The 119,709-nt window shown below is 41.7% G+C and overlaps 1 protein-coding gene across 2 annotated transcripts; it reads left to right on the forward strand.

The window, feature by feature from the left end:
• Positions 1–35,465: 35,465 nt before the first annotated feature.
• On the forward strand, positions 35,466–117,560 carry SGMS2 (sphingomyelin synthase 2). 2 transcript variants are annotated; one of them, XM_035030245.1, is made up of 6 exons: positions 35,466–35,969; positions 97,645–98,343; positions 102,149–102,266; positions 107,284–107,437; positions 112,151–112,317; positions 113,809–117,560. In XM_035030245.1, the coding sequence occupies exons 2-6, from the start codon at positions 97,889–97,891 to the stop codon at positions 114,010–114,012; spliced, it is 1,098 nt and encodes a 365-aa protein (XP_034886136.1). In that variant the 5' UTR covers positions 35,466–35,969; positions 97,645–97,888; the 3' UTR covers positions 114,013–117,560. The 2 variants fall into 2 exon arrangements, with proteins under 2 accessions (XP_034886136.1, XP_034886135.1); XM_035030244.1 differs by lacking the exon at positions 35,466–35,969 and adding an exon at positions 36,194–36,381.
• Positions 117,561–119,709: the final 2,149 nt, after the last annotated feature.

A 119,709-nucleotide genomic window follows, 5' to 3' on the forward strand; every position in this document is an offset into this window, starting at 1 on the left:
ATTGCAGGTGTTGGGGACATAGAAGTGGTGCCCACCCTCGTTGAGTTTCATTCCACTGGATGTCTGACTACCTTGCAGGAGCTGTCTTAGCCTAAAGCACGTTCTGTGAGTTTGCCTTCTGGAACCCCTCCATTGCTACCTCAGAGAGTATCACTGAGAGATCGTAAGATGAGCTTTTTTGTAATGCTGCTACAGCAGGAACAACTAAATGGAGGACCGACCAGCTAGGTTGGGTCATTATTTGTTTTCTTTAAATGTTCCAAGAGTGCCATAAAATTAATCTACCCTTAATGTTTCTTTCTACGGCAACTCTTTTTTTATTTTTAAAGATTTTATTTATTTATTTGAGACAGAATGAGAGACAGAGAGCATGAGAGGGAGGAGGGTCAGAGGGAGAAGCAGACTCCCCGCCGAGCAGGGGGAGCCCGATGCGGGACTCGATCCCGAGACTCCAGGATCATGACCTGAGCCAAAGGCAGTCGCCCAACCAACTGAGCCACCCAGGCGCCCTCTACTGTAACTCTTAAAATGGGCTTTTCTCTTCCCCAAAGTGACAAGGGATTCACATTCTCTGTTTGCCCTCCAGATTCTCGTGCAGTGTGACAGTGTCAGTTGGATATCCAAATCACATTTTATTTATTAATTTTTAAAAAAATTTTTTGGGGGGCAGCAAAACGAAGTTCACTGAGTGATAGTAGAAAGCTCCCGAAGAGGGAGGGGACCCGAGAGGGTTGCCACCAAATCACATTGTAAAACACCAGAGCCACCACGGGGGTCCTTCCAGAATTTCCATGGTTTTCAGAAATTGGGGAGGCATGTGGAAAAGAGTGAAAGTCCTTTATAGCCACTGTCCCCAAGCAGAGAGATCCAGGGACAAGGGTTACAATGTGTGTTATACCATGAACGGCAAACATTTCAGAATGTGAGCAAAACATTATCTTTTGGAAAGTAATTGAGCAATATCTACTGTAAATCTTTGAATGGGATTATAGCCAGCCATTGTGTGCATTTTCTAGAAATTATCTACCCTTTTTCATTAATGCAACTAATTAGGGAATGATGGGGAAAGAGCAAAATCAATGTCTAGACTATATATTTACTTTAAATAAACAGAATTGTATTATTTTCATATAGTAATATATATGAAACTACCACAAGATTCATGCCAAAAGTTTTAATAAAAGATGTAGAGTATCTTGTCTTAGATTAACACATTAACTATATGTAAATTGGACCCCCAGGATTTGAAAACAATTTGTAAATCTTACACCCACTATAAATTTCTGTATCGAGCCATTTTGATAGGTCTTGAAGAGAAACTTCAGCGTAACCAAATTCACTGTTACCATAAATCCAGAATTAGTGAAATTTTAGAATCTTAAGATTGGAAGAGATCTTCAAGTCTAACTGGTCCAACAATGCAACACTCTATAACATCCCTACCAGTTAGTAAGCATTCATTTGTTGAGCACATACTATGTGATAGTCCCATTGTCGGTGGTTTTTAGCCTATTCTGAAGGAATCTACAAAAGGAGGAACTCCCCACCTTACAAAGCAAGCCATCCTTCTTTGAGAAGCTCTAACCATTAACCATGAGCTGGCAGCAATGTGTCCCTCTGAGACTGTTCTTATTACATTTGCCACTGACTTCCCTTTTGCAAAAATCAATGTCCTGTCATAAATTTCACGGAGCACTTAACACTAATGACCACACCTTTTTTTTGAAATTCTGTTCTAGTTTCATTTCTTCCCCCCAAATTAGATCAGATCCCCTCGTTATAACGTATTACATTGCACCCTATACTTTTCCTCCAGAACACCTACGAGGCTTTGTAAATAAATGCATAAGAGCATGGACCTTGGTGCCAGACTGCCTGGATTCAAGTCCTGCTCTAACACACACTAGCTGTGTGACCTTGGGCAGGCTTTTTTATACTTCAGTTTCCTCACCTATAAAACAAGGATAGTAATGGTACCTACTTCGTGGGTTGTTGAGTATTAAATAAGTTAATATTTGTAAAGTGGTTAGAACAATGGAACTGGCAAGTACTAACGTGCTATATGTTTGTAAGTTAAATGGATGATTCGATTAAATTCTGTGGGTCTCTACTAGACTGTAAATTCCATGAGGATAAGAAATCACGTCTACTCTGCTTACCATTTTATGTTCACTGCCTAGTTCTGTGTCTTTTGCATGCGAGTGTTTGTTGAACCAGTGAAGGAAGAATCCAGCAATGTAACCGAGACAGATTTTATTGTTTCATATGGAAAGATGCACCCACCCAAGGCTCATCCCACATCTGGCCCATAATGGTCACTCGTGAACACCCATTCCAGACCATTTCCCTAGAACGTTCCCTCCTTGAAAGACACCACTGACTGCCCTTGGTCTCTTCCTCTGACTTTCACATTTCTGATTACATGAGCCGAGCTTTGAGAAATGCTTCTGGCTCCTTCAGTCTTGGCAACCTGCACGGACGCCACTTCCTCGCGTTCTGAATGGGCTCCCTCTCTGGCCTTCAATTTTACTTCTGCCCTTGATTTTGGTATTTCCCTGAATTCCAAGGTCCACAGCTGGTGTGTGTTTCAGCTGACTCGGGAACCCAGGTCTTCTGACTCATAAGATGCAATGCCATCTAGACTCTAGCAATCTGCAGTTCTTGGACAGAAGGTTAGGAAATTTGGCAATCTACTACTCAGAGTACTATTTATTCTCCTCTTTATTTCTCTGAGCTAGGATCTTTCCATTTTGGCCAGATCTAAAGGTGTGGCCCCTATTCAAGGTTTGACTTGCATGCATTTGATAAAGTCAGCTTTGCATTTGCAACTGTACTCTGTTTTATTCTCATTGCTGTTGTTGAGTTCTCTGTCATCTTTTAAAAGGAGTACCTTATAGCATTTGAACCCTGCAAAACACTGGGACCATGCTGGAAATTCTTTGGCGAAAGGGAAGATTATGGGGTAATAAAATCAGCACTGCTTGAAAATGGTGGCAAAGATCCTCATCGTCTCTAGGTTAAGAGTTGATAACAGGATGTGGGAGCAAAGGAATAACAGCAAACAGATTTTGTCTAAAAGTCTTGGAGTCGTTTCCTCATGTAAACATTTAGTCATTGGGCTGTGAAGATGTGCCCACTGTAAAAGTATCTAGGCACAGAAGCAAAATTTGAAAGCTTACTACGTAACAAAGTCATGAGTATCAAAATAAGTTTATCTTTCTATGTTTATTTCCTTCAGACAGAGTGATTAGTAGAAGTTGGTTGAGGAGGTATACCTCTCGGCCCTTAAAAGTCAAGAGAATTAATATAACCGAACCATAGGAAAACTAAGGTCAAAGATCACAAAAAGGGCTCTTGATAAGGGCTCTTCAAATAAATCATTTCTCACTATCTCAATTTACCCTCTGGATAGTTCAGAAGAAAACAAAGCTAGTGGTGCTTACTATGTACACTTAAGTAGATTCTATTTAGCCAGAAACAAGTCCTTCTCTAAGACCATAAAAGTGGTAGTAGGGTCACCTCCAAATGATATGAGGTTTTTTTTTAATTATTGAAATGTTCATACCCTTCCAAATACACCCACACGTGCACACACACATATACATCACATTTCAAAGTTAGTATCTGAGATTTTTTTCTTTTCTTTTTTTCCAAAGATTTTATTTATCTATTTGAGAGAGAGAGAGAAAGCACATGAGAGGGGGGAGGGTCAGAGGGAGAAGCAGACTCCCTGCCAAGCAGGGAGCCCGATGCGGGACTCGATCCAGGGACTCCAGGATCATGACCTGAGCCGAAGGCAGACGCTTAACCAACTGAGCCACCCAGGCGCCCCAAGTATCTGAGATTTTTATGAATGTTGATTTTGTTGTTGTTGAAGATCTATCTGGTGATACTATTTGCTATTTACCTGGTGTTAGGGTGAAAGTTTAAAATCTTTTTTATCAAAGAGACTCAACACCTCGGTGGACTAAAAATAATGAAGTCTATTTTTCTCTCATTTAACAGTCCCACAGGGTGAATAAGGGGGCATCTGTGCTTTACATAGTCATTCAGGGATCCAAGTTCTCTCCATATTTCTAACTCACTTCATTTGCCTTTCAGATCATCACACTTATCTGATAGACTTCTTACTTTTTTTTGCCTCTTTTCCTCAGTTTTGGAAGGGCTAGTTCTCCCTCATCAACTCTACCTCTAAAGGTTAGGGTACAAGGTTCAGTCCTCGGACCATCTTTTTTCTCTATATCACTCACTGCCGGGGTGATCTTACCCAGTCTTGCCATGTTAAATAACATCTATATTGATGATTCCCAAATAAATACTCTTAGTCTATTTGACCATATTTTTACTGGTCACTTAACACCTCAGTTGGAATCTAATGTCCAAAACCAAATTCCAGATATTTCCCTCCAAGTTCTCCTATAGCCTTCTCAACTTAAATTAATCACAATACCATTTTTCAAGTTCCTCAAGCCAAAATCTTGATGTCATCCTTGACTCTTCCTTTTTTTCTATCTCATACCCCATATCCAGTCCCTCAGTGAATCCTTTGGGCTCTGCCTTCAACATACATCCAGAATGCAGCAGCTTCTCTTCCCATTACCTTGTCTATACCTGTATCTGGTTTCTTTTCATTTCCTATAATGGCCTAATACCTAGTCAACATTTCAAATCTCCCTTCCCTGACTTATTTTTCTTTTCTTTTCTTTTTAAGATTTCATTTATTTATTTGACGGAGGGAGCACAAGCAGGAGGAGTGGCAGAGGATGAGGGAGAAGCAGACTCCCCACTGAGCAGGGAGCTTGAAGCGGAACTCGATCCCAGGACCCTGGGATCATGACCTGAGCTGAAGGCAGACACTTAACCGACTGAGCCACCCAGGCGCCCCCTTGCCTTATTTTTCTCCTTTGCCTTTGTTTCTAACAAACTGTCCATAATACTTATTTAACTTTCTTTATTGTCCATCTGAACTCAAGGCGTGGGAGGGGGGAGGGATTCTGGTCTCTTATTCACTGATATATCCTCAGCATTTAGAATGCTGCCTGCAAGGAGTAGCTGCAAGAATGCACGATTCTTGTCTCTCCTCCATGGTCTAAGGAGGCATGCGCATGTAGTGTTTCAGGGTCTGAACCTAGAAATGGCACACATCACTACCATTTATGTTTTCTTAGGGAGGCTTAGCTAATGGTCATATCTAGCTCTATGGGGGTTTGGAAATGGCACTTCTCGCTTGTAAGCTATGCGCCCACCTAGAACACTATAGTTTAGAAAAGGGTGGAACAGCATTTGGTGAGCAGCTGATAGTCTCCACCTTACCTGTTATTTACACAACTCATTTGTATCCAGAATGACAACCAAACCCACTTTGGAGTCCCAGAGGTAAATTACAGGCTGAAGGTAGACCAGGCTGTTCAATAGTGTGCAAACCCAAGAGTATTTTATAAACCATTGATCACTAGTTTGCTCCTTAAAGCATGGCTGAGGCACATTCCATTTGAAAGTCTCTGCCAAGTCCCAGATATTCTCACTAATTGCTTCAGACAGAAACTGCCCAGAACACACAGACCATATTTTTAGACTTTTATTATTTCAGTGCTCAGAGCAACCTGCAAATTTTTGCAGAAATAATATTGAGAATCAAGGGAAAAAAGAAACCCCTTAAATAGTATAATGAAAGAAATTTGTTACTGAGTTTCCTGTTCTTATCTCCTCAATTTCTAGAACTCCTGAAACAAAACAACGGATTAAGTTTCCTCCTCCTAATAGATTATAGCAATCTATGAAATGACCTTCAGAGTACTAAATGATGTAGAAGCAGGGGTGTGGAAAAGCTACAATCCAAAGTCCAAGCATAGATCTTTGCAGGAAACATAATCTCAGGTGTTGAAATTAATCAGTAGCCTCGCAGTGACGTTACTGTGCTTTATCTAAAGTTAAGAAACTCTTAAGTCCTTTTCAGTCTTACAAAATTACTTAACTGAAGCTAATTCCTACAGTTAGCAAGTAGAATTTATGTTGTTATGAGTCAGAATATAAACATAATATAAACACACACACAAAAAATTTGTTAATGAGGCCTACTCTTTCAGCAAACGAAATGTATTACGTATCTGAAGATAACCAGGGTTCACATCAAAAAGGTTTATTATTGCCTCACTGCAAGAATTCATGATATTTTAAGCAGTGAGTTTGTTCCTCTGCCAAAGAATCCAAAGAAACCATTTCAGATGAATACCCTTTCCTCCGGTTTTCACTGTGTCCCATGAAGGGTGTTCAAATAAAGGCAGCTGGTGGGAGCAAGGCAGGAAGACGGGGCCTCTCAATTGTACATGTAAAACTAATAGCTCAATTGCTATAGCTAAAAAATCAGCTTCCAGATTTTTTCTTCAAGTCCTTCCCTTTTAAATAACTAAAAGAATTTTGGATTTCATCGGATGTACAATTTATTAACATACGTAAAACATTAACGTGTAGGATATACAAAGTAGATTTATAGTTATTATTGTAGAAGTTTCTTTTTTTGATTATGGCTATCTCAGAAACTCTCAGTTTATTGAAGTTATATATGTTGATGCTCTCAGCATTTACTTATTTTTATTTTTAAGGACTTCACAACTTCTTGTTTGGAGGTTATAAAGAATCTTCATATAGGGGCACCTGCGTGGCTCAGTCATTAAGCGTCTGCCTTCGGCTCAGGTCACGGTCCCGGGGACCTGGGATCGAGCCCTACATGGGGCTCCCTGCTCAGCGGGAAGCCTGCTTCTCCCTCAACCACTCCCCTTGCCTGTGTTCCCTCTCTCACTATGTCTCTCTCTGTCAAAAAAATAAATAAGATTAAAAAAAAAAAAGAATCTTCATATAAAGTGAGACAATAAAACAAAGAAATTAAATAGCATTTTCCATTTTAATAATACTTAAATATACCTTAACTATAACACCAAACAAAGCACCAACACAAATTGTAAAAACAGAAGGGATCTCTATGCAATGCTAAATAAAACAGTGATTAGTGATGAACACTTTCCTTCTTTACCAGCACTTCTCAAATACTAATTAATAAATCATTGGACCGGGCGCCTGGGTGGCTGTCAGTTAAGTGGCTGCCTTCGGCTCAGGTCATGATCCCAGGGTTCTGGGATCGAGTCCCGCATCAGGCTCCTTGCTCAGCAGAGAGTCTGCTTCTCCCTCTGCCTGCCTGCTACTCCCCCTGCTTGTGCTCTATCTCTCTCACTCTCTCTGTGTCAAATAAATAAAGTCTTTAAAATCAATCAATCAATCAATCAATCAATCATTGGACCAACTCTTTTAGGAATCATTCCTTAAAATATTAGCATGTTACCTAAATGGGTCCTTAAGTTTCTTGAAAACTAAGTAACTGTAAAGAAAAATTAATTTTCTAACAACTAAATTATGGTATAAACTTTGGGAATCACTTGGGCTCTAAATGGTAATCTGAATTTTACCCTTTCACCTTTGAGCCATGTTCACAGCTGAGAAGTGCTCATTTCTCTTGCACTCTAGTATGGAATCTCTGGAGTTTCAAAACGGAACTCAATGGGGGCGCCTGGGTGGCTCAGTTAAGTAGCCAGCTCTTAATTTCCGCTCAGGTCATGATCTCAGGGTCCTGGGATGGAGCCCGTGTCAGGCTCTGCACTCAGCGGGGAGTCTGCTTGAGGATCCTCTCTCTCCCTCTCCCTCTGTCCCCCCCCCCCAACTTCTGTGCATGTTCTCTCTCTCAAATAAATAAATCTTTTAAAAAAATAAAATGGGGCTAATGGACAATCAAGAATTAGTAATGATGAAGCATTTATGTAATACTGAGTCTGTATTGTGCATATCACATTTTATGGGTAGACTGCCTAGTCAAGCTGGCTATATCCACTTTTCATGGTCCAAGACTTGGGAATAAGACTGGCCCGCTGTGCTTTCTAGAAGGCCAACTGCACAATCCTGTGGCATATAGGACTTGATATATTTGTTCAAATCTCATTCTGCTCAGTTCCGTGGATCCAGCCCCCATCTGCCAAAGGCTTTAGAATCACTTTTCTTTGTGACCATACTTCTAGTTGTCAAGTAGGTTATTATCACTTTCCCATTTCTCTTAAGATTATGCAAATGAAACAGGAACATGAAATTATTTTTCTATGGAGTAAGGCACATAATAAGCTAAGCATTGGTTCAGGTTTACTGCCTTAGGACTAGAGGCTGTCGGTCATCTATCGAGCAGTGTATGGAGTTCATACATAAAAAAAGCCCACTTTTTTGTCGTTATTCTCAATCTTCTGAAACAATTAGTCCATTGCCTCTGCAACCCATTGAGATTCATTCTGTAGCAGTCATGGTTGTCATCTCTAATATTTACTTAAAACCAAGAGTTTATTATTCTTCTGACCTAATACATCTGTAAACAATAGGTCATAGATTTTATGTGATAGTTTATAAATAATGCTTTTAGACAACAGCTTCCTTTTTTAATATTTGATGGTTGAACTCATAAAAACATAACTTGAAATGATAATCCTTTCCTCTACTAATCCATAGGTTTTCCCTGATTCGTTGGGGTTGTAGGTTTTGACACATAATTTTACATATGCTTCCCACACACCAAATTTAAAAGAAAAAGCAATCACTTCCCAGGTGAAATGCAAAACATGTTGAATCACATACTTACAAAAAACATCTTATAAAGTACATGCTCCTTGGGATTATTGTTGGGATCTTAATCAAAAACAAAAATCCCAGCTCAGATTTTGCAAATGTGGGCAGCACCACAAGCATTCTTCGGAGTGTTAAAGATTTGCAGCTTGGTATTTTTTGGTTACTCTTTCCTAAGAACCATACAGCAAAAAATTTTTTCAGGCTTAAGAGAAGGGTCAATGAGTGAGTTACTTCAACTCCCTTTTAATTCTTGAGCTGACAGATGGGAGGGAGCATCTTGCAAGGAGAGGTTCTGTTAGGGCAGGATGTTGGTGGAACAACTGCCTTAAGACTCACCTTTCAGCAGGGACCCTCTCTGTTTACCGGCTCCTCCTTCCTGAAAGTCTACCCATGTGCTTGTGGCATTTGAGCTTTGTGGGAGAGCCAGTCAACATGAAGAATTTTCCTGCATGATTGCATACCCTTCTCACAACCTTGATAAAGCACTATCACCATCATTGATAATCTACGTAATATGCTATGAAATGTGACGTTGTTTCTCTGGTATCGTACCCAAGGTCACACTCCAATCCCTATAACACACACACACACACACACACACACTGCTAAGAAACACTATCATTTGGGTCAGTAGCTGGAGTATCCCCCAATCCATTTGCCCACTGCAGGTCACTGACAACCACACTCCATCCTTAGGATAAAATCACAAATGCTCAACATGGCCTACAAAACCATGAATGGCATGTTCTCTGCCTATCTCCAGCTTCAAGTCATACCCATCTCTGTCTCAGGCACCACATGACAACCACCCTGGCTTGCTTTCATTCTTCAAAAGGGCCAGACATTCCCCACAAGACCTTTGCTGTTCTTTCAGCCCAGGGTACTTCCCATCTTCCCAACACTCATCTCCCATCCCTCACACACACGTAGGCACATGTCATGTCCTCTGTCTCTCTCTCTCTCTTTCTCTCTCTCTGTCTCTGCTAACTTCAACTCCAGCCCTTCAACTCTCAGATTAATGTACTCAAAATATGGTGGTCTTCCCCAACCCCCAAATTTAATTTAGGCTCTTCTATAACAATGCCTTAAAGTATCCCATACTTCTCTTTTAAAACACATATCATGGGACACCTGGGTGGCTCAGTCGATTAAGCATCTGCCTTCAGCTCAGGTCATGATCCCAGGGTCCTGGGATCGAGTCCCACATTGGGCTTCTTGCTCAGCGGGGAGCCTGCTTCTCCCTCTGCCTCTGCCGCTCCCCCTGCTTGTGCTCTCTCTCTCTCTCAAATAAATAAATAAAATCTTTTTTAAAAATTTAAAAATAAATAAATCACATATCACTATTTGAAAATATGTATTTATTTTTATGACTTGGTTTTAAAGGGTTTTTTTTATTTGTTTTCTTTCTCACTAGGCTAATAGCAAACACCATCAAGGTAATCTGGGTCTCTCACCTCTGGAATCCTGGCAACTAGCATGTAGCAAACAATAAATAAATATTCGTTGAAAGAATGCACTTTGCTTCCACATTACATGCCAGGAGGAAAGGTCTCAGAACACTGGCCAACCATTTTCCCGATTCTAGGTCCCTGCCCTATGATGAGGCTATTGGAAAGGGCCAGGATATGCCTTTTAATTGTCATAGAGCCAGCTCAGGCCCAGAGATTGTTATCCAGCCCTGGTCATTCAATCATCCTTCAGAAGAACGACTAGCTCATTCCCTGACTGGTGCTAGCCGGAGGACGCTGGGTCCAGGTGGCCACAAATTCCCTGTGCATGATAGTCAGAGGCTATCTGCATGCTTCCCTCGGGTACAATCCACACAGATTGTACACTTTCCCACTTTCTCCTGGACACCTTCCACCACTCGCACAGTTAGAAGACATTCAATCACTTCCAGCAGCTGTTTGTATGTCTTCAAATGCTAGGGAAAGCTAAGGAATGTTATCTTTGCATGCCTCAACTCCAACGGTCACATGCTATCGAGCCTGAACTCCAAGGAGACCACTTCCTAGAAGTGCCAAGTCTAATCCCTCATCCACGGAGTTCTGTGACTAGGGGAGCTTAAGGTCCATGCTACTACTTGTTTGCAGGACAGCTATTGCCTCAAGACCATGGGGAAGCCGTGGCTGAAGCATGTTCAAGCCAGCAGTGTCACTGGCCCTGATATTGGACATGTGCAGCCCCATCTCATGCTCTTCTGTCCACATCAGGATATGAAGAGACTGCTGCTCAGTTATAAAGGACACAGTCTCATGACGGGAACTTGGTGGCCCTCTCTAGGCAGTCATCTATGAAGATGAGCATAATCCTACAGCCATTGGTAGTAATAACTCCCAGTGCTGGGCAGGCACTGGGTCATACGCATGCTCTCCACAGCTGGTATCTGACCCCTGGCTGTAGCCACACCAGAGACAGCCCTTGGCATCCAGTAAGGCCATGAGCATGACTAGTAGCCGTTACGAATAAATTATCATTAGAAATTCTTGCTCTAAGCCAGCTGACTTTACATTTCTTGGGCCATTTGTTTTAAGTGTAGTTCCCTTGCAGTCCCTAATAGGTCTTGGCTATACATAATTTATGGCTTCTATTTTAAAAGTGCTATCAGAAATCAATAAGAATATAAACACACCACTGTTATAAATGTCCTCACAGCAACTGCCATCCCAGGCCATGCTATTCTTCTCACAGAGGTAACTAGGACAGTTGATGCCCTTTTTATATTAGGTGTTTCGCTCAGTTTGAGCCACCACTGAATGAAGTATCAGCTAGTGTGAAGGAAGAGCACTCTACCCTGAGACTTTTAACTCAGGATGAGTCCTTTCAAGCATAGTTCGAACCCGGCAACACTGTAGCAGTTGAGGTTTCAATATATTAATGAATGTATACCGTACAGCTCGCGTTGGGATACTTTTCCAGCCAGCAAACCTAATTAAATCACTGCCACGCAATCACTTTTTGACATTTATTGAAGTCTTTGACTGTATTATATGTACTTTGCAGTTTAACACCAAAGTGTGATAATTGCTTTCTTACTGGATGACCAATACCTTCGTTGAGATATTCAATAAACATTTATTAAATGCCTACTATGTGCCAGTCACCATGCCAGGTATTGGTGTTACCCAATGAATAAGTCGTATTCCTGCCTTCAAGGTGTTTCTTGTCTACTCTGTTTCCATATTTAAATTCTTCCCTGAACTCTGGAAGATGGGCAATAGGTCTCATTCAACTCTATATTCTAAGTATGCCGCCGAATGCCTGGCACACAGTAGGTAGACAATAATGTTTGTTATTCAAGTTATTCAGTGAATAAACTAATAAATAAATGAATGGCTAAATTAAGAAACAGAAGCTACTGAACAAATATTTGAAGCCCTAGGCCTGCCAGAAACCACCAGACCAGGGCGCCTGGGTGGCTCAGTTGGTTAAGCGAGTGCCTCCGGCTCAGGTGATGATCCTGGAGTCCCTGGATCGAGTCCCGCATCGGGCTCCCTGCTCGGCGGGGAGCCTGCTTCTGCTTCTGACCCTCTCTCCTCTCGTGTTCTCTCTTTCTCAGATGAATAAATAAAATCTTAAAAAAAAAAAAAAAAGAAACCACCAAAACAAGAAGGAATATCCATTTTTTCTCTCTTGAGTTTAGAAAACAGAAGAGACATACTCTTTGCCACCATTCCTACCATTTGGCCCCCACCCAGCCTCCAGTACCTATTTTACCATGAATACGTTGTTTCCCCTTGTTCTATAGGAACAAATTGTCTAGAATAATAGAAGGACCAAGGTGTTGGGTTTATAAACAGCTAATTAGCCAGGGCTTCCTTCCCCTTCCATTTCCCAAAGTAAGTCACAGGGTCAGTTGCCATTAGATTTTCATATGAGATTCTTCTAATATGTGAGTTTCCTTCTGTGAATTGACTAGACCCAGCCTGTGCTTCCGGGGCTCCAGGAATCAGGTGCTTGATAGGAAGTAGAATGTAACACAAAGGTCAGTCAACACCTTGCATTCTAAAATCCACTACATAAAGGAACTTCAGGTTTGAATGGGACACCAGATTAGCCTGTTTCTCTACTGACAATGACTGAGAGTCACCTTATTCCACTGAGTCTAGAAAGAGCCCATGCAAGTGATCACTCAGCTGGTTGCCTGAAGATACTAAGTCACCAGCATTGAGCACCTGTCCCTGGACACTTCTATGAAGAGACCCAAGGAGAAACTGGGCTTTCTCAATTTAAACTGTGGGGAAAGTTCTAGGTAATGATAAAAAATTGTCAACATAATGTCTCTTCTCTGAATATAAATCATTAGCCTAGACGTTTTTGTTTCTGGGGGTGAAGCAATTACAATTCATATATCATTTTACTTTCAAGACTGTAATATCTGTGTGGATCAGAAAAATCCTCAAAGGAGTCTTTGGCAAAAAATTACTCATTCATTTAACTAAAAACTTATCTGCAAGGTGACAGCGAATTAGATGAGTATAGACCAGTTCCTGTTCTAGAGGGTCTCACAACAAGGGAGAGAATAATTCCAAATGAATCAAATACTGTAGAAGAACTTACACAAACCTCTCTCAGGGCAAAAGGATAAGAGCAAATGTCCTCTGTTTCAAGCAGAGGAGGATATATAGCTCAGTTCTTAAAAGTGCAAGCTCGGAAGACAGATTGCTCCAACCCACAGCCCACCATCAGGCCCCACAGGGCATGAGAATTGAGTGAGCCAATACGAGTCAAGCACTTTGTAAACATTTACCACTTGCCAGTTCCTCTCTCTGGACTAAAATGCCTGGTTTTGGGGCGCCTGGGTGGCTCAGTCGGTTAAGCGGCTGCCTCTGGCTCAGGTTATGATCCTGGGGTCCTGGGATAGAGCCCCACATCCAGCTCCCTGCTCAGTGGAGAGCCTGCTTCTCCCTCTCCCTCTGCCTGCCACCCTGCCTACTTGTGCTCTCTATCTATCTGTCGAATAAATAAATAAAATCTTAAAAAAAATAAAAAATAGGGGCACCTGGGTGGCTCAGTCGTTAAGCGTCTGCCTTTGGCTCAGGTCATGATCTTAGGGTCCTGGGATCAAGCCCCACATCGGGCTCCGTGCTCCATGGGAGGCCTACTTCTCCCTCTCCCACTCCCCCTGCTTATGTTCCCTCTCTCGCTGTGTCTCTCTGTCAAATACATGAATAAAATCTTTAAAAATAAATAAATAAATAAACAATAAAATAAATAAATAAATAAAATGCCTGGCTTGTTCTATACATTGCTATTTGAAACACTATCTGCCCCATGTATAACTCCACTTTTTTTCATTATCGAATAGCCATCCCTTCTCCCAAAACTTTATTAAAAATCTAAATACATATTGTTGTTGTGCATTAGCTGCTAAAGGTTGTTTCTAAGACTAATGAGGATATTGCCAAAAAAAAAAAAAAAAAAAAATCAGGCCCGAAAGAACGTAGGTCCCAAGGGCAGAGCCAATTGGGGTGTCCCCAAGTGCAACACCAAGGAGTACTCAGGTCTTCCAGTGTCTAGGTAACGAGTGTTTTCTTCAGTACACACAGGTATACCCTTGAGCCCCAGGAGAGATGGAACTAACAAATTGTAAGGCAGGACCACAAGCAGTTCCAAAAGACCTATTTAATTCCAAAGTTATCCTTGAGCTACTTTGGGGGTTGGAGGGACATTTTCCTCCCTACTTCTTCATTTTCCCTATTGGGATAAGGGTAAATTTCTAAATTCCAGCCCTAGGAAGAGAGAAAGGACTTACACCACTTCCGGATTCTCTTCTGGATTCCCAAACAAGGAGAAATTATATCTCTGATTGGTGATGTGGAGAAGAAGTCTCAGAACTTACCTTCAGTCCCTTTTCCTCTATTTTAGACACCTGGTCTCAGGATGTTATGGGTTGAATCGTGTCCCCATAAAAAAGATACGTCAAAGTCCTAACCCCACCCCACCCCAACCCCGCCACCTCAGAATGTGACCTTATTTGGAAATAGGGTCTAGGGGCGCCCGGGTGGCTCAGTCATTATAAGCGTTTGCCTTCAGCTCAGGTCGTGATCCCAGGGTCCTGGGATCGAGCCCCACGTCGGGCTCCCTGCTCCACAGGAAGCCTGCTTCTCCCTCTCCCACTCCCCCTGCTTGTGTTCCCTCTCTTGCTGTGCCTCTGTCAAATAAATAAGATCTTTAAAAAAAAAAAAAAAGGAAATAAGGTCTAGGTTACAGAGATAATCTAGTTAAAATGAGGGCCTTAGTGTGGTTTCTAACCCAGCATGACCGTGTCTCTATAAAAGGGGAAATTTAGATACAGAGACAGACACAGAGGGAAATCCACAGCAAGAGAAACGGAGAATGCCATGTGAGGATGAAGGCAGAGGTGGGAATTACGTTGCCATGAGCCAGGGAACATCGGGGCTGCCAGTAACTGGAGGATGCATGGAAGGATTCTTCCCCCCTATAGGTTTCAGAGGGACTGTGGTCCTGCCAATACCTTGATTTTAGACTTCTAGCCTCCAGAACTGTAAGATGTAAATTTCTGTTGCTCTGTTGCTCATTTGTGATACTTTGTTAAGTAGCCCAGCAAACTAATACACCAAGACAAGCACTTTCCCTGCTCACTCTGCCCCTACAAAGAAAGACTGCCTCTCCATCCTGGCCTCTGACTGAGATGCTTAAATCAAAATGGGTGAAGTGGGGTGGGTAAGGCAGGGAGGCGGTGGATCATATTAGCAAACCCATCAACATGCCTCCTTCTCTAAACGGCTTTTATTGGTAGCAAATCAGTATCTTATCTCTCAATTGTTGGATTTGAAGTACAGAGGCCTGGTTTTCTAACCTAAATTCCACATCTAGGCGGAGGCACATAGTTTGCATGTATTAACTCACTTAACCTTCACAGCAGCCCTATAAGGGTATGTCCTATTATTATGCCCATTTTATTTATTTTATTTTATTTTTTTTTAATTTATTTGACACAGAGAGCACAAGCAGGGGAGCACAGAGGGAGAGGGAGAAGCAGGCTCTCTGCTGAGCACGGAGCCCAATGCAGGGCTCCATCCCAGGACCCTGGGATCATGACCTGAGCCGAAGGCAGACGCCTGAGCCACCCAGGCACCCCTATTATGCCCATTTTATAGATGAGAAAGTTTAGGCAACAAGAAGTCAAGTAGTTTACCAAGGACAATGAATGCTGAGGATTGGGTTGTAGACAGCCTGGGGCCAGACTATATCCTCTCTGCCTCTGCAAAGGCCACATTCTGAGAGTAAGCCACTAAATAATCCATTAAAAAGGGATCTCGTGGTCGATTATATGAAGAGAACTCTGGATGAAGCAAAGTAAACATTTCTTTAGTCTCTCCTGATCTTCTCAGAGCTTTTACAATGCCACTGTGCTTTATGACTCTTTTTCAGGATATGGAGTTCAGCATTTGGCCACAGAGCACTGAATTTTCAAGAAGCATCTCTTGGGATTAATGTTCTGAGGAACACCAGTTTGGGAAACATGGAGAGACTACTTTGGTGGGGGAGATACTCTTTGGTTTGGATACAGATATAGGATTTTTTGTAATTTCTATATATCAGTGAAAACACTAAGAAATTCCTTCACTTAAATTTTACAAAGAGTTATATATGAGTTTTCATAGGTAAGGCTGGGCCACTCAGGGGCTGAAGCTGACACATACCCAAGCCATTGCAGTAAGGGAGAGTGGAGCTGCTGTAACAAAGAAACCAAGCAAGGTCAGCAGAAGACAAGGCTACATCTCTGAGGGGGAGAGAGAGATCATGGACGAGTTGGAGTTTGAGCAGGACTTGAAGGATAGGCAATTGTTTTGGATTAACTACGTTAGGCCTAAATCAGTTCTACTCCAGGAGGGGGTCAGAAACCCTGGAGACTCTGGAGGTCAGTTATGATCCTAAAGTTTGTACAGGGGCAGTATTCCCACAGCTAAGCAAAGATCACAGACTGGCAGCCCCTCAGAGGGGCTCTTGTTTGACAAGCACAGTGCGGCTGGTATGTGTAGGTATATATGTAGGGACGCACTCCTCCCTCTTATCCATCGTGTCGCTGTTCACAGTTTCAGTTCCCCACGTTCAACAGTGGTCTGAAAGGAGATGATCTTCCTTCTGACATCATCAGAAGGTCAATAGTAGCCTAATGCTGTGTCACCACAAACTACATCCTTCACCTCCACTGATCTCATCACACAGGCGTTTGATCATCCCATGTCATCGTAAGAAGGGTAAGTAAAGATATTTTGAGAGAGAGACCACATTCACATAACTTTTATAGCAGTGTGTTGTTGTAATTGTTCTATTTTATCATTAGTTATTGTTGTGAATCTCTTACTGTGCCTAATCTATAAGTTAAACTTTATCATAAGTATGTATGTGTAGGAGAAAACATAGTATATATTGGGCTCGGTGCTATCCATGATTGCAGGCATCCGCTTGGGGTCTTAGAAGGTATCCCCCATGGATAAGGGGGATTATCATTGAAAAGTAGGTTCAATTTAATACATGGACTCTTGGGTCCCAGCATCAATCCATTTTACTTACCTGCCTGGTCCTTGAAGTTGTCTGAGTCTCCTTCTTCTAGGCTGGTGTGGCCACGTGTCACAGCTAAAAGATGCAGGGCCTCTACTCCTCTACCAACGTGTCAGTATGACAAAATCATGGAAAACCTGAGAGCTGAGTCTCTGTTGGGCAATACCTATGAAATATCCCTCTGGAAATGGTTGGCTGATTCTTCCCAAGTTGGTTATCACAACCTCCCTCCAGAATGAATTCCCACCCCCGGGCAGCAGCACCTACCTGTGCTTAGCCCTGCCTATAGGGCATCTGAGTTCAGTAATTTTTATAATGGATTATATTACATTAAACTCGGCAGATCTGTCATTCTTTTAAATATGCTGGGAACAGGAGAAGCATAGGATGCCAAATAATTGAAAATGTAATCTTTAAAAATCATTAGGTAATGATCTGTAGGCCAGGGAAGTCATTTCCCTTTGGGGTTTTTTAGGTTTGTTTTGAAATCTTTTATAGTTTTGGTTGTTCTTCTAAAGTAGTATGGTAGTTCCATTAATGTTCAGAAAGTAAACAGTGTATGTTTACAACATGCTGTTATGGTTATAGGCACTGGAGTGCAATAAAATGGATGCTTACATAGGTACCCTTGTAGAGCTGTGACCACAAGAACTATTCTCTGCCTCTTCATAAGTATGGCCACACAGGGTCCGGACAAAGATACCAACAGAAAGCTTTTGTGAGCCTCTCCTCACCTTTTTTCTCAAGAGGGACAGAGTTGGGAAATCACTCTTTTTACTTCCCCTGTGGAATTCAGCCCTCACCACTTGAAGCTATGCGACACACGGAACTGGTTTTTCTTTCCTCTTGCACGAGGCATCTTCCTAGTGAGGACACTGATTCTGAGAGATCACAGGATTCCGCAGAGCAGTGCCACCGAAATGCCCTGACTGCTTCCTACCTTGCCCGCTGGGCATTCCTCCCTCCGAGGGGGCACCCAGCCCCAGGTGGTAAGACCTGGGCTGAGCAGCTGAGCGGGGCTGCTCACAGGCTAGTGAGATCCCCCTCTCCCTTTGTGGATATCTTGTGTGAGCCTCCCTCTCCCAGGGTGGGAAAATGTACATGCGAACTTCGCTGAAAGAGGCCATAAGCTTGTTTTTTTGTTTTTTTGTTTTTAAGATTTTATATTTATTTGACAGAGAGAGTGACAGCGAGAGAGGGAACACAAGCAGGGGGAGTGGGAGAGGGAGAAGCAGGCTTCCCGTGGAGCAGGGAGCCCAATGCAGGGCTCCATCCCAGGACCCCGGGATGATGACCTGAGCCGAAGAGAGACACTCAAGGACTGAGCCACCCAGGCGCCCCGAGGCCATATGTTTGAACGTTTAAAAGTGAATGGACAACCATGAGCTGGGAAGGGTGGGGCAGGAAACTTTGCTTTTCCTTATAAACCCTGCACTATTTGATTTGTGAACTATTATTACTTTCATTTCTTTTTTTAATTTAATTTTATTTTATTATGTTATGTTAGTCACCGTACAGCATGACTTTAATTTCTAAAAAATGTTTAAGTCCACCCTTGAATACTGGAGCTGCAGCAAACATACCTTTGTTCCCCTTTGGGGGCAAAGCTTCCCTAAAGAGCTTTCCACACTTCCCAACCCCCTTCTCACTTTTCATTCAATGTATTTTAAAAAGTTATAATGTATAACTGATTTTTATCCAGTACATAATACAGTTTTTTAAATATCCAGCTAGTACTAAAAGGCTTTAGTGAAAACTAACACTCCAGTGCCCAGTCCACAATCCTGCCCCCCACCCCACTCGCAGTGGAAACCAAGTTCAACTTTTATGTTGTTTCTACTAGTAATTATTTATGTATTTTAAAATTATACGATTATACCACTGTTTATTGATCTATTTTTTTTTTAAGATTTTATTTATTTATTTGAGAGAGAGAGAATGAGAGAGAACACATGAGAGGGGGGAGGGTCAGAGGGAGAAGCAGACCCCCTGCCGAGCAGGGAGCCCGATGCGGGACTCGATCCCAGGACTCCAGGATCATGACCTGAGCCAAAGGCAGTCGCTTAACCAACTGAGCCACCCAGGCGCCCTTTATTGATCTATTTTAAGCATTTCTTATATACTTCCTGTTACAGGAGTTGAAGCAAGTCATGAGAGATGTACACACACACATATCCCTTTCCTTCTTCATCCTCTCAGTATAACTTTCTTATAATTTTTGGCTGTCAGCAGTCATTTACATTACTATAACCAGGAAATATTCACTGTTCAACCCAAGTTGCACATAATGAATATTTCCTTTTCATACATTTTCTTTTTTTCCTGGAGTCAAAACTGCCATTTCTTAGCTTCCCGTATATCTACCATTTATTTTGTTCTAAATGCTTTCCAAAAGATCTGCTGAACCTCTTTGAATAATTCTTCCCAAACATTTGAACACATCCATTTCATTTTTCACCTAGACACCCCCCTCCCAAAGCCCTCTGTCTTCTGTTCTGGTTGGGAGAGGTTGGCTGTCCCCTAGAACGGCTTGGGGCATGACAATCTCTTCACTCTTCTGTTGGATCCCCTTGAATTTATCATGGTCATCCCACCATGATAAACAGATCCCAAAATGTATTAAAAGACTATATTTGGAGATAGGGCTTTTAGGAGGTAATTAAGGTTAAATGAGGTGGTAAGGGTGGGGTCCTAATTGGATAAGCTTGGTACCTCATAAGAAGAGGAAGAGAAAGAAATCCTTCTCTCCACCATGTGAGGACACAACTAGCAGGAAGAGGGCTCTCACCAGATTTCCCAGCTTCCAAAACTGTGGGAAATAAATAAATGTTTAAGCCACTCAGTCTATGGCATTTGGTTATAGTGGTCTGAGAAGACTAAGGCAGTACCTTTTCACTGGGTGAATCTGAAAAGATCAGTATTTGTCAGTCTTTTCCTAGGGTTAATTTAGGTTTTCCAGAGAAGAATCCTCCAATCTGCTTTCCAGTCTATTGACAGAATTCTGGGAGTGTAGCAGGGGAAGGGAGTCCAAGGACTATAATTCAGCATGAAAATTTTCATTCTGTCCTCATGCTTACAGCTCCATGCCTTGTCCTGTCCTTTCACTGAAGTGGGTGTCCTAAAGGCAAGAGTCTCTCTCTAATCTGGTTTCTCCAGAGAATACAACTCCTTGAGCAGGTGGGGGCATGTGGGAATGTAGTCCTCTGGCTGGGTCATGTAAGGAAGGGGATCAGGGAGCTCAATCATTGTATAAAAACTTTCAACCAACATCTCTGTTTTCATTCAGGCACTCAGGTCCACCTTCTGAAGTACCTGCTGGATCCAAGTGCAGAACATCTAAAGAGCTCTACAGGACAAACTGACTTGTTTCTCATCAAAATTCCTCAACCCTCCCACTGCTCCCAGGTACCTAGGTGTATATCCACATGCCCTTTTAAGTCAAGTCAGCTTCTACTTCGTTTGCTTTCCATCTTCCAAAAATGTGTTGACATTGCCTTATTTGCTGTTGCCTCCTTTCCCATTAATTTTGACCTCGTGGGTTATTATCTCTTGTTGTTCCTCTTATTTGGTGGAGATGTATCAAGATATAGTCCCCCTTATATCCTCAAGCCCTCTGGCAAACTCCACCTTAGTTTCCATCTCCCCAGAAACTGTCCTCTTTTTTTTTCAAAGATTTTATTTATTTATTTGACAGAGAGAAACATAGTGAGAGAGGGAACACAAGCAGGGGGAGTGGGGGAGGGAGAAGCAGCCTCCCGCTGAGCAGGGAGCCCGATGCAGGGCTCAATCCCAGGACCATGACCCGAGCCGAAGGCAGACGCTCAACGACTGAGCCACCCAGGCACCCCTCCCCAGAAATTGTCCTTACCAAGGTCAGCAAATATCTCTATGATTGCCAGTGTGGTGGAGGCTCTTCTCAACGTATCTTACCGAGCTACCCAGTAGGAGATGACGCTGTTGATCCCTGTCTCCTTCACGCGGCACTCCTCTTCAGACATCTGCTGTTTTTCTCCCACATTACTGCTTCTAATCACCTGCCTCCTTTATTGGTTTCTCCATCCTCCATCTCTACTTGAGGACAAAATGTTGGAGTTTCCCAGGTGTTAATATCAGAACTTCTCTTTCCTAGTCATGACTTTCCCTTGGGTAATTTCATCAAATTCTCATTGGTTTAACTATTTTCCACTCCCAGATTAATATTTCCAGACTTCACCTCTCCTCTGATCTACAGACTCATCTATCCAACTGCCTATTTTATATCTCTCACACACGCACAAATCTTACCCCTCATCTCTGCAGGCCAACATCCCTAGTCAACAACCATTGTCTCTTGTCTCTAAAAAAAAAAAAAAAAAAGATAGCAACCAAGTCAAATAAAGTTCTGGCATCATATTCATGACAATTACTAGGGGTCTCCTGCATGGCCACCAACAGCAGCAGGGACATATCTTTTGATGATTGGGGGAGGGGCCCTCACTCTTGCCTTCATATGCTCCAAGTCATTATCCTCCAAAAAGAAAAATTTTTCCCATTAATTCAAATTTCTTCTATTTTATAAAGAGGAAAAAAAAATGCTGAGATGATCATTTAAAACAATTCACTGTGGCAGAAACCACCAAAACAATGCAGAAATCAGAAGAAATAGCAATAAAATTTTCCATTTGGGGAAGGGAGAAAAGCACAAGTAGGAAAGCATTCCTTTGCTTTTTTTCTCTCTGCCACCCAAGTTCTATTTGTACTTGACAAGGCCAAACTAAACTTTTTGCCTTGTTAGGAACTGCAAGGATTTTCCATTCTTTTTTTTTTTTTTCCCCTCCCTAGACCACAGCAGTCCTCTTCCAGTATAGTTGGTTGACTTCAACTTCTCACCATAATTCCATTGGATTTCTCTCCCCATTTTCTCTAGAGAATGTCATTTGAGTACATATTTCAGTGCAAAAAAAAAAAGGAAATTTTAGCTGATTTTTTTTTTAATCACCGATTAGTACTCAGTGAAATCAGGAGGGTGCCAGTTAAAAAATAATTCTTTCTTTTAGAATTATTTTCGTTTTGTAGGAACTGTGCGTTCAGTTGTTGGTGCTGTGAAATACTTCATGGGAGCAGTCCTAAGACTAATGAATTGCCTTATTAAATGGTGGCCTCAATTTGCTTTGCTTTATTGACTCTTTCATTCATTTCCTTAATATTTCTGCTCATGCAAAGGAAAAACAGGGCAGTGGTTAAGAGTGTAGTGGTTCTGAAGCCAGCTGCTTAGGTTTAAATCCCAGCCTGGCTACTTGGCTATGTGACCATGGGCGCATCACTTAACCTTTATCCCTCAGGTTCCTCATGCTATTGATATACAAGATTGTAATATGCCCAGTACATCCTAAATGCAATGTAAGTGCTAGTTACTAAAGGCTAGATATACATTTGTTGCTAGGGATCAGATGACAGGCAAGACCAACATCTTGCTCTATGGAGCTTTCTAGCTGTAGGACTTAAGCAAATGACTTCACATAAGCCTCAGTTTAATTATTTGTAATCAAGTGTCTCCCTCACAGGATTGTTGTGGGAATCACAAGAGATATGCTAAGGAAAATGCTTAATAGGATGTGGTGAATATGAAACACTCAATGTGCGCTTATATCGGCCAGCAAGAAAGGCAGGTAATTAAACAGCCGAAGGGATGTAATAATTCATGGTAGAGAAGCTTAGGGTGCTTGTATAGATATCTAAATTGAGTCCTGATAAATAAGAATGAGCCAGAAAAAGAAGTGGAAGACACTTTCCAGAGAGGCGAAGCCAGTGGTTTAAGCAAACCAGAAGTTTCAGATAGTGAAGAATGAGAGCCAGGAGTGACAAGCTTTAAAATTGGAGTGGTAGTCAGAAATCAAGTCCTAGTAGACCTTTTCAGCATTCTCAGAGTTGTACTTTATCCAGAGAAATGGGTGAAATGAGCAGCCATGTAATGGGCTCAGGTAGGGGAGTGATAAAACCAGAACAGCTTTTTAGAAAGAGCCTGATGGCCGCAAGAACATGGCATGGAATGGAGGGGCGACCATTGGAGGCAGGAAATCATTTGGAAACTGCTGCCTGTCGTAGGTTCTAAGTGAGAGATGGAAGGTGGTGGCCTGGGGCAGGGGAGGACAATGGGATGGAGAGACTTGGTATGCTTCCTTCCTTAGTCCTGCCGCTTTGGTGAGCACTTCATGGTCTCAGTTTGAAGTCCTCTTTTTTTTTTTTCCCCCTGTATAGAGTCTCCTGTGACCATTTCTTTGGCTCACCTCCTCTCACCTACCGCAGTGAGGGGTATTTTTTGTTCTGCAACTTCCCAAAACATCCCAACAGGGCAGCAGGCTCCTGAGAGTTCACCAGCATTTGCTGGTTTGAGTGCTGATTGCCTCCCACAAAGAGAACAATTCTTAATCAAATACTGCTTGAGGCTCATACCATTTGTTTTGCCTGCTGCCATCTGGAGCTGCCCCCAGATAGGTCATGTGAGCGGAGTGCTACAGAGATGATTAGGACTGCAGTTTTCCATCTAGAAAGTTAATGTTCACCTCACTGGGAGGGGAAGTGCAAGTACTTCTTCGTGAAATAAAATAATGAGTTACCAACTTCTTCACCACCTGACCATACTTTATCCAACTACTTAAAAATAGTTCCTTGGAAACGACTTGGGTGTTGGGCAATGGGGAGGGTGTATCTAGCTTTTTCCTGGGAACCCAACCCACCCTAGTCGTTTAATTCACCATGAGAGTTCAGTGTGACTCGGCATAATCCGATACAAAAGTTGTGGGTTGTGATAAGATAAGTAAGCAATAAATATCTTATTCAAATAAGAAGAAGACATGACATTTTAGAGGTTATTGGCCTCCGTGTTTCTCTCCTAAACCATATGGGAGAGAGTTGTATGGGGCTTGTTTCCGGTGCCATCTTTGTTCAATAGAAGCCCGGGTCAGAATAGCCTCAAGCAAAATGGTAGGTAAAGGAAGGGGATTTAGACAGCATTTCCCGCTTTTTATGACTCTGCATTGCCAGCCTTCAATGCCTTTGCCTGATCCTTTCTTGAAAGCAGGAAAATGAATGAACTAATTCCCAATAGGTCTTTAGTATGTTCGTCTCAGTATCAGATGGACGCGGTCCCGGGGAAGCAAAGGTGATCTCAGACTGAGAGGGCCTGAGGAATTTGCTGAAAAACATGAATTTTGGGGTCATGAGGCTAACAGGAGGAAGTCCAAGTCAGAAGCTGTCCACTTGAGATCAATGTCCAACCTGAGAGCAATGAACGTCAAGTCTTTCTTCCCTCCTCTCTGGCAATCCCCTATGCAGCTTTGACATTTACCTTCACAAGCCTTCCAACACCCTAACTTCAGGTCTTTAACTGCAGTTATGATAGCAAGTGTCACTCTACACAAAAAGTCCCCTTGGCCAGCATTGGGTTAAATCGTGTCTCTTGCAACTGTGTCCATTCCAAAATGATAAATTTATAATCTCTCTCTCTTTCTGAAAGCACTGGCCTCAAACCTGCATTCAAGTTCATGGAGACTTTAGCATTTATCCCTTTTCCTAGTCTCAGTCCTGAAGTCCATTCCTTCATTCACTGAACTAAATGTATTAGGTTTTTGCTTTGTTAGATATTGTTTTAGACCAATTGTTCTCATCCTTGCCTGTACACTGAATCATTCAGAGACCTTTAAAAAATACTGTGCCTGGGACCCACCCAGAGATTCCAATTTAAGTGGTTCCTGGTGCAGTTAGGCATCAGGGATTTTTTTTTTTTTTAAAGATTTTATTTATTTGACAGAAAGAGACACAGTGAGAGAGGGAACACAAGTAGGGGGAGTGGGAGTGGGAGAGGGAGAAGCAGGCTTCCCGCTGAGCAGGGAGCCCGATGCGGGACTCGATTCCAGAACCCCGGGATCATGACCTGGGCCGGAGGCAGACGCTTAACGACTGAGCCACCCAGGCGCCCCTAGGCATCAGAGATTTCTAACACTCTTCCGGAGATTCTAATCCACAGATAAGGTTAGAGACCACTGCTCCAGGCACCAGAGACCAAGAAAATAAGGCAGAGCAGCTATTCTAAGAAGTTCAAATTCTATCCCTCCTCTTAACTGCCCGCCGCCTTAATACTCTCACCAGTTTACCCTTCTATTAAGCTTGCTCGTCCAGGTCCTGGTCCTAGATAAAACCACCTAACTACCTTGCCTCAAGCACCCAGGTGTCCTGGCACAGCTGTGTTAAAGATATAATTCTGCTGGGCGCCTGGGTGGCTCAGTTGGTTAAGCGACTGCCTTCGGCTCAGGTCATGATCCTGGAGTCCCGGGATCGAGTCCCGCATCGGGCTCCCTGCTCGGCAGGGGGTCTGCTTCTCCCTCTGACCCTCTTCCCTCTCGTGCTCTCTGTCTCTCATTCTCTCTCTCAAATAAATAAATAAAATCTTTTTTTTAAAAAAAAGATATAATTCTGCTGATTAGCTTCATTATATATTTATGAGCTCCATCCTCAGCTTGGCTCTCAACATTGGCAAATTTTTACTCATCTTTTGCCAGCTTCCTTTCTCATTTCTGAAAGCAGCTACCTCAAATCTTTCTCCCTCTCTGGAAATGCTATATCAAGATCCTGCCTCTCTCACTCTCAGCCGTTAACTCAACCTCTTATTTAACAAAGAAAATAGTACAGTAGTACTCTCCAGGTGAGAAGCTCTGCTTTGCTCTGGCAAAGGGCACCAGTGACCTCACTGACAAATGCAATATTTGCTTCGTGGTCCTCATCCGTTCTATAGCAGAGATTATTGATCATGACGATTCTTTATTTAAAATGACCACAGTCTGGTCGAGATAATGTGGAATTGGAGGCCAGGACGTAGATGGAGATGAGAAGAGCAGGCTACTTTCCTTTCACCGGCTCCTTGATGAAAGCCCAGTTGTTTCAGAGAACTCTATCAACAGGCAATGCCTGGGAATCCACGGTCAGATTACGTGGCCAAGAAAAGGTCATTTGCTACGGGCAAAAGGCCCTGGAGTCTTAACTGACTGAACAGCTGGCAAATCGTGACACTCAAGAATCATTTTGTGTATCACTGTGCCCTTAGAATATTTCCATGAATTCTCATTAATTAAGATTCTGAGTATGGATTATCTGCAGACTTCTGAGGAAAAGCCATTTAGGGAATCTTCGAATTACAAACCTTAGGATGATTTTTGTTGTATGTGTGGTTTAACTGGGATTGTCCGGGGCTTACCTGCATAACTGCTCACCTTATCTTCATGGTGGCTTCTTTTTTTCCTAGTCGGCCCTTATTATAAAGATAAGGTTAAACCTGACCAAAGAGCTTTTTCCCACCATAGTAACAGGGGATATAATGTTAACAACTTGGGCTACATTTAAACTATATAGTAGTTGGTGTAGGGGAGGGGTTTGGGAGAGTGACTGGTTAAGCTAAACTCTGAGGTCATTGATTTCTTTTTTAATATTTTATTTATTTGTCAGAGAGAGAGAGAGAGCATACAAGCAGGGGGAGCAGCAGGCAGAGGGAGAAGAGGCTCCCCCCTGCCAAGTAGGGAGCCCAATGTGGGACTCGATCCCAGGACCCTGGGATCATGACCGGAGCCGAAGGCAGATGCTTAACCATCTGAGCCACCCAGGCACCCCTGAAGATTTATTTAGAGAGACAGCAGACACTCATGGGGTGGGGAGGGGGCAGAGGGAGAGAGAGAATCTCCAGCAGACCAGCAGACTGAGCAAGGGGCCCAACGAGGAGCTGATCTCATGACCCTGAGATCATGACCTGAGCTGAAATCAAGTGTCTGACCCTTAACCTACTGAGTCATCTGGGTGTCCTGTATTGAGAACACTTTGAAACCAGGGATATATGCTACACCTTTGGTCTCCCTTATAAAACTCAGCATGTAGTAGGTACTTGATAAATGTTTATGGGATAGAGGAACTCAAAATAGATGAAAAGTACAATTAATCAAATGTATTTATTGAGTAGCAGCAGGTTGCTAAATGGAGAAACCTAGAATACATATAATAAATAATTTTTTCCTTCAGATTTAATAAATATAATGAATGAAACCTGACCAAGGAATAGATGGTTAAAAGAAGGACAAGATTAATTTGTGAGAACTAGCTAAGGAAGGGCAAGGGCAGAAGAGAATGAAGAATGCCAGGTTAGGGGTGGGGGTGGGTGATACAATGTTAAGAAGTTAAATAGAAACTTAAAAAGACACCCCCCAAAATAGGAAATGTTTTTAAAAATTATTACAGACAATCACTTTCTTCTGAATCTTAAAGCATTCATATTACATATTGAATGCAGACTAAGGAGCCATCAGAATTTAAGAGGATGTTGTAAAGATATAACAAATGAGTTAATGATATATGAAAGTATTCTGGCTTCCTTTCAGTGACAACATTAGTATAAAAGCAGGTGTTACTTCATGTCAAAATTATAAATTGTACATATGATATAATCTTTAGTGGCCACTGCCTGAAAACATACCAAAGATTAGAAGAATTGAAAAAGCTGAGAAGTCAAAGATTTTCATCTATTATTATTCACCTTCCATGTCTCTTTATTCCTGACTGTATTTAGTTACTAGGAAGTTGTATATGCTATATACATGATTGGCATAGGATTTATTACATAATTAAGGTCGTTGGCCGGATACTTTCTCATAGAAAGCACAACACTATGCAGTTATTACCTCCCTTCATTGTAGAAAGGGCTTGGATAAACAGGTGGACTTTGTACTTTCACGTTAGACGGTTTGGTTTGAACTAACAGCTGGAACATCAGACCAGCATAAAGTTAGCGTGTCCTCCAGCAACATCATCCTCCTTCACGTTTTAAATTAGAAAAAAAAAAATCCCTTTTAATTTGCAATTCAAGTTCCATTCCTTTTAAGAAGGGCAAGTTGGGGTAAGGTGATATAATCATATGTAGTGCCCTAATGAACTGTGTGGAGGAGGATATATGTGCACATTCTAATTGGAATAGAACTAGGAGCAACAATTGGAGAAGCAGCCAATAGAGAGAGTACTTATGGCCTGGGAGCTGAGCAGGCTGTCCAGATATGTCCTACAAGGGGTCACTCTCTTGGTGTGGGCACCAGCCTGTGAAGTCTGGTCTTTCGTTCAGTTGGCTTAAAATTCAACTTTGTTAGAATTCAAGGTGACTGGTTTACTAGAGACTGACTCACAAGAATTAGAGTCACAGAACACTCTAAACATTAGAATTTATCTATTAAGCTTGCTAGTAAATTCTCTTCCTGCCAACTAGTCTGGATCAGTGACTCACACAGAGAAGGAGGCTGGCAGAATGATGGAGGATGACCCCCCCTCTTGAAAAGGAGCCTCAGTGTCCCTGGGGAAGCTGGTTAAAGTTGAAGTCACCTCCATCCTCCCTTCTCCTCTCCTTCTTCCCTGACTCCAGACTGCCTTGTGATTCTGATAGCCCCTTCCAAGATAGCATGATCCCAGATTGAGAATCATGGCTAGTATTTCTTTAGGAAGAGTGCAGTTTGCTAAACAATATAGGAAAAAAAGGTAGAGAATCATTGCCTTGGGCTGGAATTGTCCAATTTTTTCTTCAACATCAGAATCATCTCAGGCAGGGCGCCTGGGTGGTTCAGTCGGTTAAGCGTCTGCCTTCCACTCAGGTCATGATCCCAGAGCCCTGGGACCGAGTCCCGCATCATTGGGCTCCCTGCTCGGCGGGGAGCCTTCTCCCTCTGCCTCTGCCTCTCCTCCCCCACCCCCACTTGTGCTCTTTCCCTCTCTCTCTCTCTCTCTCCCCTCCACTCTCTCTCTCTCAAATAAATAAATAAAATCTTTAAAAAAAAAAAAAAGAATCATTTTAGGCACTGACTTAAAATGGTGTCTGGAATCCCTCCCCTGAAGATGCGTGAAGTCATGGTTGGGCTTCACATGATGATGATTCTTAGGAAACTGGCAAGTTTGGGCAATGCTGCTCCAGGCTAATCTATCTGGGAATTAAATCATGGTCATTAATTTTTTTCCTACTGCTGCTGCATTTTCGAAGGCACTTATTCCCACTACCCTCCAAGAGACTCTCAGAACGATCTCTGCCATTTCTCATGTGGTCCCAACACTTACCCCTTTATGGTAGAAGTGTCATACAGTAAAAACAAAGCAATCTCCACATTAGCCAGTCAAGCATATGCACAGACCCCAAGGTTAGACCAGCCCTTACTTCTGGTTCAAGTACTATATTTCAACCAGATTCTCCAGAGTAGTACTGGGAAAGGATGCGGTACTGTTTTCTTCAGCCCAATCAGTGTATTCCCTTTCCACTCCTGCTCCACCACAGCAGTGCCCTATGCTAACTGACTCCAAGGCATCCTATCTTGATCAGTAAAGCGTGGCCCCCCAACCTCCACCCCCATTGGATCTCTCTCTCTTCCCCAAGAAGAGTTGCTCAGAACTTTTAAACCCATTTTCTCCTGTCTATTCCCAAAACATTGTCATGATTTGTCATTTATTGTCAAGTATATCTAAGTGCAGGTGGTTAGGGGCCAGTTAGTGGATTTTGGATCCTAAGGGAGGTAAAGGAAGGGAGCAGGGATCCTCATAGTAGTTTGTCCTCTGAATGGGACAGCCAACATGAAATGAGAACATTTGCATGGAGATTAATCTCTTGATATATCTCCTGAACTCTATTATGCTAAATAGGTATGTCTCCTCTTCAGCTTTTAGTTATATTACATAAGACTACCTTTTACTGCCCTGGCTTTGGGAAAAGGTGAAGCTGTCAGCTCCAGAAAGGGTGGGGGGTGAGTTTAGGGAGAAAACCTCTCCCACCCCACTTACCTGCCTATTCCATCTGTGTAAATATTTCCATATGCTTATTTCTAAAATACTCTGTGATTTATTTCCCCTGATCTCCCCGACTCTACCTATGGCTCCCTAAACCCTTCTCCAATAACCTTTGAAATTCCTACTTTATGATCACAAATTCTCTTATCAGCTCAATTGTGTCTAAATATTCCTTGTATTTTTTGGCCTTAACTGCAATCTGGGGACATGCTTTCCCTGCAGCCTGTCAAAGATATCCAATGATCTCCTCACACTCTATGTACCTTGGAGTTGAAAAGTAGGATCTGTGTCTCTTTGATTTCTAGAGATACTTCTGGACTGAGATTATGCCAGGCTTTCATAAAATGCCCTGCTCCTCTGAGGCATTCACATCTTCTATACTATCTTCTTCCTTTCCTCATTCCAACTCATTAATTGTTTGGCACCTGATTTACAGTCATCTTTTCTACCCCTTGTCTGGCCCTCATTCTGTGTAACTTCAGCATGCATGAGAATTGCTCTTCTAGCTCCCTGAACTCTTTCTCTTTTCCTTTCCTTCACCCCATCCACCCACTCAACAGCCACATTTCAGGCCCTGCCATTGCCCAAACTGCTCAGATAAGTAGTTCATAAGTCTCACCACCCAATCCCCTGTGCTTCCAAACTCTTCTATCTCTTACCCCTGCTTCACATCTCTGCAATGTCTCCAGGATCTCTAGGCTACTGATCCTTTTACTTTTCCCTTATCCATCAGCCCCCTCCTCTTTTTGCTCCTCTCCCTGACCATCTTTTATTCCCTAACCCATTGCTTCATTGCCAATATCCTAGACTCCCTTCCTCCCTGTCTATCCCATCCACCAGCCCCATTCTCTGTGCCCATGCCCAGGTGTCTGAGCGCTGTTAGAGAAGGACACTCTTTACCTCTATGGGCCTGACTTCAGTCTTCAGTACCATCTGCCAAATTTATGTTTTTCTAGTCAGTTAATGTTCTTACTCTCCAGTGTGGCTACTTCAAACTGTTTTCATTCTTTCTAAAACCACCCACCGCTCCCACTTCCTTATTCTCAGTTGACGATGTCACCTTGTGGTGGGCAGAATGGGCCCCCAAAGATGTCCACACCCTAATTCTTGGAGCCTGTGAATATGTTACATCACATGGCAGAAGGGACTTTGTAGGTGTAATTAAGATTATGGGCTTTACTATAGAAAGAGTATCTTGAATTATCCATGTGGGCCTAATTTAGTTACACGAGTCCTTTAAAAACAGGGAACTTTCTCCAGCTGAGGTGAAGAGATGTGGCAGAAGGAGAAGTCAGAAAGATTCCAAGTGTGAGAAGGGGTCAGGACTCTGTTGCTGGCTCTGGGACAAATGCCTCTGGCTGCCAAAGGGTGGCTCCCAGCCGACAGCCAGCAGGGCACCAGAGACCTTGCTCCTGAACTAGAGGGAACTAGAGTCTGCTAACAGCCTGAATGAGTTTGGAAGCTTGCCAGAGCCTACTGATAAGAGCCCAGCTTGTCAACGCCTTGATTGCAGTCCTCCGTTAAACCGGGAGCTGAGAAACCAGCAGAGTCTGGAGGACTACTGACCTGCAGAATCGTGAGCTAATCCTTTGTGTTGTTTCAAGCTAGTAAGTCTGTGATTTGTTACAGCAGCAACTGAAAACTAATACACACCTCCGCACTCACAGAAAAATGGAAGCATGGAAGGCAAGGATTTCAACTTCCTAGAAGCAGTCTACAAACATGATTCCCATGCTTCTTTTTTTTCCCTTTTCCCTCCTGTAGGAGAGGAGCTGTTCTTTCTCGTCTCCCGAAAGCCAGGTCAGCTTCAGCTCTCCCTCACACCCACTCAATCAGATTCCACTGCAGCTCGGCATAACCCACCCCCTATCCCCACCCTGCTTAAAGCCAACAGAGACCTCCATATCACCAACACTATGGACTTTTTCAGTCTTTATTTTACGTGCTCTCTCAGGAGCGTTTAATGTAGATGGCCATTCCATCTTTCTCAAATAGCCTTTTCCTCAGTTTCCTCAATACTACATCTCCTTGTTTTCTTCCTAGTTATTTGTTTTTAGACCCTCTGCAGTGTTCTCCTTTACCCGCCCTCTAATGTTGGGCCTCTCTTGGACCACTTCTCTTCTTACTCCGGACGCTATTTCCAGGCCATCTCATTTTTTCCCGTGGCTTCCTTATTATCCACATGCTGACTATTCTAAAATTTATATATCCAGTTCCTGCCTCTTTTCTGAGTTCCAGACTAACATCGTCAGCTGCCCACTTGACCTCTCCATGTATACAAACCACATCTCAAACTCCTTTTTTAAAATTCATTCTCTGCCTTCACAAACCTGTTCCTATCTTGGCATCCCTTGTCTTGGTAAAGGGCACCACCATCCACCCAAGTGCTGAAGCAAACAAAAATCTCAGGAAAATGATAATCTCTCTTATCTTTGGTTACCTACTATGAAGAGGAGGGCATTTTGAGTGCCTCAGATCATTGCTGAAAGGATTAAATGAGATAATACAGCTAAAGCAATCTGCATTGTCCCTGGCGTATAAAAAGTAATAAATGGTAGGTGTTTGGCCCTTGGATGGGCCTGGCACAAAGTGAATATCTAATTTCCAAATCCAGAAGGTGAACAGCCTTATTCTCTATTAGTTTTGGGTGTTATTGTCTTTCCAATGAGACCATAAACCCTCTATGTCATGGACTTATATTACTGTCTTCTTAAGTTTTAATGTTGCTTGCGTTGCTGTTTTTAATTTCAAAAAATAATACAGGTTCTTTGAATAATAGTCCAAAAATACAAGTTTCTCCTTCACACTCTGCCCTTCTATATCTCACTGTCAAGAGGGAATACGGTTTGGTTCTGGATTTTTTCATGGGAGTGGTGTTTGTTTCACAAAAATGGTGTGAGCGTGTGTGTTGTATTTTCCCTCTGCTTCCTTCACTGCTTATATTTGTCACTAACAAGGACAGTTTTCTTTTCTTTCTTCTCTTTTTTTTAAGATTTGTTTATTTCAGAGAGCGAGAGAGCAAGAGAGCATGCACACGAACGGGAGGGGCAGAGGGAGAGGGAGAGAGAAGCTTAAGCTGACTCCGTGCTGAGCCCAAAGCCCGACTCCAGGCTCGATCTCACAACCCTGAGATCAGACCTGAGCCAAAACCAAGAGTGGAATGCTTAGCCAATTGTGCCACCCAGGTACCCCAACAAGGACAGTTTTCTAAAGTCGGAGACAATGGGACTGTTTTATTATTTTATTGCCTACATAGTATCCCATAACATGGAGTCACTTCACTATTGGTTTGTTCTTAAAGGCTTGTTCATTTGCTCATTTGTTTATTTCACTCATTGACTATTACATGCCAGGCACTATGCTGGATCCTGGAAAAATTACAAATAATGCTGCAGTAAGCATTCCTATGCGAAAATTTTTAAAGAAAACTTTCCCATTGCTGAGACCGATGTTTAGAAGATGCACATGGTGATGCTTAGATAAACAGCATGGGCACAAAGTAGGAACTCAATTAACATTGTGGGTTGAGTCAATGATTTAGGTTATATCCAGAGTAGGAATTATTATGAGGAGATAAGAACTACAAATGTTTCCCTAACTTAATCAGTATGTTTTATCATAACAAAGAAATATCTATAAAACGGTATTTACAGTATGCACTGGTTTAGAAAAAATTGACAACACACTGGCCAGCCCTTTCCTTCCCTTAGAGCATTCAGCACTATAATTTTTGGAAGCTGACTAAATCAAGAACTTAGGAAACTTTGATACATTATAAGAACAAAAAGTTAAAAAAAAACCACATCTCTGTGAGGACAAGTCACCATTTTTAAAAACTTAGAAATTAAGATGAATAATTTGCTTTCTCATATGTTAACAAGGAATAAAATGTAAAAACTTCATGCAACTCAATCACAATTCTATTACATTTACTGAAGGATATTTAAGTGTATAATAAAATGACCTAATTATTTATTTCACAGTATTTAAATCGAGCCACAGTAATAATCACAAATCCAGAACTATCCATTCAACTGCCTTCCATACAGACAGTGACCCTCCCTGATGGAGCTGCAGGATTCATATCATGGAGTAAGACAGCAGGATGGCAGGCTTTGTTCTGAGCTTTTTGACCTCATCCTTGTGCATAGGCCTGAAAGCCCACAACATCATTTTTTGAGACCCATAGAAAACCTTATTAATACTTATCTCCATAATGTCCAAGTATTTGGACATTATGAAGTAGGGAATCCGTGGGATATTCACCCAAACTTGCCTATGGCTATGCATTTGAATCTAGTCCCTCTGTGTTACCAGTGGACAGGACATTCAAGCTTCTGATTAGGTCTGTGATTCTTTACAGAAAATGTTGGTTTGAATTTCCATTTACTTTGACTACATCCCAGCAAACCAATCTATTTGTTATTGTCTTTTGGGCAAAATGCCTGGGCTTTGTAAAATTGAATATGAACTCCTACTGAAAAGGAAAAATAAACCCGAGGAAAATAAACTTCAATTGTTGGTGTTCTCTTCTGGGTCCTTACCTTTCTGTAGCCTTTTTTTTTTTTTTTAAAGATGTATTTATTTATTAGAGAGAGAGCAGGGGATTGGCAGAGGGAGAGGGAGAGAGAGAATCTCAAGCCGACTTCCTGAGGAGCACAGAGCTGGGGGGGGGGGTACTCCATTCCACAACCCCCAGACCATGACCTGAGCTGAAACCAAGAGCTGGAAGCTCAACCGAGTGAGCCACCCAGGTGCCCCTTACCTTTCTGTAGCTTTAAATGAGTGCATGTTTCACAACAGTGATGCTCAACCTTTGATTAATTTCAGGAGCATTTGCATTTGGGGGAAACTTCTGTAGTGGCCTCTTACCGTTGTGTTTGGGGGCTGCCCTGCATATATTTTTGTTACAGTAGTTTTTAATTACCATAGATAAATTATTGTTTACCTACATGATTTCTGCAGTAGGCACCTAGAGATATCTCTGGATTATTTTTGTTTATTATATGGAATCACCCATAAGCCAGTGCAAATTCTAAACATCATTACCCTGCCCAGAAGTAGAAATGAACATAAAATTTATCATTTAAATTCAATAAAGTTTTGGCCACATTCTAATTCACCCAAGTTAGAATCTGAGACTGCCATTGTTTACTTTGAAAACTGCCCAGCAGGTGTATGAATAGCAACTCCAAGAAACATAGCGCCTTGACCATTTTTTAGGAAGGCAACACCCTTCTAAAAACATAACTGCTGAGCTCATCAAAGAAACCACAGCCGCGGCGCCTTGTGCTCCAAAGGCTACGGAAGGGCGCAACGTTCACTTGAGCAAAGAACGAGTCTTTCACTGTTTATTTTGGTTACGGTCGCTTGTCCTTAAAGGGAAGCAAATCAATTAGCAGGACGAATGACACGGTGGTTCGTCACCGAAGGGAAAGTAGTATTAGCCTCATTAGCTTGGAGCAGCCTTGCAGCGCACACCTAGAGTTCGCCACCGAGCGGACCTATGACTTCCCCTGCCAGGCAACCTTGTGAGGTTTGGAAACCCACCTCTACGACCTAGGCCTGGGCGACACCCTTGGAATAACCGCTGGTGTCCCCCAGCCCACTCACGCCGACACCAAGAAGCAGTTCCTGAATAAGGCAAGGTACGGGGGGCGGGGGGATCCCTTCCCGGCCCCATCCTTAAAAGTTGCCGGGAGTGGCGCCCGAAGAAGTTTCCCAGATCGATCTCGGTCACCGCTCAAGGAGGTCCGCTCTGGGCCCTCAGGCTTTCCGCCGGAGCCAATCGGCCCCGCCTGCCAAGCCCCTCCTTCCCTGCACCTTTAATGGCTGAGAGAGCGGAGGGTCGGCTGGGGTTTTCTCCTTAAGAAGTCGCACCGGTTTTTCGAGCTCCGCTCTGCGCCTGGGCAGCCGCAGCAGCGGGAGCGGGCGCTGCCGCCACCGGGCCGCGGGTGAGTCACTGTTTGGAAATGGAGTGGGCGGGCGAGGGTGTGAGAGAATGAATGATGTCAGGGGCGCGCAGGGCGGCGGGCGGGGAGAGCGGGCCGCCGGGCCGCGGTAAACACGGAGCGCCGCGCCGCGCCGCGCCGCGGACGGAGCGGGCGGGGAGACCCCGCCCTCGGCGCGCACGGAGCCGCCCTCGGCCGCCGAGCCGGCCGGTGCTGCAGCGCCGCCGGGAGCGGCCTCGCGGGGCGGCGGCCGCGGGAGGGACCCGGAGAGGGCGCCCACGGCGAGACCCCGAGCAAACTTTCTAGCGGCTTCGGCCCGCGGGTGGCTGCGGCGGTGGGCTCCGTCCCCTAGCCGCTCCCCGCCCGGGCGCTGGTGCCTTCCGCTGGGAGCGTCGGGAGCCCGGGCCGAGAGCGGGTAAGGAGCGCGCGGAGGGGCCGGGGAGGAGATGGGGCTGAGAAGCCGCGCGTCGGGTGCCGCGCGGGGAGGGGGAAGGTGGCTGGCGACCGCGGACGTGGCTCTAATTCGGCCCCCGCGCGCCCCGCCCCAGGGCATCCTTGGCTGGTGTTGCCTGGTAGGGGGGTGGATGTGTGGCTGAGGCTTCTTGCTCTGAGCGTTCGTCTCATTCATTTGCAACCATTTCGGGGAACTCGGTCCTGGCGTTGAAAGGACACAGATTCAACCATACCTTGTCCAGAGCCACTCCGGAGGGCAGGACTGAAGTTCAGGAGGTGGAGGAGGGACTGTCTTTTTCTTCTCTGAGAGCCACTTACTGACGATGTGTGAACGGCAATAGTGCAGCCCTGGGCTGCCCACCCTGAAGCCTTGAAACGTTTGGCATTCCCCAGCCACTCTGCTTAAGGAAGGGGAGGGTTGGCTTCTCCGGGCAAACGCGTGGGAATGGACCCGTTCCCCTCTCCGAGATACGGATAATCGTCAGTAACCCGCAGCCACCTCTTGAAACAACTCAGATGTTCGGTCATCTTTTATATCTATTTTCAGTCTTTGCCATTCTTCTGTTTCATCTCGTCTGCTCCGATAGGACCTCAAAACGTTTCGACGTGTATGGTAAATTTTGAAGAGATTCCACTGTTCAGGGACTCTAGGTTGGGCGTGGATTTTGAATTTAAACTTAACTTTGCAAATCCTTGGTGTCACTCGTACTCTCAGCTACTAACGGTGGGTTCTCAGTCACATTAAACCCTCTGACTCGGTAAAATGGGACTGTAACTACAGATGATAGTAACGAGGGTTTTAGAGCGAGAAAGACCTAGCATAATGTCTGGCACAAAGCAGACCCCAACCGATTGTAACTGTTTATGTATAAGTCATGGTGTATTCCAGAGCTGGCATGGGTGAGAACCAATTAGTTTCCACAAAATTTCCCGTTATAAATTTGGTGGGCTGGGGTTTCGGGTGGGAAATCCTTTGGCAAGTTCCTTGGGTCTTCAGGAAGTTAAGCATTTCGCTGTGGATACCCGAAAGGGTTTTGATTGCCCCCCCCCCATTTCAGTGGAACTGCCCTTCACTGTTTTAAACAGATTCAGAGCAACCCCCCAAAGTGAAAAACTTGGGATTTGGAGGAAGACTGGACGGGTGGAAAACTGTAACCTTAACTTTTTTTTTTTTTCTTCAAAATAGGCAGTGCAGAATTTCCTTTTTATAGTCCGTTCCTTGGTTTGTTGCTAGTCTTAACTCACTGTAGTCTTCGGTTGAAGTGTTGTTTTATGAGTTAATATTTAATTTGGTTTCTTTAGTTTTCATTTTTAAGTAAAGCGGGTTGACTTAGGAACCTGGAGGGAAATACTGGAAACCATTGGGTTGCCACCTCCTGGCCTCAGTTTCTCTTCTCCTGGGATTTTATAAAAGCCCAAGGAAGTATTTGGAAGGATAGGAAGTATTTGCTCGGGCATTATTGGAAACATTTGTTCTTAACCATATCTACAACAGCTTTAAGGGTCAAAAGGTCACTGGGAATTTTTGACACCACCTGATGTGGAAAGGTCTTGGGCTTTGGAATCCAGAAGACCTGAGGCTATCTGGATGGTTAACTTACTTGCCATATATGAGCAAGTGACTTAAACTCTTGGGTTTGGGAGGGACTTTAAACAAAATATAGGGCAAAATAGAAATAATCTTACATCTATTAAAATAGACAATGGAATACAAATGGGAACTTTTTTAAAGAAGTGATACTTTGAAGTGAGTTTGGGGAGGGCAGTGACAATTACTGAGAATTCTAGACAGTTTTGGACTAGAGTAGCCTACCCACCTTTACCTAGTCTCTTATGGAGGAATTGACTCCTCTAACCTGAACTATAAGACATTTATTCACTTCATTCCATTGTTAAACATTTAGTGAGCAGCTACTATATTCTAGCCACTATGCTAGGTACTGGTGATGCTAACATGAAGGAGATTTTGTAAATGTCCTTGAAGCTTACAGTCCAGTAGAGAGCGCCCCTTGCCTTTGATGATGGGGGGTGGGGAGAAGGAGCCAAAAAGGAGGAGAGGATGGGGAATTGGGAGGAAACCAGAAGTGAGTAGGCTCCCATAGGCTGCCTCCCACTGGTAATGCAAGATCCAGTGGCTTTACAATGAGTCCTGAATTGGGGCTCATAAATTCTTAGGGGGATGAACAATGCAAATATGCCTTGCTTTGCCCAATAAAAATATTAGAGACAAGTTAGGCCGTTAAGTTAAAATAATTTCAAATGAACCCCAGAGCAAACTTGTTTAAATGAAATCTGAAGGGTAAATTCAGCTAAACCAAGATTTATTGACTGTGAGCAAAGCACTATGGTAGATTTTTAAGAAGATAATCACTGTGTGAGAATATTCCAATTTGTTAAGTTTTCCCTGTATAATAAGTAGTATATTACTTAACGGAAGTTTAAAAGTACAGATTAAACAAACCAGCGACCACCCAGAAAAATCACTTAATGTTATATCCTCAAATTCTTTTTCACCCCTGTGTGGTCATATAACACAAAGAGCTAACGTGTGTTGAGAACACTGATTTAGAGAAATTAAATAACTTGCCTGAGGTTGCACCTGCTAGGAAGTCATTCTCTACAAAACTGAGTTTATTCCCTACACACAGTTTTCTAATTGCTTTTTTCATCCAAATATGGACATCTTTATCACTAAAATACTCTTATACAGCAGCTTTTATAGTTTTCTATTCTCTGGCTGCATCCCAACTGAACCAGTCCCCTATTTTGGGAAAGTTAGTTTCCAGTTTTACTATTTTAAGCAACTCTGTGCTAAGTATCCTTCTAGCTATATCTAAGTGTCTATCCATGATGATTTTGGTCATTTTGCATTTTAAAAAGGGAATAATAATGTTTCATGTAGCTGCTTTTTTTTTTTTTTTTTTTTACCATATTCAGAATTAGAAAACTTTCTCTTTAAAATTTAGGAGTTTGAATTTCTGTGTTCCTTTAGTGGTTCTCATAAGATTTCAGCAGTAGGATCAACATTCTCTGTGGAGCTGCACAATAGGTCAGTAGCTCATTACGCAAGGGATTTATCTGATGAAAACAGAACACACAGGCTTTCTTAAAGAGATATTTGGGCTTGTATTTTGTTATTAGCCATAAAGCTAAACTTTTGTGGGCAAATAGAGCAGAATGGAGCAGTGCTAATTTTGCCAGGTAGCTCTCCACAAGAAATTCTACTTCCACAATTTGCCTCCTTAGCACCCAGAAAGATGGACAAGTTAAAAATTTCAGACATTGCCTTTAGCAGATTTATCACTACACTAGGTTTAGACCAAGCTCCATCACTTTTAAATAGGTCACCTTTTTAAAAACCTTCTGCATTTGTTGTTTGATCTCTTGAAAAGCGTATCATTGGTAAGACATTTTGGGGTTGATTTAATGAAAGTGCAATAAATTTCCATTTGCTAATTTTCATTATAGGTATAAAGCATTTCTTCATTTAAGCATTCTCAGGTTTTATGATAATATCATACCCTCTTTGCTACCCTGAGTCAGAATTTAAATTTTGCTTTAGGTTTATTTTTCCATTTCCAGTGCTAGTTACTTTATCCTCACGGTTTTGATAAAGGATGTTGGATTATGAGTAGTGGTCAATTCAGCTTCTTCATACAGAAACTCAGATCAGTTCTATTTATTAATTTCTAACAACAAGTTGCAATTCAAAACAGAATGTAAAGAAACAGGTAATAGAATAAAAAGCATAAAAAGGGGGGTGCCTGGGTGGCTCAGTCGATTAAGCGTCTGCTTTAGGCTCAGGTCCTGATCCCAGGGTCCTGGGATCCAGCCCCTCATCAGGCTCCCTGCTTAGCTGATGCTCTGCTTCTCCCTCTCCTTCTGCCCCTCCCCCCGCTCGTGTTTTCTCTCTCTCTCTCAAATAAATAAAATCTTTAAAAAAAAAAAAGGATAAAAAGGGCAAGGTGTTATTTGCTGATTGGTTTTCTCTGCTACCAAACCTAATTTGATGATTTGCTTACAGTTTAAGATTCAGCTTTACAATTTTGTGTGTTAGTTTGATCATGTCACTTAAAATTTTCAAACCAAACTTGGCACATTCCTAGATTTTTTTTTTTTAAAGAAGCATTAAGTGGATTGATTGTTGTGTATGTACATCTTTCCTTTCAATATATCCCTTCGTACTGTTAAAAAAAAGAATAAAACCACATATTAAAATTGTTAAAGAGGAGGGGATGAAAGGAAATGAAGGTAACAAATTCAAAACCGAACTGTCAGAAAAGACAGCCAGCTGCTAAAAGTCAAATCAGGTGAAAGACTCTGGAAGGGCCCCTTCAGGTAAATGTCACTTCTTTGCCTGGTAGTGCCTGTGCTGAGGTTCTTTTATCGTGATACATTTCACCTGTGGGAAGAAAGATGCCCAGTTGTCAGCGCTAGTCTCAGGCAGAATTGAGAAGGAGCTGAGATACCCACCTTCGGGCATCCTTGACTCTTTTAAGTTTGCCTGGCAGTACTCGCTTCACCTAGAAAGTCTCCATGAGTATCTGAATAAAGGCAAATTGCTCCCCAACTGAAACAATGGAACTGGGGGCATCATATTTATGGAGGATTGGGGGGATGCGTGTCTACCCCTGGACCTTAATTACCTCTTTTTATTAGGATGATTATAAATGCAAAATATGTGATAAGAATTAAACTCTTGAAACGCTTTTCCGTGAATGGGAAGGAACTGAAGGGAGGAGGGGCTCTGGAGGTGGAGAGACCGCTGCAGAAACAGGATGGGAATGTGCCAGAGGCAACTCTGTGTCCCCTGGGAGGCCTGCTGGGAATTGGCTCCTCCTCTTGGAACTGGGGTCCCGGGGCATCCTGGAGGGGCTGGCCTGGCAGGGGTGCAAACGTATGTCACAGGCCTCCTTGGCCCGTTCCGCTCATGAGACTCATCCTGGGAAGGCACCTCTTAACACCCACTCCACTGGACACTCCAGTGGAAGGGGTTAAAAATTACTTTGGGCAATCCGATCTAGCATCTAGAGAAAACGTGAAGGAATGAGTTTTCATTTAGGGGTAGGGAAGTGGGTCAAAGCAAGAATACGTGGTTTGGGATCTTGGACCACTTAGCTAATTGAGATGCCCTGGAGGCAGACTTTTAGATGGCAGTCCGTCTCCAAAGAGGAGCAGAGATCTCTCAGGAAAATACTTGCATGGAGGTAGCTGAACGTGAAGCCAAGCCTTTGAAACAGAGCTGGCCCTCCAGGCTTGTCACACCCAGGAGCTGGAGCAAAGCCGGTAAAATAGTAATGGTTAAATAATGGGAGAGACTGGAGATAGCATTTTTAAATCTACATTAGAACCTCTCTTCATCTTCAGGCTGACCTGCAAAATAGAAACTGTGCGCTCTCCACTGTGGAGGTAGGGAAACAATTTTTAGAAAGGTTAGCGTACTCAAGGCTGCAGAGCTGGTAGGAAGTAGAGCAAGGGCTTGAAGTGAGGGCCAGCTGATTCTAATGCCCTGCACTGCCCAGTATCCCTCAAGGCTTTCTGTAAGCTTTCCACTCGCTTTGGAGATATGGCAGTTTGCGGGGGAGGGGGTAATATATTTTGATACGGGATTGTGTGTTTACCATGGGATGCTTTTCTGGTCTGTGCTGATTTAAGGTCATGGAGGAATGCCAGGGAGGTGAACACACACAGGCTTAGGCCCACCTGGACAAATGCACATCTCAGAAAACAGGAGCAGCTGTGTGAAATACGAGGTCTCAGGGCCTCCTAAAGAAAGACGCACTCACTGGGGAGGACAGTGGGGTGTCGTGAGACCCAACACCACTGCTCACCACTAGGTGACCTTGGGCAGCTTCCTCAGATGAACCTCCATTTCCTGGCTGTAAAAAGGGAATAAAATATTTACTTCAGAAGGTGACCATATGATGTATAAAACTTTGTGAGTAAAGCATTGGGGGTAATGCTTGGTTCATATAAATACTCAGTGGCTTAGCGTTCATTGTTTTTTTGCCTGCAAGCTGCATCTCAGACTTTTAAAGACAAAGTGTTCAATCCTATTACCTCAAAAATCAAGTTATCTCTTCTTATTTCCTTTGTAATAGAAGAGCCGTTTGTCACATCCTGCGTGTATTGGTAGGGTCTGGGTCCTGTCGTTCACCCTTCCGCTCATCCTTCTCGTGGGGGTGAGAATAAAATCATGGCAGTTGTTTGTACAGTGCCATCGAATTCAAGAACTTTCATAAGAAGTAGATCTCATCAGCTGCGAATGCTGCAAAGCTTTCAAAGCAGCAATCACAATATGCCAGGCCTCTCAGCAGATGCTGGGAGGCTTCATGTCGCCTCATAGCCGCCACTGTGCCCTACAGAGCTCAGCCTTCTGAGGAGTATTGTACCATGAGCCCCACTGTCCCAGAAAATGCCCGGGGCCATTAAGAATCACAGACCCTACTGTCCTCCCCGATGCTGTGCGTCTTTCTTTAGGAGGCCCTGAGACCGTTTATTTCACACAGCTGCTCCTGTTTTCTGAGATTCGCATTTGTTCTGCAAGTTGTTTAACGTCCACTTATGACCCCGCCCCCAGTAGCTACCAACCTTAATAGTAACAGAGGGCATTGTTTTTGTTAAATTAAATATATATGGGGGTGTGTGTGTGTATGATATATCCTCTATGATGAATTGGTTAGTGCTGAGAAGTACACTCCCTTGGAATACAGTTTGATTGGCAAGTTATAAGCAGTAGGCAGGAACATTTCAAATTGTATTTACCAGATACTGAAAGCACTCACTATTTGTCAGGATTTTTTTCTGAGCACTTAGAACTTATTTACATCTCCCCAAATACTCTGAGGCGCATATTATTATCCCCATTTTAAGGATCCCCATTTGAGACAAAGGTTAAGTCACTTGCCTAAGGTCACACAGCTGGTAGGCAGAGTTAGGTTTTGAAAGCAGTTTGGCTGCAGAGTTGAACCACCACACTGGTGATAGAACCTAGCGTGTATCTCACAATTTGCGTCCCCTTTGTGTCCTTGCACATGTAGTTTTACTGAAGGAAACCTCACACCTGTCCAAACATGAGATCCCTGTGATTTACCATGTGGAGGGTTAAACTAGGCCCTATATTTCAGTATCAGTATTGAAATATGGCAGTATTTAATTTTCAATACGGTATTGTCAAACATTTTTTTTTTTAAGATTTGTATTTATTTGAGAGCATGAGCCGCGGGAGGGGCAGAGAAGCAACTGCCCGCTGAGCGGGGAGCCAGCCATGGGGCTCGATCCCAGGACTCTGGGATCACTACCTGAGCCGAAGGCAGACGCTTAACCGACTGAACTATGCAGGTGCCCCTCAAACATTTTTCTCTAAAAGTTTCTGAGTGTTCAGTCAGGCTTGGTGTTGAGTCTGGGAAAGAAGTACATTCTTCCATTCCCCTGAAGGGTGCATTCGACTCAGCAAGATCTGCAATCTTATGCCTGCTACTCTAATGATATTTATTTTTTTAAGTTTTAGGGCTTTCACCTATTATAGTTGAAAGTCCTATTGGGGGAGAGTAGCTTGTGCATGTGAGGTTTCATTGACTGTTTTCTAATTAGTATTGAAGATGGTGGTAGGCAGAGTAATGGCCCCCCCCAAAGGTTTCACCTCCTGATCCCCAGAATCTGTGTATCCCTTATGTTATATGGTAAGAGGGAATTAAGGTTGCAAATCAGCTGATGTTACCATATGCAGATTAGCCTGGATTATCTGGTTGGACCCAGTGGAAAAGAGAAGGCCAAGAGTCAGAACCAGAGAGTCAGAACTAATAGAGCTTTGAGTTTAAAAAAGTCAAAGGACCATTGCTGGCTTTGAAGATGGAAGGGGGCCACGAGCCAAGGAATGTATGCAGTTTCTAGAAGCTGGAAAAGGCAGGGAACTAGATTCTTCCTTAGGGCCTCCGGAAAGGAATGCGGCCCCGCTGACACTTGGATTCTAGCCCAGTGCAACCCGTTTTGTACGTTGACCTACAGAACTGTAGAAAATAAATGTGTGTTGTTTAAGCCACTGAATTTGCAGTAACTTGTTACAGCAGCAAAGGGAAACTAATAGAGTTACCAGAATAATCTGCGTTTGGTTCTGTTCCTTAGGCCAGCCCCGGGAAAGCTGCTTAATCTCATGATTTATGGTTATGGGCACATCAGGTGTAGCAAGTGTTTGCATTTTGGGGGCTATCCTATTTTACGTGCAAAAATAATGACTTTGGGGGTAGAGGGAATTAACTTGATAATTCTATACATTTTTACACTTAGCAAATGTTTAAAATGCCAGTACCAAGGTTTTAGCAAAAAAAAGTGTGGGTTTTGGAGAGTTGCTGGACAGCAATGTGACTGCACCCCACGGAGTGGTGGTCACCACCCTGCATTTGTTTGAGCGTAAGATGATAGTCCAAGTGTGGTAGAGCTGATCATTTGAGGTTTGACTCCAGATTCCCTTTAATTTTTTAAAATTTGCTCTTTGCTTATCTAGCAATGTTAATATGCATTCTCTGAGAGCAAGGATACGTCTATGCAAGGGCTTCCCAAACTATAACGAATTAAATAAAAGATGGTATCGTTCATTGGATCATCTATAGTAAGTATCCAAAGGGTTATAGGCCCCCTGAGTAGGTGGTATCTTGGAATTGAAGCATCAATTATTGATATTAAAAATAACAATTTTAATGGATGGGTTTTTTTTTTTTTTGAAGGAATCTTCCCATAACTAATCTTACATTGTGATTTGGAGACAACTTCTATTAATTAAGGAATTAATTACTTTGTTACAATGTAGAAATAGTAGTGTAGGGAATAAAATCTTAGGAATTTTCCCATATAAAAAATGAAATAAGGGCTAATGGAAGATTTTTAAAAACAATTTTAAAGAAATGTGGGTGGAAAATTAGCTGAATGGCATAAATATATATATATATGTACATATATATATATATATATAGCAGTTTCTGGGGGGAGAGACTGCCTTGTAAAGAAATATTTTAGGGGCGCCTGGGTGGCTCAGTCATTAAGCATCTGCCTTCGGCTCAGGTCATGATCCCAGGGTCCTGGGATCGAGTCCCACATCGGGCTCCCTGCTCAGCGGGAAGCCTGCTTCTCCCTCTCCCACTCCCCCTGCTTGTATTCCCTCTCTCACTGTTCCTCTCTCTGTCAAATAAATAAATAAAATCTTTAAAAATATATATTTTAAATATTGGAAACTCTTAAAACCAAGAGCTAGGACATTTTCTTATTTGCATTTCCTTTAAATATACCCTTTTTAGATTTGGAGTCACTGTGTTATTAGTTTAGGGGGGAAATTATAGACGTATAAAAAAAGTAGGATTGATTTCCTCTTATAAATGTGAAAACTCAAAACGATGTGGGGGAAAGAAAGTTTTGGTCTGTGTTCTAAAATGCTTTGGGCGGAGATTTTTCTAGGCTCTCACTTCTCTAGTCTAGGAACTTCCTGAGCCTCGGCTACGGGGGTGCAGTGCCCCTATACGACTCTTGACTCATTTGCTTGCATTTTATCCCCATCAAGTAATTCTTGGTGAATGGTTCGCTTTTCCCTGCCAATATCTCCATAGCAGAATGAGGATGTCTAGGTTATATAGGAGGCCTGGTAACCTTCACTCGTACCAGAAGGTATCTATCCCATCTCCTAGCCATCATTGATAAGTTAATAGACTGATGTTTTCTGTTGCCTCTTTCATTAGTATGAATCAGCTCCTGAGCTTCTCTCTCCTGGGTGAACTGATGAAAGAGTTTCTGGGCAAAGACGAGACCTGGGACCAATGTGCTGCCCTGTCCTCCCCCCAGGAGGTAACCATCCACTAAGAACCCAGGGTTGTCCAGTAGAAATATATATGAGCCACACATGTTAGTAACATACGTAATTTGAGTTTTCCACCAGCCACATTTTTTTAAATAAAAAGTTAAAAAAGTGAAATTAATTTTAAGAACATATTTTAACTCAATATATCAAAATGTTATTTCCTATTATCCATTATGATCAATCTAAAAATTCTTGACCTGTTTATACATTTTTTCCTAAATCTTTGAAATCCGGCATGTACTCTGCTTTCACAGCACATCTCTACGTGGATTGACCACGTCCCACGTGCTTAGTCACCACGTGTGGCTAGCAGCTACGCTACTGCGCAGTGCATCTCTGACCAGCTTTATCCTCAAGCAGTAATACCCTCTGTGAATCTGGAGAGAATTCTTGAATAGTTGCCATCCAGTGATTCTGGTAGGTTGTATAAAAACTGAATGATGTCATGGAGTCGCCTTGGTGAGCTCCAGAGAAAGCTGGTTCTGGTGCCTTTTGCTAGAACGAGTGAACAACAGGCTGAACAGTACAGTGGAACATGTCTCTAAGGTTGTCGGTAACGTAAATGTGTGAATTTCAATGTCAGGAGGTGTGCCTGGGCCTAGAAAAGAATTATTTAGATAATTAGGCTCATGCTTACAGAAAAGATGACTGTTCACATGCATTTGTGAGCTGTGATACCATGGGACGTGTGCGGCGTCTGGCCTGGCCCCAGCCCCCGGGCTTCAGGGCATTTAACTCCTCTCGTTTCTCACCTCACTGTCCAACCTGTTTATCTGCCACTGTCTTCATCCTGTCCTTGCCCTGTTTATATGTATAATGCTGCTCACTAGTTACACTCTTGCTCAGTTGCTTATTGTAACAATTTGAGAAGCAAGACTCCTGTAAAACCTAGATGACAGAAACCATCGCTTGATATCAAATATCCGTCTGCCAGGAACTTTAAGATTAGAGTATAAGAAGGCCTAGGCACGGAGTGAGAGGGAGAGAAGGAAGGGAAGGGTGCAGGTCTGTGTGGGAAAATAACTAAAAGCAGAGGGTCTCAGAGCAAAAAATTCCCCAGCTCCTGGGCAAGCCACTGTTGTCACGAAATTCCAAGATAGGTTTCTTTGGGTTTCATAAATGTATTGACTGATGCAAACACTCCACAACACAGTTGAGACATAGTCCCAAGCCCTTCTCAGTTCCTTCTGAAATTGATTAACACGCTAAACACAGTGTTTTGAGCACTTGCTATGGGCTAGACTTTATTCTTGATTCTAGGGAGTCAGTGAACAGGAGTCGAGGTTTCTACCCTCATGGAGATTTTTGGAGTTGATGTGTTGAGAGAAGAAAAGATGCTGCAAAGAAAGGTTGAGCCATGTAAACAAGTAAGACCAATACCTAAACAAGCTCAAGTTCAGGTTGGACCTGTTCTTTAGAGGCAGCATGGTCACCTGGTGATCAGAGTGACTGGGAAAGCCTGCTCCAGCCCAGGCAGGAGAGGCTCCTTGGAAGCCGCGGGACTCGCACTGAGGTGTAAAGCATGAAGGGAAGGGTGTGTGCTCGGTCACACAAGGAGCGGGTGGAGGAAGTGGTGAGACCGGCGGGATCCAGCAGGGTGGGGCTTTGCAGACTTGGTCGGGAGGATGAGCCTTCTTGCAAATGCCACGAGAAGGTGTCTCAAAGTGGTCTAAAAAGGAGCAGGCATGATTTACATTGGTGACAGACTCTGGGGGCTGGGCAGAGAAGGAAGCAAAAGGGGCCGAGAGTAGACGCAGGATCTGTTGTGAGGCCACTGCCCGAGGAGGGATGCGGCCGGCAGCAAGGGGGCAGGGTTGGAGAGGGAGAGCCCTGGACAGATTGCAGAGTGATGGAGGTAGGCCTGACAAGATTTATGGGGAGGCTTGGAGGAGTGACGCAAGCGAGTAGAAGTCAAGCAGGACTCCGGGATGAGAGAGTTGCAGGGAATGGAGTTCTGTTCTGGCCACCGGTTAGTTTGAGTTGCCTGTTAGCCCTTCCTAAAGGAGACAGATGTCAGCCAGTCGTGACCAAGGGACCCGCACTCGGGGGTGAAGTCGGGGTCTGAGCTGTTTAGGGAATCTGCCGTCACCTAGGGGGATTTCACAGGCAGAGAAGAGAGCCAGAGATCAGGCTCCAAGCAATGGCAGGAATTGAGAGATCGAGTAGGAGACCATGGAGGAACCAGTGAGGCAGGAGGAGGACCAGAAGAGATGCCGACAGAATCCGGTGTCTAGAGCAGGATGGGGTAATCAGTGCTGTTGTAAGTTCTTGAGAAGTTGAGTAAGAGAACACAGTATTTGCTGGGTTTACCAGTATGGAGGATTCCTTTAGGTGGTGATCTTGTTTTTTAGAGAAGTGATTTAAGGCACAAATGATTTGACCTCCAGCGTCCCCTGCAGTGGACTTTCCTCACTCTCTCCCTTCTCCACATCATCCCTGTGGCCTAGGTGTTCTCTCTTTGTTCCAGAAGTACTGAGGCCTTTCTCTGTCCCTGGACTACCATATCGGAACATGATTTTAGGTTCTTTCGGACTGAGCTCCTTAACAGCAAGATTTATAGGGTGGTGGTTGTTTTGTTTTGTTTTGTTTGTACATCCTAGCATGATGCAGACACTCAATACACATTTTCTGAATCAATGCGTTGAGTATTTTTGAATACTGTGTTTTTGCTTGTGTTATTTACCCCTGTGTTGTGGCAGGCAGAGGCCAAGGAAGAGCACAGAAGTTTTCAGATTCTCAGTCTGCTGCCCTCTGCCTTCTACAGCCGTGGTCTTGCTGGGCTGAGGTTAGCTTTTGCTCAGGTTTGGCCCCTTCCTCCCTCCCCACCATCCCCTCTTCCCCCCGCACCACTTACCAGAGGCTGCTTTGGAAGCCTTGCTTAGCTCTGGGCTTCCCTCAGTCCTCTCTTCTTAGCCCTTTCATGCATAACTTGTACCTTCTTGGGAGCCACATGCGAGCACCTGTGGATATCACTTCCCTATTTCAGAAACTGCTTCTTGTCCCCACCTTCAAATTCTTTGGGTGAAGTCGTCTGCAATTACTCCATACAATTTACCTACCACTTTTACCCCATTGCATACTTAATGCATCTTAAAGGCCTTGAAGCAACTGATTATAGCAACAAGAGGGTTCTTTTTAGCAAGTTTTTTCTTTTCTTCCGTGTGTGTGTGTGTGTGTGTGTGTGTGTGTGTGTGTGTGTGGTGTTATTTTCCCACCAGGGTTGTGTGGGGAGAATTTTTTTCTTCTACACTATTTCTATCACTTTGTTTTCTACTTCATCATCCTTCTGTTGCAACACCGCAATTATCCTAGTTGCTGTGGAGATATTAAGTGCATTGCTAATAATGGAGGATTATTCCTTTAGGTGGAAGAATAGAAGCAAGCGGAGAATATAAATCTTTTTGTGCAAATGTTTCCTAGTAACGATAACTAAGTGGTACTAGAGACTGTGGTGCAGAAATGTCTATATGGGGTTGGCTCATGTTTTTAGAAAGGATTGGCTTTCTTAATTAAAGAAAATATTAATTTAAGCTTCTGGTCCTCTTAGAGATTAATTCCCTAGTTGAATACTTTACTATTCATTCTTTAGTTTATATTCTTTGTCTAGTAGGACGTTGTCCCATATAGACTAAATTTTTTGTGGACTTCATCTTTTAAAATTTATTTCTTAACTTTTTTTTTTTTTTTTTTAAGATTTTTTATTTATTTATTTGACAGAGAGAGAGACAGCGAGAGAGGGAACACAAGCAGGGTGAGTGGGAGAGGGAGAAGCAGGCTCCCCGCAGAGCAGGGAGCCCGATGCGGGACTCGATCCCAGGACCCCGGGATCATGACCTGAGCCGAAGGCAGTCGCTTAACCGACTGAGCCACCCAGGCGCCCTTAACTTTTTTTTAAAATAAAAAACCTTTAAAAAAACTTTACTGAAGGATATACATTTTAATATTGTTCATCTGATTTTTATCTCATGAGATCTTGCAGTTTTCCGTGGACTTTTTTTTTTTTAAGATTTATTTATTTTAGGGGCGCCTGGGTGTTTCAGTTGGTTAAGCGTCTGCCTACGGCTCAGGTCATGATCTCAGGGTCCTGGGATCAAATCCCGCATTGGGCTCCCTGCTCAGCAGGGAGCCTGCTTCTCCCTCTGCCCCTTCCCCCTGCTCATGCTCTTGCTTACTCTCTCTCTCTCAAATGAATAAATACAAAATCTTTAAAAAAAAAAAGATTTATTTTAGAGAGAGAGCATGTGCAAGCATGGGGAGGGGCATAAGGAGAGGGAGAGAGAAACATTTAGCAGACTCCTTGCTGAGCTGAGCTCTGAGCCTGATGCGGGCTTGATTTGACGACCCTGAGATCATGATCTGAGCAGAAACCAAGAGTTGGATGCTTAACCAACTGTGCCATCCAGGGGCCCCTCCATGGACTTTATTATGATTAAAGTGATCATGTGTCCTGGTTTGCCCTGGACAGCCCCAGTGTATAACTGTTGTCCTGGTGTGATTACTAGTAAGGCTATCTTGCACTCTCAGAACTGGCCTGGTTAGGATGTTGAATTATATGGTCACCCTAATTAAAGACCACATTTATTTTTTAAATTTTTTAATTTTAAAAGATTTATTTGAGAGAGAGAGCAGGGGGGTGGGGCAGAGGAAGAGGGAGAGAATCCTCAAGCAGACTCCTCACTGAGCTCGGAGCCTGACTCAGGGCTCGATCCCAGGACCCTGAGATCATGACCTGAGCTGAAACCGAGAGCCCGACGCTTAACTGACTGAGCCACCCAGGTGCCCCTAAAGACCACATTTAATAGAAAACTAAGGGAATGAAGTATTTTATATATTTTTGTTTTAATCCAGATAACATATGTACATATTTTTAGATATAGATGGATATACATATGTGGATTATATACACCTGTGTATATATATACATACACACACACACAAATATGTATATATATTGTTTTCTTTTATTTCCTCCAACTAATGGTTTGGAACTTGCCAAATGTCTTTTTTTTTTTCTTTTTAAAGATTTTATTTATTTATTTGAGACAGAGAGAATGAGAGACAGAGAGCAGGAGAGGGGGGAGGGTCCGAGGGAGAAGCAGACTCCCCGCCGAGCAGGGAGCCCGATGCGGGACTTGATCCCGGGACGCCAGGATCATGACCTGAGCCGGAGGCAGTCGCTTAACCAACTGAGCCACCCAGGCGCCCTTGCCAAATGTCTTGATGCTAAAAAAATTTTTTTTAAAATGTCTTGATGCTATAGAAAGACACATATATACTTATACACATATGTATAAACATACACACACACACACACACACATGAATTTCTCATCTTCATGATTCCCTTATGTTATATTTTCACTAAAACTCATTTTACTGTAATAATGCCTGACTTGGCTCCTCCTAAATGGACAGGAGCTATATTCAGGGATTAATGTCCAAATAGCTGTTCTGATTTGAAATGATTTTTCATATCTCATTTGATTTCCCTCTGTCCAATACAAATGCTCACCTGCTCACCTGTTGTTCACATTAGATTTTTTCCCCTGCATGTGGTAGAATTGGGTGTATATCCTAGACTATTCGTTGTATTGTCTATTAGCGGCTCAGTTATTGGTACACCCAAAGATAGGACATCAGCCACTAGAATAAGAAAAGAAAGGTCTTTTAAAATCTTGGATATCTTGAAGAGTAAAAAGTACCATTTTGATATTCAGACTTGCATTTAAAAATATGCACATTCCTTCCCTAACCTATCCCCCCTTAGTGTCAAGTTTATTATTGTAAAATCTCTGAAAGTCATGTTAAAATTTTTATAATTGATCCAAGATCCTTGGGAAAATTTCTGGGAGTTTATGTTCTGGGGCCAAGGGGATCTTGAAGTGGCTTGAAAAGAAGGCGTTAGTGAATTGCTCTCAGGGTTAATCTCTCGAGAAGGGTGCTGGCACATGCTTCAGTATGTCGGGGGAGCACAAGTTGGTTGAAGGAGGGAGGGCTTGGCAAGCAGAGAGTGCCATTTTGTGCCAGGCTGGGTGTGCTGTTGTAAACAGACAGACAAGGTCCCTTCCCTCTTGGAGCCTACCACCTAGTGTGGGAGCCATCCAATTAAAACAAGGAAACAAGTATATAATCACCAGTTGTGAGAGTGGATCAGTAGTGCTGAGAGAGAACAAGAGGGGAGACCTTCTCTAGGTCAGGAAAGCACCCCTTGAGGAAAGAAGATTCAAGTTGAGAGCGAAGGCTGAGAAGATGCTAGCCATTTGTAGTTGTTAGTGCGAGCATACAACCTATGATGGGGTTGCTGTATCAAGGTGGGACTCAGGTCAGATAATTTGTTCGGGATCATTTCGTCAGTTCGTAGCAAATAAGGTGCCCTCTGGGTTCCTCTGTCAGTGTTTCTCAACCTTTTTTTTTTTTCATTATTGCCTTTTTTAGATAGTTTTTTCCTAACTATTCCCTTCCCCCTGTGAAATTTTAAGGCCCTTTGGAGGATCACAAACCATTTCTTCCATCCTTAGAGCACCAATTTTCACCAATGAGAATGCACACTCTATGAGTTATTGTCTGTGGGGTGCATTTTAGGGCAGTCAGGAATAGGCTTTTATTGAGTTAACATAGCATCCTTGGATCTCCATCTGGATTTGAATTTCTTGAGGCAAAGACCGTCTCCAGTAGGGACAACAGTAATAATGGGTGCCACTTACTCTGACTTTTTTTTTTTTAATCTTTCATGAGTTTAGGAAGAGTAAAATAAAAGCATCTGAAGCAGAGTATGAAAAACCCTAAAGGGTCTAGTTCATCTAATTTTCTATTTAGATGAAGAAACAACAATTACTAGGAAGGCTGGGATTAATCAATCTCTTTAATCCACTTCGGCGCCATTTCCAGGACACTCTTGGTAAGGAGCAGATTCAGGAAGATGGTGATCGTCAGGAGCAGTCCAGGTTTTATTGTACAGCCTGAAGATTTGCATGTGCGCAAAGTTGCAGTCCCACCTAGGGAGATTAAGTTGGCAGATTCTTCAAATACTTTTCTAAAACATGATAAAGATCATGAGAAGGGTGCTGTGTAGAGGGGTGAAAAGGAAAATCTGATTAGTGATCACTTCTGTGTTTCCAAGGCAGCACATCTGTCGAAAAGGCAGCTCTACAAGAACTTAGGAGAAAAGCGAACTAAAGATATAGGATACCAGTAAGCTTTTTAAGAGAAGGAAATTAAGGGGGTGATGTAACTATTCTTTACCACTCAGATTCTTTTGTCATTAAGGTTGGGATTATACACGTCTATAGGACATGGGTTTATCGAGATACTTCATGTAATATATAAGGTTGGGAGAAATGCAGGGAATATATCTGAAATTAGGTGATGGAACCTCTAGTCTGGCTCCTTCTCTGTATCACATATGTGAGAGAGAGAAATTTAGATCAAGCTTGTTCTAGTTAATCTGGCCAACAGTCGTGGAAACTGGAGAAAGGTGTACCCGTTTTAATGACCGGTCTTGTAATTTCCTCCTGTGCCTCAGTGAATTTTGGAGATAGGCTCAGTGGATGACACAGACTTCTAAATTTTGCAGTGATTACTTCCTTTTACTGTATCTTCATCCACCTCCAGTCACATACAGATTTTAATTTTTTTTCAGTGGTGTAATCCAAGTCTACTCCTCCCCCCAACCCTTTCTAATCTTGCTTTTTAGTTGTTTTGTTTACCTTCTCGACAAGCCCATCACCTTTAGTAGGTGAGCAAGAAGTAGGAAAATTATGAAACTACAGCCAGATAGATGTAATTTTTAAAATCTTTCCAAAGGGTAAAGCGGAAAAGATGAAAAGTAGAGGTAATGTATGGTTTCAGTCCCTAAACCTCGTTTCTGTTCTTTTTACCCCATTTGTACAAGCAGTGGAGTCCTGGCCTTACTCAGCCATCATTAAGAAAATGAAGCTCAATTTGCTTGTTTGTTTTAAATGATGAACTTGCACCGTGCTTCTAAAATGCCATTTGTGAAACAATCAGGGTTGGATACATACTTTTTTATCCAAGTAACTAATTACCTATTTTTGAATTCTAAGAATCCTTTGATTCCTTCCGACATGAAACAAACAAAAGAACTGGGCGCCTGGGTGGCAACAAACAAAAGAACTGGGCGCCTGGGTGGCTCAGTTGGTTAAGCGACTGCCTTCAGCTCAGGTCATGATCCTGGAGTCCTGGAATCGAGTCCCGCATCGGGCTTCCTGCTCAGCAGGGAGTCTGCTTCTCCCTCTGACCCTCCTCCCTCTCCTGCTGTCTGTCTCTCATTCCCTCTCTCAAATAAATAAATAAAATCTTTAAAAAACAAACAAAGAACTGTTGACAAAATGCCTTTTTTAATCATTTGTCTTCAAAAACATTTTTATTCATTCAAATGAGATTTGATTATCTTCTACAAAGAATTTGGATTGAGTCTTTAAACCCAGCCAGAATTTAGCAAATATAGCTGTCTGATGAGCCACCTTTATTATTAAATATTTGTTTATAAACCATACATGTTACTAATAGTTTCTAAATATTATGTCTGGAAACGGAAGTAGTGGAAGTGATGTGTCAGCTGTGAATTGCCGTGGACACGGTTGTCAATGAGAAGCGGAAGGAGCTGAGGGTGTGTCAGCTACAGGACATTGGAAACGTAAGTATGAGGCCCAGACTCCTTAGAGTCAGCCTCCATCCCGAGGCTGCTTTCACAGGAAGAGGTTCCAAGGTCCCACACCCTTTGGGTTAGGACTAAAGAGTAAAATCATCGTGCAGTAGGGTTCTACTTTACAAAAGGCATTCAGGGTAACCAGGTTCCATGTGCAGTTGTGAACTGACAATGTAATTCATAGAAGCCTTAAGAAGGCTTGATTGAAATTGACATGTTTAATTTAAGATCACAGTATACAACTTACATGGAATTTTGCAAAAGGCAGAAAAATATCTTTTGGACCTGGCCACTATTTCAGTAGTCACATTTCCGTCTTATTGGCAGATATGCTTCATGTCAGCCACATCTTAACTGATGGAAGGCTCTTGGTGGAAGGTTGCTGGAGGCAAACGCAGCTTGGGAATTCTTCCGTTAGGGGGCTCCATTAACATGAGTGTTTGGCTACGAGAATGTTCTTGAGGGATGTCTTAGATGTCCTGTTGGAAGCAAAACAAGTCTTCTCTTAGATGTGGTTTCATCTGGGAACAGTTTTGCAAGTGACACATTATGGATTTGTGCTAAGCGCCTCCCTCTGTGCATAGGCTGCACTGAATGAGGCCTTTAATTTCAGCAGGGATGAGATATGCCCTGCCATTTGGTGTACAGAGCATAGTCTTCGTGTTGGTTGGGATGGATATGATGTGGAATATGAAAACCTGTGGGGGCAGTGATGGAGTTACAGATCTAAACATGTTCTACCACAAAATGGAGCGCTGCCCTGACCACAGAGGTTGCTTCGTCAACATTAAGTAGTGTTTAGAACGCTCTCTACATTTAGAAGGCTTAAGGGCTTTTGAATTATAAGGCACATTTAGATCAGCGGTGTGTTTGAGCAAATTGTCTTTGTCCTTGAAGGACATAACCAGGACTGTTTTTGCCATTAATGTTGGAATATTGTTTTGCAGCTTAAATCATAATACTTGGATTTTTTTTATTTTTGAAAAAATTATCCATGTCTTAAATGTGAATGAGTTTATAAGTAAATTTGAGAAGTACTTTTTTTTAATTAATAGGCTTTATTTTTTGGAGCAGTTTTAGGTTTACAGAAAAAGTGAGCAGAAATTGCCGAGTTCCCATATGCTGGGCCCCCTCCCCGCCAGTTTTCCCTATCATTAACATCTTGCTTCAGTGTCATACATTTGTTTTCATTGATGAGCTGATATTGACACGTTATTATTAACTAAAATCCATAGTTTACATTAGAGTTCACTCTTTGTGCTATGTATTCTATGGATTTTGAAAAATGTGTAATGACATGTATCCACCATTACAGTGTCATACAAAATAGTTACACTGCCCTAAAAATCCCCAGTACTTGACCTTTTCATTCCCCTGCCCTAACTCCTGGCACTCACTGAGTTTTGTTTTTTTTTTAAGACTTATTTATTTTAGAGAAAGGGTGTACAAGCTGGGGTGGGGGGAGGAGGGGCAGAGTGAGAGGGGGTGAAGGAATCCCAAGCAGACTCCACGCTGAACACAGAGCCCGACATGGGACTCAGTTTCACAACCCTGAGATCATGACCTGAGCAGAAATCAAGAGTCAGATGCTTACCCAACTGAGCCACCCAGGCGACCATTTGTAGATGTTCTTTATCAGGTTGAGGAAATCTCCCTCTATTCTTAACTGAGAGTTTTTATCAGGAATGAATGCTGGATTTTGTCAAATACTCTTTCTGTGTCTATTGATATGATCATGAGATTCTTCTTCTTTAGCCTCTTGATGTGATAGATTATTGATTTTTTAATGCTTAATTAGCTTTGCATGCCTGGTATAAATCATAGTTATGGTGTGTAATTGTTTTTTTACATTGTTGGATTAAATTTGCTAGTATTTTGTTGAGGACTCTTTTTTTTAAAGATTTTATTTATTTACTCATGAGAGACAGAGAGAGAGAGAGAGAAGCAGAGGGAGAAGCAGGCTCCCAAGGAGCAGGGAGCCCGATGCGGGACTCGATCCCAGGACGCTGGGATCATGACCTGAGCCGAAGGCAGACGCTTAACTGTCTGAGCCACCCAGGCGCCCTGTTGAGGACTCTTTTCATCTTTGTTCGTGATGAGAGATATTGGTGGTCTGTAGTTTTAATGTCTTTGTCTGGTTTTGGTGTTACAGTAATGCTGGCCTCATAGAGTGAGTTACAAAGGACTCCCTTTGCTTCTGTCTTCCAAAAGAGATTGTAGAGGATCGGTATAGTTTCTTCCTTAAATGTGTGGTAGAATTTACCCATGATGCCATCCGGGCCAGGTGCTTTTGTATTTTGGAATATTATTGATTCAGTTTCTTTAACAGATACAGGCTTATTCAGATGATCTGTTTCTTGTGTGAGTTTTCTCAGATTGTATCTTTCAAGTAACTGGTCCAGTTCACTTAGGGTATCAAATTTGAGGGCATAGAATTGTTCATAGTATTACATTATTTTCCCTTTAAAATCTGTAGTGATGTCCTCTCTTTAATTTCTGATATTAGTAATTTGTGTTGTCCCTTTTTTTGCTTAGCCTGCCTAGAGACTAACTAAGTTTAGTAATCTTTTCAAAGAACCAGCTTTTGGTTCCATTGATTTTTCTCTAGTAATTTCTTCTCAAGTGCATTGATTTATGCTGTCATTTTTATTATTTTCTTTTACTTTGGATTTAATTTGTTCTTCTTTTGCTAGTTTCTTAAGGTATAAGCTTAGCTTATTGATTTATATCTTCTTTTCTAAAATATGTATTTGCTACTCTAGATTTCCCTCTAAGTACTGCTTTTGTTGCATCCCGCAAATTTTAACAAGTTGTGATTTTATTTTGATTTAGTTCAAAATATTTGAAAATTTCTCTTCTTCATTGATCCATGTGTTAATTAGAAGTGTGTTGTTTAATCTCCTAACTATTTTGGGATTTTCCAGCTCTTTGTTATTGATTTCTAGTTGAATTCTACTGTGGTCTGAGAAAGGAGACACCGTTTGATTTCTTTTAGATTTATTAAGGTGTGTCTTATGGCCTGATATGGTCTATCTCGGTGAATGTTCATGTGAGCTTGAGAAGAATGTGTATTCTGCTGTTTTTGATGAAGTCCTCTACATATGTCAATTGATCTAGTTGATTGATTGTTTTGTTTTGAGGGAGACAGAGCACGCACATGTGTGCGCACATGTGCAGGCAGGAAGAAGGGGGCAGAGGGAGAGAGAGAATCTTAAGGAGGATACGGGGCTCCATCTCATGACCCTGAGATCATGATCTGAGCCAAAATCAGGAGTCGGATGCCTAACCAACTGAGTCTCCCAGGTGCCCCCCAGTTGACTGATTTTTATTGTTGGGTTCAACTATGTCCTTACTGATTTTCTGCCTGCTGGACCTGTTAAAGTGACTTTTTAAAGATCACAATTAGCAATATCAGAATCGAGATTAAAGCCAGATCTCCTAATTGTAATGAAATATTTTTTACCCATGATGTTTCCCCTAGGAAGCCCCTTTGCTTCTTATTTTCATCATATTTCCTACTGCTGACAATTAGAGAGTGGCTCCCCACTAATACACTATTACAGTTTAATCAAAGTACTGTGAAAAGTAAATGGGTATATCCTGACTGGAGAGAGTACACATGTGTGCATTTCTTGTATACATTTTGTTTGTTTAGAGATGTGATGGAAAACTTTATTATATGCTATCCGTAAACCTTTCTGCAAGGATAAGTTAAGAATTATTCTTTACTTTTCCCTGTAGCAAGCTTTAGACACTGTAGGGAGATGGGGGCAGGTGAATCTGGAGTTCTTTTTCCATGTGCTGAACCTCATCCTTTTTTGAAGGTGGCATATGCTAAGGTCAAGGTGGCATCCAAGGTGTCCAAGCCCATAGATAGTACTCTGAAAGCAAGAGAGAGAGAAGCATGGTCACTAATGACAACATTCATGTTTACTCCTTCAACTTATACTTTTTGTACCTGAGGTGTAACCTCTGACCGTGCATGACTTAGAAGCTCAAGGTAAAAGCATGTGGCTGACTTACTTATTTGGTCAGCATCACCATCCTATTTGGTGGCAGCTCATTAGAGCCTGGGTGGTGCCTCAGCTTCCACCACTGGGACTTCTGGTTTACATCTAGATGCTCAGCTCTGGCCCCTACTCCCAAAATGTGTTCATCATCCCAGATCTCTGGGTGATTGCTTCATCTTCCTTTATCTTGCTCAAGATTCAGTTACAAAAAGTTCTATTAGCCAGCCCCTCATTTCACTTCCTTCTTTCTTCTTCCTCTTTTCCAGTTATTCCTGGTACTTTAGTTGTTCTATTTGGACACAAAATAACTCTTTGGAGTCCTGAGAGTTTACTTTCTTGACTCTCCTTTTGTTCTCTGAACATCATCCTTCATCTGATACTTAAAAGAAGATCTCGGGGCTCCTGGGTTACTCAGTTGGTTAAGTGTCCTTAAGTGTCTGACTCTTGGTTTCAGCTCAGGTCAGGATCCTGGGATGGAGCCCTGCCTCAGGTTCTGAGCTCAGCACAGAGTCAGCTTGCGATTCTCCCTCTCTCCCTGGTCTCCCTGCTCTCTCTCCCTCAAAATAAATAAACGAAGACCTTAAAAGATGTTGGCTGTGTGAAATAAGGCTTATGTAAATATGCTGGTCTGTAATTTGCCCTGGCATTGTTTGGAAGGAATGTTGGAAGCCTGTTGGATGAGACTGAGAGATGGGCAATGATGCACAAGGTAAACCAGGTAAACTCTTTATAAACGAGTTGAAGGAAGTATAAGTTATTCATTTTTAAACCAAGTTTCTCACAAGAGAAGCAAACTGCTGATAACTAGTGAGGAAGCTAGAGTGAACCACCTCTTAGAAATCTTAAGAGCAAGGACAACAGGGGCACCTGGGTGGCTCAGTCATTAAGCTTCTGCCTTTGGCTCAGGTCATGATCCCAGGGTCCTGGGATCGAGCCCCACCTCGGGCTCCCTGCTCTGCGGGAAGCCTGCTTCTCCATCTTCCACTCCCCCTGCTTGTGTTCCCTCTCTCGCTGTCTCTCTCTCTGTCAGATAAATAAAATCTTAAAAAAAAAAAAAAAAAAAGAGCAAGGACAACAGAAGAATAGGAGAGAAAAATAAAAACTGGAGGAAATGGTCCCAGATCCAAGAGACTGGAATGGCTGAGAATCTGAAGGAGATTCCTGAGCAAGAGATGGAGGGTTTGCACAGTTTAACGCTGGATAAACGACTCAGGTGTAGCTAGTGGGCTCATTCTGTTAAGCTACTCAGGTATGTACAGGACACTGTTGGAGCCTGGTGGTTTTGATTATAATACTTACGTGTCTCCTGAGGAGCTACTCTGCCTCCATCAAATGTACTCTCTCCCTGACCAGCGGTGAACTCTCTCTGGCAGCCTCTTACTAATAACAACCCCCTCCCAAATTTGTTTCCATCTTAGTTCATATTTATTCATGTCTCGTTTCATTTTTACTTCTAGCTTCATTTTTATTTTAAAAGACAAGATTTTGAGCCAGAGTAATCATAGTACATTTTGCTTTATGTACTATGTACATATGTACATTTTGCTTTAATTTTATGAACTGTAATTATGCCGTATTTAACCCGAAACGCTGACCTCTTTGCTACTGGGTGGTACATTACCACAAATGGCATCTTGCTAAAAAGAAAACTTTTAAGTTTCCAGGACAGAGTGTTTTTATTTGCTTACCACACACAGTGACCAAAATGAAAAATAGGGTTTATTATTTTTATCCTTAGTACATAATGATATTAAACAGACTTTGTACTTATGGTAAATGTTTTTTTAGAGATTGTTAATATGGTAACTGACATTTGGAAATTTGTGTTGGGATTTTAGCCTCATCTTTTCTCTAACTTTTTAATTATGACAACAACTCGTGTTTATTTTAGAAACATTTAAACCTGGATAAGAAGGAAAGTTTAAGTCACATATAAATCTGTCACCTGTTACTATTTTGCATTATCTTTCCAGCATTGTGTTTACACATGCAACTTTACAGGATAAATAGGGTCATACACATATTGCTCGTTTGTACTCTTGAATGTATCATGAACCTCTTGTCACTCCCCACTAAACACGGTAAGGAAGTATTTCGTATTCCATTGTGTCCATCCACCACAGTGTATTTAAGCAATCCTCTGTTGTTGGACACTTCGTTATTTCCAGCTTCTTACTATTGTCAACAATGTTAGAGGCTCAGAGCTGAATCTTTGTTCACATTCTTAGGTTGTTTGTAAAATATAAGAAATGTTTTACAGTAGTCCTAGAGAGGAGTTTGATGATTTGGTTTGTTTTTTAGCCAACTTAATATGTGAAAACATGACATCTCACTTTGATTTGGGTTTCTTTGCTTACCAGTAAGGTTAAACACTTTTGCACTTTCAGTATTAAAGTACAAAACGGTTATTTTCTTTTGTTGCAGAAGATTGGAAAGCATTTCGGAAAGTTAAATAATTAAGTTTCACTGTTGTATCTTGTCATTTCTTATGACTTTTAAGTTGTTGAGGAGTTTGGCTAGAACAGTTATACCTTTGTGTCATGAAGGAAAGGACTAGATTGCCAGATTTGTGGACTAGATTTGTGGAAGACCTCACAGAAAAACTATAGAAAGCAGAGGTTGCAAGACACAGGGCTTTTTAATCCATTGTTCAACTTTTCCCTCTAGCTTTAAAAAAAAAAAAAAAAATTACTCCTATTTCTGGGATATTTTGAATGCAGTCTGTATTAGGCAGAGGGAAGTACAGAGTGACCTTTCAAGATATTTTAAATTTAAGAGTCTATAATTAGAAAACACTATTTGAGTTCTCATAACATAATTTTACTCTTAAAGTACCCATTTAAACTGGTGGGTCATTCCTATTCCTCCTTTTCTCCTTCCCTCTCTCATTCATATCTGCCATATGTACATACAAAGACTCTGCTTCTGAAAATACTCAAGGCATCAAATTTGTCAGTTTTATAATATTACAATGCTTTCCCTCTCCCCCGCCCTCTATAGGATTACTTCAGTGACTTCCTTATCTGACTTGCAAAGAGCTTACATGGGACTCTTTAGGAACACAGCTGACTGTCTTATAAAGAGGGAGTTAGGCCGTGAACAAATACCCATTGACTTGTGTGCCGGGGAGACAGCAGAAAACCTGACAGATATGGTCCCTTCCCTCATGGAGTGTACAGAAAAGAGACAATAGTAAATCTTTGCTAACAATTGACTACATAATTATACTTACCAAACTGTTATGATGGAGAAAGCGGATAATGTGGCTTTGGTGAAGGGGACCCTAATGTAGCCTGGAGGAATGAAGAAAGCCTTCTCTAAGGAAATGATGCCTGTCCAAGCATACCTAGGGATTAGTTAATACATGTTGTCCCTGGCTCTCCCTTGCCGGTGAACTGCACGTGAGTTCATCTATTTCTGCTTTCTTTGGTGGCTTAACAATACCTCACAAGTATTAACGTGAAAATATACTGCTATAGTTGATTAACAATTTGAAGATGAACACTGAAGAAAAATTCTTAAATAATTAGCCTTAAGAACAACATACTTTGCCTACTGGAATGAAAAAGGTTGACAAATCACGGGGATGCCATCTTCTTCGTAGGACTTGTGGAACAACCATGAAAGTTCAGTGGTACCGCGTCTTCTATGTAGAGGACGGGAGTATCTGGAGCAACAAAGGTCCTTTTCTAGCTAAGATTTGCTCTCTAATAAAATAAAAATTCACCTATTTTCTAACTTATATTCTACATTCCAACTTACAATAAAATGCGTCTTAACTGCAGTGGCTTTTGTCATTTGGAAACTCTCCATGTTTTACTGCTAGGTAGAGCCTGAGATGAGTATGACAAAAGCAATATTCTTTTAAATTGTTTAATCCCCCAAGACGATTTTATGGCTGTTCTTTGCCAGACAACAACTCTCAAGTCCATTAGACTTAGAAAACAGATGCTTCTGGGGAAAGTTGCTTTCAATGCATCAGGTTACTTAGGTTTTTTTATGTGGCTGCATTTTGTCCCTCTCCTGATGTTGGAGAATTTGTTTTACAAATCTGGAGCCGTCTTCTCCTTAGCTCTTATCAGAAGCATGGCTGAAGGAAATGCAAGCGCAGGAGGAATTTCTGGTGCAGTTGAATCCCTGAAATGAGCCAGACCGTCAAAGCTGCTTATTTGTATCACGTTGCCTTGGCTTCCTACCAGAGAAACTCGAGAGAGTTATGCTTCGGAATGTATTGAAGGACACCCTGAAAAACCATCGGATGATGTCATACGATGGTCTGCCTGGTCTGGGCTGTTGCTTACAGCCCGCCTCCTGTGTACAGACCCCTTGAGAGCATATTTCTTGAGCTGTGTCCTTGGGGAACAAAACCAAGTTCCCCACTCCTCTTTCTCCCAAATCTGGGTACAGAGATACATATGCTTTCTCTCTCTGAGCTTAGGAAATGTTGTTTCTTCTTTTGCTTTACCCTGTACGAAGGCAATGAGCCAACTATGCAGCCAGCTCAGTGCTGGTTTTTGTCACATTGTAAGACTTAGTACATTCTATTACCCTTTGTCTTTCTCTATTTTAGTTACTCCACAACAGTGCACAATATGCCAGGTGCTATTTCCGAACGCATTATAAATATTAATCTCGTCAGTCCTCTTGAGGACCCCGCGGAGTTTGTACTGTTGTTATTCCCATTTATAGATGAGGAACCTGAGGCACAAAGAGATTAAGTACCATTCCTGGAGTCACACAGGTGCTGAATGTGGAGTTAGGTTTTCAGAGCCCTTGTTCATTAACCAGCCCCACTTCCCAGCTGTGCTACCTTAGCAGTGATTCCGTACCCGGAGCAGGTGGGACAATCTTCAGTCACAGGTGGGACCCCTCCCTCTTACACTGTAGCTTGTGACCGAGAACCCCTGGTCTGTATTCACCTGGCTCTGGTTCTACATTACTCTTCTTAGAGTAGCATTTTATTCCATATGTTATATCATTTACTCGATTCCTTTATGAAGTTATGCATGGTACCTATATTTCAAATTAAAATAAATCATGACCTTCTGTGATATATTTTTTTAATGGGTCCTTTCTTACCATGACATGACATTAGGATGTGTACTGAAGAGTTTTTGGCGTAGTAAGCATGAATTTGCATTCTAACCACCCACCCCCTCTTACCCATTCTTTTTGACAAGGGGACACATTCTAAGTTTGACTAGATGAAAGGCACCATGTTAGCCATGTAATTGAAAAAAATTCTGTAAGCTGAATATATTATTACTATCATTAACACCAAGTTATAAACAGTTAAAGTCTTTTTAAAAAACTCCATGAGAAGATTGCAGCAGCTGTATTTCAGAGAGAATCTTCCAGCATTGTCTTAGGAAGTGACAGAGCGGACACCTCATAGCAGCCTGGGCTTCCGGGACGCTGAACTCTGCTGTGTGGGGGGGCAGTCCATCCACCTGACCTGAAGAGCCCTCAGCACCCGGGCCTTTGCCCCCGGCCCTCACTATCCTCTGATCACAATCTTCACCAATGCCTGCCTTTCCATTCTTCAAACCTGCCTGACTCCTTCCTGCCTCAGCGATTTTGAACCAGCTGCTCCTTTGGCCTAGAGTGCTCTTCTTCCCTGGCTGCCCCCTGCTCCACCTCCCCCACCATTATTGTCCTAAGTAGCCTCCCCTCAGCATCCCTGACCACTTGCCCTACATGAGCCGCACCAGCCTTGCTCTGATGCTGATTGACCTCTCTCGGTGGCATTTATTGCAGTCTTCTTGTTTATCTACTTGGTGGTTTCCACATTAGAATGTGAGCATCGTGAGGGACGGGAATCCGCCCACCTTCACTGCTCCACCTCCGAACAGGGTCTGGCGTGTATTAAGTCAGTGGCAGCCAAATGAACGGCCGGGTTACTTTTCTCCTCCTCAAATGCCGCTACCTGGTAGAGTTTGTGTTTTCCTCGTGACGCTTCCAGGAGGACAGGATTAGCTCTTCATTTCACCTCCATCTCCAGAAAACCAACAAAACATGTAAGAACAAAGCATCTTTCTTATTGAACCTCTCACTTTCTCCATCTTTTAGAGCTGTCATGCTTGGCCCCATACCACTCTTCGCAGAAAGGGTCTGCTACAAGGCAGGGGGTGTTGACTGGTAGGAGAACCAAGGTGGGATTCGGTGTGCTCCCATCTGCACCCACAAGGTTCGGTGCTTCCTGCTGCTAGGTCATGAGTGTGATTTGCATCAGCTAAAGGTTGGTCACCTACCAGTTGTCCCGCAACTTCTCTGCTATCTTCCCTTTCCAGTTAAGACATTCCATTAATTCCTTAACTGAGAATTTCCTCAGGAGAGTCTTAGATTTCATGCTGATCCAGGTGAGTGGATGTTTCCTCACTCATTGGATTGTTATCTTAAATGACAATAAGAGAACTAGAGGTAACACCAAAGCCTCCTAACCCCTCTGTGGTACTGCCAAAAAACAGCCCTCAGGAACTGACTCACCCATGCCTTAAGAAAAGTTTGTGGCATTAAAATCTTCAAAGAAAGATCTGTCAGCTGTGCACCTATTTGGCCACATTACTAAAATTATTACTAGCAAAGTTATTTGTTTTTTGTAGTTATTTAAAAACCAAGGTTTAAAAGGTATGGTAGTTATACCCATTCTGTGCCCACTGAGGACGAAGTTTTCTCTTTTAGGATGGACATTGTGCAATTCTTTTCACTATCTAGACTAATTTGAATTTAATTTGAAGGATAATTTTATTCTTAAATAAAAAGAGCAGTTACCTTTTTAAAAAATATTTATTCACTTATTTTAGAGAGAGAGAGAGCACGCGAATCAGGGGAGGAACAGAGGGAGAGAGGAACTTAAGCAGACTCCACGCTGAGTGTGGAGCCCCATGTGGGGCTCAGTCTCACGATCTTGAGATCAGGACCTGAGCCAAAGCTGAGAGTCTGAGACTTAACCGACCTCACCAGCCAGGCACCCCAGCAGTTACATTTTTAATGCAAAATATTTTCTCTTCTATACAGCTTATGGGCACCTTATGACTGGAGGCTCATTTGACTCTTCTAAAAGCCATTCTTTTTTGATCATTACTAATTAGTGTGGTGTTTCCCTAAAAAGATTTAAGCCCTAAGATGGACTCCAGGGTCTTGTAATCCCAAGTTAATTAAAAATAAATGTTTGTGAATATTTAAGAGGCATTGTTCAGCACAGCATTCTATAGGCTTATTTGTTTGTCTTCTGTAAAATTCAAAATAATTCTAGGAATGTTGCTCGGATTAGAACGCCTATATAGAGCCAATACTAGGAATGACAGCAATTTCTGAATATTTGACCCCAATGATATCTCCCTCTTTGTCTGGTGGTGTCTGTACCATTGAAGCTGGATGAAGAAAAGAACTCATTTATTCAACAAATACTTACTGAGCAATTTCTGTGTGCCAGGCACTCTGTTCAGTGTTGCGAATAAGGCAGTGAACAAAACAAAATCCCTGCTTTCAGAAATGGAGCTTTTAAGAATCTCCCAAATTTCCCCAGCAGGCAAATGGGCAAAGGGAGGCACAGAGAACTTTATTCACTGTCAGGTGTCCTGGGGAAACCCCCTTCCAGCTGACAGGCAGACTCGTGGAAAAGGAAGAGAGTGGAAACCCGATCTGGAAAGTAAGATAAAGTGATCTTATGCTCTCGTTTAACCACGCAGAAATACAGAAGCCTAGTAAAATGATCCACACATCAAAAAGGTGCCGGCTTAATATAACCTGGCCTTAGAAAAGAAAGAAGCATCACCTGTCCAGTATGTCCTTTTAATATATTTTTTTAGGTTCACAGATAATGCCCAAATTCTGCCTCCACTACCCTCTCCCAGCCTCTGTTATCTGTGTCTGATGCATCCTTCCAGTTTCTCTATACACAATTTATATTCACATTTGCTCTTTTCATAAGGTAAAAGATAGTAAACTGTACTTCTGTGCCATGTATGTTTTTCTCTGAATATATGTAGGACGGTTTAACAAATCAGTACTAAGAGAGCTTCCTCATTCCTTTTTCTTTTTTTCCTCAACAGTTACAGAGTAGTCCATTGTATGGATGTACCACAATTTAAATAGTGACCTATTGATGGACATTTGGGTTGTGGCCAGTCCTTTGCTCTTAAACAATGCCACAATAAATAACTTTGTACATAGGTTATTCTGCATGTACACAATTATATGTGTATACATTTGCAGAGCAGAATTGCAGGTCATAAGGTATATGTATAATTTTGATAAGATACCTTGTCAAATTGCTTCCCAGAAGGAGTTTTTCTTATTCCATTCCTGCTAGAAACTTGTGAGGGTAGCTGTTACCTGGGCCTGAATTTTATCACCAATCTGGTAGGCTAAATGGTTTCTGAGAGTAGTTTCAGTTTAGGAACACTGTTTGTTCAGAATTTTCAGTGGTATTTTTTTTTTTTTTAAGATTTTATTTATTTATTTGAGAGAGAGAGAGAATGAGGGAGAGCACATGAGAGGGAGGAGGGTCAGAGGGAGAAGCAGACTCCCTGCCGAGCAGGGAGCCCGATGCGGGACTCGATCCCGGGACTCCAGGATCATGACCTGAGCCGAAGGCAGTCGCTTAACCAACTGAGCCACCCAGGCGCCCCTTTTCAGTGGTATTTTATAAAAGAAGATGCTCAGAAAAGTAAAGAGGACTAGAAGGCAGCTTTTTTTTTTTTTTTTACTCTACAAAAAAACATCTTAAATCTTCTATTATGTAATTCAAGACCGTGGTTGTCCGCATTAAAAATGCTACATTTTAAATACAGAAAATATATAGGATAAGAGTGCTTCTTAGGCTCATGATGTACCTGGGTGACCTGCTAAAAGTAAGACTTTTCTCTTTAATTTGGTCTTATATTGCTAATTGAAATAGGACAGTATGCAAATATGAGTTAACACAGTGGGCCTGAGACTGCTCTTTTTGAAAGGCCTGCTTGCAGCCTTGGCCGGTGGCTGGCATCTGGGAACTTAGGTTTGGGGACAGTTCCCTCGTTAGTGTGGCTCACTGTGCCTCCGCTGTGCAAACAAGACAGTTTCTGGTGAATACCTGCTTGCATTCCAGGAGTATGGAATTTGGGTACATGCCCAATGGCAGGTTTCTGTGTGACCAGCCCCAAAGAAACCCCAGACGCTGAGTCACTAATGAGCTTCCTGGGAAGACCGTATTTCACAGGTGCTGTCACAACTCAGTGCTGGGAAATTAAGCACAACCTGTGTGATTCCCCTGGGACAGGACCCTTGGAAGCTTGCTCCTGATCGCCTCTGGACTTTATCCCACGGGAGGCCTTTTCCCTTTGCTGATTTGTATCGTCTTGCTGTAACAAATCATAGCCATGAGTAGGACTATAGGCAGGGTCCTGGGAGTTCTCCTCGTGAATCATTGAACTGGGAGTGGTCTGGGAACCCCGACTCAATCAGCTCTGCAAAGATTTTAATATCCTGTCTGTCTGCAGTATTAGTGGTGAGTGACACAAATATTTTTAGTTAATTTTTTTTTTTTTTAAGATTTTATTTATTTATTTGACAGAGAGAGACACAGCGAGAGAGGGAACACAAGCAGGGGGAGTGGGAGAGGGAGAAGCAGGCTTCCTGCTGAGCAGGGAGCCCGATGCAGGGCTCGACGCTTAATGACTGAGCCACCCAGGTGCCCCCTTTTAGTTAATTTTAATTAATCTTTGGCATTATATCTTGACTTGTAGTCTGCGTTCTCTTGTAAAATGTATAATTCCTCAGATTTCTGGACAGGGACTTAGCATTTACATCTAACAAATAGAGCAGCAAGGAGGCTGCTGGATAGAGGAGGGTTTTACGTTTCATGGTGAATCCACGACTGGTTCTTTGGTCCTCTCCATGTCTGTATTTAGGCTTAAATGCTTTTTGTTTGAATTTTCTATAATCTGATTATTAGATACATGGATTTTTTCAAATTCCTTTAGACTCATGGCCATAGAAGTTTAGTTAGGCAGTCTGATTTCTAACTACACTCTGATTCTGAAGCTTACCTGCAAATAGTCCTAGAAACTTCACTTAGGACAGCAGATCTTTGTCCAAATAGGACATAAGGCCCCAAGATTGAAATAAAGCTTATTTTTAAATAACTGTATTATCTTAACATCCCATTTTCAATGTTAAAATATTCAAGTGGACAACTGGTAAGTGTTAAAGACAAAGATTTATTTGTGTAAGCTACTTTTCCTAAATAAATTAGATGGCTTCTAAAGAAAAAGTGTTTATATGGCTTGAAAACATTAAATGTAGTCCAGAGCAGTGGTTCTTAATGCTTGCGGTGGGCTGACTGGCATACTTGGGATGATAATGACTAAGACTGAATAGCATCATGGTAGCTGCCGTCTTACTGGCTCATATAGAGGGCTTCATTTGCGCAGCAGCCTTACGAGGTAACTACTGTTACGTCCACTTTGAGATGTAGAGGGTTTCGGGACTTGCCCGAAGTTAAAAGTGTTGGGTAGAACGTGATAGAGCTAGAGTTTGAATTTGAGTCATCTGTCTTCTTTGCAGGCTGAGCGCGCAGCCCCTCTGCTTTCCTGGGTCACATGGTAACATCTCACTAGTGCTACTGGAAATAGGTTGCATGAAGAACCTCGTACCTTTACCCTTGGGTATAGAGGTGACCTGATCATTTTCTGCTGAGTGTAAGAAATGCTCATTTTCTTGGTCTCTAAGTGTCAGGAATCCTCAGTGGGATCCTTACAAAATACAAAACTGAGCCTGTCACTTCCTGATCCCATTATCCTGGGGGCAAAATCCAAGTATCATAAAAAGGCCTTATCAGGTTCTTCAAGAGCCTACCTCGCCATTTCAGCCAAGGTGACTTTCCTTCTGCTCCTATACATACAGACCACATTCTTCTTTGTTGCTTAAGGCCTCTGCCTGCACATACTATTTCTCTGCCTTAAGTAACCCCACCCCACCTTGCCGGACTCCTTCACTTTTCAGATCTGACTTGAGAGGCCCTTTCTCCTAGGAAGCCTTACCTGACCTTCCCGAACTAAGGGGTATGCCTTTGCAGTGTGTTCCTAGAATCTTGATTTTAATTCTCCAGACCTTTATCTGCCGGTATTATAGTTGTTTCCCCAACTAGACTGCAGGCTCTGTGAGGACAGGGACAAAGGTCTGTCTTGTTCTCCTGACAATAACGAATGTTCTTTTGTGACTGAAACTTGCACGAAGCAGATGGTCAGCAACAAATTCATGAACTTAAATCCTAAGCTTTCTGCTGCCAGTTTTATTCCCAATAATAACTCTATTTTGGGAATCTGAGGAACAGAGCTTACTATCCCAGTTATATGCACAAGCCGAAACATGTTATAGTGCTCAGCAGGTTCATTTATCAGCTATGAACCCTGAATTGGGAGAACCTACTTCGGGCAGGGTTAAGGACTTAAAAAATGCTTTGGAGAGCAATTCACCCCCATATTGCTTGCCAGTAGTAATTGTAACCAGTTAGCCAGTGCCAGATAATGAGAGCACCTTTTTCTTAAGAAGTCTGCTGTGGAGTTTGTCTGGCAGACTTCAAGAAGTTTTTAGACTTGGAAAGATTTTTTTCCCCCTAAAATATGCCCTTCAAAAAAAAAAATGTTGGAGAAAATTAAGTTTTAACATATGTTTAAGATGAAAATCTTTGCTAAGTATACTTACATACTCCTTTTATAGCTGTCAAGAACAAAGTAAAATTTATATCATGTATTAGGCTTTTAATAGTACTTATAGATAACAGGCATACTGGAACCCATCTGTAAGGATGAATTTTATTTGATGTAGGGAAGAAACAAGACAACTTCCTAGATTACATTTGTATCCTTCAGTCCATAAGCATTAAATAAATTTAGGATTCAGGATTTTCTCACCAAGATTAGAGGTACCATTTAGGCACATTCTTGGGCCTTACTTTCTGTGTCTTGAGCAGGCATGACTGAAAAGGATAAAAAAAAAACCCAAAAAACAAAAAACCCCACTCTCTGGTATGTGTGTATTTCTGTGCCTGTTTCAAAATCACTTTTTCTCCTTTGAATATTTAAAGAATAGACATCACTAGGAAAAATGGTGGGTCTCTAAAATATTAGGGGAATAATAGTAACTGTTGGAGATTTACATGAAGTACAAGTTCAGAGTGTTTTATTCTAGAATGCTTTGGCTTCTGGAGTGATGTAGGCACACATGCTAACTTAAATTTGAAGACAGAAATCAGTGAGGTGACCTCAGGCCCACTCTGACAGCTCTCTCTAGTCATGTTGGTATTTGAGAATGAATCCCTACTATTCTGAATCCACTTATATTTGGTCATCAATTCTTTCAGGTAAAAAGCCGGGTATGTGTGTAGGTGTAAAAGGTTTTCTGGCCAAGGGTATGGCCCCCCAAATGAGTCAACCCTGTTTGCCTGAAGAAAATTCTTAAGTATGAGGTCCAAATAAGTGACTCAGTGCTGTTTAGGAATACGTTATATTCACGGAAATCATGAGCTAATTCTCAGAGGGATGGAAAGTAACTTCCATGACAGCCTATAATTTCAATTCACTTTTATATGTAAGAATTTTGTAATTACTTTTGTCTTAAAGTTTTTCTTCAGAACTCAGTAGGGAAAATAATGTAGCCTGTATTTCAGCCATAGGGGATTTGTTGATGCTCTGCACAGCATACTGTATTTTGAATTCCCTGACTTGGAAAGAATTGAAGGAGCCTCTACTAACAGTGACATGTGAAAGAACAGTGTCGAGGTTAAACATGAAATCAACAGTCTAGCTGGGAGGAGGTCGTGCTTACTAAATATCTGCCCTGTGTCTGAGTGTACCTGTGTCTGAGTCACCTTCCTCCTGCCAAACACAAACCGGTTGCTAGGCAACAGGAGTGATTCAGACGCTCTGAACACCTCACCACAGTGACATGTCCATCCACAATATTTCCAGGAAATGTCCCTCTCATAAGTCACTGGGGAGGGGGATAAACATTCACGGAAGCACTGAAGGCATCAGATGACCCAGGGCAAGTAACTGTGTGTTAGAAGGTGGGGCTGGCTAATATTTGAAAGGAAGTCACCTCATAGGGCAAACAGACTGCCACCTGCATGGTAACTGGGAAGGGAGGGTGGAGGAGGGAAAGATGAACTCTCTCCCCAGAAGGATTCATGAGGAAGGAAATCCATTTCTCTTTGGGAAAAAATAGCGCATTCCTGATTGTAAAAATAGACCAAGATCTCAGAGAATCACAACATAGCATAGTGGCTAAGAGCATGAACCCTGGAGCCGATTGCCTGGGTTCATAGCCTCTGCCCACTTGCTAGATTTCTAGGTTTCACTTCCTCATGCCTCAGACGGAGGTGATCATGGTACCTTCCCCACAAAGTGGTTGTGCATATTAACATGTTAATTAATTTGGGGAGTACCAATGTCTATTATCACAAGCTCTGGGGAATAGTACCATGCCTCCTGCCTTCCAGACATCTCCCTAAGTGGTAGGGGCAGAAATGGGAAGGAATGAAGGAAAACCGAAAGAGGAGAACTTTTAAGGATTCGTTGATTCTTTTATCATCTTGAGAACTGCAGTTAATAGAAATTATAATTATAGCATCCTTAAGAAACTTCTCCTAGAGTTTTCAGCATTATGTACTTTTGAAAGTTATTTATATATTGAGAAATGACATTAGGATTATGTAGAGGGAGGGGGATATAATCACAGAGGTTGCTTATGGGCTTCTGAGGCATCCATAATGTTCTGAAGCAACATACGAGTTTTTGCTTTACTTTCTTATGCCTTATGCTACATCCCCCTTCTTAAATAAGATACATTTTAATAAAGAATGCAGTCACACTAAGTAAAGCATCCTAAATCGGGTGAAATTCTGCAAATCCTAATTATGCAGCTACGTTATTGACTCCTTTCGACAAGGAAAGGTACCTGAGGTTCTTTGGAGAAGGATGAGGTAGATCTGGTGTCTTTGAGTGTGTGAGCTGACACATTCATTCACGGCCACCCCAGTGCTCTAGAAGCCAGGTGCTTGACTGGCGGCCAGCAACATTGACCTGAGTCCTATGCAGACTGCCCTTGCACCTCCCACCCCAGCAAAGGAGATAGCCCACATAGGCTGCAAACTGCACACCCTCCGAGCTGGACTGAAGAAATGGGAGGAGCTTAGGTAAGGGGGGGAAGCCATAGCACTAATTCCAATTTGATCTTTTAAGACTTCTAACTTCCCGGGACGCCTGGGTGGCTCAGTCGTTAAGCGTCTGCCTTCCGCTCAGGTCATGATCCCAGGGTCCTGGGATCGAGCCCCGCATTGGGCTCCCTGCTCCGCGGGAAGCCTGCTTCTCCCTCTCCCTCCCTCTGCTTATGCTCTCTCTCTCTCTGACAAATAAATAATTAAAAAAAAAAAAAAAAAGACTTCTAACTTCCCTTGAATTTATTTCTTGAAGGAAAACCAGAATGTTACCGGACTGTGTTGAGAGTACGTCGCTGCCCTTTTGGGCTAGTGGGACAGCCGTGCCTGGATGGTGTTCGATGTTCTGTAGTGATTCAGCAGTGCTGTGAGATTAGGAACCTTTCTTCTCCCTGAACTTGGAGAGAGTCTCTCTCTGGTTCTATCAGGTGGGAGTGTTTCCCAAGGAAGGATCTGCTATAAAATCAACAGGAAGAAAGGAATTAGGGGAGTGGCTCTCAAGATTATCTCAAAAGCTAACAACATTCGTTCATGCAAAATTATTTAGAAAAGTAAATAAATGGGGCACCTGGGTGGCTCAGTCGTTGGGCGTCTGCCTTCGGCTCAGGTCATGATCCCAGGGTCCTGGGGTCGAGCCCCGCATCGCATTGGGCTCCCTGCTCCGCGGGAAGCCTGCTTCTCCCTCTCCCGCTCCCCCTGCTTGTGTTCCCTCTCTCGCTGTGTCTCTCTCTGTCAAATAAATAAATAAAATCTTAAAAAAAAAAAAAAGTAAAGTAAATAAATAAAATAAAATAATTGGGAAGCCTGGGTTAGTGGCAAAATCTAAGCAACGGACACCATTTTATTCAGCTGCCATAAGGTTGTATTACCAAAATAATAGCCTAGTGACTCAGGTTAACTTTCGGATCTCTATAAAATGTAAGGGGAAAGCTTATTTAACTCTAAAATTTTCTGACTTTTCTTGAAGCCCATAGTAGTGCTCACTGAATTTCGCACTGAAGGTAGAATCCCTGTTTTATATGCAGTCTCATACCTTGAATAATTTTGAGAGTAGAATGTTGGTTTGAGGAAGTGCTTTTAAGCTTGGCTTTATAAAGAACCTAGAGTCTTTCTATTAATTTAGATTTTCAGTCTTTCATCAGAAATCTTTGTTACTTGATGGAAAACTATGTAAATCATTCCTAAAAGGATACTGAACATAATAGAAGTTATTTTCAAAAACAGAAGAAGCCATAAATAATACTTCAGATGGTTCAAATAAACTTTGATGGAGTTCACTTAGCTCTGTTTATTCTAAAAATTTGACGGAGGAGTTGGTTATTTTAATTAACAAAGCTTTAATACTTGATCCTCTGCTTTTCCAAAGTTACTTGGCTGTGTGTGTGTGTGTGTGTGTGTATGAAGGTTGGGGGGGTGGTATGATGTCCAAGGTTAAAACTGGAATAGTCTGCTACCCAGAAGAAAAAAAAAATCGGATCTAGGATTGCTGATCCATTACCAGAGAAATCTGATCTTTTTTGATACTGTAAATTGTCTGCCTTTAAACATTAATGCTAACAGAATAGCAGTTACGCTCTTGAAATCAAGTTATACGATTTCAAGTTACTTGGGATATTTTTACTTCTTACTTTTAAGTGTTTTAGAAAAGTCCTTTTTTTAAACACTAAATATAGTTTATACTGACATATTACATTATTTCTTAATTTTGGATCTGCATCCATTTAATGGTCAATTAGTATAATAAAGCATAATATTTGATTCTTTGTATCTTTTGGTATTGGCCTCTGAGCTCACCCAGTAGTTTTTTGTTGTTTACCTTGCATCTAAATTAACCATCACTGTTCTAGGTGATGTGACCTTTCACTTCAACCTTATAAAATTATTTTCTTTAGTTTTAATGTCTTATTTATTCTTTAATTAGACTGAGATCAGCAGCTCTTTGTTAGCCTCTTATTTAATTGGCTTCAGTCCTGGTATGGAAAGGGTTCTGCATTAGCCACCCACCCCCCATAGTCTCCTTACTCCATTTAGACAGCTGAATAGTGAATAGAACCTAATGGATGTTTCTTCCATGAATTTAGTTCCCTTTTCATGTGGCATATTTTGACAAATGTGATTTCTGACCGTAAGAAACAAAGATACAAGGTAACCCATATTTTTTATTGTAGTATGCCAGTGGCTAATCGTTTGACATAGTCCCTTGTTTGAGAATGTGAGAGAGAGAGAGGTAAGGCCAAAGGATCTGAGGACCAAAGAGATTGCTTCACTTCTTATCAAGTGGTGGTTTTAAATTTCTAAGATACTATCATGTAGGTTCAAGGACATGTAGGGGCTGTGGTTGCTGAGTAAACTTTTGTCATTCATGATCTTAATAAACCCCTATCGACCTGTTACCCATAAATTATCTACATCAAGCTAAATTAAAATACCAGACACTTTTATATCTTTGACAGAATCAGTTTCTCACCCATAGGACCAAACTCATGGGGGTTCTGACCTCTAAGAGGAAATACCTAGAGCATGGGTGGTTAATTCATTCTTCAGTAATAAGTTACCTTACCCTCTTTCTCAATGTGAGAAATGGGATTTTTGTTTGCCTTTTTTAGCTGTCTTGGTTGAGATCACTAATGCATCTTTACTTTCTTTTTATAGGATGATTTTTTTTTTTTTAAGATTTTATTTATTTGATACAGAGAGACACAGCTAGAGAAGGAACACAAGCAGGGGCAGAGGGAGAAGGAGAAGCAGGCTTCCTGCTGAGCAGGGAGCCCGATGCGGGGCTCGATTCCAGGACCCTGGGATCATGACCTGAGCTGAAGGCAGACGCTTAACGACTGAGCCACCCAGGTGCCCCAGGATGATATATTTTTTAAATATGGCAAAGGGTCTTAGAAATAAAATAGTGGGGTTGTAGTAAATGAAACTGAAGCCCAAGGTTTGTAAATTATGTACCCAGGATTAGTCATGGCTTATTTGTGGCCAAATACAGAGATAAAGATTCTGGCCCAGGGGCGCCTGGGTGGCTCAGTCGTTGGGCGTCTGCCTTCGGCTCAGGTCATGATCCCAGGGTCCTGGGATCGAGCCCCACATCGGGCTCCCTGCTCAGCGGGAAGCCTGCTTCTCCCTCTCCCACTCCCCCTGCATGTGTTCCTGCTGTCCCTATCTCTCTGTGAAATAAATAAATAAAATCTTTAAAAAAAAAAAAGAAAAAAAGAATTCTGGTCTGTTCTGATCCAGGGCCTTGGCATGTCACCATTACATTACTGTCTAAACTTTTAGCCACGGAACCCAGATTTTAGATGAGGTTTTGGGTAACCCATCCAAAACAGAAAGAAAAGCAGAGCTCCATTAGTTTAAGATGGGGGCCTGGAGACACGTCTGCATAGTCTCCCTGAGACTCTGTCCTGGAATGTACTTCTTTCTTCTCAGTATGGTTCACAGCACAGATAGAACGCATGGCCCCTCTCTCATTCCCAAGCACGTCCTTAGCACAACAAACCTGGTCTGGTTCTACTTTCCTGGAGCATTTCCGTCCCCTGTATCAGAAAGAGGATATAAATGGAAAAGTCAGGGGAGGCGAGTTGACCCAGCCAGGGAGTCACAGCCATAAAGGAAGTATCAGATTTTCCCTGTCGACTCTGGAACATTCTCACTCTGTGTCAGGAGGAAGCAGCACAGGAGATCTGCTTATGAGAATCTCCTGAGCTCCTGAGGTTGGCTCCTCAGATGCAGGAGTGAGGGATGGATGCCATCACATTTCCTTTAATTTGCTGCAAGAATTCATCCTGAAGCTGCGTGCTCATTTGTAGATGTTTTTTTCCTCAAAAAGTGGCAAAATGACATACTGAATTAGAACTACCAAAGTACCCAATGCTGGCTCTTCTACTTAGTAGCTGGGAACTTTGGGCAATTCACTTCACTTCTCTGTGCTCATTTGTAAAATATGGGTAATAAAAATATCTGTCTCATAGTTGTGAAGATTAAAAAAGTAAAGCATTTAGAATAGCTTTTGGGTGGTAGTAAATACTTGTATGAGAGTTAGTTACAGCTCTTATTCTTAAGTCTAGGTCATATAAATTTAAATCATTAATGGGATACAAATTCAAAAAATTTTAAACACTTAAATATTCCAACGTAGTGTTAGCTAAAATATTAATTAATTAATTGTATTGGCACAGAGAATCGAGCAAACGGTGGTAAATCCCAGCTAGCTTTGCATGATCGTAATGTTGTTAACATAGTTTAAAGTGTGTATTTGTAAAACTTTTCCCAAAAAAAGCTTTCTTATTTTGTTTGTTTTTTTTTATTATTTTTTTAAAGCTTCTTAAAATAATACAAAGCCATAAACATAAGGTGAATTAGATTTGCTAAGACCCTAGAGAAATGTTCACTTTTACCTAGTCATTATGTATGATCTTATTTTCATAGGGAAGAAAAGCTGCACAAAGTGGTCAACCAACATTTCCTAGAAAACTCTTTAACAGTCGATAATCAAATACAGTTTTGTGCTTGCACTTTGGTGAAAATCTCCGCAGAGAAAGTCTGTTTACTTAGACAGTTATCTGCTGAAAAACAGTAATGTCCTTGATAAGTACATTTTTGTTTTTAGGAGTTGGTGCCACTTTCAGAATAAAGTGGAGCAGTTTTCAGCTCCTGTAATAGTTCAGAGCCTTTTCTTTAGAGTTAGGGTCTTCTTTTTCCACTAGCATTTTTGTCCCTATCTTTATTACACCCAGGTATTTGCTAAATATGTAATTCACATTTGAAAGGCTTTATGATTACTAAATATAATGTTTAATTAAAATGCTGTGGATTTTCTTACCATTGACAAACTTTGAACTAAAATCTGATTTGCAGCTATAGAACACCATTTATAAGAGGTTTGCATAATAATTGTGCATGAATACATAAGTCAGAAGCCCTATGTGAAGAATGCTAGGCATACCGTGAAAATGTTGGACACAAAGGACCCCCAGAGAGAAGGTTAATTTCTAACAAGCCAGAAGTTATAAATTGGCAATTTTTTTATTTTTTTATTTTTTATTTTTTGGCGTTTGTTTTTAAATAGGGACTTGGCGGGGGTTGGGGGTTGCCTGGGTGGCTCAGTCGGTTAAGCGTCTGCCTTCCACTCAGGTCATGATCTGCTCAGGTAATGATCTCTGTGTCCTGGGATTGAGCCCTGTGTCGGGCTCCCTGCTCAGCAGGGAGTCTGCTTCTTCCTCTCCTTCTGCCGCTCGCCCTGCCTCTGCTCTCTCTGTCTCTTTGTGGCAAAAAAATAAATTTTAAAAAACCGTAAAAAAAAAAAAAACTGGGGACTTGGGGAGAGGGGAGACTGGGCTTGGTAACCTCACTGGGCCAGGAGTGCTGTGTTTGACAGTTCATTTCTGGGTCCAGGAATTGTAGCAGGAAAGGTTTCTTGGACGAAATGACATTGGCATGTGAGAGGCAGGTATGTAAGCAAGGGGATAGAAGTGAGAGGAGGATTAGACAGCTAAAAAAAAAAAAAAAAACTATATGTAAAGGCCTGATGAGAGGGAATATCACATGTGAAGGGAACAGAAGTTAAGTAAATGTCACTGGAAGCACAAGATTTAGGGACAGGAAAAAAACTCATCTCAAAAACTGAGCCTGTAAAGGAAGGCAGAGGCCAGATTATAAAGGTCCTTGCAAGCACTGGCAAATGTCAGAAGGAGGCAACATCCAAAACAGAACTGGGGAAAGGTCACCTGACTGGGTATTTATCATTATGGTAATTTTGTTTAGCGGAAACAATGGCAGTAAGGTGTTTTGTTGGTTTGTTTTAAAGAGAAGCTTTATCTTAAAGAGGCAGACTGAAATATGTACGGATGAGATGAAGAGATATCTGGGATTGCTTCAAAAAAATCCTGGGCGGGGGATGATGAAAAAGATTTCCTGTGACAGTTGTTGTGGCCGATAAGGTTCGCTACACTGTTCTCTCCACTTTCAGTAGAACATGTTTGAAAGGTTCTGTTGTCAGTTTGTTTTTAAAGTCAAAATAAGCGATGGATTTGGGCCATGGAGAGCCATTTAAGGGCTTGAAAGAAGCCAGGAAAGTAGGAAATGGACCGGGAACCAAACCAGAGAGGGACGGAGGAAGGGAGGGCTGCCCCAAATAGCCAGTATGGTCAGTCCTCCCCCTACAGATACAGTGGCCCTTCACTTTCTCCTTGGGCGGGATTGTTCATGACTTTCTATCTTCTTAGCGAGCTGCTCTCGCGCTCTTTTCGCTTCGTGCTCTCATAGCACAAAACGCTAGTGGTGCTTGATACTCCTAGAACTATATCGGCTTTCTTTTTATTTAAAAAATGATTTTTTATGTATCTTTTTTGGTGGATGGATTTAATCCATTTAAAATTTGTTGTGGCTATGGATATCCTGCCCTCTGTAAGGAAGGATGTTTGGGACCTGAACTAAGCTGGAGAGAGCAGAGTTAAGTAGATCGATGGAGGATTAAAATGCATAGGACCTGGAGTGATTGTCAGTGAGCAGAGGAGGGAGTTGGAAGCTGAGATGATAGCTGAGATTTTATTTATCCGGCAAACCCCCCAGATGAATTCACTCTTCCTTCAAATGTTCCTCATCAACCTGTAATCCTTTTTGACATTCTTAAAATGTGCCTCTGAAGTATAGATACATATTAACCAGAATGTAATTTTTGGTCTTGTTCAGTATAAGCTTTGGAAGTGGGCTCCTAGTCGCCTAATATTGCTTCAGATTATGCTACAGGAGATGTTAGAAGCAAAAACAAAAAAAAAACAAAAAACAGCCCAAAGTGGGGGGGGGGACCACTTTTCTAGCCTGTTACTTTGTTTCAATTTTTTTTAAAAAAAGGTTTTTGATAGCATAAGTATATTTTTTAAAAAAAGAATTTCAGGTAATTATAGTCAAATACTTTTATTTATGTAGGGTCATCACTGAAAATTAGATTCAGTGGAAATAAGATTAAGTATGGAATTACATCTTTCAGCTTCCCGATGCTAGATGCTAATTGAACGTTGAGTTTTTAGTGTTTCCTGGCTACCTCGTGGCATCATGTTCAGGTTTAGAGACAGTGCTTTTGATCATCCTGTGTTTTTCTAAATCTGCTTCACTCTCTAGAAAATAATTCTGACCATAGTTTACTTCCAATGATAGACCAGTGCTAAACTGAATAGGATAACTACTTCACTGATTTTCTATTCACTACTGATTTGTAGAGCTTGGCATTTTTATTTTTTTTTTATTTTTATTTATTTTTATTTTTATTTTTTTTAAAAGATTTTATTTATTTATTTGAGAGAGAGAGAATGAGAGAGAGCACATGAGAGGGGGGAGGGTCAGAGGGAGAAGCAGACTCCCTGCCGAGCAGGGAGCCCGATGCGGGACTCGATGCGGGACTCGATCCAGGGACTCCAGGATCATGACCTGAGCCAAAGGCAGTCGCTTAACCAACTGAGCCACCCAGGCGCCCCGGCATTTTTATTTTAGAAATATTTAAATTCCAGTTAGTTAACATACAGTGTAATATTAGTTTCAGGTGTACAATATAATGATTCAACACTTCCATACAACACCCAGTAGAGCTTGGCATTTTTAAAGGCTATTAAAAAATTTTTTTTTTTTACTTTTTGAAAACTTTCTCAGTTTTTATCTATTTATCTAGACTTTTAAAATTCCTGTTACATTATATTTTAATATTCGTCTATATCTATCTCTCCAGTCTTTCCCTCCTCCCCCATTTTATGTTCATTATTTGAAATTTCTTTTCATTTTTACTTGTCTGCTGTATGGTTTTACAAAACTTCAAATGTTATTTCAGGCTCTAATCTAATTTATAAAAGTTGTTTTTATTGCTCTTTGGTCTTTTTTAAGTCACTTCTGGTTGGAAAGATTGGGGGGAGTTACTTAACCAAAAAATCCCGTGAGAATAGGAGCCAGCCTTCTCTTCTACCTTCCTTTGCATTTCGAGCCAAATTCTGCACAGAACGGAAAGCCAGAAATAATTCTGTCTTCTGTGTTAGCCATCCATGTGTTTGCCTTACCTTCCAGGCTTTCAACAGTGAGTGTAACAGTTACTACATATTTAACCCTTGAGGATTGCTTATCTTGAGTTTGGTCACTCTGTGTCATTAACCTTGGGGTACAGTTTTTGAAATTTTCTACATCCGTAGTTTCTATCCTACCTATTAGGATTCAATGATAAAATTTCTGCACCGCAAGTCTAATTGAATTCTAAATCTTCATTAGGTATTTGCTACCTTCAACCTTTCTGTTCCCACATAATGCCTTTGTTTTTATTCTTCCTGTGATTATAAAATTGCATCTTTAACCTTTCCTTCAAAGTCTCATGTGGGTTAAACATTTCTTAGAAGACAGCACTGGGGTGAGCAGTTAAAAGTCCATTATGCTGATGAATATAATTAGAATATTAAACACGTATTATTTTGGTCTGTTAAAAATGGAAAAGAATTCAAAGGCAAAAATCCATAATTGAGTAATTATTGGAGCATTTCCAGTGGAATCCCTTTTTAAAAGTTTTAAAAATTTATATTTGTATAGGTTTATAGAAGCTATTTACATGAATTGGGTCTCAGCAGGTTGGAACATAGATACACTTCTTTTTAAAAGATTTTATTTATTTATTTGACAGAGAAAGACACAGCGAGAGAGGGAACACAAGCAGGGGGAGTGGGACAGGGAGAAGCAGGCTTCCTGCGGAGCAGGGAGCCCGATGCGGGGCTCAATCCCAGGACCCTGGGATCATGACCTGAGCTGAAGGCAGACGCCCAACGACTGAGCCACCCAGGCGCCCCGGAACATAGATATTCTTGATATACCTTTGACGGGATGATATACTGTTTTGTTTTGTTTTTAAAGATTTTATTTATTTATTTGACACAGAGAGAGAGATAGCAAGAGAGAGACAGAGAGAGAGAGTGTACAAGCAGGGGGAGCAGAGAGGGAGAGGGAGAAGTAGGCTTCCTGCATGAGCAGGGAGCCCAACGCAGGGCTCGATTCCAGGACTCTGGAATCATGACCTGAGCTGAAGGCAGCGGTTTAACCAACTGAGCCACCCAGGCACCTCTTGTTTTTTGTTTTTTTTTTTCTGATGAAGAGTATTCATGTAAAATGTTTAAATGGACTGTTACCTCATTAGCCCAAAGATCCAGTTTGAATATCCCTCCTGTTACTCTCTTTCCCCATCCTGTTTTATTTTTTTCACAATAATTTAAATCTGTTGTTGTTGTTGTACATAGTTAGCAGAATGGAAGCTCTGAGAGGGAAGTGACTTTTTTAAAACTGCGGTACCCCTACAGTATTTCCTAGAATAGATGCTGACTACCCTTGAGTGAGTAATTATCTTTGTCTTTTTAGGCAGTAAAATCAAAACATGCTGCTTATTTATTTTGTCAGTGCAAAAAGGTAAAGTGTTCCATGTAATATCACCTTTCCAGTAACCAGGTTATTTATGTACATGTAATTTATTTATGTATGCAGCACAGTTTTTCCCCCACAATAAAGAATCATGCTGTATATGTACACCATTTTGCAACTTACTTTCTTCACCTAACATGGTATGATGGTATGATAGTATTTTATTGTACAAATAAAACATATTTACAATGTAACTAGTCCCATCTTTTTTTTTTTCAAAGATTTTATTTATTTATTTGACAGAGAGAGAGAGAGACACAGCAAGAGAGGGAACACAAGCAGGGGGAGTGGGAGAGGGAGAAGCAGGCTTCCCACCAAGCAGGGAGCCCGATGAGGGGCTTGATCCCCAGGATCCTGGGACCATGACCTGAGCCGAAGGCAGACGCCCAATGACTGAGCCACCCAGGCACCCCAAACTAGTCCCATCTTGATGGACAGTGTGGTTTCAGTCTTACAGGTCCAGAATCACTTATCTATTAAATTTCCAAAAACTAAAGGTCCTCCCCTCTTGTCTGTTCCTCCTCCCCTCCTCCCCCTCTCCTATTTCCTCTACCTCCCCTCCTTCCCTCAGTAACCCTTGGGGTCTGAACACTTCTTGAACTCGCCAAAAGCTCTTCATAGTCTTTATTTACCCAATTTGGTGTGAATATTTTCATATGTCTCATTCGTATGTATCAGTGTTTGAGTATCTGGTGTTTCCCAGGTCCAGCAAGGGGGTAGTGGTAAGCTGTGAGACCTAATATATACTTAACTACATACGGTTTTTCTGAAAGTCAAAGCTCTGAATTTTAAAATGCATCTGTTGCCCAAAAATTCTGATGAGTAGATTTGGAAAACCGTTCTTCTCATTTATCTTTAGACAAATTCCTAGAAGTGATTCCAAAGTGTGTAATATATGGCTTTTGGAATTAGGGGAGAAAGCACTAATATAATTAAAAAAAAAAGATATGAAATTAGAATTTTGTAGTACTTGGGATTGTTAGTAATATTTATGGATTTTTACAAACTGGTTTAAGTGACTATTCCCAATCATTCTTTTAATTTTTATTTTTAAAAATTTTTTTAAAGATTTATCTATTTATTTTAGTGGGGTTGGGGAGGGTCCGAGGGAGAGGGAGAGAGAAACCCAAGCAGACTCTGCACTGAGCATGGAGCCTGTCACGGGTCTCAGTCTCACGACCCTGAGATCAGATCTGAGCCAAAATCAACTTCACCGACTGCGCCACCCAGGCGCCCCCAATCATTCTTTCAATTTTTAAAAATAACTTTTTTATATGGAATAGAGACTGCTTTGAAAACCACAATTTATTTAACTGATCATCAGGCAATTTCAGGTTATTTCTGAAGTTTTATTGCCACATAGAACAGAGGACAAAAGCTATGAATTGATAATGAGTACAATAAAGCAAAAATCCACCAAATATCAGGAAAAAAGGTTTTTAAAATGCTTAAGTACACAAGCTTATAAAGCATCCGCAGTGCACGAAAACTACCAATATTTGAAAAGAGGGCTTGGGGATTTGCATTTTTGACTGAATTGTCTCCTATCAAATCTGGTTTGACTTGATTCTCCGCTATTTGGCCCCTGGTTTTATTCACGGGAAACAATACAGAATTAGTGACTGGTTTTGCTTTGTGAAATATTGAGTGACATCCATTATATGGAAATGTATAAGGCAGTCCTCACCCCTTTATTGCAAATAAACCCTGCAGAAGATACCACACTGTGGTACAGTTAAGTCTCTTTTTGAAAGCTGATGCCAAGACTAATTTAATTGTATATGTATGTCACGTTGGGGCTGTAACACTTCAAACAGCTGTTAGTTTAGGGGCTCGCCCCAGCAGCAGCAACAATGCCGATGCTTCTAAAAATGCAACATTGTGGACTTGTATTTTTTATTGCACTTAATTGAGGCTGAGGGAAGCCAGGAAATAGAGATTTCCGTTGATAAGTACCTCCCTGAAAGCAACAGCTATGCATGGTTTGAGATACTTTTAGCTATAGAATAATACATTTATAATGAAAACATTTTTAAATGTGGACTGTACACAAATGTAGGAAAGAAAAAAAATCTCATACTCCTACCACTTGCAACCATTAATATTTTAGCGTTTGTGCTGACTCTTCTATACATGCATTTTTTGCATACTTGAAATTGTACAACACAAAATACCTTTTTAAAAACTAGCACATTCTCCCTTTTAACTCTGTCAGTACTATTGTAGTTAAAAATAGCCATCAGCATTTCCTTGATTATAATAAGAATGATTAATGTGGAAAATTAGAAAATATAACGTGGAGTAAGGACAAAATTAAAATCATCTTAAATTCATCAAGCAGTATTAATATTTGGTCTATTTTCTTCAGATTTTTTTCTATATCTATGTAATATACATCTTTACATTGCTGAAATCATACTGCATTTCCTCATCATTAAAATCATAAGCATAATCTTCAGAGAACTCTTTGAAAATAGTTTTTCAAATATGTGGGTGAATACTTTTATCACAGAAAATTTGGAGAAAATAAGAAAGTACAGAAGAAAATAAAAATAATTGGTAAATCTCACCACCAGCATTTACAGCTGACATTCTTTTGGTGTATTTATTATCTTGGTTTTTAAAAATTCATACATTTACATTTTTATGAAAATAATATGGTGCTTTTTTAAAAATTTATTTAGGAAGAGAGAGAAAGAGTGCAAGGGGAGGGGCAGAGGGAGAGAATCTCAAGCAGACTCCCTGTTGAGTACAGAGATTGACCTGGGGCTCCATCTCATGACCCCAAGATCATGACCTGAGCCAAAACAAGAGTCGGAGGCTTAACTGAGCCACCCAGGTGCCCCAGGTGCTGTTTTTTAAACAATAAATTGAATCTATTTCGTGGATGCTTCAAAATGTTTACTACAGATATTTAGATGTATTTAATGTATTATATATGTTTTAATGTACTTCACAGATGCTTCTAAATGTCTCCTGTAGACATTTAGATTGTTGTTTCACTGAATATATTTTTGGATACTGTTTTTTCTGAATTCTTTAAGACATGTTCTAAAATAAATTCTCCGTAGTAGAGTTACTATGTCAAAAGGTATAAGCATTTCTAGAGTTCTGTCATGTTTAAAAAGAGACAGAATTTCAAAAGAATTATACCAATTTCTGATCCTACCAGCAATTCATTGCAGGTTCTTTGTTTTTGTTTTGTTTTTAGAGAGAGAGCATGTGAGAGGCAGGGTGGGGGGATCGGGGTGGAGAGAATCCAAGTAGGCTCCTTGCTCAGTGTGGGACCCTACACAGGGCTCAATCCCACGACCCTGAGATCATGACCCGAGGCCAAAATCAAGAGTTGGACGCCTGACTGAGCCACCCAGGCGCCCCCCCCCCATTGCAGTTTTTATGCTCCTTTTCAATTATAGCTTAAATTATAATTTACTGGACTTTGTTTCAAGGTCACTTTCTAGTGTTCTTATCCAGCCATGACAATAGGGTAGAAGTTGGTGTGTTAATCTGTCAATGAGACATTCTGTAGGAAGTTTTTGTTATTAGTAATTGGGAGATACTTGGTCACAGGAACTCTTTTGCCTAGGATATGTCAGAGGAGGTGTGGGGGAAATCAGCTCCAAATAGGAAGTAAGGAAATGAGTTCTGGCTATGAGACAGGCCCTAGCAATTTTATCCCTTCCTTGTGTTTCCTTTCCGGCCCATTTTCCACTTGCCCTGTGGATAGCCCAGCCAAAGTGATTCTCTGTTCCCAAACTGTCTCTTTCCATGCTCTCCCTGTTGCATTTAAGGGTGGACTTTCCTGGTGGGGTTCCTGAAATCACCTGGCTTTAACGTAAAGAATGTGAGAATGAAAAGCTGACTTCATGCACAAAGAAAGTGGAGAGCCAAGGCCCCATGTGGAAGCCTGGATTAAAGAATTATAATTATATTTTCTATATTCTTTATATAGAATTTGTGTATATTTATGTGATAATTATATATTTGTTTACATATAATAGTTTGAGCTAAATGAATATCTGACCTTTTTCACATGCTAAGTTTTCGTTGTGATTATGTTTCTATTGTTATGGTAGAAATGTTCCAGCCTAGGTAGTCCCCAGACTTCCAGCACTGGGTTGCTGGGTCACCACGCCTACCCCCAGTGCCTACAGTTTGGTTCCCCATCCAAATACTCAGGGCTGTCCTGCTTTTGATAACAAGGATCAGTGCTCCCCTCCAATGCCTCTTTGCACTCCCCAAGCTATAAACTGCCCTTACACAGATCAAAATTTACTTTGGGTCCCTAAGAGCCATTTAAGTGCAGCCCTGATGTCTATGCTTTTCCATATTTTTTCTCTTTTAAGGCTTCATTGTAAAAACTCTTACTCTTTTTCTTTTTTTTTTTTTTTTTAAAGATTTTATTTATTTGTCAGAGAGAAAGAACAAGCAGGGGAAGCAGTAGGCAGAGGGAGAATCAGGCTCCCCGCTGAGCAGGGAGTCCTATGCGGGGTTCGATCCCAAGACCCTGGGATCATGACCTGAGCCGAACGAAGGCAGATGCTTAACAGACTGAGCCACCCAGGCATCCCTCTTACTCTTTTTCTGATATCACTTTTTTCCACCCCCCCAAACTCTTCCCTCTTTTTCTAATTATCTCCTGGAGGGACAGCTTAGGTATGTTGGAACTAAATGTCTCATGTTATGGTATACGTAAAAGAAATACAAAATAAGAGCTGTGTATCCTGTTCTAGATTTTTGCTGAAGGGAAACAGGCAATTGGCTAAGGATCACTACGTAATCAGTGGTGTATATACATCCACTCCACGATCCTTACTATACCAGCAACCCCTAGGCTTTGTGGTGGAGTGCTCAAGCTCCATACAGGGGGTCTTTAGCAGAGTAGACAGAAGTCTTGAGTGAGCTGTGTCCTGTTTTGAGAGAGAAGTGTGTCCATCTGTGTAAGGGCAGTTTATAGCTTGGGGAGTGCAAAGAGGCACTGGAGGGGAGCACTAAACCTTGTCATCACAACGTTTTGATGCAGCTGAAGATTCCTTGATCATTTGCTCTTGCTGAACACGTTGGATTTAGTTCTAAAGAACCTCCTTTTCCCTAGCAGACCATGTCCGGTGGCAGTCATTTTGAGTATTCAGATACTTAGCCACTAGTATTTACTAAGACAATATTTAAATCTAATGGTGTATAAACCAGATTTCTTTATTTCCTCCCAATGAAAAAATTTTTAATATGCCAGCTTTCTGGTAATAATTATGGAAACGTACACTTTGTGACAGTTTCTTTTTCATTCATTAGGATAAATGAAAATTCAATAGGTAGATATTTTATAGATATATTTCAGGCACCAATATAACACTGAAATTGTTGCATTCCTTGAAATTGTTAAAATGGCATTGTTAGACTCGGGTTTTTAATCTTTTAAGTTACTTTTTTTGCTGCCTTTCCCCCAAAGTGTGCTAATCCTTGTGTTGGATTGGCTTTGGAAATCTGGGTCCCTCTTCAAGGACCCAAAATTGGGAAACATGAATCATCATTATTAGGTTTTTTGCAGGAACAAAATCCTAGATTAGGAGCATTGGTCAAGTAAGTGCTTTTGAGAAACAAATAATGTATTTAAATACAACATGGCAGCTTAAATTCTGACAGAAACTAGAGCCAAATATAGTGACCTTAATGGCTTTGGAGAAAGTATTGCTTTTTATAGCCTTAGACCAGAAAGCAGGGGCTTGTTCGGCCAGTCATGCAAAAGAACATTGTTGTGGTTGGCATAAGAAAATGAGAAATGGGGGCGCCTGGGTGGCTCAGTCGTTAAGCGTCTGCCTTCAGCTCAGGTCGTGATCCCAGGGTCCTGGGATTGAGCCCCGCATCGGGCTCCCTGCTCCGCGGGGAACCTGTTTCTCCCTCTCCCACTCCCCCTGCTTGTGTTCCCTCTCTTGCTGTGTGTCTCTCTCTGTCAAATAAATAAATAAAAATCTTAAAAAAAAAAAAAAGAAAATGAGAAATATAGGCTTTATACAGACCTTTCTGGGTCTTCCCTGGTCTCTTTCCTTTCCTATTTTTTCCTTGCCTTATAGTGAAAACCTTGCTCTGCCTTGAGGAACCCAGGTGGGCTGAAGCACAGGACTTTAAAACACAAAGACATGCCTTGCCTTCATGCTCCCCACGCACCTTTGCCCTCTACCGAGGCCTATATACCTCCACACCTAAATCGCAAGAAGCAGATGGGGCAAACCTGCTGGAGGTGCAGATTCTAGAAGCTTCCTTCTCTTTAATTTTTCAGCGGTTAATTCTTGCTACAAGGAAGTGCCTGTACCCCTAAATCTCTCAGATTGTACATAGTAAGCTGTTTCTTGAACTCGTTTGTTGGCACAGCACTAACCAGAAATACAATAACCATTGTACTTTAAATACATATCAAAACTAGACTTTAGACCTCTTCAAGGAAATTGTATTGGAGTGTGTCTGGGTGTCATTTCTACAACAGCACTGGGCATTGAGTAAGCCTCCCGTTCTTCGGCATCTGCCCTCTGCTGTAACCACAGTATGTCCTAACTGCAAGTTCCTGGTTAAATGCTTCTCCTAAAGCTTCACCTTTGCCTCCACTCCATAGCAAGATCAGTTAACTCCCTTCTGGCGTTCTTGCTTGCAGGTGATTTCACTCAAGTCTCAAAGCAGTAATATTCTAGTAAACAGTGAGCTAGTAAACAGCAAGCGACGTTTCAAGATGTTGTTTTTAAATACCCATTTAAATAGGCTATGAAATTGTATAAAATATCCCCACAGTTTGGTCACCATGTGGTAGAGGGAGAAATCAATAGGTGTATTTCTTTTTCTTTTCTTTTTTTTTTAAGATTTTACTTATTTATTTGAGAGAGAGCGAAAGCAAGAGAGCTCACAGAGGGAGAGGGAGAAGCAGACTTGCCACTGAGCAGAGAGCCTGACTCGGGACTCGATCCCAGGACCCTGATATCATGACCTGAGCTGAAGGCAGATGCTTAACTATATGAGCCACACAGAAACCTCGATAGGTGTATTTCTAAATTATCTGAAGGACATGGACTAAAGGAGCTTTATTAGAGAATTATAAAATTATTTTTAAGGAACTGTTCTTTTTTTCCTTCTCATTTTTTATCATGGTTTTCCAGTAATCAGATATGCTTCCAAATCTAAAAACATTTTTGTTTTTGTGATGAGGAAATATACTGTTGACTGTGATCTATTTACTTAATTAGAAGTAGGTCTTCTAATACCACTAGAATATGTTGTGTGTTTTGGAGAGTATGTGAAACTGTTCAGCCAAGCTTCTGCTTTTCTTTTAGACCTGCCACCGGTTCTTAGGAGAAAATATAAGATCCAATATCAGACTTAAATATATTTTTAAAATATTAAATGGAGTTTTTGCGGCTTCCAGAAAAGTCTTCATTTCAATAGGTCATCTGTGCTCCTAGTCCAGAGTAATAAGTACTAAAACCCAAGGGCATCAGTTTCTAAGTCTATTAATCTTTGGGGTATATAAGGAAGAATAGGAATGTAGAAGCAGATCATTATCACTGTTGTTTCATTAGGCTGTAGATTTAACCTTTCTGATAAAGCCCCCAGGGTGTTGATACTAACCAAGTTCTGGCTGTTTTTGTTTGACCATTAAACAGGGAACAGGTACTGCCAGTTGGAGGGGGGCAGGGGCAGCGGGAATGATGCTAGTGACCAAACATCTATTCTAATTATGGCATAATTACAGTTCAGATTATCAAGAGCATACATGGCTGTTTAAACAAGAGGGGCCTTCTTTTGCTCACGCGCTAAAGTAGATAAGCATTTTTGACACAAAGGCAAGACTTCAACCCAGGTTATTCTCCGAGACCTTGGGTATATCATACTTCACTGGCAGTGAGTTCAGAAAAGACGAGTGGGAAGTAGAAAATTCTAGCCTAGTGTACAGAATACCGAAAACGACAGATAAAGGAAGAAGACAAGACCAAGGGAGTCCCTCTGTCCCCACCCTCGAGAAACTCTAAGCTTTCCTAGATGTATCTAGAATGGAGGTGAGGAAAGGGGCTTAGGGCAAGCACAAGCCAGCCTTTGGGCAAAGTGCTTGATGTGTCCCCTACTCTACCCCTTAACTCTAGAATGTCTGATTTAGAGTATATCTAAAGGAAGTTAAAGAGGTATTTTAAATATTCCCTGGTCTGTGACCTCGTTTTATAGTCCTTTTCTATCTGCAGGTTCCCAGTCAATCTGTCTGTGTACCTATGTATCTAGTGTGTCTGTCTAACCTGTCTACACCCTCATTCACTTATTCATTTATTTGCCTCACCACATGTTCCACATTGTACCATGGGTGGTCACCTTGTCTTTCCCTGTGACTCCAGCTGAGTCCCCTCCTCCTTTTGGAGAACCTCAGTCCCCAATCCCAGGGTGGCGGTTTTGTCTTTCCAAAAGACACTGGAATCAGATCTGATCATCAGAATTCTGCAGCCGTTGCAATAAAAAGAATAGCAGCATGGGGGCACGTAGGTGGCTCAGTTAAGCGTCCCACTCTTGGCTTCAGCTCAGGTCATGATCTCAAGGACATGAGATTGAGCCCCACATCAGGCTCTGAACTCAGTGCCAAGTATGTTGAGATTCTCTCTGCCCCTCTCCCAGTGCTTGCTTGCACTCTCTCCCTCTCTCTCAAATAAATAAATAAATAAATCTTAAAAAAAAAAAAAAAAAAAGAATAGCAGTTAGAAAATAGAAGCCAGGGGCGCCTGGGTGGCTCAGTTGGTTAAGCGACTGCCTTCGGCTCAGGTCATGATCCTGGAGTCCTGGGATCGAGTCCCGCATCGGGCTCCCTGCTTGGCAGGGAGTCTGCTTCTCCCTCTGACCCTCTTCCCTCTCATGCTCTCTGTCTCTCATTCTCTCTCTCTCAAATAAATAAATAAAATCTTTAAAAAAAAAAAAAAAAAGAAAATAGAAGCCAGATTTTTAAAACATGCTATGGAACATTTTGCAAGTCAGATCTTAGGTACTTTATTGTATCAAACTTAAGTCAGAAACAATACAGGCTGAGTACTACCCCCCTCTCATGCTGCATTATGGCCTGGAGATTATCCCTTCTTGTGAAATACTCCCAGTCCCACGATTTATTGTTTTCCAATTTACACAGCTAATATTTGCTCTGTGTAAATAAGTATTCCTCTCAACAAGTATTAAATTGTCTACCTCACCACTTAAAGTGACCTTTTGTGTGTGTGTGTGAGAAAGAAACGGACCATCTGGTGTTTCTTTGAATACAACTCAGTAAATTTTGATTATGTTAGAGAAAATCCATCTTTTTTGGTCACTTCATATTATTTAGTTACAAGGGGTTTTTTTGAGCATAGTTTACACAAATTTTCTTAAGCGGTTTGATTTTCATTGGTTGGTTCTTGATGTTGTCTGTAGAGAAATGTGTATTGCAGAATCACTGCTAAAGAAGTGCTCAGCTGATGAGTACTGTACTTGACAGGGATACATGAGCATGGAATATAATAACAGAGTGTGGACTAGCCCTTGGTTTTCTGGTTCCTTAGAAACAACTTACCTCGAGGCTGTATTTTTTTTTTTAAGAAGCTTAATGGGGTTATTACTCACATAGTATAAAATTCATTTAAAGGCACAATTAAATGATTTTTAGTAAATTTACAGAATTGTGAACCGTCATCCCTGTCTAATTTAGGACCTTTCCATCCGCCCAAAAGAAACTTCCAGCCCATTGGCAGTCACTCTGCATTCCCAGGCAACCACTGCTGTAGGCTGGAGCTTTCTCTTACAACAATTGGATACGGGACTAATGTCCAACCTTCCCTAATAAGGGATAGTAAATCAGTACCAGAAATCAAAACATCTGTCCTCTACCCAAGCATCTCTCTCCCAAGATTCAGAAGTTCGGTTTTATCTTTTAAATTAAAAAAATTCTTTTTCCAATCCATTCCCAGAGTGTTGTCACCCTACAAAGCCTGCCCATTTCCCTAGTTTGAAGTCTGTCATCATACCTATACAGATGTGAGATCTAGTGGCGGAATAAAAACTTATTAGAAAGGTCTGACAAGCACTCATGTTACTTTTGTTGGGAAAGTCTTTCACAAAAATACATGATAATTTGTTAGTAAGCTATAGACTTTTTTCAGTTTTCAAGAACTCATTAGTAAAAATATTTAGCAAATTGTGTGAGTGCTTGAAATAGAACCCCATGACTGATAATGATGCCCTTGTTATCTGCAAGCATATTATTACTTACTCATTTTAGGTGAGGAGTTTTATAAGAAAGCTGAGCTCTAAGATTGTTAATTAAGAAGATTATTAATTAGATAAGTATTTTTTTCTGAGAACTATGCATGGCTGTTTTATTCTACAACTTTTTAATGGCTTTGTGGTGTCATCTGAGTTTTTTTTAAGTTTGAGAAAGCTTTTATGTCTGTTAAGAAACTTATCAGGTGTTTGTTTCCATTGCTTTTCAATTCAATAAACTTGTTTCAAGACCTAGTTTTTCCTAAGCCTTTAAGCTCCATGTATAAATTTCTTTTATTCATAATTCCAACTTGTAAATGTTAAACACATTTTCTTTCGTTGATGTCTAACTTCTTTCTTCAAAAGATACCTCTTTATAAACATTAAAATCCATATTTAAACTTAGATAAATTTCCTTAATTTTTAAACTATATTTACATATTTAATATGTCTTCTGAACCACTCCAGTGCACGACGAGGCTGGCATTCAGCAAGCAGAGCATTTCTGAGCCCTCCAACAGGAGCTCGTGTCTACCCTCAGTCTCCGTCCAGGATGCTGTCAGTGAGCTTGCCCAGGAGATGCGTGCGTCATAAGTTTCACACTTGTACCTTTTCTGATAGCCTTGACTATCTGTCATGTGGCCCCTTTCCCATTTTTTAAAAACCATAACCTCTGACGTGAATTACTGAGATTCCTCATCTATTCAGATCTAAGTTTGTATTTAATTGGATAACGCATCCTTCTTATGTAGGATTTATATACTTGTCTCATACTTTTATAGTTACTATATCAAAACACAGTATTTTATAATGTTACGATAACCATGATTCATTTAACTAACTCCCTGTTGTTGGATATTAGATCATTTTCACTTTTCTCTTATAAATGACTGTTGAAAATATACTTGTAGAAATATTTTGTGTACATTCGTATTTCCTTTGGATGAACTCAGAATAACTGGGTGCTATTACCCCATTATTACTTAATGTAACATAGCCTAATACCTACCAGTGTGAACCTTGGAATCATTTTGTCAAATTACAGGTAAAATCCTATTGAGATTATTAAGGGGAAATGACTAATGTGTGTATGAACATGGTAATATCAAACCCTTTACGAAATAGAGGTGATGGAAATAAAACAGCAGCTAATAGTGTGTTTTCTTGTATTTTGACAAAAAAGATTCTAAAGTTCATTTAGGGATAGAAAGAAAGAGGAGTAACAGTGGAAGACTTTTTCCACTAGATATTGGCACACATATGACGTGCGACTGGTATTGAAGAATGTGGCTCTATTTAGGTACTTCTGTTCCCTTTATTGAATACTTTCTCCCCCCAAAACCAAGTGGATATTGATCTGTATCAAATTCCTTTTTAACCTCACTCAAGATGATCATCTTTTCTATTTACATATGTTTGTGTTTTATTACAGCCCTTTGCTAATTGGAAACCTTCCTTGCATTTCTGGAATACATCATCCTTTGCCCCCCCCCCAAAAAAACCTAACAATATCAGTGTATTAACAGTTTCAGAGTTTTTACACTTGCCTTCAAAGGAAGATTAGACTATAGAGGTCTTTAACTTTTAAAATATTCTCGGGGCGCCTGGGTGGCTCAGTCGGTTAAGTGACTGCCTTCGGCTCGGGTCATGATCCTGGAGTCCCGGGATCGAGTCCCCCATCGGGCTCCCTGCTCAGTGGGGAGTCTGCTTCTCCCTCTGATCCTCTTCCCTCTCGTGCTCTCTCTCTCTCATTCTCTCTCTCAAATAAATAAATAAAATCTAAAAAAAAAAAAATCTTCTCTAGGTTAGCTTCTGATATTTTGCAATGTAAGAGGACTTGGAAAGCTTTTCATCTGCCTTGTGCTCTGGCATTAGTACCCTAAACAAATGAACTAATGGGATTGCCATCCAACGAGAGAAACTATTGTGGCTGTTGTCACTTTCCCAGATACTTACTGGTAGGAAAGGATCACCACAGGAATGAATATGTTGTAATCGTCATCTTGATGACAAGCGTTGTATCCCAAGATTGGTGGACACAGGATAGTGTGCTTTGTATATTCAGTCTTCTTAATGAAATCCCAAGGAAAATATCAATCTTGCTACTAATGACGATAAATGGGCACTCATAAAGTGCTCTTACTCCCAGGAGCACAAAGCTCTTCATGATTAATTATTTCAGTCATCCTCACAGTTGTCCCATGAGGTGGGTAGCTGAGTGCTTCCTCTTAGGGAAAAAGAAACAAACAAACAACAACCAAACAGGGAACTAATTGGATTTTCTTCTGTTCTACATTCCATGTTCTAGAACTGGATAGCTACCTTACAAAAACTGTCAGTATGTCCCCCAGTGGACCTGGGCTTCAAAAATCTCAAGCTTCTTTCACATACAGACACCAGGCTAGGAGCAGATGTGGAATAGTAAAGTTGGAGGGAATTTTGATGCGTTTGGTAAGATGCTATGTGTGGATTAGCCTAGACTTGGGGAAGAGAGGCAATGGCCGAGTTAGTGTTTTGGCATCTCTGTTAGAAGTGGTAATCCATGGTGTCAAAGGTTTGTTTTTGCAAATATCTTACTGACGCACCTCTTCTCTATACTTACTCTTGCCACAACATTGTGCGAGGGTCCTACAAAGAGTATCTGTCAATCCTGGTTTCCCGAGAGGGGCACTGGTCCTTTCTCATCCTGCTGTAGTGTATTCGTGTCTGTGGCTTTTCACAGGGACCAGAGAAAGGTGCAATGTCTGCTTCTCAGGGATACCTCTTAGCCCGTCTCCATCCTCCAGTGACCCTCCATTTCTCTCCAGGCCAACTTTCCTCGTGCTTTCTCTTCCCCAGAAAAGGACAGTACCTCTCTGTAGACACATCTTGTCAGGGGAACAGGGATACAACTAAAAGTACACTTGTTTTGTTTTGTTTCACTAAAAGATTTATTTGAGAGAGAGAGGGAAAAAATGAGCAGGAGGGGCAGAGGGAGGGAGAGAGAATCGTAAGCAGATTCCACACTGAGTGCAGAACCTGACTCGGGGCTCGATCTCAGCATCCTGAGAGCACAACCTGAAGCGAAATCAAGAGTCAAATGCTTAACCGACTGCACCTCCCCCCCCCCCAGGTGCCCCTAAAACTACATTTTTATCTAGTGATCATTCCCCAGTAGATTTTTGTCACTTGAGTTCTGTCTCTTCAGTTAGACTGCAAGCTCTTTGGATGAATGCTCAGGTCAGCCGTGTTTTTTAAGTTCCCTTTAATTGCCTCCCCATTGCTCCCTCAGCGCTGGGGTGTTCAGGTGCACAAGAAACACTTGTGGTCGCTCTATTTGCCATACATACTCTCAACAAATATTGCCTGTACTTACTGACTATGCCATTTTAACTTTTCCCCCTTTTCTTTCGTTAAATAAAGGCTTCCTTTCCCCCTTTTTCTTTCATTAAATAAAAGCTTGCTTTGAATTCCCCCCCCCCCATTTTTTCTTGAAGTTCCCCTGAAAGGGAGGCCTTTAAAATGTGAAGAATTATGCTTTAAGTTGTGCAGTGTACTCAGGGCGGGGACTAATTATGAGGTTTGAAAACTCCTTCAGGTGGCTGGGTTCTGCAGCACGACTAAAATACTGCTTTCCTAAATTGAGAACAGCTGGGGCCGTGTTGCTAACCAGTATAAAAGAGTTGGTGCTTGGTGCTCTGTGTTGCGAAGAAGTCTTGGCTCTCCGGAGCTTTGTGGAGCTTAAGCCAAAGGCACCCTTTTCCTCATCCGTGTCGTGGTGGTGAGTGCCGGGAGCTGGTCCTCTGGGTGTCAGTTTCTACTGCCTGGTAGATCTTGCAGTGCTTGTCTCAAAATGTTGTTCCGTACTGGGGCGCCTGGGTGGCTCAGATGGTTAAGCGTCTGCCTTCGGCTCAGGTCATGATCCCAGGGTCCTGGGATCGAGCCCCACATCGGGCTCCTGGCTCAGCGGGGAGCCTGCTTCTCCCTCTCCCTCTGCCTCTCTCCCTGCTCATGCTCTCTCTCTCTCTATCTCTGTGTCTCAAATGAATAAATAAAATTTAAAAAAAAAGGAAAAGAAAAGAAAATGTTGTTCCGTACTAATTTACCATGCCCATTGTAGGATTTTACCTTTCGAGTAACAAGTAGAATGCGTTCCCTCAACGCGACGTAGCTAAGGCTTTGTGTGTCTTTTCACCATATTATTTTGAAGACTGTCAGCTTTCTTGGTGTAGGGTGTGCATCTCTACATATCGAAGGATAAACTGAGGCAGTGCCGATTTTAAGTATCTTGAATGTGTGGTTCTTGAATCTGTCCTGGAAAGTGGTCACTTAAAAAGACTCCAGTTTTTTAAGGAGGAAATAAAAAATGGACTCATCGACAAATGGAGAGAGTAACAGTTACTCAGTGCATATGAGCAACTCATCCCAGTTGTGTGTTCTTGCAGGTTCATAGAAAAGCTGCAGCCCTAGGAAAGAGTGATGTGAGCTCTGGAGAGGTTCTAAGTTATTATGACTTCATGGTTAGCAACAAGTAATAGTGTCTGATGAAGGGTTTGCAAAGTTGGGTCCTGACTTTTATTTAAAGAAATTTTAAAGGAATTGATTATTAAAATGGTCCTATTTATACTAACATCGGCTCAAAAAGAGACAAGAATCCCAAGATAAAACAACTCCATATTTTGCAAATAAACTCCATCCCAACAGCATTAACCATGTTCTGACGATATATTTCTAAAGCAAACGGCTTTGGTATTTGCTTCCTTATTTTGATAATGTTTTTGTTTTGGATGGTTGACAATTGGACAAGCACAGCGTCTGAACATAGTTTTTGTTTCCTTTTTGCAGGTGGGATAGTAACACCTCTGGGAGAAAGAAAATTGGCTCCCTCTCTTGAAAGTGGCGAGTGTACCGCAGGCGCCTACATGGGGGGAACAGTAATCAGATGGCTACCGTCTACGTGTTGTGCTAGAAAACAAAATCAGTCATAGGCATCCATGTTGATCTTGGAAATAGAAGGATTTAAAAAAGTTAAGTTTGCACAAAAAACACGAACTTTGCCATCTCCCTTTTGATCTGAAGACTGGGGACAATGGATATTATAGAGACAGCAAAACTTGAAGAACATATGGAAAATCAAACCAATGATCCCGCAAATACTTACACGAGACCTGCCGAGCCTGTCGAAGAAGATAACAAAAATGGCAACAGTAAACCTAAGAGCTTATCCAATGGGTTGCGAAAGGGCACCAAAAAGTACCCGGACTATATCCAGATTGCTATGCCCACTGAATCCAGGAACAAATTTCCCCTGGAGTGGTGGAAAACAGGCATTGCCTTCGTGTACGCCCTTTTCAACCTCGTCCTAACCACCGTCATGATCACAGTTGTACATGAAAGGGTGCCTCCCAAGGAGCTCAGCCCCCCACTACCAGACAAGTTTTTTGATTACATTGATCGGGTAAAATGGGCATTTTCTGTATCAGAAATAAATGGGATTATATTGGTTGGATTATGGATCACCCAGTGGCTGTTTCTGAGATACAAGTAAGTAGGTCTCCTCATGGTGGGGGTGTGGGGGGGGCGGTGGGCTTGCCCTAAGTTTGTGTTTAAGGGGGTTGATGTGTAATTGAAACGGTCTTCCTCGGTTTTGTCTGATGAATTTAGTCCGATCCAGGCATTTGATGACAGGAAGCAACAGAAGGATCGACCGTGTTGAATAAACATTTATTGAGCAACTGTGTATGAGAGGTAACCGTGAGGACTCTACAGATGTACTGTGGTTGGTGATTCAGAGTTGATGAATTTAAGGTGCAGTTCCCCATTTCAAGCAGCTTGATGCTATGGTATCTGCATGATAAATCAAGAGGCTTAGAATGGAATAATATTCACCTCATCATGCTTTTGTTGTTTTAGGCTTTTAACAGGTGGGGAATGGCGTCGCCGGGGAACTTTCTTCTGTTGCTCATAGCGTGATGACTGTATTGGTCTAGAGTCCATAGCATTCTTTGAGGTTTGCTTCTATTCAGGAGTTTGCAAATTTTACATTTCTTTTTCTGTTGCCTGTTGGCAATGGAGTCACAGGAGTTTAAGAAACGGCATTCAGGCGTGGGTCCATGCAGTTTGGGTTTTGGGTTTCTCAGGTAACCGTGCTGTCCGGTTTCCCCGTGGCACCACAAGGGAGCCCTTAGTTCATTCAGTCTCCCTGTTCTGGAATGGGGGCAGTCAGGAAGTAGTAAAGCCACGTACTTTTGCCTTAAAGACACTTAAAAATAGGACATAGCTCTGAAGTGGTTATTTTTGCTTCCCTGTGAAATCTGACTGCTAGTCCATAAAAACAGGGCCCCGGCAACTCCCTTTTCATCTCATGTCTCCTTCAGATGTTTTGTTCTCTACTAAGATTCTAGCAATTAAATCACTAAAATAGAAGTTGGATCAAAACCTTGCCCATAAACGGAGGCTTTTGAAAATGTAATGTGTACTAACTTAGTCGATACTGTTCAAAAATTCACAAATGGGATTTCTGCATTAATGCCACAAGATCATGTTTAGAGGAGAGAATTTACGCTATACTGTTCTTTCATTTGCTTGTTGCTTTGAGAGGAGAATCCAAACTCTCTTTGCTCAAGAGTTCCCCCAAATTCCAAGTTTGCAGTTTTGAAAGCTTGTTCCACAAACTGAAGTCATTCCTAAACATTTTCCTTGGTATGTGTAAGTAAAGGGCAGCTAGCAACGGTCTTTTACTAGAACTGTTTGCTGCCCAAGCTGTTAAATTATGGTATGCTTTATGCCGAAAGCAAACAATAGGTTTGTTGAACTTTAGCATTGCTCTTTTGGGTGTCTGCAAGTGACACTGAAAATAAAAGAGCCTGCTTAGGCCAAAGGTGTTTGCTTTCTCCCTTAATTTAGACCAACGTTTTATTCATATATACGTGAAAAGAGACATTTTCCAGGGTCTGGTAAATAGCTGGCATCTACCGTGCTGCTTAAGCACAGTCTCAATTTATTTGCATCTTTATCTAGAGAGTTGTTATGAACTGTCACTCCATGAGCACCTTAGGCTTTACCATGTCAAAACTCCTGGGGATGCCGGGTGGCTCAGTCAGTTAAGCGGCCAGCTCTTGATTTCAGCTCAGGTCATGATTCCAGGGTCATGAGATCGAGCCCAAGTCGGGCTCTGCACCAGGCATGGAGCCTGCTTGAGATTCTCTCCCTCTGCCCCTCCCCCCCCAACAAACAAACAAACTTGTGGGCACATAGCTGGCCACACATTTTAATGATAATCTACTGTTTTGATCACAACTCATCATCAGAAACTTGTTGGGGAAATCATACTTTTTTTTTTTTTTTTACTTTTGAGGTAGAATTGTATCATTTTAATAACTAGTAGAATAATTTTTACAACCTGTTTTGAACATCCTAGCTGAATGAGAAATCCTACTTGCTCTCTCTTGTAAAAGCACCTTCAAAGCTGTGGGGAAAAAATCATTAGCAGTAGTTATTTTTCTAAATAAGGTTGCAGAGTGCACATTTTACCTTCTAAGTTAATTTTCAGTTCTGAGTACAGCTGAACTCAGAATGCTGGAATGAATATAATTGACTCATAATAATTCCTGCTTATTACTTCACCTTGTCGAATAGCATGGAGCACCCAGTTCAACACACTTTTTGGGTCTGAGGTTGAAGCAAAGGGTGAATTGTTTTTCACTTAACCAAATGGAGAGACTCAGCACTGATTATCACCCTTTCCTTTTCAGTACTAGAAAAGGCAGAGTTAATATAGCAGACCTTTGAAAGAAATGGCCTTGCACTAAATTACTTTCATCTAATTGTCTATTTTTTTTTTTTTAAGATTTTATTGAGAGAGAGCGAGCGCACGCAAGAGCAGGGGGGAGCAGCAGGGGGAGAGGGAGAAGCAGACTCCCCACTGAGCAGGGAGATCAACATGGGGCTCGACCCCAGGACCCTGGGATCATGACCTGAGCTGAAGGCAGACACTTAACTGAGCCACCCAGGCACCCCTCATTTAATAGTCTAGGTAGTTTTCTACTCTATATTTTGACCCCAGAAGCTCTGGAATATTCTTAAAATAGTTACTGGAAACGGGCAACTAAAATTATGTTCGTACATAATTCTGTAAATTAGAAGTCCCAGCAGTTACCTGAATTAGACTTTGATCCACGTCAGACCACAGTCTTGGAGAAAACTAAAAATATGCCACATGCCTGAAACTGCCTAGTTTTCCAGAAGTCTTTGATCGGTATTAGTTTTGAAAGTTTGAGAGCTCTGAAAATGAGAGACCTGTAGGAATATAGTTTATGTGTGAGGGAGGTTACAACTAGTAATTCCAGGGGCTTTATGGGCCCCACCCCCTCTGACTCCCCAGAACCCAGAGTTTATAGACCCAGCCCTAATTACACAGCAGAAAACAAGTTGTCATTTTTGCTGGACATCAGGACGCTCAGAACCCTCGAAGCCCATTCAGATAACCCATGAGGCAGCGGCGCAAACAGGCAGAGCCTTTCCCATTGGAGGACAGCGTGCACAAAGTCAAACCTCTGGGAACCACTGCGCTGGAGTGAGGACTCGGGGGTACAGGACAGGTCTCCACCAAGAAATATGAAGTATAAAAGTACTTGTGGGATTTTTTTTTTGCCTTTTATTTTTTGATCAAGGTTGAATAAAATAAGGGTAAACTAATCAGTTTAGAGCTTCACCCTTAAATGTCCGTAAGGGCACAAGGGTACTTTGAACATTTTCAAAATCTAGTTCTCTGAAAATCTGTATAGTCATAGATAGAATAGTTCATGCCCAAGTTGTGAAAACACTGTTGGATGGTCTCCAAATAAGCCTTGCTTATATAACTCCAGTTAAATCAGTTGCCCCATTTCCTTCTTTGCCCAATTATGTAATATCACCTTAGCTCATTAGTTAATTCCTCTGCGACCGTGGCTCGTTTATACCTTTGATATGTTCTCAAGGGAAGGTTTTATTAATGTAGTGTGTTGACTAGAAACATAGAGCAGTTCATTGAATTCTCTGGCAAAGAGCGCCCTTTTTTTTTTAGGAGAGGTTGTTGTCTAGAGCCCTTAGTCTGCCGTAACTTCTCCACTCCCCACAGACATTCCTTTTGGGTCCTAACCCTCCTAGATTTATTACAAAAGGTGAACCTTCATTTCTGGAATGTAGGGGTGGGCCGTTCACACGTAAGCCTGTGTGTGAGCCGTGAAACTGGTCTGTTAATGCCACTCTGTCTTAATCATTCTTTATTCTGTTAAACGTTGGTCTGTATTGCACTGGGAGCAGAAACAACGAGTCAACCAGTTTCTCCCTACCCCCGTTTTTCCTCTAGGTCAATAGTAGGACGCAGATTCTTTTTCATCATTGGAACTTTATACCTGTATCGCTGTATTACGATGTACGTCACCACTCTCCCTGTGCCTGGCATGCATTTCCAGTGCGCCCCGAAGGTAAGCGCCTCTGAGTTCGCAGGTAGAGGAGATGAAAAAAGCACTTTGGGAACACCTGCTCGCTGTACGGCAGGTTCTTCAGACACTCTCAGAGCTGTTAACTGCAGTCTACTGTATTTTTTGTTTCTCTGGATTTGGAGAGAAGACGTTCCAATAGGTTTTCATAAAACGTGTATCTTTGCGCATCAGAAATTGATTTTCTGCTACCCAGAAGTTACAGCGGGGTGTTCAACTCTTCTTTTTGGCCTTCTCTTTTACTCGTCCATGCATTCATTCATCCTACAAGTGTTAAAGCTGCTGTTAGGTACCAGGCCGGGCACTATGGCAACAGCAATGACCAAAGCAAAGTTGTTGTTCTTCAAGAATTTGCGTTCTATTGAGGGCTGACAGCTGAAAACTAAATGCATCACTTGTAACATGATAAGTCAGGTCACTATCAGATGAAGAACAGAAAAGCTGAGTAAGGGTAATGGGGACACTGAGGGTAGGTACGACTTCAGAGAGAGAGCAGAGAGGCTTCTGTGGTAGGAAAGCATTGGGGCAAGATAGAGCATGAGGACGTGAGCCGTGTGGATGGGCCACGGAAGTAGCTTAGTCACAGTGGGTTCAAGGGATGGCAGGAGGCCCATGTGGCTGAGTAGAGATGGCAAAGGTCATGGGTGCCCTGGGCCCTTCGTGGCCCTCACTGGAGTGAGGAGAAGTCATTTGGTTCAGGAGGCGTTCTGAAGGTAAGGCCAACAGGATGTGCTCGTAGGAGAAAGAAGCCAAGGATGACCCCAGAGTTTCTAGCAAATGGAAAGCCAGACTGGCCTTTTGTTGGGATACATTGTGGGCATGAACTCGGAAACGGTCTTAAGCAGGATTTACAGTCTCTCCAGGTAGAGTCATTTCTTGAGAGAGCTGTTAATCATCTTAGACCCCAGTATGCCCTGGTTTATAAAAAAAAAAAAAAAGGAGACTTACAAATCACGTGCTTTCTGGACGAGGGAATGAAGTCTAACATCATGTTTTACTGAACACTAAGCAGATGTCCAAGGTGGAAGGAAAAATAGAGTTGTTCTGAGGAAGTCCACAGTCTCCCTCACCAAATATAGGTGTGGTTTGGAGAAGCCTTAATTTTCCAAAGCCATCAAAGCAGAAAGTATCTGTAATTAAAACAGTGTACATATTGAATTTAAACATTGGCCGATATTTAGTGAAACTAATTTAAGGCATGGGAGAAGTTCAGAAAAGTAATAAACGCTTCTAAGGGGGTTATTGCTATGTGTTAAATGAAGAAGTGGGCACAGAAAAGCAGGCAAGCCCATCCCAGTAATGGATGAGGTTTGCAGAGATGAATTGCTATGACTATAGAAAGGCAGTAAATTAAAGATCCTCCTCCCTGGAAGAGTTGCAATTTTCAGAAGCCACATCAGTAAACGTACCACTGGCTAACCAAGCTACAAATCTTCACAATGGAGGCTCTGGCGGCCTCCTCACTAATCCGCCCCCATGTTCAGCTGTCAGGACCTATTCCTGCCGCATAAGCAGGCTGGCTGTGGGTGCCTGAGTAAGGGTTCAGTAAGATAAACACACAGATCACTTTAACTGGAGGTGATGTGGTGCTTTAGATCAGGAGTCAGAACTGAGTTCTCAGTGGGGTCCAGCCACGGGCTTTGAGTTCTCCTTAGATTGTTTGTGGTTACGAGGCCGTTAGGTAATCTACCAGCCTCCTCTGTTGTTGGTTCGGTGGAATACCCTCTGAGGCTGTGAACAATGACGGGACCGTGTAATCCTGAAGTCACTCACAGTGGGGGGGGATGTCCAACACAGCCCTCGCTGCCTAACGCAGCTTGCTCCTCAGTGGATACCGTCCCCACACGTGATTTCACAAGAGTGGGGAAACCCTTGGCCTTTGGTTTCCCAGCTGCCTTCTCCCTTGTCTGTTCCTGGAGCTCACTTTGAGTCTTTTGCTTACAGTTTGCATCAGCTCACCCATCTGAGTTTTGGTTTGCAGTCACAAAATCTTGTGTTCGGAGAAGTGTGTTTAAATACATTTTGGCCCGGTTATTAGGACTTGGATGAAATGATTTAGCTTTTCAAACCCATTTGGCCATGTGCAAGAATGTTGGGCGGGGATAGCTCTAGTCCCTTCCCTGAGAAAGCTTTCCTGGCCATGAGTGCCCAAAGGACCCTTCTTCTGAACTGAAGGGACAGTGTGCAGGGTGAGTTTTTTGTTCTGCCATCAGCCGTGTTGGGCTGTCTTGTACTTTCTTGGTGTGGATGTGGCATGTGGTGGTAACAGCTCCAGGAACCCTTAGAACACGGAGCACCCGTCTGGTGTGGCGCTTGTGATCGTTGCCTCTCCTCTTAGTCGTCCACGTCTTCTGTTCCGTACCGAGTCATGGTGTGGAACGGTGTCTGAAAAAATGAGGAAATTAATAGGAACTAGAGTCTTAAGTGGTGAGTGATGGAGGGTCCCAGTGAACCAAAACAGAATTAGGGAAAAAACCCCATTAATCCCAACTCTCACTTAACCTCCCCTCCCCTCCCCCCTTTTCTTTCTACCCCCTTCCCCCCCCCCCCGCCTTTCTTGAGGTGCTCTTTAGCATTTATACTGAGCATGAATTGACATCTAAGATAGCAATGACAGGATCGAGGAATTAAGAACTGTGGAAAGACAGAGCAAGAAGAGAGCATGCTTCCGCTGTTCTGTAAAGGCATAATGAATCCAGGGCTATCAGAAATCTCCATTCGCCCTCGCTGCTGAAAGGAAGAGGGGAGAAGACAATGTGTGGCAATAGTTCAGCTCCTGGTCTGCTTAGACCTTTGGGTCCATCTAATCCTGGGTCAAGGGACTGATGACTTTAAGGGTTTATGCCGTTAGGAAATTAGAGTACTGAGTTGGGATAGGTGAACAGATAAAAAAAAAATACGTTAGGGTTTTGAAATGAAAATAACGTGTCCTTTTAAACTGGAAACACAGTGGTTGGGCAGCATATGTACTTTTTAATTTGATCTCAGTGTTAACAGTTGTTTGTGCCAGCCATGTGATAAGAAGTTCCTGAAGGACTGTGATTGATCTGATAAAGCACACGGCTAGAGTCTATCTTCCACATCAAGGGCGTATCACATTATTTCATGTAGTTTGCAATACACCGTTCCTGAGGTGCGCCTGAAATGAGTCCTGCAACTCTGTCAACAGTACTTAACCTTCCCCAGGTATGGATCCTTTGCTGCCTTCTAGATCCTGTCTTTTCAAGGCAAGGTCACCTGTTACTTGGCATGTTGGTTTAAGGACTATCGAGTCTTTTTTTTTTTTTTTTTTGAAGGTTTTATTTATTCATTTGAGAGAGAGAGTGAGCCAGAGCAGACGGGAGCAGCAGAGGGAGAGGGAGAAGCAGACTCCCCACTGATCAGGGAGCAGGATACGGGACTCGATCCCAGGACCCTGAGATCACAACCTGAGCTGAAGGCAAACGCTTAACCGTTTGAACCACCCAGGTGCCCCAAGGACTACCAAGTCTTGATAAAATATTTGTGTTCTGGTTTTGCCACCTGGGCTTACCCTAAGCAAACTTCTGAAGAAAGTTACTTCTCACCTTGCCCTCTAATCCCGGTTTACGGCATTTTCTCTTGTAGAGCCTTATTCTCAACTATCAACCAATCATGGTGTGTTTGCCTTTTTACATGGGTCATCTGAATACCAGAAAACTTTCTAGATCCTTATGAATTCTTTTTTTAGTCAGGAAGGTTCTAAGGTCCCCAGTAGTGATGTTTTAGGCCAGGAATCCTGCCCGGATTCCTATTGTACTGGATAGGATGGTTTTCCACTTGCTTTAGAGGCTAGCTGAATTTCTCTACTCCCAGACCGTCCTCCCATCTGCCTGTACGCATCCTACCCTCCTTTTCCCCCTTGCATCCACTTGGGCAGGATACTGCCTGTCTTCATCACCTATTTAACCATCATCAAGGCTAGACTGGCCATGCTTCAGGGCCTAGTTGCCCGAAAGGATCATCATTGAGTACAAAAGGCAGCATGTCCTAGACCTGGCCCCCTAGGTCCCAAATGACTAGACATTAGTGGTCTTTCTGTATTTCTCTTCTCATGTGTACTATTACCTGAATATATTTCTGAGGATCATTCTTTGATTTTTCTAAGCCTGTTCACCTGATACTAGATTGTTCTGAAACTCTTTATCTGGCTCCTGAGCATTTCAGTATTCCAATTTTCCATGCCTACCATTTTGACCCACTCAGTCTACTACTCCTGCCTATTTGCTTCAGTTTTAATGGGATACAAACTTTTGACTATTGGGTCAAACTCCTGTCCTAGCCCATCATTGTTTCCTGTGTCATCATGGTGGCTTCTAGGGACTTCTACACCATTGTCCAAGGGAGCATTCTTGCCCTCTGCAATAGCACACAGATTATTTCCTTGGAGGATGTTTTTCCTGATCAGAGCTACTCATTTTTAAAAGCTGTCAATACATCTCTAATCCATCATTTGCAAACCTATTTAAATTCTGTAATGTGTTGCAGCTCCCTTCTTAACTGTAAATGTCTTGATCAGCTATTAACACAGCTCTATGCACACTTTAGGCTGCCCACTTAACACAAAGTCCCCGAATACACTTTAGAATATTAGTAATGTGGTATTCAGCTGAATCAAATATTAACCATCCAAAACCCTGACTTCCCCCTACAAAGAGGAAAGAAAGTAGCTTTGATCTTTTTAGTGCATAGCTGTGGTGAAGTCATTGGTTATTAATATTTTTTAAAAGCTTTGCCCAAGGACACACCACCACCAAAACATATTATTAGTAACATACTGAATAATTTAAAACGTGTCACTAAAACTCGCCAGTTCAACAAATAAAACCTAATTGGAGGAGCTTCCCCCCTTGGCTTCTTTTTGGCTTTTTAAGTTAAAAGGAAAAAAGCACAACCTGGTAAGCTTTCTAAGTATCACACAAATTAGGCTGAAGTGTGATTTTTATCGGCTTGTAAATTTTCTTCCTGATCTTGTGTCTTTCAGCTCAACGGAGACTCTCAGGCAAAAATACAACGGATTCTGCGATTGATTTCCGGTGGTGGATTGTCCATAACTGGATCCCATATCTTGTGTGGAGACTTCCTCTTCAGCGGTCACACCGTTGTGCTGACACTTACTTATTTGTTCATCAAAGAATGTGAGTATAACTCCTTCCCACTCTGTTGACTACTGTGGTGGGAGGGGGATCCCTAAGGCCAGAAATTGATGGGAACCCTTATTCCATTGGGACTGGTAGCTATGAAAGAGACAGAGAGGTGTGTGTGTGTGTGTGTGTGTGTGTGTGTGTTTAAATCATTTCAACTAGTCCTATGTGATTTGGACACTGGAGGCTTAAAACTTGACCCTGGATTCTCTAACATTTAGCATGCCTCCACAATGTCTGTCTCCCTCCTCTTCTCTAGGTATGAAAAGCTATTTTAGTGTTGCAACTAAGAAGCACACAGTGTTAAGTTTATTACAAACAGAATCAGTGCACTGGAAAGCCAAATGTAAATGACTTATGAATGAAACTTCCATTGTTTCATCCCAAATAATTTAATGTTTTCCCCTTTTTTAGATGTTTTCTTGTCCCATTCCAATTTCACCATTTTCCAGCCGACTTCTATGATTCAATAGGCATCTTCAAGGAACATTTTGCCAGTATTGATCATTTCTCTGTACAAAACAATATGGAGGCAAGAATGTGAAGTATCTTTCCATATTTATACACTTAATTCCCATTATACAAAATCCTTGTGTATCCTATCAGCTTTCATGGCTGGTATAATGTCTCCTTCATTGTGGGATCTGTATTTTAGTTGCCTGGCAGATCCCCTTCTTGTAGATTTCTGAGGTTTGATTTAATTAGGCATATCATCTCAACATCCTTTCAAAGCCGAGTGATACTTTCTCCTTCATTGTTGCAACGCTGGTCAGGTTAACCTTCCCCTTTAGTTCCAGAACACTCCACAGTGTTTCTTAGAGCCTTATCTCAACTTTCTTCACTTACTCGGCATTGTAAAGAGGTCTTTTAGCAAAGACCAGCAGAAGGACGCCTCCCCCTCTGATGTCCTGCTTCTTCCACCCTCTCTTGGCCTGTCGTTAATCCAAACAGGTTTAGCCTCGCCAAATGGCAGTGTGGACGTCAGAGTTTATCTGTCAGGGGTGCATAAGTGAGTTCTTGTCCCTTGGGTTTCCTGGGGTTTTAGGTTTAAGTTCTGCTTTGAGAGTATTATGACAAAGAGTTGAGGTTCTTTACAGTAGATGAACTGAAGTCTTTTTTTTGTTAAGAATTGTGTAGCTTCTGAATTGTTTCCTTTGTAAATGCCACACACACACACACACACACTTGGTACAGAGAGTAGCGTGTTAAGTGCACAGACTTCATCATACCTGACTTTTACGGCAGAGGGCGTTCTGGACCTTTCCCCTTATTTCTGCCCTCAGCCTCACACTGTGGGAGGTGGCAATGGGAAGAAACCTGAGTCTGTTTCTGCACCAATATCAGGGGGTTATCTCTTCCTTAAATGTCAGTCACTACATTTCCAATACCTAGTTATTGGTTCTGATGAGCCCACAGAGTGATCTGTGCTGTTTATGATTCTAACTCTAACTTTTGTTGGAAAAAGTTCCACCTGTGTGTAAGATCCATTGTTTTCCAGTCCAGAGGTGTACTTGAGTTGTAGGAGCTTCTCTCTAATCTGAAAATCATAAGAAATTTATAGAAAAACATGAGGAGGAGGGTGGGGAGGCGTTGCATGTTGGAGCAAAGCCATTGTGGATTCAAAGTAATGAAGAGAATCACCCCAGGAAACTGAAGGTCAATTTTACAAAATAACCCAAGACCAAGGGTTGTTAGCAGCAGTAGCAAAAAGTCATAATACTCTGTGCCAGGCACTGTTCTAAGCCGTTGATGCAAAATAGCTCATTTAATCCTGCAGCCACCCCAAGAGAGAAGCACTGTTTTCCCCATTTTTCAGAGAGGAAACTTAGAATGACTTCCCACGGTCCCCAGTTGGTAATTGGAGGACGGGGTATTCACACTCAAGCAGGCTGACTCCAGAGGTTATGCTATTAATTTCTTGGCTCTGTTTAGAATATTTGGGAACCCAAGTTGTCTGATCTTCTAAAATTGCTAAGGAACAGTCTGGTCTATTGCTCATTATTGTTCTTTCTTTTACTTCAGAGCAATAGCAAGGCAACTTGTGATTATTTTTATGCTTTAATGAAGGCTCTGCAGTATGTAGAGAGATTTGCTTCCCACGGCATGATTTTGGCTTGAAGTTTTTAAAACTGTATTAAGTTTACATACAGCAGGGAAAGAATTATATTCTGCTTTCTCTAATTTTTGGTGAGAAATGAAATGGCAAATCTGTAATGCTTAATACAGATCCTGCTCTAGAGTCAGTTCTGTACATAATAAATCAGAGCATTCCATGTTTGTGCTCGTTTCCTGTGCAATTAAGAAAAACCATCACCTTCTAAATGATACCATGTGTTATTGTTCTGAGTAAGCAGTGCTTCCAATGGCTTCTTTGAGCAGTTTGCTCCTAGAATTAGATGCATTTTTCCGATATTTTTTGTTTTCCTGCCTTTTGATCTGTTTGGTCTCTTTCCTTGTTTGCTTGGTTGTCATGAGTAGATTTGAATGTTGTCAAGAGAACAGATGAAAACATGGGACCAGGACCGTTTTTGTGGGCTTTCCACTGCTGTGCAAATTTTATCACTGGGGCCTAGGTTCCTTATAAAATTAGCCCGAGGAGGTCAGCCTAGCAGTTAGAACCAAATGTCTTGCTAGGAGAGGGGGAAATTTTTCTTTCTTTCTTTTCTTTTCTTTCTTTTTTTAACCTTGTTACCACAGAAAGTCCACTGTATGATTATTCAATGGCAACTAGGGCTAGGAGCCCACACGGACAAGTGGAGTGGATTAATATTTGTATCGTTATCTTTTAGCTCAATGTTCTCCCTGTGGTAGGATGGGAAAGCAGGAAGGGGTTGCCATTTTCCCATTCTATTTCAAAATAATTTCTATTAAATCTTTGCTTTGGGTCAGCCACTGTGCTCAGTTAGTGTGCAGGTCCCAATGTGGTAGCATACCTGGGAATACATTTTTGTGGAAGAGCAGTGTTAGAATTTCCAGCCATTCCTAAAACTTCATTTTCAGTTCCACAAGTAGTAAAATGACCATTCGGCCCGCCTCTTTACTCCTTGTCTGCTTCAGCTTTGCTTCTTGTGGATAAACAAATACAAAATGGTTCTGGTTTGCCCAAACAATTTTAACTTATCTAAGGTGATAAATATCAGGAGACCTATCAGCAGAGGTAGCTGGGTTGGTGTGAGACTTCGGGGAAGGGTGGAGTCTGTGGTTCTGCAGAATGCATATTTAGTGAACTCTCCAGATTTCTAAATGTTGGCTCAATTTTGAGTATTCTCCGCCTAACAGAATAGTTGTGGGGCCTGGATCTGGCCACCCAACCTGTAAAGGGTAAGGCCTCTTCCAGCTTTAAAATTCTAGGAGTCCGTCACTTATCTGCTAGAACTTAGTGGCAGGGTGAGCCAACTGAGAAGGAACAAGGAGCACATTCAAAATGGAAAAGTCAGACTTCCAAATGCAAATGCAGGCTTAGTATCTTACTGTTCCACTTGGGACCAAAAGAGCAACAGCTATTTCACCAAAAACTCTTTTTCATTTGAGTGATACCTGATTTGGTGTTTCCTCTAAACTTCTGGAAATGGATCCTTTTGCTCTTTTTTTTTTTTTTTTTAAGATTTTATTTACTTATTTGCGAGAGAGAATGGGAGACAGAGCACGAGAGGGAGGAGGGTCAGAGGGAGAAGCAGACTCCCCGCTGAGCAGGGAGCCCGATACGGGACTCGATCCCGGGTCTCCAGGACCATGACCTGAGCTGAAGGCAGTCGCCCAACCAACTGAGCCACCCAGGCGCCCTCCTTTTGCTCTTCTACCATGGTTCTGCACTTAGAAATAAATATCACTATGAAGATAAACACAGACAAATAGGAAATAAATCGGTTTGTGAGAGTATTAACTTTGTGAGCTAATAAGTCTTTAAAATAGAAAAAAAGGAAACTGCTATTAAAGAAAAAGAAAAGAGAAAGCTGTTGGCGATGAACCAGAGGGTGCATCTGTACCTCTGTCCTCAGCACTTGGGTGGGCAAGCTGTGGGGCGCACGGTCCTGCTTCACCTGATGAGCGCTGTCGTTCTCTCTTACAGCCGATCAATATGATGACCTTCTTAGAGGACTCACTAGGAAGGCTAAAATCCACAAGTGAATGAGCCAGAATCCTAAGCTTTATATAGGGAGCATTTATAGTTGCCATTAGCAACAACAGTATGAAACTGCTGAGAAGCAAAATATTGCTAGCCGCAAGGCTGTTTTTCTCCTCCTGGAGAAACCAGAGTAAGTTTATGTAAGACCTGAAATGACTCTTGCTTTTTCATTTCCCCCCACATTTTCCTTGACAACTACCCTTGCTTTTGACCCCTACCGCTTTTCTTTCCGATGGGATCCCTTCTGTGAGCTAATATGAGCCAATTCCAACCAACCTAATAAACAATTCTGTTCACTTCCTTACTGAATGGCCTAGCAGTGGGCAAGGTCTAGGATGTCTAGAGAATGACTGTTCCCCAGGGAATGACTATTAGACCTGCTATCAGTGGTCCTCTTCCTGCTCCCTTCCTATGGAGCAAATCCTAGGCGACTGACGGTGACTCATTGGGGGTTAATCTGTTTTCTTCTTCCAGTGACTTCCTGATCTTAGATTATTCTACTTAAGGTCGTTAGTGTAGACTGTAATCACTGAATTCATCCCTGGGAATCTTATTAACTCTATACTTTTTCTGCTGTCTAGATTCGCCTCGTCACTTCTGGTGGTATCATTTAATCTGCTGGCTGCTGAGTGCCGCCGGGATCATCTGCATTCTTGTAGCGCACGAACACTATACTGTCGATGTGATCATTGCTTATTATATTACAACACGGCTGTTTTGGTGGTACCATTCAATGGCCAATGAAAAGGTGAGAACAGTGAAGCCATCCCTGGATAATTTCTTTTCTTTCAATGCAGTGGCCCTTTTTTCATACAGTGGGGTTTCAGATAGCTTTAGTAGGAATGCCCACTGTCTGCACTCACGTGTGGGGTCTGGGTCAGTTCACTGAAACATATCCCCACGACTGCCTCTTCAACTAAATAGTGTCACAAATATAAATGACATTTAAGGATAAAAGGGCGGTGTCATCATAGAGCGTGGTGTTTTCCTAATTTGACTAATCGACACCAGAGTTGAAAAAGTATAAATGCTAACTTAAAATAAGGGAACCTTCTCTATAGAAGCATTGTGGCGCAGCTCGGTAAGACCTGCTCCCTGCCCTCAGGGAACCTAATTTTGAGGAGAAGACGGCAATTATTGTTAAACTTCAGGCAAAATAAGTAGTCCGTGGATTCCTGGATTTGGTACATCTTTTTGTGATACTGTGCTCTCTGGCTTCCCTTCTTATATTTCCTTGTTTGTTACTGCTGCCTTCTGTCCCCAGACGACCTTTTCTTTGCTTCTGCTGCTCATGTGGAAAGAGCTAACTCAAAGGCCACATCTTCTGGGAAGCCTTCCTAGCTCCTGCTATCTTCCTGTCATCCCAAGATGGGATGATTCCTCCCCGTCTCTGTAGCGCCTTTTCCTAGTCTAGGTGTGTGTGCCTGGTGTCAGAGTGAGTCCGTGTAGCAGGATTTCTCTTTGGGTGGTCCTGCCATATTGTCCGATGCATATAATGTGTGAGCAAGTGTCATTCCCAAAGGGTCTGAACCCAACTCTCGTTTAGTGCTCCCCACTGATAGATGCCTTTTCTACGGGTTATTTTGTGTCTGTAGCTCTCCTTCCCATTTTGTAGCCTCCCATTGCCACCTTCCTTCCTTCTTACACTTCCATCTGGGTATCTCTTGACACCATCAACCCCAAACCTTCACCTTTCACCTTAAATCTGTTCCGCCCTGTGAGTTCACCTTCCACTCTTCCATCTTCCTGGGCCTAGATCCATCTGCTCATGCATCCTGAGAACTGTCCCTCCTGGCCAACTCACACATCCACTCCTGAGTCTCTTACTGGGATTGCAGGCAGAAGAATTTGCATGAGATGGAAAGGGGGAAGGAGCCTGGGACCAGAAATATGTCAGGATCAGGGAAAAGGCACAAAGACAATTACTGCCTGGGTGGCTCAGTCGGTTAAGCGTCTGCCTTCAGCTCAGGTCATGATCCCAGGGTCCTGGGATCGAGCCCCACGTCGGGCTCCCTGCTCAGCGGGGAGTCTGCTTCCCCCTCTGCCTGCCGCTCCCCCTGCTTATGCGCTCTCTCTGACAAATAAAATCTTTAAAAAAACAAAGACAATTACTGCCTTGTGATCCTGATTCTGCTGCTTTCTCTGTTATGGTACAATGAATGATAATTAAGAAAAAAAATAGGATGCAAATCATGAAAAATAGGTCTCATTTTCCTTTTTATTTTTCTACTTTTTACAGAACTTGAAGGTCTCTTCACAGACGAATTTCTTGTCTCGAGCATGGTGGTTCCCCATCTTTTATTTTTTCGAGAAAAACGTACAAGGCTCAATTCCTTGCTGCTTCTCTTGGCCACTCTCCTGGCCCCCTGGCTGCTTTAAATCTTCATGCAAAAAGTATTCACGGGTTCAGAAGATCGGTGAAGATAATGAGAAATCTACCTGAGGAGCAAAACAAAGGCATCAGCTCTTATACCAAAAGAGTTAACGCTGTAACCAAAGGTATAGTTTTGGGTCTTTATTTTAGAAGAACTGACTGGTAAATGAAGAAGTGGACCAAATTTCGTGTAAATGATTAGAAAGATGAAGTATTACCCTTTGACTGTTTTTTAATTCATCCTGAGAAAGGTATATTCTCCTGCAGCTCTTCATTCATGGGTGACAAGCCCCCAAACTGGGATTTTACTAATGAGCTTGTTAAAGAGGTGCCAAAGAACATACTATTCCTTCTCCTTATTCTTTATCCACTAAAGCCCTCTACAGAATTTTTTCAGGATTTTTTTTTTTCCCTCCAACGTCAGAAGAATTTGTTAATGTTTTAAATAAAATATCTGGATATATACAGCTACTGTGTAAATAGAATAACCTAATGTTGAGAATGGTTTTAGCATTAGGCTTATTAATGAGGGGGAGATCTATCGGTTGTAAGTAAACTTGAGGTGAACTTTGTTTCCACCTTGTCACGGGGAAGGTCAGGGTCAGGTCTGGGAACGTGCACCTGCTGCTACCACTCACTGCACTATGTATCACTTTTACTTTTTTGTTTTTAAACCGATAATTTTCTTAAAAAAAAAAAAAAAGAAAGAAAGAAAGATGATCCAGTATGGAACTATTTGACACATCTCACAGATTTTATGCGTGTGTAAATATTTCACTTTAAAATCTCTAGGACAGATACACAGGAAACATGGAGCTATTTCTGTTAAACAAGTGGTCCTGTGTACACATTTATCTGCTCTCTGCCCGGTAAATTTGCATCTGTGCCGCCCCCCCCTCCGCCCCCGCCCCCCTAGGGCAGGTAGCTGTTCCAGCACAGGCTGAAAACACGCATGTATGTGAACGGATGCTCGCGCCACTTGGGGGACAAGCCTGCGTTTCTCTCCCGTCCTACCCTGTGTGAGATCGGTTTTAGAGCGGCTAAGCGGAACTCAGAAATGCAGCTGGTCATGTTTCACTGGAAACTCTTTCTTCCTAGTTACATTGTACTTTATGGGAAAACCGAGATGGAGTCTGAAAGTGTAATGTATCCTTGCCTTTTAGCAAGAGACTCAGCTTCTTATAAATGGGTCCTAAGGACATATGCCACAACTGAGTAATTTTACTTTGATCCTGAAATTACACCACGGTGCTGCATTATCCCCTCCTGTTGGAATCAGTCTGTTAGACAGTGACAGCGACCCAGTAAAGGGGGGAGCATTGTTTCTAAAGTTCTTTGAGGTGATGCAAAAAGAAGATGGATTTTTAAAAATCAGATCAGATTAATGCTGTCAGGGTTGGTTAATTTCTTGAGCCTTCTAGTAATTCTAAAACGAGATTTATGGTTCCAGAATCATCAACCCTAGGTCGGAAGACAGGCCCATGAGGTGGAAGGGGGCAGTTACATTTACATGGAAGGGGAAAAAGTTGAAAATTTCCCTCCACTTAAGAATGAAAAATACCCCTAAATTTGTCATTATAAACTAGCTTGCCTTGATTTGGTACACAAAACTGACCTTCAGATTGCTTGAGAGAAGCACAATACAAATCTTTTCAGAAGGGTCATTATTTTTGGTGCTAAAATTCTGTGTCTGTATTCAGAATGGCTCTTTCTCTGAGTAACAGAAGAATCACTAAAGGAAAGGTAGTTGAATTCAAAGGCAGGAAAAGACATTCTTCATCCAGTTATTTAAAATGAGAATGGAAATCCTGAATATCCTTAGCAGACTTTGAAACGCAAGTAGTTTTCTGGTATTTGTTATTAAATAAACCAGTAAGAAATAGATCTATAGTTTACCGGATGTGCTTAAGCCAGAATTTTGTCTTTCATTTGCTAAATATTGACACTTGTGGTATTTAAGGTGTCCTGCTTGAAAACACTTGAGTTTCAATTCCTGCTGTCCGATTATGAGGAAAAGCATCTGACATGGAAGCCTGGGTTTTGTGCTCCTGACGTTGGTATATTCCTTGAGCATCTAATTCATAACCTGATAGACCTGAGAGCCTTATTCAGCAGTGTCTTGGATAACCTAATTTTCTTCAACTTAAGTAAGGAAAAGTATTTAAGATTTAAAAATCATGGTGTGTTGATTGTTGGAGACCCTTGAAACAGTAAACCTTGCATTTTAGTCAAGTGATGCAGTTTTTTAAAAAATACCATCACCTTTTAAAGAACTTTAAAAACCTCTCTGACCTCACGTGTGGAGACACTATTACTGCTCACGTGTTCCTTACATGTATGTGTCACAGGTGTCTGATAGACACACAGGAAGCACGTGATTTGAAAAGAAGGAGGGAAAACACCAAAGTTTCAAGATGGGAAAATGAAAGAAATAGAGAAACTCATTTACATTTAGCAAAGCAAACTTGAGGCTTAACCTAACATGCCCCTTTGGGATAGAAAACTTAAACAATTTTGATCTTGCCTTTGAAACAGTGAATTTTGGGAGCTCCTTTTCCTTGCTAATTACAATACAAGATCTTCTCCATTATTCTTTTTTTTTGTAAACCAGTGCTCCCGTTCTAAGCTTTTCTTGGAATTGAGTCCTGTGCAATATCTATAACAGGATTCCCATAAATTAGGCATATTTTTTCTAAATTCTTTCAAATGGAAATGGGTTCCTCTCAGATTCTATTTTTTGAGCTCCTCCACAGCTCTGAAAATAAAGCATTGCTCCTGATTCCACCCAGAGTGATTTTAAATTTGTTATTTAATTTACTGGCATCTTGGGAAACAAGTTGTGCTGAGGAAGGAAGGCTGTTTTGAGCGAGCCCGGCCCCCGGTCCGGGGCAATGAGGACCTTGCCTAAGGTTCTTTGCTGTATAGCAGTGCCTCCTAGTGGAATTATGTTATATGACTTGGAACGCAAATTTGCCACTTTTTAAAGTATATTTTCAAGTTTTTAAAAGGCATTGGTTTGGTGGTGGTTGTTTTGTTTTGTTTTTGCCAATAATCTGAAAGCATCATGCAAAAGGGATTATTTTAAAGGTCTTTTAAACCTTTCCCAAAGGGAAAATGTGCTTAGATCCAAGGGAGTTACAATTCTAATCTTTTGTCCATTTGATCAAAGAAAATTTGCAGACCATTTTACCTCTCATTATCACAATCATTAATGTCTCCCTTTATAACTACCTATACTTTGTTTACTTTGAAACACCAGTTTGGCAGTCTTTCTTATTTTGTATTTGTATTTTTTTTTTTACATGCTAAAGCTCATGCAGCTTTTTTAATTAAAAGTTCACATCTTGTTTCTTCAATATTTTAAGCATTTCCTTTTTATTTGTCGTTTTTGTTTTGCACTGTAAAACTTTTTAAAACTTTAAGCCGGTTTTAACATACTCACTTCTGTACTGCAAGGAAGTGTGAGAAGGAATTTCTTGATAAATGAGTTTACAAGTTTTAAATCGAGCATATTTTAAGTAATATGCCATGTGTTGAAGGCTTTTCTATTTGTATGTATAAAGGTTCCTGGTATTTTTTTTAATGTCCTTGTGTTGCAATAATTTAACTCCTTTGACTTACTTGCTAAAAATATTTCTTCTATTAAGAAGTGCTCTTGACTTCAATACCTAAACACTGAAAATCATGTCAGAGGTACCCAAAGATAAGTTTTTATACAGATACACACCTTTTAAGTTCTGATTTATTATTCATTAATCTAACTATGCTGTGTTCTAAATGAATCATGAATGAGAATAGTTCTTTATTATGGAATTATTTAAAACTGTCCTTTAAAAGAAAAAAAAAAGAAGAAACTGTAAACATAAGCTAATCTAGTTGCCAAGTTGGAATTCATTATTTAATTTACCTCCTATGCAATGATTAATGCTGCAAAATGTATGGTTATGTTACAGTATATTCATAAAAGAAATATCATTACAAGGTGTGAGAGGTAGCCTGTTGCATTCTTTCAGAAATTTACTGTACTGTTTCAATGTGTTAAGTGCCTTGTTGTAAAGTAAAATTTTAAGTCTAGAATTCATTATTTTCCTGACATATTTTTCATTATAATATATACTGTATGCTATTGTAATAGTTTTATTAAATGCTTATATTTTAATCAAACATGTAAATTTCAGAAGCTCTTTTCTCCTTCCCCTAATACCTTAGTCATTGGTCTCTCATATGGGATTTGTGTTCAGGTTTGTTGTTGTTTTTTAAAGAGGGAATTATCTTTGTTTAGAAATGTTTTCCGTGCTTGTGCTTTTGTGTTCGTAAAAACATTTCAGGAGGTATTTAGGAGTGGAACTGTAGTTTATACTTCTAAAAATGCCATTTTACATTTACATTTTAAGTGCCTAATTGTTAAAAACTAATTTATGTTTCTACTCTAAAGAGCATATGTGTACTTGGTTTCTAATCTCCTTGGCTTTGCTTTAAAAAAAAAATATAGCAAAAAAAACCCAAAAAAACAAAGAGCCTATACTTTGTATTTACCAATAAACCACAGTGACATCAACAGTCTTTTCAAAATTAGTAATACTGTTTCTATTTTTAAAAATGTGTTTTCTTTAAAGGTTTTACATTTTTGTTTGGTTTTAAGTACTTCTTAAAACCACAAGAGGATTATTTTCTCCAAGCACTATTTTAAAAATAAGGTGATATAACCTTCAATTGATAGAACCGTAAGTAAACTGGAATGTGTTATATTTCCTACCCTCAGACTTAAGGTGAAAAATAATTCAGAGCAGTGTAAGGTCATTCGTGGAGAAGTAAAAAAATCAGCTACATGCTCCATGATTCTGATTTCCACTGTTTGCAAAAGGACAAAATCATTAATTCTTCAAGGCAGGCAGAGTCCTTTCTGTTCCTCAGTTCTCCCGACCCTCCTGAAAGAAATGTCCTCCTCATGCCTTCCCTAATGGGGCACTGGGGTGATGTCTTCTCCTAGACTTGTAACCATTATCCCTCCCTAGATGGCAGCAAGTTGCTTTTGGAGCCTTGAGGGAAGATGAAGGCTGGACCCACCGAGGGCAGATTTAGTTAAAGCAGTTCAGTGGGGCAAGGGGAGTAAGATCATACGGTTCAAAGGTTAAGGTGTGGGATAGAATTCAGGTTTTTTCTTTGGATGATCTGGCCACGATAGAGTACAGATTGGAATAGTCTTTCTGCCACCTGCACCCGAGCCTTGGATGGAAAGCTCATTTCACTGATGATCCCATTCTCCTGCGTGAAACATTGGCCTGTGGGTTTCGTTGGCCATAGGCTTGAAGACTGTCCTCATCTAGAAGGCATTACATAAGGAACTGAGGCCATACTCTGTAAACCTTGACATCTAACATTTCCTTTTCTTCTAATAGATGAGACTACCAGAAGCAGAATAATGGATTACTCACTAATGTTAGTTAGAATAGGAATGGATTATGGAGTACTATGTGTTATACAGTTATTTTATGCTTGACATACATTTTTTTTTTTTTAAAGATTTTATTTATTTATTTGAGAGAGAGAATGAGATAGAGCATGAGAAGGGGGAGGGTCAGAGGGAGAAGCAGACTCCCTGCCGAGCAGGGAGCCCGATGCGGGACTTGATCCCGGGACTCCAGGATCATGACCCGAGCCGAAGGCAGTGGCTTAACCAACTGAGCCACCCAGGCGCCCCTGCTTGACATACATTCTTTAATCTTCACAAAACCCTGTGAAGTAGGTAAGGAAAGGAGCGGTGAC

The sequence above is a fragment of the Mirounga leonina genome, unplaced genomic scaffold (genome assembly GCF_011800145.1).
Source record: "Mirounga leonina isolate KUSES-001 unplaced genomic scaffold, KU_Mleo_1.0 Mir_357, whole genome shotgun sequence".
Taxonomy (NCBI): Eukaryota; Metazoa; Chordata; class Mammalia; order Carnivora; family Phocidae; genus Mirounga; species Mirounga leonina.

Excerpts from the sequence above, each read along its gene's own strand:
- SGMS2 (XM_035030245.1), top strand. The coding sequence starts at position 97,889 with ATGGATATTATAGAGACAGCAAAACTTGAAGAACATATGGAAAATCAA. Across the intron at positions 102,267-107,283 it reads ATTTCCAGTGCGCCCCGAAG|CTCAACGGAGACTCTCAGGC; the intron begins GTAAGCGCCTCT and ends TGTGTCTTTCAG. Across the intron at positions 107,438-112,150 it reads TTATTTGTTCATCAAAGAAT|ATTCGCCTCGTCACTTCTGG; the intron begins GTGAGTATAACT and ends TCTGCTGTCTAG.